Genomic DNA, 140,213 nt, shown 5'->3' with positions numbered 1-140,213 from the left:
AGAAAAGATTGATCACTTGCCAGATCCCTCCAGCTTTATATAGGAGTCATTGACAAGACCACAGGTGGCAGGAAATATACAACATTGTTCTAAATTGCGCTTATACTTCTTTCTGGGTAAATGATTCTCAGCTTTTTGGTTATACTAAACTTTCATGTCGGAAGCATGCTGAGAGGATCAATCAGTGACATCACTGTGGCCTGGGGGATGCTCAGTTGGGGTCTCCTTTCAAGTTCCTGTTAATGAGCCCACCAAAGTGTTACCTATTTATCTACTTGCATTTTCACACACTGCCAAACTGTTAGGTGGGCAGGAGCTGGCATGAATTATGGGAGCTCATCCTGTCACATAGCAGCACTCAGGCTCCAAACACAGGCTTGCAAATTGTCAATCCAGGCTCCTAATAAAGTGAGCCATCATGTTCCAGCTTTTTGATTGAAAAACACCTTTGAAATATTGAATACCCTGGACTCATGAAACAAATGGCTACCATGGGACAAAGTTTATTCCCCCCCCCAAAAAAAAATAAGTATAGGGTAGTTAGAAAAGACTCATTTATCGAAATATTTATGAAATTGATCATCATTATCATCTCTTCCATCCCACAAAGATGTTTCTTATGAATCACTTTTAGCCTCCCTCCCTACCCTTGGGCAAGTTGAAATATTATAAATAAAATACTGAGCTTGCTATCCTTTGTAAATGTTCCAACAATGGAATCAAATTGTGGTTAGAGATGCAACATATCCATTTCCTTTAAAAAAAAGTGAAATAATAAAATCAGGTGGAGAGAGAACTGAAGCAGGTACCTAGCTCCAAGTTTCCAATCTCCTTTCCAGGTTCTTGCTTATATACCAGTTAAACAGAATCACTGATCACATATAAATTATATAGGTTCTATTGGGAACTTTGGATGAACAAATGAAGGGAGGGAGGAGGTGAAGTAATTCAATCATGCCACCCTCTCCTCCATAAATCTTTCACACGTATATGGGAATAAATCTGCTTTCCATTAAGATCATCCTTTCATCCCTGATAATGTAAGTTCATGCAGTTCCTATATCTTGTTTGGATGCAGATCTTTCCTTTGTCTATTCTGGATCCAGATCCCAAAGCATCATTTCCTTATACATACATTGCATGTTTGGCTACCTTGAGACATTCATAGAAATTATGTTTATAAGTGGAACAATAAATGGGTAGATGAGTTATGATTGTGGAGAGAGAGAGAGAGATTGCAAACAGCCAACATATCCCTGTTTTATAACATAAATGACCCAGGAATTACAAGATTGCAAAAAGTAAAAGATAGTGGTGAGAATTTAGTTTTTCATTTTTTATTTTATTTCAAGGGCATTAATTTAATAGAGGATGAAAAGAAAGCAAGAGTAATTTCCTTCTAACTGCTGAAAGGACTGTGTTGTAGACAAGAGATAGGTGTTTTTTTATCCCTCCCCCTCTGTTGAGGGAAGGCTGTTCAGTTTTAACACAGATAGCCTCTTTTACCTGTCTTTCAAACCTTTCAAATTCACATTCTCTTCCAGAAGCAATTGGGGTTAATTGATGTTGATATTTATGTTTGCTAGTTATTGTTCTGTTTTGTTCTTTAACTTTAAATTGTTTACTGTGGATCTTTGAATTTTTGTATTGTCTGTTCATAGTTGTTTATCTGGGGAATTCTTGTAAAAACAAAAAAAATTCTTCAAATGGTATGGAGAAAACAAAGCTTCACTTGTCTTGTTATCTTGATTTGTTTGTGATGATGCTGATGGATGTAGGTGACTATGGGTGTAGCAAGAACAGAGTTCTGAATCTCAGTTGGAAGGCATTCTTGCCTAAGAGGATGCTTAGTCAAAACTATGATGGTGAAGGCTTGGCAAAGCTCCACCCAGGTTATCATGATACTCAAAGAAGAGAGTGTGCCTCAAGTTATTAAGCTGACTGAAGAGGATGAGTAATAGTGGTGGGTTTTTAGGACAGACCTGTGCTAGGGGGAGGGGTTACCTCCCTAAATTTTAATGTGCTTCTCTAGATTTTAAAAGGGCAAGGTTAAATGCTTAAAAGGACAAGATTAAATGCTTACTCCTTATTTTTTGGTGTGTGTTCTGAATCTTCATGCAGGTCTTGCAGAAGTTTTATCTCAACAGGCTGCAGATTATCAACATGAAAGAGTTTCCCATTGTATAAATAAGTCCAAAGTCTAATATCCAATTTAAATATTTGCCCATTGTCAAACAGAAAATCAGATATGGTGTTTTACACACAAAAGGTCTACTTGCTATCACACATAAAGCTAATTTAGGATTATATACTGCTACTTCATGAGATGGGGTGGCACAGTGGCTTAGTAGTTAAGATGCTGGGCTTGTTGGCTGGAGAGCCAGCAGCTTAGGTTCAAGATCTGAATGCCATACAATGGGATAAGCTCCCATTCTTGGCCCACCTGCCAACCTAGCAGTTTGAAAGCATGCAAATGTAAGTAGATAAATAGGTACCATTTCAATGGGAAGGTAACAGTGCTCCATGATGTCATGCTGGCCATATGACCATGGAAATATTTTCAATGCTGACTCAATGACCTTGAAACGGAGATGAGCATAGCCCCCTATACTCAGCAATGACTAGCAGAGTAAAATCCTCAGGGATTCCTTTACTTTTTACTTCATGAGATATCTAAAGTTCATAACTTAGTTTTTCATTTGAAAGTGGCTACAATAAAAGAATGTGTTAGCACCCATTTCATGATCATGCCTTCTATTATCTGGAACACCCTACACTTACTGGGAAGTGTAGCTAGTATAAAACATGATGCTTAGAGAAGAGAGTGTGAAAACTGAAAAGAAAACTTTGGTTTAATTAACTAGAAAGATTAAAGGAATCCCTCTCTTTGAGTGTTAATATTCTATGCACTATGGATGCAAATGCTATGGATTGCACTACTGAATTACTTGTGCATAATTCACAGCATTCTTTAAAAGGTACCACTGATTTATAACTTTTAATGTGATGAAATAGGGCAGTTATTCAATACATAGAAATAGTTATGTGAAATGAATTTATATTAAAGTTAAATTTTAATGAAATCAAGGACAACTTAGTTATGGTTTCCAGCTCACTATTCAAATATCCAATGCATCTTTCAGACTGAAAAAAATATGCATCTTTGCTCAATATATTTGAATATTGGTTAGGTTTTTTTAAAAAAAAGTTTTGATTTATATAAAAAAGACATGTTGTTAGGATCTGTCATGGTCAGTAAATGCTGGGAGTTTCAGGTTGAAATAGTCAAGAGGGAAGCCACAACTATGTGATCAAAATTACAAACCTTTTTAAGATGTGTTGCATTATGCATGCTGTGGTGGGATTCAAATATGTCAGGGGTCTTCAGACTTGCCCCTTTTATGACTTGTGGACTTGTGTGCCTGGCTGAGGAATTCTGGGAGTTGAAGTCCACAAGTCATAAAAGGGCCAAGTTTGAAGAGCCCTGAAATATGTGAACAACCAGTTCTCTGTGTGAATTCCATTCTGGATCTGGGCAACAAAAAATTAGTTACCAGTTCTGCCAAAGTGGTGCAAACTGGCTGAATCCCATCACTGCGTGCAGGTCAAGACTTTGCTCATGAGGGTCATTTGTACTATCTTGATTTTTATTTTATTTTTTAGTCCTGTGGATGACATGCTGTATGATTTCCAATTGGATGTTCATTTAAGATTTTGGCTTTTCTGAAAAAACAGTATGTAGTTTTCATGATATCCAAGAGTATATAAAATCAACCAACCATTATTAGTATTACACAGTAACTAATCCTGGGACATCACATTTGGACTCCCAAATTGTGGAGGAATGGATTTTTTATTTTTTTTTAGAAACCATAAAAAGGGGAATTTACAAAGCCAGAATCATAATAGAGCATATATATTTTCAAGCTATTTGTATATTCCTGTTCAAATATGCCTAGGAAAACAAATCAAAATATTTTTGTAAGAATTGGATTTTAATATAAGCTGATAAGTGCACAAATAACTAAGCATTTACATCTTTGGAGCTCTTCTGCCCTACTCACACAAAAAGCACCACTTGATTTATCATACAGGTTAACTAAATTATTAAAATACTGATGCAATTACAAAAGTTTGTTTGCTATAGAATACTGTAAATCTGGTTAGAGATGGGTGTGGATTCTGATGTCATTCATCAGATGTGAAAGAACAACTACATAGTTATAAAGAGACACACAGCTTCCTTCCTTCCTTCCTTCCTTCCTTCCTTCCTTCCTTCCTTCCTTCCTTCCTTCCTTCCTTCCTTCCTTCCTTCCTTCCCAACCAGTCTGTCAATGTTTTGAAATAATTACCAGTAAATGCCTTTTAAAAGTAAGCCAAACGCAGTGGCTTCCCCTCCCTGATCTGGGAATTAATTTAGCTCTGTTGACATATGTGTCTTTTTGACATCAATTATATTTGCTTATGAAACAGATTAACACATTTTTTTATTAATGGATTGATTTATAACAGCTTATCCACTATGGTAGATGATAATAGTTTTGACAAGAAGTGAATGGAGCAATGCTCATTAGTGTGGGTAAGCTATTTTGCAAAGTGCCTGTCAGAAGAGTTGTTCATATCTGTGTTCAGATTTCAGGCTGACATGTTTATGCCATTACCTAACTCCATGACAGGTTTGAGAAATCTATGCAACACTGGATGTATCATGCAAACTAACCCAAATTTTAAGAGAAGAAACAGAAAAAGCAGTTCCCACTCCAAATGCAACAGCATGCAGGGAGAGATGCATTGTTCGTTTTCATTTTCTCTGCCTTCTTCAGGATTCCATTGATGGTCCTGCCAAGAGACTCTTCTGCAAGCTGTTGAATGAATGAACCTTTATTATCAAAGTACAACATGTCTACAGTGAGATTAGCTGAGTTTCCCTTCATGCCCCCTGCCACAACTCACAGTGTCAACAAACCCACCATCTTGTTACACCATGTGAGCTAATTGCACAATGCACCAGCCTCACAAGTCAGTCTGTTTGGTTCTGATAGATGAGGACTCAGAGTGGTTTAACAATGAACGAGTTTATTGAATACACAAGTCAACTGTCATCTGTCAAATGTTGCAACCTTTTATAGTGGTAGTGTTTGAACTGTAACCAATCAACGGAGTCTATTTTCCCGCTTCTAGTTTATTGCATCCAATGATTGCACCTGAATCTCCCGCTCAAAACCCAGCTATATTGCAATCTGCTATTTCCCTTGTTAGCAACTATTTACATACACAACACCCCTTACCCCCCAGTTGTTGTTATTTCTGTACAAAATCCTTTAAATATTTTGGTGGCCTATGGATTCTAGAGGGGTATCTATTGCTCTGGCTGCTAGGGACCCCTCTTCCTGATTGTCTGCTTGGCTGATTGTCTCTGTTGGACCTGGGCTCTTGGTTACCAGACTCTGATGTTTCCCTGTTGCTGTTTTGTGTATTAGTTTGTGTTTGAAGATCAGCGGTCACTGGCCTACTTCGCAGGGGTACTTCCCAGTCAATTTGACTAAATTGTTGTTGTTGGGTACCAGGGGATGAGTTATTTTGCCTTTCCTCTACCTCACTCTCTGGCATGTTGTTATCACTGAACCTGGATGTACTGTTTCCCCCTAATATACTTTGGTCCCCATCTACTGGCAAGCATCCACTAGATCTCTTCCTCAGCTGATCTATGTGTCTTTTGCTGATCCTATTCCCTTCCCCCTCAATAGTGTACGACAGGGGACCTAATATTTCAGTAACCACCCCTGGAATCCATTTGTCCCCTTGAGCATAGTTCCTGGCCCAGATTAAATCCCCCACTTTAAATGTTCTATTTGGAATGTCCAATTCAGCACTTGGTAGAAGTCTGTCAGGGTGTAATCTGTCCAATTTGGTGGTTAGTCTCCTTCCCCACCTCATTTCAGCTGGACTTTTGCCGGTAGCAGAACATGGGGTCGTATGTTGGGTCAGCAAGAATTCGGCCAGTCTTTGATGCCAGTCGCCCCGAATGATTCTTTTTAAGGCGTCTTTCGTGGTCCTCACATTTCGTTCAGCCAAGCCATTGGTGGATGGGTGGAAGGGTGCTGATGTCTTGTGTTTAATCGAGTTGGCCTTGAGGAAATCCTGAAATTCAATAGATGTGAATTGTGGCCCATTATCAGACACGATTACATCCGGTAACCCATGAGTGGCAAAGAGGCCCCTTAATACCTGTATTGTTCTTCCTGAAGTTACTGAACTGACTGGTACTACCTCTAGCCATCTAGAGAAGCTGTCAACCACTACCAGAAATGTTAACCCTTGGAAAGGTCCAGCAAAGTCAATATGAATCCTGGACCAAGGATTTCTAGCTAACTCCCACTTATGCGTACGGATGTGTTGTTGTTCTGGCCTAGAACGTTGGCACAAATGGCAATTGGCAACACATTCCTCAATGTCGTTGTCCAGTCCTGGCCACCACAAGTGACTCCTAGCCAACGCCTTCATCCGTACTATTCCTGGGTGTCCTTCATGTAATTCTAATAAAATAGCTGGTCTGTGGATTCCAGGAATAACCACACGGTTTCCCCACAGTAAGCATCCCAAATGAACTGACAGTTCATCTCTTCTTCTAAAATAGGGAATGTATTTGGCATCCGGTTTGGCGTTTGGCCACCCACTCAGGACCCAGGCCATTATTCTCTTTAAAATGTGGTCATTATTTGTTGCCACAGCTATATCTTTAGCGGTTAGAGGCCAATCAGGAATGTCCTGTAGGGACATTATTTGTCCCACAGGGGCAGGGTCTTCCTCCGTGCTGTTTAAGGGCAGTCTGCTAAGGGCGTCAGCATGTCCCATGTCCTTGCCTGGTCTGTATTGGAGGGAAAATGAGTATGCTGAGAGGAAAATGGACCACCTCAGCATTCTGGGTGACATGATTTGGGGAGTCTGTTTATCCGTGGTAAACAGTCCCAACAGGGGTTTGTGGTCAGTCAGTATGGTAAAGTTCCTACCATAAAGGTAGTCATGGAACTTCTTTACTCCTGCCACAATTGCTAATGCCTCCCTGTCTATCTGAGCATAATTCCGCTCTGCCTTGGTTAGTGTCTGGGAATAATATGCGATTGGTCTTTGTATTCCTTGGTTGTCTAAGTGGCTGATCACAGCCCCTACACCATAAGGCGAAGCATCGCATGCTAGGTAAATTGGTTTATTTTCTATAAAGTGGGTTACAGTTGATTGGCTGGAAAGAATGTCCTTTAAAGTTTGGAAACTAACTCTATGTTTGTTCAGCCACTGCCAAGGAGTCTTTTTATCTAAGAGTCTATGGAGGGGTTCTGCAATGGCAGCCTTGTGTGGCACAAACGTATGATAGAAGTTTACTAAGCCAAGGAAGGCCTGTAGTTCAGCCTTGTTCCTTGGTTCAGGAGCCCATTTAATTGCTTTAATTTTGTCAGGGGTAGGATGGATTCCATTTTTGTCAATCCTGAACCCCAAAAAATCAGTGGACTTAACCCCAATGCAACATTTTTCCCTTTTTAGTTTCAATCCTGCCCTCCTAAATCTGCTCAATACCTGTTCCAGCCGTTCCACTAACATTTCCTCATTTTTTCCAGCTATCAAGACATCATCAAAGTAAGGGCATACACCAGGTATGCCCTTTAAGGTCCTCTCCATCACTTCTTGAAAGATGCCTGGAGCTGCTGCAATACCAAATTGCAGTCTGTGGACTCGGAACGCCCCCTTGTGGGTAACAATCGTTTGTGCTTCTGCAGCCTCTTCTGAAACAGTCAATTGTAAGTACGCATGCGCCAAGTCTAGCTTGGCAAACATGGCGCCGTCCTGGATCGTGGCGAGGACCTGCTTCACCGTCGGGACCGGGTAAGCATGTTTTTTCATTCCAATGTTCAGGGTGGCCTTGTAGTCAGCGCAGATTCTCACATCCCCATTGGGTTTGAGGGGTGTGACAATCGGCGTTTCCCACAAACCACCCTCAACAGGTTCTAATACGCCTTGGCCTACAAGCCTGTCGAGCTCGGCCTCGATTTTTTCCTTCAGGGCGAAAGGTACCCTTCGGGCCTTAAGCCTGATTGGTTTTACTGAGGGGTCTAGATTAAATTTAATTGGGGGCCCTTTGTATTTACCCAGAGATCCATCGAATACGTCTGCAAATTCATTGCAGACTGATTCGAGGGTCTTATTTTTAATTACTGAATTTATTCCCCCGATCCAAATGCCCAGGGCAGGGAACCAGTTAAGGCCAATTAGACTAGTCCTATGTCCCTCAGTGACTATTAAATCTAAGACCCCCTTAAATCCCTTGAATTTAACGCTAAGGCTAATCTTTCCTTTTATTTTTATGGGGCTTTTTTGAAAGTCAGTTAATTGAATTTTTGTTGAACTAAGTGGAATTTTCCTTCCACTTATTTGTTCAATCCTCTCAAGGGTTTCACTGGAAATTATTGACACTGAATCCCCTGAGTCTATTTCCATTCTGCAAGGAACCCCTTGCAGATGGACTACGATTTTTAATTTTCCTTCTGGAAAATTGCTACTTTTCCCATTTCTCCTGCGGTTGACACGCGCCACCTCCCCTAGATTTGGAATTTTAACCCGGGGTTTAGGGGTCTCCTTGCCACTGAAATAAGGGGTTACCTTACCTTCGGGCCACACATCGACTTCGTGAAGGCGGTTGTCGCGAGCACGGCTCCTACAGATGGCCTGGATGTGGCCGGTCTTTCCACACGCCCTGCACTTTGCGGTACGGAATCGGCAAGAGGCGCGGGGATGGTTGCCTCCGCAGCTGCCACACCGGTTCTGGTTGTCGTTGTCGCGCGGTCTGGTTGCGGTGTCCCTCCATGGTCGTTGTGCCCCCGTCGCTTGTCTTTGCGGAGTTGCGGGTTGTTGACGGCGGTTATGTTCAGGCCCTTCACTTCTGGGTGGTCTTGGTGCCAATTTCCCGAATCGCCTGGAGACTTCAGCAATATCTTCTTCCCACTGCTGGTCAGCCTCCCCGCAGTCCACATAGCCCTCTTGGTTGATCTCGGACGACGCTGCCATGCTACTGCGGGGGGGGTCGCGATACCCGGTGGATTCGTACGTTAAAAGTTCATCGATCACTTCCTGCAGATCGCCAGTGGGTTTGGCGATTATTCTGTTTTGTAGCTGCTCGTCACGCAAGCCCAGTACTACTCGGTCCCGAATTCTTATTTCTAAATTGTCGTATTTACATCGTGCTGCGGCTTCCCTGATGGCGGCGACAAATTTTTGTATGGATTCTCCCGGTCTCTGGTTTCTCTTCTCAAAGATGCGCCGCCAGAAGAGTTCGGATCTCCTAGGTGTAAAGTGGACCTTTAGTTTGGCTAGGAGGTCGGCATAAGGCACGCTTGAGACCGGTTGCGGTTGACACAGTCCGACAGCGATTCGATAGACCGGTGTGCCGCAAATCGTCAATAATGCTGCCGCCTTTTTCCGGTCGTCTGTGATTCCGTTCACTAACAGGAACCCTTCGACTTGTCCGATGTATTCTTCCCAATCCTCGGGGAAGTTTGGGTCGAATTCCTTCAGTGACCCGATTTGCGCCATTTGGAGAATTTTTCTTATTCTGCCGCGGCCGCTCGGTTGACTGTGACTTGTTCCGAATTTGCCGCCTTTGCGCGACAATTCCGCCAATTCTCTGGTCTTCTGTCTATCCCACCTTCGTCGCCAATTGTTTGGTTCTGATAGACGAGGACTCAGAGTGGTTTAACAATGAACGAGTTTATTGAATACACAAGTCAACTGTCATCTGTCAAATGTTGCAACCTTTTATAGTGGTAGTGTTTGAACTGTAACCAATCAACGGAGTCTATTTTCCCGCTTCTAGTTTATTGCATCCAATGATTGCACCTGAATCTCCCGCTCAAAACCCAGCTATATTGCAATCTGCTATTTCCCTTGTTAGCAACTATTTACATACACAACACAGTCACACATAAAATTATGTCCTGTTCAAGAGCCTGACAGCCCATGAATAGAAGCTGTTCTTCAGCCTGTTGGTACGGCTGGCTATACTCCTATATCTCCTACCGGATGGTAGGAGAGTAAAGAGATACCGTCCAGGGTGTGAGTCATCCCTGAGAATTTTCCTCACTCTTGCAAGTCAGCGAGCCCTAGGGATGTCACCCAGTAGTGTCAGGGGACAGCCCACAATGTTTTGTGCTGTGCTCACCACCCTCTGTAATATCTTCCTATCCACAGCTGTCAGGCCAGCATACCAAACCATAATACAGTGTGAGAGGACGCTCTCTATAGTAGACCGGTAAACGTCTACTATGATCCATAGTGATAGCTTTATGCAAAGTGTTGGTATTTTGGCTTCCTTGTGTTTCCGCATCCACTGGAGAACCAGCCAGAAAGGCTGATGAAATTACCAACTTCTATTTAAATAAGTATCAGCTTCTTAAATACAAGGAATTGGGATGAAGTATATCAAATCAGGACCAAATGGAATGTCACTGGCCATTTCCATTGGAGGGAAGAATCTGTTGAATTAAGGCTGAAACTTGACAAAATACAGAATTTGCTATTCTTGCAGACTGGCCTAATAGTTATTTGTTCCAATGTAGTTGGCAAGCCTACCCTTGTACAGAAAGAGTGGGAGTGGATCTTAATTTGAAGAGATGAGAACAAATAGTTTGGCCTTATTTTAAAATTCCAAAGTCCTAGGTGTGCAGTGTACCAAAGTTTTTAATTTGGGACAAAGCTGAACAAAGAGAGCACAAACGGGGAGATATCCTCACTTATTGTAACAACCCCCCCCCAGTAATGAGCCTTAATGCCATTAGACTAGAAGCTTCAATGCATTAGAATCCACAAAAGCTTATACTGTAATATATTTGCTCGTCCATAACATACAGTTAGATATATTGTTGTTGTTTCATATGAAAATTTTCATAGTGAAACACAGATCGCTTCCTGGGCTGTCTACCATAATCAATGCAGAAATTTATTTCCCTTTTCAGAATAATCCAAAATAGCTTTCAGCATATATACTTATTCTTGTATTAAAAAAATGCTACATACAATCTCACCAAGTGTCTTTTTTCTGCTGGTTGTCCACATGATTAAAAAAATTTCCACTGATTGTTCTGCAGCGCATTTGTATATTGTACAATCCCACACCATAATGTAACAACACATATTATATAAGCAGATCAGTGGTTTTTCCATTCAACTCTACATTTCTAAACTACTCAATGAATGATACAACTAGAATGGGACATTAGTTGTATCATTCTAAGACAAGATCTTAAAATCATAACAGGGGCACTAGAGGGTTGTTAAAAACTGTGCCCTTTTCCAGGGCAGCATCTTCAGAGATTGCATAGAAGCTAGAAACGATTGTCCATCAAGTTCAGAAAAGTTAGGTAACTTGGGATAGAATTGAGGCTGTGGATTAAATATGAGTGGTCTATTGTCTCCCTAAGCCTAGCTCGCAGAGGAAAGTTTGCTTGTTAGTGTCTGAAATGGCTTTTCCTTTCCCCATCATTAGCTCTGATCTGAGGAGGGGAAAGTCTGCCTGAGGGGAAGAAACAGAGGAGTTTAACTTAAAAAGGACCCACCAATAAAAGGTCCCTTTCTGTTTACTCTAGGATGCTGTTGGTTTCCTTTGCAAATGCTTTTTGAAAAGTGCAGCAGTGAGAAAGGAAAAATTAGTGTACTTGAATCAGAACAGGAAAACAAAGACCAATTGTGATTATGAAGATAAAAGAGGAGTCAATTAGGGAGGGGCAAAGGAAAGATTTTGCAGATAGAGATGCATGTCATTAACATTAGGAAGATAAGCTTAATTGCAAAATGAAGCGCCACTGTGCTCCCACACCCACAACAGGTGAGACATACAGTATATATTGGCTTAACTTAGGGCACAATTGTATTAAAGAGAAACCTGGAATAGTGCTTCTTCCTGTAGAGCCTAGGCTTAAGAATTGCAAGGTGGTTAAAGCACCGCTTCATCACCATCCTCCATGCCATAGGCCAGGGGGTAGGCAACCTCGGCTGTTTTATGACTCATGTGCTGTGTCAGCTGTGCTGACTCTGGAATTCTGGGAGTTGAAGTCCATGAGTCACAGAAGAGCCAAGGTTGCCTACCCCTGCCATAGGCCCTCCCATTTTTGAACTGCAAACTTTAAAATGCTTCACAAATCCTAGTGTGGGATTTGGGACAATTGAAGATGTGCACTCTTGCTACAAAATTTTTTCTGTATATGTAAAACTAGCATCTCTGAGGTTGCCTGATATCCTGTTTTCTATACAGGTAGTGCTCAACTTGCAACCATTTGTTTAGTGACTGTTTGAAGTCACAATAGCACTGAAAAAGGTGACTTACGATTGCTTTTCAACATTGCAGCATTCCATAGTCATGCGATCAAAATTCAGATGGGTGGCAACTGGTATGTATTATGATGGCTGCAGTGTCCTGGGGTTAAGGGATCCCCTTTTGTGAGCTGCTGAGAAGCAAAGCCTGATTCACTTGACAGCTGTGTTAGTAATATAACAACTGCAGTGATTCACAATTTAGATATACTTACAAGCAGGTTGATAGGTAACTGCAGATTTATGTTTATCACTGAAAATTAAATCTGTTGGCAATAAAAATAATGAGGAGACAATTAAGGCTGTTATCCTATCCCCCAGAAAGAGGCTTCCAGGCCTTTACCATGATCCAAGAGATTATCTTCAAAATAGATCCAACCATTAATTTTTTGCCTGGCTGGAAAGATCCAGTGTCAGCCTCTCAAAAGCAGCCCAGTTGGGAGAAATATAGAGGTGATAGTATGGAAAGTTTTAAATCTAGTGGACCTAAAACTAGCCCTCAACTTACAGTTGTGCTCATAAGTCGAGGACTATGTGTATTTAACCCTCCAACATGAAATGTCCTTAGTATGTTTCAGCCACTTCTCTCCCATTCCTTATACCACAAAGGGAAATTAAAGAAATAAGACCTGGAATAGGGAGCAAAAAAAGGAAAGGAAATCACTCTGCCTTCACTTTTTCCCTGCTAGTTTGAATCTAAGATACCTTTAGTTATATCAGAGGTTTAGTGTTAAAAGGCTGATCACCCATTTCACCTTAAATAGGTGCCATCTTTTCTCCTTTATCCATATGATTGTGGAACAAAATCTGTTTTGTGGAAATACATACATTTGACTTCACTGCTGTACTGAAAATGTGCTTAGTTGTCAAGCTGCTGCATCATCTAGTTCAGGTGAAGATGACACAGATTAAAGATGTGAAGTTGTTTCCATGGCCGACTGGTCCACTGACTTAGAAGAATATGCCTTTCCCCTTCACTTTAATTTCAGTATTTGATTGCATTGGTAATTGATACTCTAATACAGCATTGAGGCTATCCAGTGGAGGGATTCAAATATGTGAACTACCAGTTTTCTATGTGGATGCTGCTTCCGGAAGTCCATTCTGGGCCTAGGCAACAAAAAATTAGCTACCAGTTCTGCCGAAGTGGTAAGAACCAGCTGAATCCCACCACTGAGGTTATCTAAAATGCCATGTTATAAGATCACTCAGCCATTCCTCTGCTGATTTGGCACTAAAGCTGATGATAACCCCAGCAAGGGTTGGGTGATGCTATATAAACTATGGAGTCCTTGGTGCTCTCTGAGCTTAGTGTTCTGCTTGCAGTTGTTTCATTATGCAACTAGGTAACATATTCATTAGCAAAGTTTCTATGAGATGTTGAGAACATAAAAGCAAGTAACACAAGAGACAGAAACCTTTGTACCTTGGGAACAAATTCTATTTGATTCAATGAGGTTCCCAGGACTAAATTTAAATGAATATGAGTAAAAATGCTTTTTAAATACCACCTTGTTTCATTTCAGACTTTTAGAAGTGCTAAGCAAAGGCAACTTAGCATTTTTGAATTTACAGGGTATTTGTATGCAATTCCTTAAAATTAATTCAATCATTAGATTTTAAGTTTCTCAAAAGTCAAATTTCAAAATTAAATTATGAAATGTTTGAAATCCAGAAAAGTAGATTCTAATCCTCTACTGCTATTGATTTTTTATTACATGCACAATTCCTTTTCAGTATTAATGCTGAACTCAGATGTCTTTGTTTATGGTGTTCATATTCCACCTTATGTCTGGGAGTTGAAAGTTGTACTGCATTGGGGGGCAATTTTTCCATAACCTTATCTGCCTAACAGCCTTGTGATTGAACTGAGAAGTAAAAATAACTTGAAGTCACTTTGTGACACCCATGGTTGAGTAGGGACTTTAAATGGGTGTCTCAGTCTGGCATTTTAGCAACAGTGCTACTGTTTAATGGGCATATTAATTTTGTCACTTAGTAATTTTTGGATAATCCTGGAACATAATCTCATTATTAGTGCCTCTGCTGCATAGAATGCAATTTCAGCCTTTGTTTTTGTTTTAAATAATATTGGCTAAGAAAATTAACATCATTCTTTCTGCATTAGTAATTAGAGATAAAACTACATTTTATCCAAATCAAAAGTTTTAAAGTGAAAGATAGTGTGGTTTCAAAGAACACAAAAAAACCCCAAAGCCCACAAGAGTGGCTATGTTCACATAACATGGTTTGTAACATTATGGCTTAATGTAATTGTGCTCTGGTTCACAGAGGTCCAGTACATTGGCTGGATCGTGATCATTTCTAATTTGCTGGATGCTGCTTGTTAGCAAAATATCAAAGAATTGCATAAATTATATTGGCTGCAACTTGTGATTCAGCAAAAAACTGAAGTAAGCCAGGAATGAAAAGTAATAGAACAATTGTTGGAAGTTCTTGCTCCTTTGTTCAGTCCTGATTATTATTCCAGACTTAGTCCATTACTTAGCATATGGTTATTTGCTTTTATGGCCTCTCTGTCTCAACTGGTCTTTCATGATGAGACTCTGAGAGAGCAGGCTGCCTAGAAAATTGTTGACACCTGTGCTGCTTTCAGCTTTTTAAGCCCTCCCCCAGCATCAGGTGGTGAGATAGACTATAAATGCTGTGCTGTGAAGCAGCAAAGAGTCTTATGGGAAAGAGAAGAGGGAAAAGGATGTGGAGGGAAGTAAAGCAGCTTAAAAGAGGGGGAAGGGGGGGTTGAAAGGGGTATTTTTCTTTAGCAGTCCTCTCAAGGAGTAAGACTAGCAGAAGGAGTAGTAGTGGGGAAGAGTGGAGATAGTAATGAATAGCACTGTGTGTTTGGTGTGTTGTGTAGGGACCTGTGTTAGTAATTTTGTTGTCTTGAGCCCACCAAACTGGGTATAGTTTTAAAGAAACCTATCTATACTTATTTTAAAGAATCCTTCCACCTTTACCTCTTTGCTTATTCCAGTCCTTTTGAAAAAATGCATTTTATTAGAAGAGGAAAACTTTACTAACTTGGAAACATGTTTTCACACCTCAAAATAGTTACTGGCATTTTATTGCTTTGAAAATTTCTACATAAGCAGGATGCTTCCCTTCCTCAAGCTACTGGTGGGTCTCCTGACCCAACTGTTTCTTGATAGCAAGGAGTATCTTTGTACTCTTGGTTTTGACTCTGAATCTCACATTTGATGCAGGCTAGCTAATGTCTCTACCACATTCACGAACAGTTTATACATGTTGTAGCTTACTACTATAGGGTTACAGTCATTTTGCTAAGATAATCTTTTACAACACAGAGGCTAAGTTACAAAGAGGTTGAACAAATGGAAGAACCAGTTTTAATTCAAACAAGTACACACATACATAAACCCAAATTATTCTGCTTGACTAAATAGTGAAAGGAAGCTAACATTTGAGATGCTATTTTTCTGTATATAAGAAAAAAGGCTGCTAAATTTGGTAAGCACCATCTTTCTGCAGTTTATATAATGGATGAAAAAAATGTCAGTGTAGGCTTTGTTCAGTTTATTTCCCCAACTCTAAGCTTGTTTTGGGTCACTTTTATATTCATTGACATTTTTTGCAAACAATTTTCTTGTATGTTTTTTCCTTTAATGCATATATCTTAGTATATTTTTACTTATGCAGCTGCTTTGCAAAATTCTGAAAACAAGCTGTGCTTTCATATACAGTAGAATTTTTAGCAGAACACAAGTTTTTCAAATCAAGGGGCCACATTTGGTCTTTAAGGGGCACACCACGTTTCCCTACAAATGTGTGGAAAAGATCAAATGAAAGCAAATTTTGGTTTGATTGCAATATTTAAATCTGATCTCCATTGTTTTTTTTCTTTCTCTCCCTTTAAATTTGATGAGGTTGTGAGAATTAGATCCAAGACTTAAAAGCACACAGGTGTTCTTGGGGCCTTAATTTGTTCACATGCGGCATATGGGTTTGGGTGATGCAAATTATCTTTACATTAAGATGCATGTCATGTCAAACATATATCCCATTACTCCCTAGACCAACCTTACATTTCACAAGTCATCTTTTATTGATTCAGCCTAGACCAGAAATGTATATAACATTCAGAGAAAACTACAGTAATTTGGTCCAGCCTTTAACTCAACAGAAACAGCGAGAGGTGGAGAGGAAAGGCATTCACAAAAAGGAAAACCCATTTGGATAGAAGTTGAAGAACCCATCTAAGTCTAGTGTCCTCTAGTTAAAGAAAAGCCAATAATGTTTGTCAGTCTGTCTACTGAATGCCTGGGCAATTGATAAGAGCAAGGATGAGAAACTAAAATAACTTGAATGTAATCTCTGGAATGTAACCTAGTCTGAGTTAACTAGTTGCATGACTTCTATTCTTATATTTGCTATATCACCTGATGGAGATCAGAACTCTGCATGGTCAATCCATCTGACTTGTCATGACAGAAACAAGCCCATCTCTGGCAGGCCCATGGATTGGCTATACTTTCCCCATCCCCTTATATTATAATGGGTAAATCAATTTTGTGCTCAGGATATTAACTTACACATCATTGTACAGCCATCAGTATTCTTCACCAAGAATTGCAAATTCTAGAGCCTTAATAGAAACTGAGATTTTACACAACTGTATTTATTCAGTTGCAAAACGGAACAAAACCATATCAACATGTCTTGACATATAGTACAAAGCAAAGAAGTATGAGTAGGTTCAAAGCTCATAGGACATTTCAGTGCCTTTCTTACCAACAGCCGAGACTTAAGAAATTGATGTTCATGTTTCTTTCCCATTCAGATAAAATATTTTTTTTAAAAAAATCAAAATACTTTGAATCAGGATGCTCCTTGCCCTGCAGTGATAACAATATTTGATATTCTGTTTCTTGTGGGGGATAGACAGTAAAATTTAAACTAGATAATGATTGTGATGGTGGTAGAGCCTGCAATAAGCCGCCCTGAGTCTTCGGAGAAGGGCAGGATATAAATGGAATTTAAAAAATAATAATAATAAAAAAATCCAACATTATACTTATCCACCATTTTATCTCTTCTACAAGTGCCCATTGCTACTCAATTCACACTACTAACCACATATCTTTCTCACATGTTACATTGGATGATCTGCCAATAATTCTTTTTTAAGCAGCAGAAAATGCAGTCTGACAGTAATGCTATTCTACAAGGGTAACCTACTTTCCTTACATACCATTGTTCAACCTTTGGTTTTTCTCAATTACCACTTTATATTCAAGTCCTCAGGATCATTTCCATATTCTGGACACAGGATAAGAATTCCAATGATTAATTTTGAAAATCACACTCTGCCTGCAGGCCAGAACCTAAATTCTATACATAAGAGCATACTGAGAGCATCACACAAACACACATACTAGATTTGCACCCATGAGTACTGGTCATAACCAAATAATTGTGTCATTGCTGCTGCTGTTGCTGTTCACCTTATTACTTTCTACTGTTCCTCCCAGAGGAGCCCAGGCAAGTGTCTGTGCCTCTGGTCCCTAATTCTGGTTCCTAATTCATGCATGTCCAACAGTATACTCAGTTCAATTGTCTGAATTGAACTGGATCAATTTTCCAGATGAAATTAAAAATCTGAATCACATCTGTATGTGGCAACCCCCCCAGAAAATCTAAAAAGTGAAACAGATGTACATTTGACTGCTCAGATATGCACTGATATCTTCTGGTCTGTTATGTTTGAAGGTTAAGGACCATCACCAGCCCCCAATCAAAAACACGACTAATCTATCTGAAAGACTAATCTTTATCAAACAGGAATATTCCAACTGTAAATCACACATTAGAAAGCCCTTTATTTCTACCTATATGGAAGATATAAACTCAGAATTATCTATAAATGCCCAATCTGCAAACCTTATTAGACAAAAAGGAACAAAGACGCTATTTATGAATCAACTATACTCAATTCTCCATTCTTCAAAACTCAGCCATAGCAAAACAGGAGAATCTTCTAGGAGTCTTTACTAATTAAGTTCCTAATGTTAATTACTATTTAAATTTCCCACAGTTTGCAAAAAACAATATCAGAAGCTTGGGATCCTTTATTATCATGTCTAATGAAAAGTGAACAATTACAGAAATGACCTAGGAATATTAAACTGCTCCCTGCGGCAAGAGAGACCCATATGTAGGTATAGATTCTATTTGTAATTAGCATGCTTATTTAATAATCTTTGAGATAAAGGAGTGAGGAAATGCTTCCTTCCTCTTCTTAAGCTGTTTCAGCTCTTCCTGAATAGATTTGTCCCACACCCCCAGATCAGACTCTTCCAAAGTCAGGTGATCCAAAAGTGAACATAAGATCAGCGTCTATGGTTTGGTGCATACCACCTTCAGTCTCATCTCTATTTCACAATTGGAGAAACTAAAATACCACTGTAACTGGAGATTTTCATAAAAAAAAAATCTTTAGCCATCAACGGTATCCAATTTTTGCTTGGGCTAATAGGCTATTATACTATTAGCCATTTTCTTTTAAAGTTAAAACTTACTTTTACATTTGTATTTATTTTGTTACTAACTGTTCTATGTGGTTCCATTTAAGTAATGTCCCAGTTTTATAGGATATTTGATTAGACTTCTTAATCCTCCATCCTTATATAACACATTTAGAGAAAGCTAAAATGCGAAGGCTGATTTATGACTTGTCTAAGGAAGTTGATAAATTAAGACACAGGCTAGAAAATGGGAGACACTGAGTTCAAGTATCACCTTGGTTATGAAAGCCACCCGAGTGACTTTGGGCCAGTGACACTCTCTGTCCAACCACTTCATGTTATGGGGAAAATAAAATCAGGAAGGAGTACAATGTCTGTTCATTGCCTTGGGTTATTTATAAAAATAATAAAGGTGGAATATAAACAATAAAATGTTTCGGCCTAAAACAGAAGTTTGTGAGTACCTCTATGAAAAGCATGTTTAATTCTTAAGTCCCCTTCCCATTGGATGGTGAAGAGTAAGGAGTAAAGGAGAATTGGAGGAAAAGAGAGAAAAAACAATTTATACAAGAGAAAAAAGAAACGGATTGCTTGCATCTAATATTTATTTGAGCTATGGACATTGGAGAAAAATGGGACTATTTAAATCTTGTCTAATTTTTTTTTGCCTGTTTCATTATATTATAACAGCAACTAGAATTTTCAGATGATCTGTGGCAGCCCAACACATTTGCAGGAAAAGTTAATGTCAAACAGAGCCAGATTGGTGTGATTAAGACTAGAAACTAGGCACCCATGAATTCTAATCCCACCACAGATATAAATCTTTATGACATTTTTCACTGGAATTTGAGTACCGCACATCTATTGCTCATAGCATAGTAATGCATATTTACATGCTCCAAGCATAATAAAGATAACAAAAGCCATCAGAATGGCAAATATTTCTGAGATTCTTTGTGATAAATACATCAGTTCCATTCATGATGATGGTGTTGATGGTGACAGTGGTGATGACAATGATGATGATGGCTCATTAAAAGCAATTATGGAACTTGAGCAGTAATCATAATAAGTTAAAAAAATTAAATTTTTCTATGCCTAATCTAGGGATGTGGTGGCTCAGTGGGTTAGGATGCTGAGCTTGTCGATCAGATGGTCGGCAGTTTGGCGGGTCGAATCCCGAGTGCTGCGTAACAGAGTGAGTGCCTGTTACTCGTCCCAGCTTCTGCCCACCTAGCAGTTCGAAAGCACATAAAAATGCAAGTAGAAAAATAGGGACCACTACGGTGGGAAGGTAACAGTGTTTCATGCGCCTTTGGCATCTAGTCATGCCAGCCACATGACCACGGAGAGATGTCCTCGGACAAGCGCTGGCTCTTCGACTTTGAAACAGAGATGAGCACCGGCCCCTAGAGTTGGAAACGACTAGCACACATGTGCGGGGGAACCTTTGCCTTTACCTTTACCTATGCCTAATCTAAAATGTAGCTCCTTACAAAGAGATCATTAATCTGCAAAATAATTAGCCTCTAATTGCTAGCCTGCTGTGATCTAATGGAAAACTGATTTCCTTTGCTAATCATAGAGAGGGGTCCCTCCATAGCAATATAACTGAGCTTGCTACTGTGCAAGTTGTTCATCAGCATGAAATCCCTAGTCATTTATGGTCACCCACAGTAGTATTTAAATTGGGGATAATTTCCAGCCCCTGGGCAAAATGCAGTCTTCACCTAGTGATTACCAAATTTGCATAATTCAGATGTAAGGGCAAAACATTAGTTGTTGGATATATATTTTATTTTTATTTGGAGGGGAATAAGATAAATATAGCTTAGCATCAATTAAGAACCACATTTATTTGATTAGTTATTTTGATTAGTTATTTAGCCATTATTGTAATTGTAGACACAGGCAACCCCCTTTTTCAGGCAGTTAAAACAATGAGACAGTATATTACCTCACTAATGTATTTGTATCATTAAAGTAAGAACTGGACTCCTTCAATTCAGTGTTCTCTCAATGATTTTGATACCACTCTTAGATTAAGCACTCAAGATGACTGTTTTCTCCTAAGTTTCATGTTGCTCAGGTAAGAAGCCATACAATTATTCAAGTTCTGCATGGTGCATTTTTCATTGTTCAAGAATAATCTAGCATCATCACTAAAATGAGCTTCTCCAAAGCCATCTTTTACATTATTGTGATTGGAGCTGCCATAGCCACTACAAAAGTCATCATGGTTTGGTTGATCTTCAAAATGGGGTCCAGTAGAAAGCCTTTGAGTTTCTTGAGGTGTATAGCTGAGAGATGGCCAAGTGAGTCCCTCCACTTCTACTGTCACTTCTATTTTCTCAGCCACCTTAAATTCCACCACCACCACTATCCTACTTGCCCTACCACTGTACTCTGTTTGAAGCTGTGGGTCAAGATGCCAGCTATGTGGGAAACTGAATGTTTATGGCAGAAATTGTAGGATCACATTCATATTTTTTTCTTTTCAACAGCAAGCTTTATATCATTATATATTTCTCCATCCTATTTGGGTTTGGCCACCTTTCTTTGTTAATACCAAGAATGGTTTGCCAAAAAGTTATTTTTAAAAATTAATCCAGACAATAAAGTTCATTGGTATTTTTTAAGGTTTTTGAGTTTATTTATTGAAAAGGTCAACTGAATAATTTTTAGCTGGGTAATGTTGACTCTCATTTTTATCACTTCTGTGATCTGATATATAAGCATGTGTGATTCCAGAAAGGTTGGGCATACCACTTTAGCAATGCAATAAAAATCCCACTGCAATAAGGATTACCGGCTATCACTGTGCTTTTCTTGAAGACTTGGGGAAGAAACAAACCTGTTAGGGCTGACTGCTTGGGTTTTTAGTGCATCACTTACTAGAAAGACTTAAATCAGGAGCCTGTAGAGCTTATAGAAATTGTACAGTGGAATCTATGGCAACATAAATGCCAGCCACAGGCAAAATCCATTTGATTTTGATTTTTCCTTCTAATGAATAAAATATATTTTAAAACATAAAACATACTTGCTTTGACAAAGCAGTTTTCAGATCTGGAACTGGAAAGTTAAAATGGTTGACAGCGTCTCCATGTCTAATTTATCTGGTACTATAAAAGTCTGGTGCTTTTATAAAAGTGCTGGGATCTTTGTACAGAGATGTCTTCTCTTATCTGGGGCTTGCCAAAATGAGCATGTGGCAAAACAATGTATGTTGCACAACAATTCCTTACTTGACAAATCATTAAGGAAATTGGTACTTGAATAATGCGAGACCAGAAGTTCTTTATATCAAGTAATAAATATTCATTGAAACAAATTGAATGAATTATGTCTTCTTTTCAAGCTTTCTTTTTCATTGATTGTATTGTATTCCATATTTAATGCAAATTGTATTCCTGAAGTAATTTACAATTAGTATTCATCAGAATAGGATCCTCAAATTATCTCTCCCTACAACTTGCACAAGAAGGTTGAGATTCACTAAAGGGTGCCATGGAGAGAAGGTACGGGGAAAATGAATGTGTTGCTCACCATGGTATGTTCAACAACATATCTAATTGGAATAGAGAATGTTTTGATTGAGTACAATAAGGCTTCCTTAATTATGCACATATTAATGCTATAAAATATATCAGAAAAATATCTAGGGTTTTTTATCCAAATAAAATAATAAAATCTGCCAAAATTGGCATGTGATTTTGAAGATCTAGTTTATACTTGAATATGGCACACAGACCCTCTCCCTAAGGAGAGGAGCAAAACAAATACTGTTGTTGTCTTTCATTCTGATTTCTTAAAATTCTGGCAAAGATGAAAACTAGATTCGATGCCTATTTTCTCTTTTGATCTTATGATGGCCATTCTTACCTATTGCTTTTTAATGAGGAACACTAAAGTGACACATGTTCAGAATATTAGACGATGTCAGCAGGAACAGTTGCCATAATTTTGCAACATTGCAGGTCCCAAGGTCTTTTCTATCCCCTGCTTCAAAAAGGTTCCCAACCAAGTAGCTAGGATTTGGACTCAAGGGCATTATGGGAAATTACGTATTCAAGGACATTTGGGGAAATTACCTGGTAACTAAAACCATTTATTGCCCTGCTTGAAATACTTCCTTCTGTCATTGCCAAATCTTAAACTGTTCAGTCTGGCATGGTCCTTGAAGCAAGAATGCTGCTCAGGGGTCTGATGGAATTTAGGTTAATTCAGAACATTGAAAAGAAAGCAAGGATTTTTTTTTAAAAAAAAATCATTTCATCTTATTTATTAAATTTGCTGTCCATCTTGCTGCCGTGTATCATCTCATCCCAATGACTGGCCCACTTCCTCTCTAGGTCAGGCCTGGCGTGGACAAAGAGACTCCAATTTTCTCTAAGTTACACAAGCAGTTAAGGGTTAAGGTGTATCCTCTGGGTTAAGGTGTATCCTCCCGTAAGGTTGGGAGATCATGCCAGATGGAATTAATCAATGGAACAGTTTCTCTCCCAGAACTGTGGGTGTCCATCACTGAAAGTTTTCTAGAAAAGATTAGACAACCTTTCTTGGGATGTAAAAAAGAATCCTACTTTGGGAGGTGGTTGGACTACTAGAAGAACTCCAAGGTACCTTCCAGTTCTATGATTCTATAATTGTATAAATATTTTTGTTTCTATACTCAGGATTTCTGTAATCACAATATGAAATAATGAATTTCAGCATTTGTAATGACTGAAATAGGTTTTTTTTTTTATGAAACCAGATAACATGTAGGGAATAAATAGTGAAATGTAGAGGTGATTTTTCTGAGTAAACTACATTCTATTGGCCCTCTCCTGAACTGCTGGTCTAGTAAGCTAAACTGGCAAAGATGATGGTACAGATAATATGAAAACAACACTAGAAACTTAAAAGACTACATTTAAATGTACCTAAAAATTCCAGAGCAACAATAGGTTTCTATTCTAAAAATAATAATAACATGGTAGCTAGATTTGGCTTGAACAAATGAACAAATATACATATCTTGATTTTCTGATCACTTAGTCAAGGTAAAATTAATATGAAAATTAGATTTTGTTAATACAGGATATATTGAGAAATCATGATGCAAATGGGAATCTTCAATTATCCTTGAGCAATAACATTCATTCATTCATACATACATTATTATATATACCTGTGTTCAACCTTAAACATTTTTAATACGTTTGGGACAAGCTCTGAAGTGATGGAACTATCCCGGCTCCAAAGAGCTCACTGCTCTTACAGACTAGAGCAGGGGTCTTCAAACTTTTATGACTTGTGGACTTCAATTCCCAGAATTCCTCAGCCAGCTTGTCTGGCTGAGGAATTCTGGGAGTTGAAGTCCACAAGTCATAAAAGGGCCAAGTTTGAAGACCCCTGGACTAGAGAGTCCTATTTCTGTCCGTTGTTACTGCTGGTGTTTGTGTTCAAATGTGCCTTTAAAAGAAACTATATGCCTTTCACTGTCCTGTCACTTCCTGTTGCAAGCATTGATGGGAAGAAGAAAGGAAGTGAGGTAATTCCAGCCTCCATTCCTTATGCAGAGAAGCCATCCACAGCTCTCCAGGGTGCCATCTCCTCCCATATTTGAGCATCCTGGTTTTACCTGATCTTGCAGTGTTTAATAAAGATTAGATGGTGAAATACTGTCTCCTTTGTTGAATGACAGCTTTTCTCAAGGCTGCAAGGCTACAAGTTAGCAAGTCCAGGACAGGAGCCCTTATTGGTATTTTCAAGAGAAGCCTCTTGTACATTAGAACATTTAAAAGAAACTCATTCAGTGTTGTGATTCCAGATCTTTATAAAGAAGCAGGGAGAGTAGCAGAAGCAACATGCTTGAATGTGGTCTCTTTCCCAACTACTTCCTCTTGTTTTACAAATATTTTTGTAAAATGTAAATATTTGCATTTTATTAATCAAGAATTTAACTACTGTTGTGGCTAACAATGTATTTTACTAAATATGAAGGTGCTTATCAATGTTCCAATATGATTCGTTTAAAGATTAACCTAATTTAGAATCTGAGTAGATGGTGGCAAATTAAATCGATCAAATAGTTATGACATTAGCACATACATTACTTAAGTTAATATGTAGAAACCTACTGAAGCATGTAGTGTGTGGGATAAAAAAGGAGGCTTAAAAGGAAGTGAACTGACAGCTAATACTCCCAACAGGTACTGTTACACAATACTTTAATAGAAACAAACAGGGATTCTAATAGAATCTGTCTCCAGTGAATAGCTGTTTAATTATAGTCATTAGTCTTTAATAGATCTTCACACTTCAGAGAGCTAGTTTGGTGCGGGTGAAGGATCATTCTCAGAGCTTGAAGGTTGGTTGTGTTTAGTGCTGAAGATGTTATCTAGCCTGGTAACGAAACATTTGGAAACCAACCCTCAAATTCAGAGAACGAACCTTCACCCTCATCCTACACCCAAGCTACAGATATTTGCTACTATTGCAAAGCTAACTTGGTGTTGTACAGATTGTCCTCAACAACCATTCAGTTAACGATCTTCAAAGTTACAATAGCACTGTAAAAAGGTTATGTTATGACACACTTTGCACTTAGGACAGCATCCCCATGATCATATGATCAAAATTTGGACACTTGGCAGCCTACCATTACTGGGAAACTTTGGCATTTACTTGCCATATCATGTCCAGTTCCTCCTTCAGACTCTGGTACTTCTCCAGTTTCTCACACTGCTTCCTGATGTTGTCATTTGGCACCACTAAATCTATTACCACTGCTGTCTTTTGGCCATTGTCCACTATTGTGAGGTTTGATTGATTGGCTAGTACCTGCCTGTTTGTGGGCATGTGGAAAACCTATGGGATCTTAGCCATCTTAGTTTCCACTACTTTTTGTGGGATCTCCCATCTAGACCAAGGAGAGTAGTCCATATTCTGTACAGGTTTCCTATACACAATACCAGCTTTTTAGTTGTGCTGTTCAGTATATGCTGTTCTTGCCTTCATCTTACACCCTGCTACTAAGTTTTAGACTGTCCCAGCATAGTCTGCACCTTGGATTCTGTCTAGTATGGTAGACCACTACTTTTATGGATCTGGTGCTTAGTGCCTGTTTTTGTGCTGCTATGATCAATGTCTGAGTGCTATCTTTTAGTCCAGCAGTTCCCAGCCACTTATAGGATTTACCAATTCTCTACCTCAGCTGTCAATGGTATATACCATGCAGGGTCTTGTCTTGCTATGATACTTCCTCTGCTTGATCTTTCTCCAACATCTGCTACCTCGGGCATTCTCTCAGAAGTTCAACTTTGGGTGCCATCTTATTGATGTACTCCCAGATGCTCTGGGTTTCATCCATAACAATGACTTCAATGCTTGCTATACTCCAACCATTCTTCTACCATCTGGTGTAAAGTCTCTGGGTGTTGGATGTGGGGTGGAACCCACACTGTGTGGAGCTTCCAGGTCTTCATATCAATGGTTTTCATGTCCTTGTTTGGCCAGCAATCTATACTGACATGGAATCTGATGACTGGCAGAGCCATACATACATACATACTGATGGCATGGATCTTGTTCTTCCTAATGAACTGGATCTTCAGGATCTGTCAGGACCTTTCATGATACTTTGATGTTGCTGTCTTCCTTGCCTCTTTGTGGTTCCCATGTGACTGGGATACAAAGATAGTTATAACTGGTCTTATGTCTGCTATGTGATCCTTGGTAGTTCCACTCCATAAGTCTTAACTATTTTCCCTTTTTTGACTAGCATCCAGCTACACTTCTGTAGTATGAATGAAATCCCAATGTCCTCACTGTAGATCCATGTCATGATTAGCACATAGAAGATGTCTAGAGATTGACTATCTATACAGTCCCATTAAAGCAGGGGTCCCCAACCCAAGGCCATGAACTGGCACCGGGCTGTGGCCTGATAGGAACCAGGCTGTGTGAGTGAAGTCCCATCCACACAACTGCAGGGTCAAGGCAGTGCATATACCATGCCTCCCTGGTTCACTGAAAAACCACCCTCCAAGGAACCAGTCCCTGGCACCCAAAAGATTGGTCACAATATTAAGAATGGTTCAAGAGCATTGCAAGCATAATAAAAGCAGAAAATTATAACCAGGGAGAATATACTATATTGAGAGAGCTAGTTGTACGTCTTAAATAATCATTTTTTATTCATAAACTCAGCTCAGCCTACAATCATACTCATTAAGGCTCTACAAAGCAGAGGGTTCCAGGATTTGGAGTCAGGTGTGTATTTTATCTCCCATGTGAACTGTCTTGATTACCAGTAATCTGCATATATCTGATGAGTGAACAGTGACTTGTTTCCAAAGTAGGATCATCACAAATTGGATTATTCTCACTAATATTGTATGGTACTCTATTATTTTATCACTGTTGCACAGGAATTCAGTTTCACATTTGATATTGGTGTTCATTTAAGAGAAGGCAGTGTTACAATAGTTATCATGGCTTATAAATATGAATTTAAACTCCTGACATGGAACAAAAAGGCAGTTTCTTGCACAACCATAAAATGTTTGATGTCAGCTAATATGATTCACTAATTTGTCTTTTCACAAACTTGAGTAATCTGACATCAACAAAACAGTAACTCCCTGTTTTGCTACCAACTATCTCCTGAATTTGGGATGAATTGCATCTCTTAAGTTGAATGGCTGACAGTGCAATCCCTCGAAGAATATTCCTCAATGAAGCACATTTTATAAAATTTTAGTTTAATTCCTAGTTTTGACATTGAGAGCAAGGGTTCCTGATTCAGCAAATGCCTCCACTGGAAAATAAGCTAAACTTGTGCAAAGACTGTACTAGCTGCAACCATCCACAATGCCCAAGTTGTTAACCAACTCTGTCAATGCTAGTGCTACCCAATCCAGAATTAAGGAAGTAGAAGTCTGAGATCTTGAAGCCCCATGCACTCTGAACCATTCAGACCTGCCAAGGTCCACCAGAAGCCTATTGTCCTCAATCCATCCCCCCATAGCCTCCAGGATCCCGAATGGAGATGTAAATTTGAGTATCATTAGAATACAATGGCACCTCATCCCATGGTGGGAAACAATCTCACCCAGAAGCTTCACCCAGATGTTAAGGATATGTAGAGAGTACTCAAGCTTTGTGGTGTGCCAAAAGAGCATGGACATGGGCCGGGTGTCTCTCTACCTATTAACATGGATGGGACCAGACTTTGGAGAAAGCAGACAATGCCGTGGGCTGGATTTCGCTCTATTAATATCGATTGGGGTTAGCCTTGGTGAAAGGGGGCAAACCATTGCAAGACTGTTCTGTCTGGCCCCAGACCCCATAGCTGGCCTAAACAGATACTTAAAGGTCAATACCATTGAAGGCTGCTGAGAGGTCAAGGAGAGCCAAGATGGTCCACAACCCACATTCTACTTTTACCAGGGATTGTCCACAATTGCTGTCCCATCAATAGCCCTGAATCCAGACTGAAAGGCCCTGAATCCAGACTGAAAGGCCATCCTGTTTTATCCAGGATCCTCTCTGAAACTGCCAAGCAACCTTCTTTTTTAACACCTTCACTAAAAGGGAAGATAGGAAATTTGATGAAAATTGTCGATAAAGGTGGGATCAAATGATGGTTTTTGATGGATGGGTGGACCTCAGTCTCCTTAAATGGCCTCAGGAATGTCTCCTCCTGGAGTGAGGAATTTATGACTGCCTGGGCCCACCTGCTATTCACTGCCCTGGAGACGTTCACCAGCCAGGAGGGACATGAGTCTAATTGACAGGTGATTGCACTGACAGCATCAAGGATCCTGTCTACTTCGTCAAGTCAAGCAGGATCAAACTGTTCCCGGACAACCAAGCAAGATCTTTCTTCGGGCATCTCACATGGACCTGCACAACATTAAAGCTATTCATAAGGGAGAGAGCCTAGGATAGAATACTACTAAAAAATAAAATGGACTTATCCCTAAGAAGGCACTTCTACAAATAGCATATACATAACTAATTTGGGCTATTTGCAGCCTCAGAATCTAGTAGATCTCTCGTAGATCTCCTGGCTTAGGCCTCAGTTCTTTTCTTAGCCATACCTTGATTAAGATCTAGCAAAGCTAGGAGAGTATGAGTATACATGAGAATGTATAAGTTTCTAGCATTTCATCCAGAGATGAGAGTTGGAAGCAGCCTGGATTTCTCAAACCTCTGTCTCCGATCCATGCTCCCATAGCCTCCAGGCACACCAATGGAGAGGAAACCTTAAGTGTCATTATCATATAAATGGCACCTCATCCCATTTCTCTCTACCTATTAACATCTACTGGGACTGGCCTTTGGAGAAAGCAACCAAAGCCACACAAGGCTGTGCTACCCAAAAACTGTAGCTGGCCTAAAAGGAGACCATGGTCAATGCCATTGAGGGCTGCTGAGAGGTCAAGGAGAACCAAGATGGTAGCAATGAAAAGAGGTAGAAAAGGAATGTTTTATAGCCGAGCTTGACCCTGGTGTTAGTTTTTAGTAAATACAGTATTTCTAGGGAAAAAAACTACATAGAATTAAATTCACAGCTTTTAGAGTTTTTTTAATAATGCTCTTAGAAAGCCATAGTCCTGGAGGTCGCATTTATGGTTGAGATAAACTGCCATTTACTCACTTCATTAATGCAAATTACTTTACAAAGAAGCAGTGCAATTGAACCATACTTGTTTTTGTACTCGGGGCCATCACGGAAAACTTGCACAATATGGTCAGGTTTTATGGTACCCCTTAAAAATACTAATATAACACAGTTCAGTGATCTCAACATATTCATCAGGGTCTTCTAATCCAAACAATAAATTTGGTTGCTTGTTTTCCTGTTCCATGACATGACATCTTTTACAACAGACATGTCAAACTTGTGACGTCACGTGATGTCGCGCGACGTATCGGAACATTTTCCCCATTGCCGGCAATGGGGTGGGCACGGTTTCTTCGTGACACGTCTGACCCGTGGGCCGGCAGTTTGAAACCCCTCTTTTACGAGGAAGCAAACGTCCTGCTATGACGTTGTAGCATTCTGCGATTTAGGTGGCCTAGTAGAATCAGGACAAGAGTCTGAGAGTTCTTTTCTGTGTACTTTCTTTTACCTCCAAAACTACTTCCAGACAGTCCATTCAAGCAAATGGGCTTCCCTACTGTCATCCCATCTGAGCAAAACACCACATTCATCGGGTTTAAGCTTACAAGAGCAGGAAAACAATGAAACAGCAAAGTGGAAGTTTTTTTAGTGACATCAAATTTAAAAACTGGGCCACGGCTTTATTTAGCCCCAGAAACGCACATTTTGCAATTGAGTCACACAAGGCACACTTTGTAGCATTCATGTCATCAACTACTTTCTTGGTACAAACGAAGCATGTGCACACATTATGAGTTCCATCAATGGTCAGTTGGGATGATGGGGAAGTACTGGACAAGCTGTTTCGCATACAGTCTTCTTTGTACTCAGTTATTGGGACGGTGGAGAGCTCTGGTTACTATCCGGGCTACTGCATTTGTCCTGAACTGCCCAAGGCCTCCTTCTGTATCAGGAGGTGGGTGTCTTCAGTTCATTTCTGTCTTCAGCCAGGGTCCCAACCCAGCAGCCTCTCCCAGCAGCCATTGGTCTTTCTCACCCGGCTTGTCTCACTTCACCCAACAATGCTTTGGGCCCTGTGCAAAAGAGAGCAGAGCCTTTACCCTGAGGGGAGCCAATTGTGCACCTCCCTCTCTGAGCCAGGCAGATTTTCTATCGCTCACCAAATGGCATGCATTCCAAACATGCATATCAGTTGGTATTGTGACACTGGCAGGCTCAGTGGTGGTAATTTAAGTTGCTGAATGAGCACAGGCCATGGAAAGTGGGGAGAGCCAAAGCAGTGTGGGCAAGAGAGAAGGGGAAGATTTTTTTCTCTCTCTCTCTCTCCTGCTTCTTTCACAACTCTCCAAAGCAAAGATAAATTTATAACCCATCTATTTAGTCTTACTTCCTTCAGGATTTTGGAGCAATATATCACATTGGTTCAAAGTGTGTTTCCAAGGGCAGCCAAGAAGGCTTGGGCTGCTGGCTGGCCAGCTAGAAGGCCAAGCTGTTTAGCCCAACAAGTAACAACCCTCACAATCCATCACTCCAAGTCTTCTGCAAGTTTCCCCTGGAGTTTCACTTGATGGGGATTCACTTAATGTCTTCTTTGCACATATATGTGATATCTGATACATCAATAAAAATTCACTTTACAGCATACTAATAATTACAAATGGGGACGTGGTGGCTCAGTCGGTTAGGACGCTGAGCTTGTTGATCAGAAGGTCGGCAGTTTGGCGGGTCGAATCCTGAGTGTCCGCGTAGCAGAGTGAGCGCCTGTTATTCGTCCCAGCTTCTGCCAACCTAGCAGTTTGAAAGCATGTAAAAATGCAAGTAGAAAAATAGGGACCACTACGGTGGGAAGATAAGTGTTCCATGCGCCTTTGGCATCTAGTCATGCCGGCCACATGACCACGGAGACATCCTCGAACAAGCACTGGCTCTTTGGCTTTGAAACAGAGATGAGCACCGGCCCCTAGAGTCAGAAACGACTAGCACACATGTGCGGGGGAACCTTTACCTTTACCTTTTACCTAATAATTACAAATATACATATGAATACAGAGTTTTGTTTTCAATCCTCCCCATGTTCCATTTAGTTAATACATCAGTCCCAGTATAAATTCAATCAATTCTATTGTGGTTCAGTGATGACAATCTGGTAATTCATATGCAGGTTGGTCTTGTCAACATGTCATAATTAATAAGAAGAGTTGCAATAGAAAGCAGGCAGGCAGGCAGTTTGGTTGGTGAAGGTTAACTAAGTCCAAAACTATTTCAGTGGTTTGCAAAATTCTTTTGTGCAGTGACAGCAATTTCTCCTGATAGGTTCCTATTGAAGTCTCACAAATTAAAAGTCCATTGTTGTGGGAGAGCCAGGGTTCTACTAACACTTGCCGTACATCTATACCCAGTAGTCATTGGACATTTTGCATGTCTGTTTCTGTAGCTCTCAGGTATTTCCATCAGCAGGAAACCAGATTCTTCTTTGTACACATGGGGTGTGCAAGCCTTCTGTCTTGCAGGAGTGCTCTTTTGCAAGGCATAGTCAGGGTGAGAATCTGGAGTTCAGGATGACTTTTTTTTAATCCCATTTATATCCCACCCTTCTCCGAAGATTCAGGGCGGCTTACAATTTAAAGCACAAATCAATGTGCTTAGCAATAGCTTGACCTCAAAGTGTCTTCCACTTCTTCACTACCCTATGGTCAGCAGGACATAGATCAGCTGTTAAAAATATCTTTTAAAATGATAACTAATTTGGGCTGTGTGCAGCCTCACAATCTGTTATGTGTCTGTTCGGTCCCAGCCTACGTATGTCTTTGTTACTTCACAAAGACATACCCCTCTTTTAACACGCTGGGAAACCAACCCATTTTATTTGAGTTACAGACTTGCTAATTGTCCCAAAAGCAAAAGCAACAGAACATGCTTTCCAATGGAGAGTTGTTCAAAGCAAAACAGAGCACGGGTCAAACAGGAAATAGTTCACAGGCAAAGTAAACAAAATGTGATCTGTTGAAACTGGAGTCCTTTGCAAATAGTTGCCTTCAGCAACCCACCCTGCCCACACATTCCATTTTTGTTATGCAGCCCCAAGTCGTGGCTTCTCAATGCCTTCTCCTCCCTTCGAGTCACCCCATTGCCTCCCTCTTTCCTACTCATGTGGCCTGTCTGCATTTACGTTGATGTCGGCCTCCCACAGGTAGTCCTCCACCCCACTGTCCACAAGGCACTCTTGGTGGATGGATGTGGTTGCGCCATTGCTGTTGTGGGGGGGTCGCGTTGGCCGGTGCTTTTGTAGGTGAGCACTTCGTCGAGGACCTCTTGTAGATTCCCCGTGGGCTTAGATATGATCCTGTTTTGGAGTTGTTCATCGCGTGAGCCCAGGACTACGCGGTCTCGAATGTGCACCTCTAGGTTATCATATTTGCAGCGAAACGCGGCTTCTCTCACTGCTGCCACGAACTGCGTTATGGATCCACCCGGTCTCTGGTTCCGCTTTTCAAAGATTCTCCTCCAAAATAGTTCGGACCTCTTCGGGGTGAAGTGCTCACGAAGTTTTCCGAGGAGTTCAGCGTAAGAAACGCTGGCTACCGCTGCTGGTTGGCATAGTCCCACGGCGACCCGGTAAACCGGTGTCCCGCTGATAGCAGCGTGGCGGCTTTCTTCCGATCGTCCGTGATTCCGTTCACTAACATGTACCCCTCGACCTGTCCCACATATTCAATCCAGTCTTCGGGGTACCTGGGGTCGAATTCTCTGATTGAGCTGACTTGCACCATTCTCTCTCTGTTTGTTTCGGAGTTGTCGCGGCTGACGGCTCTTTGAATTTCCTGCTTCGCGTCCGTTCATCTCGCGCTTCTGTCTCTGCCGTGCCGATCCCACCCTCGTCACCACTGTTGTGTCTGGTCGGTTGGCGAGTGAACACACGGAGCTGGACTGCATTTAGCTGTTTATTGACGATACACGTGGCCGAACTGGCCTTACCTGCCCTGCCACCTGTATATATATGCCCGACGCTCCCGGCGCTGGCCAACCCGCAGGCTCAGGTTTCCCGCGCTCGCCCTGGCCACCCAACCCAGTGTCCAGGGATTCCCACCGCGTGGTTGGGCCAATCAGGTGGCCGGACAGGTGTGTACCTAACACCTCTGATTCCCCAGACTCAGCTCCTGGGAACACAACAGTCTCCTAGATTGGGCCTCAGCTCTTTTCTCATGCATACCTTGATTAAGAGCTTGCAAAGCTGGGAGATTACATGAGAATGTATATATTTATTTTCTGTATTGCATCCGGAGCCAGGAGTTGGAAACACGCTGGTTTATTTATTTATTTATTTATTTATTTATTTATTTATTTTATTTAATTTATTTATTTTATTTAATTTCTATACCGCCCTTCTCCCTAAGGGACTCAGGGCGGTTCACAGGGCATATATAAGTAAGTATACAAAAATTAAAAGAAAATTAAACCATGCCCAAATTAAAATATAACAATAGTGAAATAAAAACCAATTAAAAACCCAAATACCCCTTCAGGCCAGACCAGCTAACTCGAACAAATCGGTCTTCAACCCGCGACGGAAGGATCGGAGGTCCGATGCCATCCAGAGCTCAACCGGCAGTTGGTTCCATAGTGCCGGGGCACCCACAGAGAAGGCCCGCCCCCTGGGGCCCACCAGTTGACATTCCCTGACTGGAGGCACCCTGAGGAGGCCCTCTCTGTGGACACGCACAGGGCGGAGGGGAGTTGACACCGGCAGCAGGTGGTCCTTGAAGTCGACCTCTGCCCCCCTGTCAACACCGACTGCGAACGTCCCTGGAGATAGGAGGAGAACCACTGTAAAACCGTGCCTCCCACTCCCAATCCCCTGAGACGCCGCAGCAAGATACCATGGTCGATGGTATCGAAAGCCGCTGAGAGGTCTAATAGGACTAGAACAGAGGAATGTCCCACCAGCACGACCAATGCCGTCTCCGTGCTGTACCCGGGCCTGAAACCCGATTGGTATGGGTCTAGATAATCCGCTTCATCCAGGACCAGAGGGAGCTGATGCGCCACCACACTCTCAACAACCTTCGCAAGAAAGCGAAGGTTGGAGACTGGACGAAAGTTGTTCAATACAGCTGGGTCCAAGGCAGGCTTCTTGAGGAGAGGTCTCACCACCGCCTCCTTCAAGACGGTGGGGAAATAACCCTCACTCAAAGAAGCAGATATGACCGCCTGGAGCCAGCCTCGTGTCCTCTCCCTAGCTGTGTAAACCAGCCAGGAAGGGCACGGATCCAATAAACATGTGGTGGAGCTCAGCTTCCCCATAATCCTGTCCACTTCATCAGGGGTCACAGAATCAAACTCCTCCCAGATAACATCGACAAGACCGCCCGTGTCCTGATCGCCAGACTCTGCCCAGCTGGAGTCCAAACCGGTCCGAATCCGAGCGATTTTATCCGACAGATGTTGGCTAAATTCCTCGGCACGACCCTGCAAGGGATCCTCCCTCACCTCCTGATTAAGAAGGGAGCGAGTCACCCTAAACAGGGCGGCCGGGCGATTATCTGAGGACGCGATGAGGGTGGAGAAGTAATTACACCTCGCCACCCTCATCGCTGCGAGATAAGACCTAATATGGGTTCTTAACCGCAACCGGTCGGATTCAGATCGGCTAGACCTCCAGCAGCTCTCTAGGCCCCGTTTCCGACGCTTCATCTCCCGGAGCTCTGCGGAGAACCATGGAGCTCGCTGGGATCTGCACTGGGTCAGGGGCCGCAAGGGTACAACCCGGTCAAGTGCCTCAGTGGCTGCCCTTTCCCAGGCTTCCACTAAGGCATCCGCCGAGTTGTGAGCAATGGAGGCAGGTGGGGACCCCAGCACTGCTTGGAATCTATCAGGATCCATTAAGCGTCTGGGGCGGAACCATCTGATTGGCTCCGTACCCCCACGGCGGGGGGTGGCAAAACGGAAGACCATCCGCAGGAGGTGATGATCGGTCCATGACAGGGGCATAATAAATGGAGAGCCCCCACCAAGATCATCCAACCACCGTCCAGATAAAAAAATCAGGTCAAGAGTGTGGCCTCCCTCATGAGTTGGTTCAGAAATTACTTGCGTCAGGTCCATGGCCGTCATGGAAGCCATGAACTCCCGAGCTAGCTCAGATGAACCTCCCAGGGATGGTAGATTGAAGTCTCCCAAAACTATAAGTTTGGGAAACTCAACCACCAACCCCGAGAGGATATCGAGCAGCTCGGGCAGGGCTGCTGCTGCGCGACTAGGCGAAATGTACACCAGCAGCAAGCCCAACTGCGCCCCAGAACCAAATCTCACAAAGAGAGACTCACACCCGACTATCTGAGGAACGTTGGTCTCCCGCGGACATAAGGTCTCCCTAATAGTCACTGCCACACCCCCACCCCTACCATGAGCTCGTGGCCAATGTAGCACCTGGAAGCCTGGTGGGCAGAGGTCAACCAAAGGGACCCCACCCTCTGGGCCCAACCATGTCTCCGTGATGCAAGCCAGGTCCGCGTGCTCACCCTCAACTAAATCCCTAACGAGGGGAGCTTTGTTAACCACGGACCTGGCATTCAGGTACACCAGCCGGAGCTCAGGAGGCTGCACATCTTCGCTCCCGGAGCCTCGGGGAAGAAGCAGAGGGTCGGAGCGCCTCACCGCTTGCAAATAGCGGAGACGGCCCTCCCGGTAACGATACGGCCCTCTGTCTATCCACCTGCTGCCATTCCCCGTCGTGGGAATCGGTAATCCCACGACCCGCTCATGAGCCCTGGAGACAACCACACCCCGCTCTCTCGGGGGCCTGAGCCATGGTTGATTGGCCACCCCCCATAGCCAAACAACCCCTATCTCCCACCCCTCTCCCTAACCCCATAAAAAATTTCGATAAAGTAATCAGAGGCCTTCTATTAAATTTGTATTGACGGCCCCTGCCCCTGCCCAGCCATCTCTCCGGGTCCCAAAACTCGGGCCCGTCATCGAGGTTACGAGTATTTAAGGAGGTGGGTCGCACCCAGGAGAGGGGGGCACCCCTGAGGGCGTACAAGTCCGTGCTGGTGTATTGTCGCATGAGTCTAGGAAGTCCAGGATTTGAGCCTCTTTGCCCAATTCATCCCCCCACAGCCTCCAGACTCTCCAATGCAGATGTATACCTGAGTATCATTAGAATACAATGGCATCTCATCCCATGGTGGGAAATGATCTCACCCAGAAACTTCACCCAGATGTTAAGGATATGTGGAGAGAGAGTACTAAAGCCTAGTGGTCTGCCAAAAGAGCATGGACATGGGTCAGGTGTCTCTCCACCTATTAACATGGACTGGGACTGGCCTTTGGAGAAAACAGCCCAAACCATACAAGACTGTGCTGCCAAAACCCATACCCTGTAGACAGCTTAAAAGCATACTTAAAGGTCGATGCCAATGAAGGCTGCTGAGAGGTCAAGGAGAACCAAGATGGTCCATGACCCACATCCCACTCTTGCTAGAAATTGTCCACAATTGCTACCAGCTTTCTTCTGTCCTATCACTGTCCTATCACTGTGCCTGAATCCTGACTGAATATGGAGAGATAATTTGTTTCATCCAAGCAACCATCTTTTTTATCACTGTTAGAAGAAGAAATTGGGATTTCAACTTGAGCTAAAAAAATCAAAATGAAATCCAAATAGCTTTGAGGAAAAGAGATTTATTTATTCCCAAAGGTTTCTCTGGAGGAGGGGAATAGCAACAGAGAATTAAGTACAAAAGGACTGTTTTATAGGGAAGCTTGTCCCTGAGGTGGGTTTTCAGATCTTTCTTCAGGCATCTCACATGGACCTGGACAACATTAAAGCTATTCATAAGGGAGAGAGCCTAGGATAGAATACTACTAAAAATAAAATGGACTTATCCCTAAGAAGGCACTTCTACAAATAGCAGATACATAACTAATTTAGGCAGTTTGCAGCCTCACAATCTAGTAGATCTCTAGTAGATCTCCTGGCTTAGGCCTCAGCTCTTTTCTTAGCCACACCTTGATTAAGATCTAGCAAAGTTGAGAGGGTACATGAGAATGTATATATTTCTTGCATTGCATCCAGAGATGAGAGTTGGAAGCAGCCTGGATTTCTCAAGCTATGTCTCCAATCTGTGCCCCCATAGCCTCCAGGCACACCAATGGAGAGGAAACCTTAAGTGTCATTATCATATAAATGTCACCTCATTCCATTTCATTCTACCTATTAACATCTACTGGGACTGGCCTTTGGAGAAAGCAACCAAAGCCACACAAGGCTGTGCTACCCAAACCCCGTAGCTGGCCTAAAAGGAGACCATGGTCAAGGCCATTGAGGGCTGTTGAGAGGTCAAGGAGAACCAAGATGGTAGCAATGGGGGAAAAAAGAGGTAGAAAAGGAATGTTTTATAGCCGAGCTTGACCCTGGTGTTAGTTTTTAGTAAATACAGTATTTCTAGGAAAAAAAACTACATAGAATTAAATTCACAGCTTTTAGTGTTTTTTTTTTAATAATGCTCTTAGAAAGCCATAGTCCTGGAGGTCGCATTTATGGTTGAGATAAACTGCCATTTACTCACTTTATTAATACAAATTACTTTACAAAAAATATAGTGCAATGGTCAATGCCATTGAGGGCTGCTGAGAGGTCAAGGAGAACCAAGATGGTCCACTACCCACATCCGGCTCATGCCAGAGATTGTCCACTATCACTATCAGCTTTCTTCTGCCCCATCACTGGGCCTGAATCCTGACTGGAAGGGGAGAGATTCATTCAGGTCCATCTAAATAAAACTGCCAAGCATCCACTTTTTTTAAATCGGTGTCAAAAGAATAAATTGAGGTTCTAACTCAAGCCAAATAAATTAAAGTGAGAAATGGCTATGATGAAAATAGATTTATTTATTCCCAAAAGCAAAGCTTTTTCCCTGAGAACAGGGGAGGGTGTAGCAATAGAAAAAAATGAGGTAGAAAAAAGAAGATAAGGACTGTTTTATAGGGGAACTTGTCCCTGGTGTTGGTTTTTAGTAAATACGGTATTTGTAGGCGGAAAAAACTACATAGAATTAAATTCACAACTTTGAGTGCTTTTTTAACAATGCTCTTAGAAAGCCATAGTCATGGGGGATGCATTTATGACTAACATAAACTGCCATTTACTCAATTCATTAATACAAATTACTTTACAAGGAAGCAGTGCAATTGAACCATCCTTCTTTTTGTTCTCAGAGCCATCACGGAAAACTTGCACAATATGGTCAGGTTTTACAGTAACCCCCTTAAAAATACTAATTATATAATACAGTGATCTCAACAGATTCATCAGAGTCTTCTAATCCCAACAAAACTGAATTTGGTTGCTTGTTTTCCTTTGTTTTCATGTTCCATGGCATCTTTTAAGAGGAAAGAAATGACCTGCTATGACATTGTAGCATTTTGCAATTTAGGTGGCCTAGTAGAATCAGGAGAAGAGTCTGAGAGTTCTTTTTTGTATACTTTCTTTTACCTCCAAAACTACTTCCAGACAGTCGATTCATTCAAGCAAATGGGCTTCCCTAATGTCATCCCATCTGAGCAAAACACCACATTTATCGGGTTTAGGCTTACAAGAGCAGGAAAACAATGAAACAGCAAAGTGGAAGGTTTTTAGTGACAGCAAATTTAAAAACTGGGCCACGGCTTTATTTATCCCCAGAAACTCATTTTTTTTATTGAAAAGTTTTAAAATACATTTTTGAAACCTATGCTCCATCTACCCCACCCCCCTCCCCATCCCTCCCATCCCAACACCACCACCCCCGACTTCCCAGATCCGAATACAGGGTATTACATCATACAATCTTACTGTAAAATATTCTAATTACTATAATTACTCTTTAAACCCTATCGCACTTTAACTCTCCTTAACCATAGAAAAGAAAACTAATATAGCCTCTAATTACAATAACTAATAACTGTTCAAATGCTAAAGGATACTTTGTAGTCCCATATTTGTTCTAAATAAAATCAATCCATCTTCTCCATTCCACTTCCTTTTTCTCAAAACTTTTGGGGGAATCTCTTTCAGAATTAACACCTCTTGACCAGCAATTGTAAATCTCTTATTATAAAAAATTTGGATAATCTCATTTCTTATCCTCCTCTTCGTAAAGTACACCACCACATCTCTTGGCAATTTCCTCTGCCTGGTAATCCAAGAGTTAACTCTGAAGACTTTATCTATCTCCCCAAAGAATTCTTCGGGTTTAAACCCCAAAATAGGTGCCAGAGCATCCACCAGCATCTCTTGGCAAATTCTCCTGTGAGTTCTTTCAAACCTCTGATCCTCAGGGTAAACTCCATATCTCTATCACTGTATCATCAGAACCTCTTCATCCGTTTTATCCATTTTAAATTCAGCTTCACCCATTTTAGCCTCCAACAACAAATTATTTTGTTTCACTTCTTCCACCCGTTCATTCAGAGTCTCAATACACCCTACCAGCCCCTGAAGTGCTAAGAGAATGTCCTCCCGCATTTCCTTGTTTTTATCCTCTATAAGCTCAGCCACCTGTTCAGTTATTTTTTGTTATTTTTTCAGACTGAGTGGCTAAGGCCACTTTTAAAGCATCTTGCAAGTCCTTTAACGTTACAGGTGGAGAAGCTGTGGGGCATGATGTCAAAGACTGCAATCCAGATTGCTGAACAGGCGATGTCCCTGCACTTTTAGTAACAGGGATTCTAGGAGGCTTAGAGGCCATTTTATAGCCACTTATCACACTTTCACTTTTCTTCTCCTTTAACAACTAAAACCAAATCTTGTAAATTCAGGCAGAGCAAATTTAAAGTCCAGTTCCTCCTCAATCTCCCAGCAAACACTTTCACTATAAAAAAGTGAGAGAGGGGAAAGAAAGAAAAACCCCTTCACCTCTTATAAAAAAGGGGGGGAAAGTTCTTCCCCTCTCTCTTCCCTATTCACTCAGACGCCATTTTCCCTTTCTTTTCCAAATAGTAAGCAGGACGAAAAAAGAATTGTTTTTCGAGGGTTAACAGCAGAAGAGTCCTCCGCTCCAGAGATTCCCAGGCTTTGGAGGAGTCCTCACCCTTCAAGACCCAGAACAAATGTTCTGGGGCTCTAAGGGGGCTCTACCCCTACCTGGGAACTCCCCCTCCCCTCTTCACCCGAGGAGTGGGGTTTTCACGCCGCAGAGCAGCTGATTGTTGGCTGCTCCACGGTTTAAACAGAAATGAAGGGCCGGCGGTCGATTCTGACCGTCCACGACACTGGAAAGCCACCCAGAAGTCCTCTGAAACTCACATTTTTCAACTGAGTCACACAAGGCACATTTTGTAGCATTCATGTCATCATCAACTTTTTTGGTACAAATGAAGCACGTGCAGGTATTTAGTTCCATCAGTGGTCATTTGGGATGATAGGGAAATACTGGACAAGCTGTTTCGCATACAGTCTTCAGTCAGTGTCCCAACCCAGCAGCCTCTCCCCAGTCTTTCTCATTCGGCTTGTCTCACTTCACCCAACAATGCTTTGGGCCCTGTGCAAAAGGGAGCAGAGCCTTTGCCCTGAAGGGAGCCAATTGCGCACCTCCCTCTCTGAGCCAGGCAGATTTTCTATCGCTCACAAAATGGCGCGCATTCCTAACATGCTTATCAGTTGGTATTGTGACACCGGCAGAGCATACCAATAATTACAAACATACAGATGAATATACAGTTTTGTTTTCAATCATCCCCTGTTCTATTTCGTTAATGTAACATCAATCCCAGTATAAATTCAATCAATTCTATTGTGGTTCACTGATGACAATCTGGTAACGGATAGGCAGGTTGGTCTTGTCAGCATTTCTGGTTACTCTCCGGGCTACAGAATTTGTCCTGAACTGCCAAGGCCGCCTTCTGCCTCAAGATTCAGGAGTGAGAGAAGGGTGGCGGGTGTGTTCAGTTCATTTCCGTCTTCAGCCAGTGACTCAACCCAGCAGCCTCTCCCAGCAGCCATCGGTCAATAGGTGACCTAGGTATAATATTGGCCATCTTTTTTAGCATATTCCATGCTATGTAGTCCATCTGTGCTATGGAGCAAGAAATCCTTTTGTAGAAAGAAAATGTAAATAGAAGGCCTATTATCCCCACGTTACTACCCTCACAATCTCTTTCGCCCAATCTTCCAGAAGTATTTCCTGGAGGTTCACTTGATGGGGTTTTTCTAAGGTGTAATTATTTATTTATTTATTTATTTATTTATTTATTTATTTATTTATTTATTTATTTATTTATTTATTTATTTATTATTAGATTTCTATACCGCCCTATTCCCGAAGGACTCAAGGCGGTTTACAGGGCAAAGTTAAAAACAGTTAAAACAGTACAAAGGTTAAGATAAAGTTAAAATTAAAATAGGATTGATTAGCCTTGTAAATACATTTCAAATACATGGGACATCAACAAGAAATACACATAATAAATGAATGAATACAAATAATTGCATACATACAAATCAATACCCCAATGTTCACCATCCCACTGTTCCACTAAGCTAATATAGCATCAGTCCTAGGCCAAAGTCAATCAGTTATATGGTATAACTGTCTTGTAGCTGAAATGTTGATCAGTCTGTTCAGCATCTGTAATGATTAACAGAAAAAGCGTAGCTTTTGTTGCGTCCTTTGTTGTATAGATTTCAGTAGTGTGGAGAACTCTTCCCAAAGTGGCTCTAGTTTCTCCACACAAGTGCCACATTAAAATCTACTGAATCAAAAAACAATCATTAGTCAAATTTGGTTTAACTTAACTAGGAATAGTTGGCCCTTGAATCTTGTTAGACTTAAGTATATAATCATGCAATGTAAGATAAAGCTTCTAGGCAGACTTTTTCTTTCTTCTTAGGAAGATTAACCAGGAGAGCATATCAGCATAATTACAGAGCATACTCTGATAGGACTATATGCAGCCACCTATACCTAAGGCAAGATTGGAACCCACCATTACTTGTACTGTGAAAGTATTTAATTCTTTCTAATTTCTTAATAATTCTCAGAATGAGATTCTACAAAGCTGGGAAGCTACATGAGAATGTATTATTTTCTGGATTACTTCTGCAGGTAAAAGTGGAGGAAAAAAGAAATCCATTTGTCCGGCACTAGATAGACTATTCTTGTCCATGCAAGCTCTATCAAAGATTGTCAAATTTTACTTTCTCCTTACCCTGATTAGATTCTATGTTAAGGGATAAAAATGTAATTAAATAAAAATTGTTGTAAATGATACATTTTTTAAAAGATAAAGCACACAGGCTTCACTGACTGGCAGTGAGCTAACATTTCTGGAATGCTTTTTGTCTCAGGCAGGTGATACAGAAATCACTCTTGGAGGGAAGCATAGCAAGCATTCCAATTTTATTTATTGATCATCGCACAGTCAGCCAGATGTTCAGACTGGATTTGGCATTTTGTCTACCTATCGAGTCCTTACCAAGGACCTGGGATAGGTAGATGTGGATGTTTGATGGTATTACAGATAACATTGCAGGATGGAAGCAGTTCCAAGTAAGGCCGCCTTTTGCAATTGACTAATGGCAAATTTGTCAGTGCCAATGGTGTTCAAGTGGTGCTCCAGTTGTTTTGGGATTGCACCTAAGGCGCCTATTACTATTGGTACTACCCAATGCTTTTTTTTTGTAAAATAGGTGCTAGAACTCACACATGCCATATAACCTGCCTTGTCTACCCTACATCCAAAAAAGGTACCCATCCAAAAAAAGTGTTGGAACTCAGTTCTGAGCATTCTATGACAAAAAAAAAGCCCTGGGTACTACCCTTGCTTGCTGTTGCCACAGTCTTTCTATTTCTATTTGTAGGTCTTTGTATTTTATCTTCTCCAGTTCTTTCTCATCTATTCTGCTGTCTCCAGGCACTACCACATCCACTATCCAGACTTTTTTGTCTTATCAACAATTGTTAACTCCGGGGTGTTATGTTGCAGGTTGCTTGTCTGTTTGAATTCTGAAGTCCCAGAGCAGTTTATCATTTTCTATGACTTTCTCTATTTTATGATCCCACCAGTTCTTGCTTGCAGGGAAGTAATATTTCTTGCAGATCTTCCAATGCACCATTGTTGCTACTTTGTCATGCCTCTGCTTGTAGTCAGTCTGTGCAATCTTCTTGCAGCACCTTACCAGATGGTCCACTGTTTCCTCAGCTTCATTGCATAGGCAGCACTTACTGTCTGTTGCTGTCTTCTCAATTTTGACTTTATATGCAATTTGTCCTTAAGGCTTGGTCTAGTTCAGCCAGAATTAATCCCTTGGTCTCTTTCTTCAACTTTCCTGCTCTTAGCCATTGCCTGGTCTTGTTATTATCTGCTTTCCCAGCTATTTTTTTAATGTAGTGCTTTGTCTTCCTATGCTTCCTTTCTGTTCTTCATTTGGTCTTTGTGGTAGGCCAGTTTGGTCTCTCCAGTAGTCAGTAAGACCTTTATTATTATTATTATTATTATTATTATTATTATTATTATTATTATTATTATTATTATTATTATCATTGTTATTGTTATTGTTATTGTTATTGTTATTATTATTTATTCATTATACATGAACCTCAGTCAAATGAACATTCAAATTGACTGGCGCTGATGGTTGACACGGGTTGCTGCCAGCATCCTAGGTATCAACCAGGTACCTCCTTAAAATGTAAGATGTAGCACAGTTTTTTGTAACATTGCTGGAGTTATTGCAAGAAGCTACAGTTTTCTTGATGTATTTTGCAAAGTTTTTGGACACAGTTCCCAGTGCCCCAATGACAATGGATATCACTTTTACATGCTTCATCCATAATCGCGCAGTTTCGATGGCCAGGTCGTGATATTTAATAATTTTTTCCAGTTCTTTTTTTTCGACTCTGGCATCTTCTGGTACAGCGATATCAATCAGTTGTATGCTTCGGTTCTCTACAACCAGGGCTTTTCAACTGGTGGTACATGTACCACTGGTGGTACGCAAGCACCTGGCTGGTGGTATGTGGTGTCGCCTTCCTCCCCCCCCCACGTCCCCCCACCCACTCTGCTCCTTCGCAGGTCACTTGCTGCTGGAAAATATGCTGCTTGGCTGAGGCCTGCAGAAAAACCATACTGAGGGCATGCAAAGAGAGCAGGTGCAGAGCAAGTCCCCACCCTCCACAGGGAATCATTGTGCAGCAACCTCTTCTCGTGCAGGATCCATGTCGCCTTCCCCCCTTCTTACTTCAGAAGGGCGAGTGTCTTGCTCATCTTCCTCCCCCTCTGCCCAGAAAATAGAGCAGGCCCTGGAGGAAGAGGGTGCTGCCCATAATAGGGCCTGGCTGGAGGGAGACTCCCCCCACAGTTCCAAGGACAACTATTACCAGGGGCGGGGCCGATGCCTTGCACTTGCCGCTCCTGCCGCAGGGCAGAGTGCCAGCAGCCACATGGCCATGCCAGCCCAGAGCCAGTGAATTAGGTAGGCAGGCAGCCCCTTTGGCCGTAACCGCCCTGCCCTGCCCTGAAAAACCAAAAGAGACACCTCCCTTTGTGCCCTGCTCACTCCCCACTGAAAATGTTTAGTTTGGATCTGGGACTTGCCAAGGAGCCAATCGGCTTTGTCAAAGTGCAATGGATAAGTGAGTGGTTGCGGTCAGAGGTGCCCAGCCAGCAAGGCCTCAGCGGGCTATGTAGCACAAAGCCAGGATGCCATGCAGGGCCCGCAGCTAGAGTGTGCTCCCTTGACCCCCTCCCCCAAAAGGGTCAAAAATAGAATGTAAAGGAGGCAACTGGGGGGAGGGGGTGTCACCGCCAGACAGCTGGGAGCACCAGTATCTTCTCCCTACCACCTCCGACCAGCTGAGGGTCTCGGCATCCCAGCCCCGGCACCGCTGAACATCTGGGATCATTGGCAGCCTAGTATCAAGGCCGACAGACAGCTGGAAGTACCGGTATCATCTCCCTGCTGCCGACCAGAGGAGGGTCTCAGCAGCCTGGCCCCGGCGCCACTGAACATCTGGGAGCATCAGTGGCCTAGTATCAAGGCCGCCGGAAAGCTGGGAGTGCTGGTATCATCTCCCCACCACTGACCAGCTGGGTCTTGGCGGCCCTGCCCCGGCGCCTCTGAACATCCGGGAGCATCGGCTAGGAGTGCCGGTAGCCCCACACGTCTCCGCCAATCAGCTGGGCGCTCTGGAGGCTGGAACTCCCACCCACCAACCAGCTGTTCTCTCCACTTGGGCTACTGCAATTTCCCAATGCCCCCACTATGCCTGGGGGAGGATCGTGGGTGTTTTCAGGGAGGGTGTTGCAGCCAGTTCTTTCCCCCTCTTGTCCCAAGCAGGATAGGGTGAACTTTCCTCCACTCTGCTTTTGCCCAGTTTAGCGCTTTTGCTCAAAGTTTAATGCTTCAATTCCTTCTAGGTCTGTATTATGGCTTTTCCACACCCTAATCCTCTGGCGGTCTATTTTTCAGAGTTTTTCCTCTGCCCCCCCCTCCCCTTGCCTTCACCGCATACTGTAGTTGTGCTGTTTTCACCCCGCAAGCCATGTGCTTAGGCTGTGCAATCTACAGTGAGAGGTCCCGCGGTTCCAATGGGTCGCTTTTAAATCCACTAAAAATTCTGCCTGAATCGGTTAAGTTCCCCCCCCCCACACACAAACACACAACTGACCTCTTCCTCAGGAACACCAGATCCAAAATGCCCATTACGTTGCTGAAGGAATCCAGAGAGGCTTATAATAAGCTCTCTGGGGCTAATAGCTGAAAATGGGATCTTTAGCGAAAGGGGGGGGGTTGCAAGGGAAAATGACCCTGTGGGGGTCTGATCCAGGGGGCTGTGGGGGGGGTGAAATTGGTATATTCTCCGAACAGGCTATTATGTAAGTTTATTCATGGGGGAGGGGGGGAAGAAGAGCAAAATGGCACATCTCTTTTCTACTGCTACCAGATGGTGTCCCTTTCAAGGGAAGGGACCAAAACCTGCTGCAACCACCCAGCAGACAGGGGGAATAAAAACCAAACACCCCCTCACCCAATCCCTGCTTCGAATCCTCAACAGAAATGCTGCCAAAAGAGTATGGACATGGGCCAGTTGTCTCTCCACCTATTAACATTGACGGGACCAGCCTTTGGAGAAAGCAGACAAAGCCATGGCTGGATTTTTCTCTATTAATATGAATTGGGATCAGCCTTGGTGAAAGGAGGTAAACCATTGCAAGACAATGCTGTCTGGCCCCAGACCCCATAGCTGGCCTAAATGGAAACTTAAAGGTCAATGCCATTGAAGGCTGCTGAGAGGATACAGAGGGGCAAGATGGTCCACAACCCACATTCTGCTTTTACCAGAGGTTGTCCACAATTGCTGTCCCATCAATAGCCCTGAATCCAGACTGAAAGGCCATCCTGTTTCATCCAGGATCCTCTCTGAAACTTCTAAGCAACCACCCTTTTTATCCACTTCACTAAAAGGGAAGATAGGAAATTTGATGAAAATTGTCCATAAAGATGGGATCAAATGACGGTTTTGATGGAGGGCTAACCACGATCTTAAAAGCCCTCAGGAATTTATGACTACCTGGACCCACCTGCTATTCACTGCCCTGGAGACGTTCACCAGCCAGGAGGGACATGAGTCTAATTGACAGGTGATTGCACTGACAGCATCAAGGACCCTGTCCACTTCCTCAAGTCAAGCAGGATCAAACTGTTCCCAGACAACCAAGCAAGATCTTTCTTCGGGCATCTCACATGGACCTGCACAACATTAAAGCTATTCATAAGGGAGAGATCCTAGGATAGAATACTACTAAAAAATAAAATGGACTTATCCCTAAGAAGGCACTTCTATAAATAGCAGATAAATAACTAATTTAGGCAGTTTCCAGCCTCAGAATCTAGTAGATCTCTCGTAGATCTCCTGGCTTAGGCCTCAGCTCTTTTCTTAGCCACACCTTGATTACGATCTAGCAAAGCTGGAAGGGTACATGAGAATGTATATATTTCTTGCATTGCATCCGGAGATGAGAGTTGGAAGCAGCCTGGATTTCTCAAGCTATGTCCCCAATCTGTGCCCCCATAGCCTCCAGGCACACCAATGGAGAGGAAACCTTAAGTGTCATTATCATATAAATGGCACCTCATCCCATTTCATTCTACCTATTAACATCTACTGGGACTGGCCTTTGGAGAAAGCAACCAAAGCCACACAAGGCTGTGCTACCCAAACCCCGTAGCTGGCCTAAAAGGAGACCATGGTCAAGGCCATTGAGGGCTGCTGAGAGGTCAAGGAGAACCAAGATGGTAGTAATGAAAAGAGGTAGAAAAGGAATGTTTTATAGCCGAGCTTGTCCCTGGTGTTAGTTTTTAGTAAATACAGTATTTCTAGGAAAAAAAACTACATAGAATTAAATTCACAGCTTTTAGTGTTTTTTTAATAATGCTCTTAGAAAGCCATAGTCCTGGAGGTCGCATTTATGGCTGACATAAGCTGCCATTTACTCAATTTATTAATACAAATTACTTTACAAGGAAGCAGTGCAATTGAATCATCCTTGTTTTTGTACTTGGAGCCATCACAGAAAACTTGCACAATATGGTCAGGTTTTACAGTAACCCCCTTAAAAATACTAATTATATAATACAGTGATCTCAACAGATTTATCAGAGTCTTCTAATCCCAACAAAACTGAATTTGGTTGCTTGTTTTCCTTTGTTTTCATGTTCCATGGCATATTTTAAGAGGAAAGAAATGTCCTGCTATGATGTTGTAGCATTTTGCAATTTAGGTGGCCTAGTAGAATCAGGACAAGAGTCTGAGAGTTCTTTTCTGTGAGCGCAGGCCATGGAAAGTGGGGAGAGCCAGAGCAGCATGGGCAAGAAGGGAGGGGAGGATTTCTCTCTCTCTTCCCCTGCTTCTTTCACAACTCTCGAAAGCAAAGATAAATTAATAATAATGAATTTATACCAGATTGTTCTTTACACACACGGGGTATGCAAACCTTCTGCCTTGCAGGAACTCTTTTGCAAGGCATAGTCAGGGTGAGAATCAAAATTTCAGGATGGAGTTTGTTTATGTTTATGTTTATTGGACTTATATACCGCCCTTCTCCCGTAGGACTCAGGGCGGTTCACAAGGTATTTAAAATAACAATACAAATTACAAAAGTTAAGAACAATTAAAATAATTTAGTCCTTGAATAAAATAAAACCCCTGTTAAACTCCAATTAAAACCCAATTAAAATAAAATTACAATTAAAATTCTCAGTCCTGGCCGGAAAGCTCAAAGAGCCAGTTCTTCAGGTCCCGGCGGAATGAATGAAGGTCAGGGGCAGTCCTAAGCTCTATGGGCAGCTGGTTCCAAACGGCAGGCACACCCACAGAGAAGGCCCTCCCCCTGGGTGTTACCCTCTGGCAATCTTTTACCAGCGGTACCCTGAGAAGTCCCTCCCTGTGGGAGCGCACAGGACGAAGGGAGCTTGATGCCGGCAGCAGGTGTTCCCTCAAATATCCCAGACCCAAGCCATTTAGGGCTTTATAGGTCATCACCAGCACCTTGAATCTCACCCAGAGGGCAACTGGAAGCCAATGCAGCTCGCGGAGGAGAGGTGTTACATGGGAATATCTGTTCTGAACCAGCCCTCTTCTAGCAAACCCCTATTCAAAAGAAGAGACTGGAGAGCGTCCAAGGCTAAAAGGCTTCTGCCAAGATTTAATTACGCAGTTAACAAAAACACTAGAGCTTGTCTTCTCAAGCGGAAAAGTTGCTTTCAGCAACCAGCCCCTCCCCAAACACTCCTTTTATAGAGAGCTCAGGGCGTGGTCTCCCTGTGCCTCCTCCCGAGGAGTCCCACATTCTTTCTTTGTTTGTTCCTGCTCGACTGCCTCCTGCGTCGGGCGTCCTTGAACAGGGCCAGCTGTGGGTCATCATCTTCCGCACTATCGGGCTCACGCAGCTGAGAAGAGGGCCCCGGCTGGGAACTCTGCCAAGCCTCCACGCCATCATCAACCGGTTCGTCTCCCACACGGTCCTCCTCCCCCTCATCTGAGTCCTCCGACACATCTGAGCCGGCTGCCGAAACCACAGGCTGGCCCTGAGTCACAACAATATCGGGAAAACCCCATCACAACACACGCGGCTGCATTCTGCAGCAGCTGAAGCCTCCAAGTGGTCCTCAAGGGCAGCCCCATGTAGAGAGCATTGCAGTAGTCCAATCGGGAGGTCACGAGTTCAGGATGACTTGACCTAAAGTGTCTTCCACTTCTTTACTGCCCTATGGTCAGCAGGACACAGATCAGCTGTTAAAAATATCTTTTAAAATGATAACTAATTTGGCCTGTTTGCAGCCTCAGAATCTGTTAAGTCCCCTGTATTGGGCCTCAGCTCTTTTCTCAGCCATACTTTGATTAAGAGCTTGCAAAACTGGGAGGGTACATGAGAATGTATATATGTATTTTCCATATTGCATCCAGAGCCAAGTATTGGAAGCTCCCTGGTTTACTCAAACCTCTTTCGCCAATCCATCCCCCCACAGCCTCCAAGCTCCCTGATGGAAATGTAATGTTATGTATTCGGTTTGGTCGCAGTAAACGATACACAGGCATTCAAACAGGAACAAAGTTTATTGAAGTGGAACAGGAACAGAAGCAAAACAGTAGCTGCTGTACAGCTATTTATACGGTTGGCCTCTAGGTGGTGACCAATAGATTTGAAAGGGCCCATTCCCATCCCAAATCTACCAATGATAGCCCTGGAGACAACAAGTCTGGCCTAGTCAGTAACTGTTACACATACACACCAATTAGCAACCATTAATGCAACATTTAAACAGACACGTGAATCTGTACAAGCAAAAACCCCAATACATTACACCCCTCCCCCCTAGATGGTACACACATTATTTACTAACATAATCTTGAAGATATTTCGGTGGTCAATGAGACCGTTCAGAATACCTGGGGGTTCCGGGGAGCTCCCAGTCTACCTGCTTGCCTGCCAGGATTGGTAGACCAGGACTCTTGGGTTCAATTGAGTTGAAGTGACTCAAGTTCCTTTGGATGACCATTCCTGGTCAGCCTAAACCAAAGTCCAGTTGGGTAGCGGGATCAGCAGGGCTGCTGCACAGTTCGGTTTGTCCTTTCCCATCTGGGGACAAAATTTGAACTTCCAGATTGGTTTCATCTATGGCCACATCCCCCTTGTAATGTCTGAAAGAATTCTCAGTGTGTGAACTGGTCTGTTAGACTGTTGGCTTGCGGTTGTTGTTGCGGACCCTCTGGGGAGTCCTTGGTTAGTGACTGTTCAGCAAACCGCCATTGCAGCTGATCAATATGCCGGTGAATATCTCACTTCCCCCTTCCAGAACCACCTTGTAGGAGAGGGGTCCTGAGACTTTAACAATTTTAGTGGGCACCCACAAAGCCCCATGGCCATACTTCTGAGCCCACACCCTATTACCCACTTGCAACCCCCTTGATGCCTTTGTGTGTGCGGTGTCTGCTGCTACTCGGTCAGGGTGCAACCAGTCCAGTTTTGTGATCAGTCTTCTTCCCCAACGAAGCTCTGCAGGGCTTTTGCCCATGGCTGTGCATGGCATAGTGTGCTGGCATAGCAAGAAATCAGCCAACCTCCTGAGACAATGCATTTCAGTGACTCTTTTGTTGTACGCACCATGCATTCTGCCTGCCTATTCGTCAAGGGGTAAAAAGGAGCCAACGTGGCGTGCCTTATGAGATTGGCCCTCAGGAAGGCCTGAAATTCAGACGCTGTGAACTGGGGCTGGTTGTCGGAGACTAAGATGTCTGGCAGCCCACGTGTAGCAAAAAGTTTCCTAAGCTCCTGGATGGTCCTAACAGTAGTCATAGTGGATATGGGAATTACTTCCAACCATTTAGAGTGGCTGTCAACCACTATCAAAAACAGCTGTCCCTGAAAGGGCCCAGCAAAATCAACATGGATTCTTGACCACAGCATATGAGTCTCCTCCCATCAGTGGACAGGGGCATGCAGCATCTCTGGTTTGGACTGTTGACACATGTAACACCCGTGTACTTGGACCTATATAGCTTTATCTAACCCTGGCCACCAAAGGTAGCTCTGTGCCAGTGACTTCATCTGGACGATACTCAGGCTCTCATGCAGAGACTGGAGAACTCTGTGCCTTAATGAACTGGGGACAATAACCCTACTTCTCCAAAGAATGCACCCCTTTTGAGCTGAAAGCTCATTTCTTCATGTGAAATAGCTCTGGAACTCTGGCCCCGAGCTATTGTCCAGCCATCCTGTGTGAACCCAGGACAGCATGGGCGGAGCCAGCTGTCAGAGCAGGCGGCTGTGTGAACGGAGTTCTCTCCACGCACAACCTCTCACCCAGTGTTCGCGGGGGCTTTTCGGAGCTTCAGGAGGTCCTGTAGGGACATCCGAAGTTGCAGGCAGCCCGGAGAACCTTCATGAGCGGCGGTTCGTGTTGGAGATCCGGAGAAAGTCTGATGCGAGCGAACCGGGGAGAAGGAGGCCAGTAATGGCCAACATGAAGATCTGACAGAGGGACGGAGCTAGCACGTAAGCAGCGGGACAACGGTAGAGCAGAGCTGACGGAGAGTATATCCGAATATCTAATAGGAAGCGCTTGACAAAGAGGTACTGGTTTGAAGTGGGTGCCTCACGGAGAGGGAATAAGCGGCGATAGAAGTCTCGAGGGAGGCGTTTGGCAAAAACAGCAAGGAAAAGAAATTCGAAGACTATATGACTGCATACTAGCTGGAGATAAACTACAACAGGTCAAAGTCTGAGCTTGGAGCCTTAGAGACTGAACTCTGGATTGTCGGGCGTGGAAAGCGATCAGCTTGATCTATTCTGGTCTATCCTGGTAAATTTTGAACTTTTGAACTTTTGAAACTTTTGAAATTCTACTCTACTTGTCACGGGCGGCCATTTGATATAGCAATTTAGTAATTGGAGGTTTGTTTAGTGGGACACCTACTGGTCTTTGACAGTAGAGGAAGACGGAAAAGGTGTCAATTTCTGCGCTGGAAACGGGAAGAAAAAAAAAGAACGTGTCTTTGAATATATCCAGACATATATATTATAGAATTCTATTATATAAATTGCTTAGTTGGTAATAAGTATCTGGTGGTAACTGTTCTATATACTTTTTGTCATAGAGTTAAAAGGTTTATATAAGACTCAGGGTATTACATATTGATAAAACGCGTGTTACAACCGGGAAAATATGACAAGTATTTCGGGAGCAACTAAGCCTAGCGCTGGCAAAAAGGCGGCAGCACAGGGACAAGGGATGATCTCAAGTCCCTCCAATCAGAAATCTATAGAGGATATGCTGCAAAGGGAAAGATCTAACTCGAATTCTTTTAAAGATCTACATGCCCTCTTGCAAAACCTACACGAGGTAATGGCCAAAAACCATGAGGAGATGAAGAGAGAAATAGGCCAAATAAGAAACGACACTGGTGAATTAAAGGGGAAAATCCAAGCGATAGATGATTCAACAACAATTAGTCAAAAATGAACAAAGACTTCAAGATATGGAAGCTAGAATGGAAAAAGAGGAAAAGAGAGTAGATGATTTAAATGAAACACTTCTTCAGGCTAATAAGGAGTTAGAGACAACAGTCATTTTTCTGGAAGCAGAAAAGGCTGCTCATTATCTACGCTTCCAAAACGTTCAAGAAAAAAGAGGGGAAGATTTTTTGGTCATGATGGCAGAACTGATGGCAAAGGCACTCGGTGTAGGGAAGGAGGAAATGCTGGCGAAAATTGATGAAACATATAGGGTTCAAACTAATTATGCGAGAAGGCACAATCTCCCAAAAGAAGTACATGTAAGGCTAGTTAAAAAATCAATTCGGGATGAGCTTCTGCATAGATCTAGAGAGGAACCACTAGAATTTTGGGGCCAACCAATTACTATCCTTAAACAGATACCTAAAAGGATGAGGGATCTGAGACGTGGCTATCATTTCTTAACATCTAAATTAATAAGCCCTCTTTAGATGGCTAACCCCAGAGGGTATTCTAGTTACGTGGCAGGATAGAAGGCATAGACTGGACACGATAGAGAAGGCAGAAGATTTTTACAAACTCCACTTCCACAGCCAAGAGGAAGTAGATTTAGAAGATCAAGATGGAAGGGAGGTAAGAGAAAGAGATACAATACGAGTGGCAATGGATGGGAAGGTCTTAGCAACAGAGGATAGAAGGAACAAATCTGGAGAGTTAACAGAGAAACATGGAGCCAGAGACAAGGAAGAGAGAGAGCCCCGAATTACGAGATCCACAAAACCCAGAAATAAGTAAGATGAAGGGAGGTGAGTGTAGTATTATGTCTGTGAATATTAATGGACTGAATTCGCCAGTGAAAAGGCGGAAATTTTTTAATAGGCTTATTCACCAACAATTGGATATCGTGGCAATACAAGAAGTCCATATAAAGGAACAACAAAAATATTTGTTAGTACAACCAAGAATAGGGAACCTATTCGTTTCCTTAGACCGACACAAGAAAAAGAGAGGAGTGGCACTATATGTAAACCCAAAATTGATGGCAAAACAAATTTATAACGATAAAGAGGGTAGAATACTGATAGTCGAGGTTGTAATAAATCACAGGAAGGTCATTGTTAGAATATGTTGTTGAAAAAAAAATGGTTTGTTTAACAGAGTATTATTAATACACAGTGGAAGTTGTACTGGGACTTTTAGGCAAACAGTAATGCACTAACACGAGTTTTATAACTTATTTTTACTCAGACAACAAAAAGAAACACAGTAAGAAATAGTCCAAATATCAATCCAGTATCATGCACATAAAAGTCAGTCCATAAAAACATAGTATCAAAATACAAAAGCTGCTTACCAATATCAAAAACAATATACACTGTAGAAAGCAGTTGATTCTTGAGAGAATAAATATCAAGTTAGCAAACAAGAGAACAAGAGGTATCCAAACACTAACATCAAACACATATACAAGAGCAACTATGTGTAACATCTAACTCTCTTTTATGTGGAATAATTACAGCCACACCCTTAGGCCGTTTAACTCCTTAAAGGTGCTTTTACTCCATTATATAATATTGTCACCCAAATCAAGTTTAATCTCTAACAATCTCCCCTTTTGGGTGGCATATTATACATATATTTTTACAATCTCAAATTACACATATCACAAACAGATTTATGCTTTATAGCACCCTGAGCTTTAGTAAACTGGTCAGCAATATTATCTTCAGTTGCACAATATTCCAGTTTAATCAAATTATCTTTAACACATTGTCTGACATTTAGATACCGTAGATCCGTATGTTTTGATCTAGTTTTCACTGCAGCATTAGTTGCTAATTTTATAGCTGCTTGATTGTCTTCATACACTTTTATTGGTTCATTACAATTTAAACCCATATCAAACAATAATTGTTTCCATACCAATAGCTCAGTACATAATAAAGATAGACAAGAAAATTCGGATTCAGTTGTTGATAAGCTTATATGCTTCTGTCTGTTAGACCTCCATCCTACTAAAGCGTTTCCCAATAATACAACCAATCCTGAAGTGGATTTCCTGGTTACAGTATCAGATGCAAAACTAGCATCTGCAAATGCTTTTAGTTCCAATTCCTTTGTTGGCTCTAGATATAGAGAATAATGTATGGTGTGTTTCAAATATCTTAAAACTCTTTTCGCACCTTGCCAACATCTGGTTGTAGGATTCTCACAATATCTAGCTAAATGATTAACTGTAAATGCTATGTCAGGTCTTGACCAATTACATAAATACATCAAGCTGCCTATTAATGATTGATATATCTTTTTATCAAAGACATTGCTGTTATCTGCTGAACTCTCAAAACCTTGAACCATAGGTGTTTTTACTGGTTTACAGTTTTCCATATTATAACGTTTCAGCAAACCATTAATTTTCTTAGCTTGAGACAGTTTAAATCCTTTACTAGTCCTGACAATATCCAGCCCTAGATAATGACTAATAGCTCCTAGATCTTTTACTCTAAATTTTCTTTTTAACCCTGAAATTATTCTTTCAGTTTCTGTTTCATCTTTTGCTATAATAGCAATATCATCAGTGAATAATAATAACAATAATAATTCACTATTTTGCTGTTTTATAAATAAACAAGGATCTGCAATACTAGCTTTAAATCCCAAACTATTTAACTCTTTTACTAAACATCTATTCCACTCATAACCTGACTGTTTTAAACCATACAAACTCTTATTCAGTTTCCAACAGTACCCTACCTTACTTTCTATTCCTGATGGAACTTTCATATATATATCATGGTTTAATGTTGCATGCAAATAAGCAGTTTCAATATCTACATGTTTTATACTATAATTCTTATTTGCTGCCGAAACTAAAGCAGCCCTAAGAGTGGAAGCTCTTAACGTTGGGGAAAATACTACATCATAATCACTATTATTCTGTGCAAATCCTTGAGCAACTAATCTTGCTTTATGTATTACTTCTCCTGTAACACTTTCTTTCAGTTTAAAAACCCATTTACATCCAATTAACTTTTCTGTTTTAGGTATTTTAACCTCTTGATAAACATTAAGATCTTGCAAAGATTTTATTTCTTTATCCATAGCTACTTTCCAATTCTTTCTTTCATTCTCAGGATACATTTTTATTTCTTCAACATTAGAAGGTTCAATGTCTATTTGACAAATTAAACCTGCCTCGAAACGATCAGGCTGTCGTCTTTCCCTGTTAGACCTTCTGAGAATTATTGGACTTATAGGTACATTTACATTATTATCTTCTTCCTCTCCTGTCTCCACTATCAGTGGTTCTTGTTTGATCTCTCTAGCAGGTTCCTCCTCTTCTTTATCACTTTCATTTGAGGAGTTAGTTAAATCTTGTTGAGGAATATATACAATATCTTCTACCCTTTCCCAGCCTGACTGTTCTTGAAAAACAGCGCTAGAACTACAATAAATATTTTTAGTACCTTTCTCCCAGAACTGATAAGACTTATGGTTTAACTCATAGCCAACAAAAATAATTGTTTAGCTCTATGTTCTCCTTTATTTCTTATTGAACTTGGAATATGTACCCAAGCAGGTGTCCCAAATGTGTGAATATAACTAAGATTTGGTTTTCTCTTATACCATAAGGTATAAGGAATTTTACCTGTAGCTGAACTAACCACATTGTTTAAAATATGATTAGCACATTTTGCTGCTTCTCCCCATAAGCTATCAGGTAAACCAGAATCTTCAATCATAGATCTAATCATAGCTTGCAATGTTTGGCCCCTCCGTTCAACAAATGCATTATGCTGAGGTCTATAAGGAGCTGTACGTCTATGCTCTATTCCCTCTGAAACTAACAGCTCATTAAACTGTTTATTAACAAACTCAGTTCCATTGTCTGTTATTATGGTTTTTACATTTAACTGAGTTTTCCTTTGTACAAACTTGAGCCAATTAGATATTGTTTGTATAGTTTCAGTTTTTGACGTAAGGAGATAACAGAACCCATATCTGCTATAATGGTCTAGAATATTTAATATGTAGCAAGCACCCCCTAAACTGGGTTTCATAGGACCTATCAAATCCATAAATACCAGTTCTAATGGAGTTGTGGTTTTAAATCCATCTAACCTATTAGCTGGTGCTGCCCTGCTCTTTTCTCTACCACATACGTTACACTGTAGATATTTCTTACAAGCCTTTAACTTAAATCCATTAGACAAAGCTACAGTTCTTTTAGTGCATTAAAATTCACATGACCCAATCTTCTATGTAATAAATGAATACATTCATCATGTGGTTTTTGATTTGTACAAGTAGTAGCCATTATTATAGGATCATTGCTAATTACAAACAAACCGTCTTTCATATTAGCTATTAAGTTCACTTCATTCTTTTGAATAAGACATTCCTCCCCTTGGAAAGTAACTTTAAAACCTGCTTCCAATAATGCCTTAACTGATAATAGACTATAATCACATCTGGGAACATATAGCATTTCCAAATTTTGTTTTAAAAATGAACAATAAACCTTACCCTCTCCAGAGACCTTGACTCTCCAGCCATTAGCCATAGAAATATATTTTTTACTAGACCTTATATTCTCAAAATCCCTTTTTATTTTTGAAATACAGTGTGTAGCTCCACTATCTACCACCCACCAATTGTGGTTATTAGTAGTTCTATTAGCTACAGCTACATTAATCAGCTTTTTATTCTTTCTATGGCTTTCCTTTCTCTGACAATTACTATCCTGACAAAACTTAGCAATATGTCCCTTTAACCCACAATTAAAGCATTTCCTTAAAATATAAGCAGATTCAGTCTTCTTTATTTCTTGTTGCAATGGCTCTCTCAACTGTTTTCTCTCCATACGACATCTTGATTCTTCCAACAACCTTCCAGTTATTGAAGAAACAGTTAGGTCTTCTTTGGACAAAACCTCCAAGGACGATACAAAGGCATCGTAGCTCTCATCCAATGATGATAAAATGATGTAAACCTGGTGAAGCTCTGAGAAAATAAGTTCTTTTTCTTGCAGTTCCAACAAAGTTGCTTTTATAAAGTTAAGGTGAGCTAACATATCGCCATTCTTTTCCAGTCTAGCTCTAAATAGCTTTCTGGTAAGATTTATATGAGCACCAACACTGTCCCGAACAAAAATCTTTTTCAACTTAGCCCAACATTTAGCAGCAGATTCTTCTCCACGCACATGGACTAGCTGTTGGTCTCCTAATGTTAGCCCAATGATAGATAAAGCCTTATCATTGTCTTTATTGAAGTCTACAATCTTCTTGTTATCTTCTTCATTAGTTGGATCCCAGGCAGTTACATCAGGAGGATTATGGACTATTTTCCAAAGACCTTGATTTTGTAATAGCAAACTACATTGTGTAGACCAGGATACGTAGTTTGACCCATTAAGCCGGGTAATGCAGAATGGATTGAATAATCCTTGTGCCATTGTCTGAATTTGAAAACTCAGTTAGGAAATATAAATACAATACTGTGCCTGTCCTCAGCACCACACTGGATCTGGGCCCATAACTATTGTTAGAATATGTTGTTGAAAAAAAAATGGTTTGTTTAACAGAGTATTATTAATACACAGTGGAAGTTGTACTGGGACTTTTAGGCAAACAGTAATGCACTAACACGAGTTTTATAACTTATTTTTACTCAGACAACAAAAAGAAACACAGTAAGAAATAGTCCAAATATCAATCCAGTATCATGCACATAAAAGTCAGTCCATAAAAACATAGTATCAAAATACAAAAGCTGCTTACCAATATCAAAAACAATATACACTGTAGCAAGCAGTTGATTCTTGAGAGAATAAATATCAAGTTAGCAAACAAGAGAACAAGAGGTATCCAAACACTAACATCAAACACATATACAAGAGCAACTATGTGTAACATCTCTCTTTTATGTGGAATAATTACAGCCACACCCTTAGGCCGTTTAACTCCTTAAAGGTGCTTTTACTCCATTATATAATATTGTCACCCAAATCAAGTTTAATCTCTAACAGTCATGATGGTAGAGATATATGCCCCAAACTATAACCAGGAAATTCTTGCAAATCTTGAATAGACGGGATGCAAGCAGCTGGAGCTAGATCTGGCTCCACGTGTGGCAATGGCAATCTGCTAAGGCCATCTGCCTGACCCATGTCTTTGCTGGGTTTGTGGATCAGCCTGTAGCTGTAGGGTGACATAAAAATGGACCACCTTAACATTCTGGGGGAAAGTATCTGAGGTGTCTGCCTGTCTGTGGTGAATAGTCCCAGCAATGGCTTGTGGTCAATAAAGACCATAAATTGGCAGCCATACAAATAATTGTGGAATTTCTTAACCTCGGCCACAATTACCAAGACCTCTTTGTCAATCAGCCAAGGACAAGGTCCTTGAATAGTAAACAATAGGGGACTGAGTCCCATCAGCCAACAAATGGCTTAATATGACTCCCACCCTGTAAGGGGATGCATCACATGCAATACAAACTGGCAAGTTTTCATTAAAGCGCATGAGCACTGAATTTGAGGACAGTAGTGATTTTACCGCCTTAAAACTGTTTTCCTGAAACTTGGTCTATTTCCACAGGGTGTTCTTGTCTAAGAGCCAGTGTAATGGCTCTGCCACTGCAGCCTTGTTAGGAAGGAACGTATGGTAAAAATTTAGGAGGCCCAGGAATGCTTGGAGCTCTCCTTTAGACCTGGGACTTGGTGCAGCTGAATTGCCTTCACCTTGGACTTTGCAGGATGGATGCCTTCGGCACTAATACGGAACCCCAGGAATTCAGTGGAAGGGACCCCAATTTTACATTTGTCCTTTCTCAGCTTGAGTCCTGCTGTGCGGAACCACTGAAGGAAAGCTTTGAGCTGCCCTGCCAGGACCTCAGTAGACTCTCTGGAGATGAGTACATCATCAAAATAGGGGCAGACCCCCGGAATACCCTTGAGTGTATGCTGTATTACTGTTCTGATCCAGCCTATGACTGGCCCTGTTGGAATGTCAGGGACAACCCCTTTTTTATATTCAATAGGCTGGAATTAAGCCAACCAAATTTATTTGCAAAAACTAAATGAAACAGTTCAAAACAGAGTTAAACAAATACAGACCGAGACACTATCAGAAGCTCTTCAAATGGTTGCCTTCAGCAACCAGCACCTCCCACACATTCCCCTTTTAAACAGCAGTCTCAAGGCATGGCTTTTCATTGCCTTCTCCCAAGGTGCCTCATTGCTTTTCTTTGTTCACTTCTGCTAGTCTGCCTCCTGCTTAGAGCATCCCTGAACAGAGCCAGCTGTGGATCGTCTTCTTCCAATCTTTCAGGCTCACACAGCTGGGTCTGAGGAGGAACAAGATGGGAGGGGCCTGGCTGAGAGCTCTGCAGTGCATCAGAACTTTCCTCTGCAACCAAAGGCTCTCCAAACCCCTCCTTCACCTCCTCTTCAGAATTGTCTGACTCAGCTGCCAAAACCACAGGCTGATGCTGAATCACAACAATTACTCCCTGGAAGATCCCTGGGACTACACTAACCCTGAATTGGAGGCATTTGACCTTAAAAGCCCCCCTATGTGTCACAATGGTTTGTACAGCTGTTGTTGCCTCATCCACTGATAATTGCTGATAGGCCTGTGCCAAATCTAACTTAGCGAACATGCTACCCCCTTGCAGCGATGCCAAGATGTGGCTAACAACTGGCATGGGTATGCATGCTGTTGCAGTGCCTGGTTAATGGTGCACTTGTAATCAGTGCAAATCTTAACTTCCCCATTGGCCTTCAGTGGCATTACAATAGGAGTTTCCCACTCCCCACTATCTATGGGCTGTAGTATCCCCTGACTGACCAGCTTGTCCAGCTCTGCATCAATTTTGTGCTTTAATGCAAAAGGCACACAACGGGGCTTAACCCTAATGGGCGTTATGGAGGGATCAAGCTTAAAGGCTGTTGGAGGGCCCTTGTACTCTCCCAAGCATGTGTCTCACAGACTGACTCCACATTCGCTGCTTGTGTCTGGTGAATTCTGGTTACTTGAATGCCCAATGCATCAAACCAGTCAAGCCCAATGAGGCTTGTTCTCTGGCTCTCCACCACAATGACATCTTGAGGCCCCGAAAACCCCTTGAATTTTATGGCCAAAGTGGCCTCGCCCTTGACAGCTACTTGGGAATTCTGGAAGTTAGTTAAAATAATATCAGATGGCCAAAGTTTGGCCCACCTCTTGCTGCAGCTCCAAACAAACTGGAAAGTCTCAAGGGAAATAATAGATACAGCTGAACTGGTGTCCAATTCCATTCTGCAAGGAACACCTTGCAGCTCAACCTGTAGTCGAAGTTTTTGTTTGAGGGGGCAGCAAACACCTGTGCATCAGGCACTTCTGCAGTTGGAGCAGAACCCTACTCTGTTTCCTGGGACCCGGGGACCTCTCCTGAATGGCTCGTCCAGATGGCAGTCCTTCAGGCAACCTCTACAGACAGCTGTGATGTGGCCTAATTTTCCATAGGCCCAACACGTGGCTGTCCTGAATCTGCAGTCCACTCATTGATGGTGGCCTCCACAGCCCAAACATTGAAGGAAGGGAACTGCCTTGTCAGGGGGTCTCGGTTCCTTGTCTTGGTGTCACTGAATCTTGTCGACTTCATGGTCAGAGTTGACATCTTCTTGTTGCTCAGTGTCCTCATGGTGGATGGCTTTTGCATGTGGTGTGCTTTTGGTGGACTGCAACACCTTCACAGCCCCGCCGGCAGCTTCATCCACCATGAACTCTTTCAAAGCTTCCTAGAGAGAGAGTCTCCTTCACAAAAAGTTTTTGTTGGAGCTGTCTGCTCCTAAGTCCACAGACAAGGGGGCTCGAAGGCTTTCTTCCAAGTCCATGAACTAACAAAGATGAGATGCCTGCCTCAATCCCATGATGAACTCCATAGCCGTCTCGCCAGGTTGTTGTTCTCACTGTTCGAAGGCATGCCTCCACACTATCACTGACAGCTAAGGTTGAAAATGGTCGCAGAGCCATTTCTTCAGGTCTATGTAAGTAACAGACTCCAGCTGTGCCAATGCAACCAAGTTCTCAGTGATGTCAAACATTTCAAGCCCACACACACAAGTGTTGCAGCCTTCAGACCATCTTCAGCGACTTGATTTTCCCTTAGGTAGTTCTCCACCCTGGAGATGTAGGCTGCCTATCTCTCCAGATGCATTACATCGAACTCTTCAAGCTTGCCAACCTTCACCATTGTGAGTAGTCTTCTTTGCTTCCTGCTTCTCTCATTGCCTTGTGCTGCTGGCTTCTCTTTGGTCCCTGGGAGTGGTGGTCTTCAGCGTGGCTTGCTGGCAGGCCATGGCGGGGGGAACCTTCATCGCCAGTGTTATATACTTGGTTTGGTCACAGTTAACAAGATGCACACATTCAAACAGGAACAAGGTTTACTGAAGTGGAACAGGAACAGAAGCAAAACAGTAGCTGCTGCACAGCTATTTATACAGTTGGCCTCTAGGTGGTGATCAATAAATTTGAAGGGGCCCATTCCTGCCCCAAATCTACCAATGATAGCCCTGGAGACAACAAGTCTGGCCTAGTCAGTAACCGTTACATATACACATCAATTAGCAACCTTTATGCAGCATTTAAACAGACATGTAAATCTGTACAAGCAAAAACCTGAGTATCATTAGAATACAATGGCATCTCATCCCATGATGGCAAACAATCTCACCCAGAAGCTTCATATGTGGAGAGACAGTACTCAAGCCTATTGGTGTGCCAAAAAACTGGTGGGCCGGGTGTCTCTCCACCTATTAACATGGACGGGACCAGCCTTTGGAGAATGCAGACAAAGCCATGGGCTGGATTTCTCTCTGTTAATACCAATTAGCATCAGCCTTCTGAAGGGAGGTAAACCATTGCAAGACCGTGCTGCCTGGCCCCAAACCTCACACCTGGCCTAAAAGGATACTTAAAGGTCAATGCCATTGAAGGCAACTGATATATATATATGAATGTTTAATGTTAATGTTGTTATTGGTTATTTGTTTAATAGTTGGTTACATGAGGTAAATACAGCTGACAGGGAAACACGCGGCAATTTGACAGCTGTCAAATTGCCGCCGGCTACAGCGCAAGCGCGAAAGCTGACAGCGCAGCACGAGGACTCTAGCTGTCAAGAAGCCGACCCAGCCGATTGGCCCAGCGGCCCTGGTGGGAGAAGCCCGGTTTACTGATTGGAGGAACTAACTTCCAGCTGGCTACATAAAGAACTCAAACCGACAGAGTTTTGCCGGGTGTACCTCAATAAACACATGTAACCGAGCCTGCTGTCTCCGCATAATCCTTGCCATCGCAAGCCACTTCAGCTACTGAGAGATCAAGGAGAGCCAAGATGGTCCACAAATCACATTCTGCTTTTACCAGAAATTGTCCACAATTGCTGTCCTATCAATAGCCCTGAATCGAGACTGAAAGGCCATCCTGTTTTATCCAGGATCCTGTCTGAAACTGCCAAGCAACCACCCTTTTTATCAACTTCACTAAAAGGGAAGGTAGGAAATTTGATGAAAATTGTCCATAAAAGTGGGATCAAATGATGGTTTTTGATGGATGAGTGGACCATTATCTCCTAAAAAGGCCTCAGGAATGTCTCCTCCTGCGGTGAGGAATTTATGACTGCCTGGACCCGCCTGCTATTCTCTACCCTGTAGAGGTTTACCAGCTAGGAGAGACATGAGTCTAACTGACAGGTGATTGCACTGACAGCATCAAGGACCCTGTCCACTTCCTCAAGTCAAGCAGGATCAAACTGTTCCCAGATAACCAAGCAAGAGAGAGCCTAGAAGGATAGAATACTATTAAAAAGTAAAATGTACTTATCCCTAACAAAGCAATTCTATAAATAGCAGATACATAACTAACTTGGGCTGTTTGCAGCCTCAGAATCTAGTAGATCTCTAGTAGATCTCCTGGCTTAGACCTCAGCTCTTTTCTTAGCCACACCTTGATTACGATCTAGCAAAGCTGGGAGGGTACATGAGAATGTATATATTTCTTGCATTGCATCTGGAGATGAGAGTTGGAAGCAGCCTGGATTTCTTAAGCTTTTCTCCGCAATCTGTGCCCCCATAGCCTCCAGTCACCCCAATGGAGAGGAAACCTTAAGTGTCATTATCTACCTATTAACATGTACTTTGGAGAAAGCAACCAAAGCAACCAAAGCCACACAAAACTGTGCTACTCAGACCCCATAGCTGGCCTAAAAGGAGACCATGGTCAATGCCATTGAGGGCTGCTGAGAGGTCAAGGAGAACCAAGATGGTAGCAATGAAAAGAGGTAGAAAAGGAATGTTTTATAGCCGAGCTTGACCCTGGTGTTAGTTTTTAGTAAATACAGTATTTCTAGGGAAAAAAATTACATAGAATTAAATTCACAGCTTTTAGAGTTTTTTTAATAATGCTCTTAGAAAGCCATAGTCCTGGAGGTCACATTTATGGTTGAGATAAACTGCCATTTACTCACTTTATTAATACAAATTACTTTACAAAAAATATAGTGCAATGGTCAATGCCATTGAGGGCTGCTGAGAGGTCAAGGAGAACCAAGATGGTCCACTACCCACATCCAGCTCTTGCCAAAGATTGTCCACTATCACTATCAGCTTTCTTCTGCCCCATCACTGGACCTGAATCCTGACTGGAAGGGGAGAGATAGTTAGCTTCATCCAGGTCCTTCTATATAAAATTGCCAAGCAACCACTTTTTTTATTCAGTATCAAAAGAATAACGACGATCTAACTCAAGGCAAATAAATCAAAGTGAAATCCAAACGGCTATGATGAAAGGAGATTTATTTATTCCCAAAAGCAAAGCATTTTCCCTGAGAGCAGGGGAGGGTGTAGCAATAGAAAACAAAATAAGGCAGAAAAGAACTGTTTTATAGGGGAGCTTGTCCCTCGTGTCGGTTTTTAGTAAATACAGTATTTTTAGGTGAAAAAAACTACGTAGAATTAAATTCACAGCTTTTGGTGCTTTTTTTAACAATGCTCTTACAAGGCCGTAGTACTGGAGGTCGCATTTATGTTCAAGATAAACTCATTTAGTCACTTCATTAATGCAAATTACTTTACAAAGAAGCAGCGCAATTGAACCATACTTGTTTTTGTACTCGGGGCCATCACGGAAAACTTGCACAATATGGTCAGGTTTTATGGTACCCCTTAAAAATACTAATATAACACAGGTCAGTGATCTCAACATATTCATCAGAGTCTTCTAATCCAAACAATACTGAATTTGGTTGCTTGTTTTCCTGTTTCATGACATGACATCTTTTACAACAGACATGTCAAACTTGCGACATCACGTGATGTCGTGCGACGTATCGGAACTTTTTCCCCATTGCCGGCAATGGGGTGGGCACGGTTTCTTCGTGATGCGTCTGGCCTGCGGGCCGGCAGTTTGAAACCCCTGTTTTACGAGGAAGCAAACGTCCTGCTATGACGTTGTAGCATTCTGCGATTTAGGTGGCCTAGTAGAATCAGGACAAGAGTCTGAGAGTTCTTTTCTGTGTACTTTCTTTTACCTCCAAAACTACTTTCAGAGAGTCAATTCATTCAAGCAAATGGGCTTCCCTACTGTCATCCCATCTGAGCAAAAAACCACATTCATCGGGTTTAAGCTTACAAGAGCAGGAAAACAATGAAACAGCAAAGTGGAAGTTTTTTAGTGACATCAAATTTAAAAACTGGGCCATGGCTTTATTTAGCCCCAGAAACGCACATTTTGCAATTGAGTCACACAAGGCACATTTTGTAGCATTCATGTCATCATCAACTTTTTTTGGTACAAAGAAAGCACGTGCAGGCATCAATGTCCATCAATGGTCATTAGGGATGATGGGGAAGTACTGGACAAGTTGTTTCACATTCAATCACCTTTATACTCAGTTATTGGGGCACTGGAGAGCTCTGGTTACTATCCGGGCTACTGTATTTGTCCTGAACTGCCCAAGGCCTCCTTCTGTATCAGCAGGTGGGTGTCTTCAATTCATTTCTGTCTTCAGCCAGGGTCCCAACCCAGCAGCCTCTCCCAGCAGCCATCGGTCTTTCTCACCCGGCTTGTCTCACTTCACCCAACAATGCTTTGGGCTCTGTGCAAAAGGGAACAGAGCCTTTGCCCTGAAGGGAGCCAATTGTGCACCTCCCTCTCCGAGCCAGGCAGATTTTCTATCGCTCACAAAATGGCGTGCATTACTAACATGGTTATCAGTTGGTATTGTGACACTGGCAGAGCATACCAAACATACAGATGAATATACAGTTTTGTTTTCAATCATCCCCTGTTCTATTTAGTTAATATAACATCAATCTCAGTATAAATTCAATCAATTTTATTGTGGTTCACTGATGACAATCTGGTAACTGATAGGCAGGTTGGTCTTGTCAGAATGTCTGATTACTCTCCTGGCTATAGAATTTGTCCTGAACTATCAAGGCCAGGAGGGAGAGAAGGGTGGCAGTGGTGGGTGTGTTCAGTTCATTTCCGTCTTCAGCCAGTGACCCAACCCAGCAGCCTCTCCCAGCAGCCATCGGTCAATAGGTGACCTAGGTATAATATTGGCCATCTTTTTTAGCATATTCCATGCTATGTAGTCCATCTGTGCTATGGAGCAAGAAATCCTTTTGTAGAAAGAAAATGTAAATAGAAGGCCTATTATCCCCACATGTTACTACCCTCACAATCTCTTTTGCCCAATCTTCCAGAAGTATTTCCTGGAGGTTCACTTGATGGGGTTTTTCTAAGATGTAATTAGCCTTGTAAATACATTTCAAATACATGGAACATCAACAAGAAATACACATAATAAATGAATGAATACAAATAATTGCATACATACAAATCAATACCCCAATGTTCACCATCCCACTCTTCCATTAAGCTAATATAGCATCAGTACTAGGCCAAAGTCAATCAGTTATATGGTATAACTGTCTTGTAGCTGAAATGTTGATCAGTCTGTTCAGCATCTGTAATGATTAAACCTGCATATCAGTTGGTATTGTGACACTGGCAGGCTCAGTGGTATTAATTTCACCGGCTGAATGAGCACAGGCCATGGAAAGTGGGGAGAGCCAGAGCAGCATGGGCAAGAGGGGAGGGGAGGATTTCTCTCTAGCTTCCCCTGCTTCTTTCACAACTCGCCAAAGCAAAGATAAACTAATAATAATGAATTTATACCAGATTCTTCTTTGCACACATGGGGTATGCAAACCTCCTGCCTTGCAGGAACTCTTTTGCAAGGCATAGTCAGGGTGAGAATCAAAATTTCAGGATGGAGTTCAGGATGACTTGACCTAAAGTGTCTTCCACTTCTTTACTGCCCTATGTTCAGCAGGACACAGATCAGCTGTTTAAAAAAAATCTTTTAAAATGATAACTAATTTGGGTTGTGTGGAGCCTCACAATCTGGTATGTCTCTGTTTGGTCCCAGCTTATGTACGTCTTTGTTACTTCACAAAGACAAACCCCTCTTTTAACAACTAGGCTGGGAAACTAACCCCTTTTATTTGAGTTACAGACTTAATTGTCGCAAAAGCAACAGAACACATTTTCCAACAGAGAATTTTTCAAGGCAAAACGAAGCACAAGTCAAACAGGAAATAGTTCACAGGCAAAGCAAACAAAATGTGATCTCTTGAAACTGGAGTCCTTTGCAAATGGTTGCCTTCAGCAACCCGCCCTGCCCACACATCCCCTTTTTTCATGCAGCCCCAAGGTGTGGCTTCTCAATGCCTTGCCCACCTCTCTCAGAGTCACCCCATTGCCTCCCTCTGTCCTACTCATGTGGCCTGTCTGCATTTACGAGCATCTATAATGTCCTCCAGCTGTGCATCCTCAAAGTCTTACTCAGCTTGCCAGCACAGCTGGGTTTCATCCTGAGCACGAGGGGCCAGGTTCTTCATCAGATGGTAAGTCCTGTAGCTCATCAGAGCCTTCCTCTGACTCTGATGGCTCCCCAGGCCCCTCCTCCTCCACCACCACCTCTGATTCCCCAGACTCAGCTGCTGGGATCACAACAGTCTCCTAGATTGGGCCTCAGCTCTTTTCCAGGCATACCTTGAATAGGAGCTTGCAAAGCTGGGAGATTACATGAAAATGTATATATTTATTTTCCGTATTGCATCCAGAGCCAAGAGTTGGAAGCACCCTGGTTTATTTGAGCCTGTTTCCCCAATCCATCCCCCCACAGCGTCCAGACTCCCCAATGGAGATGTATACCTGAGTATCATTAAAATACAATGGCATCTCATCCCATGGTGGGAAATGATCTCACCCAGAAACTTCATCCAGATATAAAAGATCTGTGGAGAGAGAGTACTCAAGCTTAGTGGTGTGCCAAAAGAACATAGACATGGACTGGGTGTCTCTCCACCTATTAACATGGATGGGACCAGAGTTTGGATAAAGCAGACAATGCCATGGGCTGGATTTCTCTCTATGAATACTGATTGGGGTTAGCCTTGATGAAAGGGGGCAAACCATTGCAAGACTGTTCTGCCTGGCCCCAGACCCCATAGCTGGCCTAAACAGATACTTAAAGGACAATGCCATTGAAGGATGCTGAGAGGTCAAGGAGAGCCAAGATGGTCCACAACCCACATTCTGCTTTTACCAGGGATTGTCCACAATTGCTGTCCCATCAATAGCCCTGAATCCAGACTGAAAGGCCATCCTGTTTTATCCAGGATCCTCTCTGAAACTTCCAAGCAACCATCTCTTTTAACGCCTTCACTAAAAGGGATGATAGAAATTTGATGAAAATTGTCCATAAAGGTGGGATCAAATGATGGTTTTTGATGGATAGGTGGACCACGGTCTCTTAAAAGCGCCTCAGAAAGTCTCCTCCTGGAGTGAGGAATTTATGACTGCCTGGGCCCACCTGCTATTTTCTGCCCTGGAGACGTTCACCAGCTAGGAGGGACATGAATCTTATTGACAGGTGATTGCACTGACAGCATCAAGGACCCTGTCCACTTCCTCAAGTCAAGCAGGATCAAACTGTTCCCAGATAACCAAGGAAGATCTTTTTTCGGGCATCTCACAGGGATTTGCAGAATTTTAAAAGCTATTCATAAGGAAAAGTGCCTAATAGGACAGAATACCCCTAAAAAATAAAATAAAAAATAAACTGTAGTTATCCCAAAGAAGACAATTCTATAAATACCAGATACAATGGATTCAAAATGTAACTTCCAGCCCCCTAAATTTGGTTGTTAGACTCAAAAATGCATCAATATTCAGGTAAAATTTTAAAACACATAGAGCTCAGCTATAATTACATTGATTCAGAATAGGAATGTCAAAGTGGCAACATGCAGACCAGATGCATCATGCACAGACCACGCCCACTGCAGATCTGCAAAGGCAAAAACCATCACGATACGTCACAATACATCACATGACACGATCGAGTTTGACAAATTCTTGGGAGGCCAAATTCTGGCCGTTCCCACAAAGTCCCTCCCAGTGGCCAGTCAGAACACAGATATGACCAGGTAACTTAAAGCTACATTTCCCAGAAGGCTATCCCTTAAGGCGACAGTTCAAAATATAACTTGCTCTAACAGCAGACTCCCCATCTGGAATTATACATTTCCACTATTAACTAACTACTAACTAAGATAAACAAAGGCATAGCATCAAACAATGTGATTATGAGGTAGACACAAATATGCATAGCTCAAGTTTGGTCTTCCTCAACAGCAGTACCAGGTCGATGATCGGTCTGGTGTAAAGCCTTTTAATGAAAGTCTGTGAATCATGACCTGATTCTTGTGGCTTCGCGATTTGGACTTCAACTTGGTGAACTAGTCCATCAGAGCTGGGTAGAACTTGGTGCACAAGTCCCATGGGCCACGAGTTCTCCTTCTTCAAGGTTAGGCTCTTTGGTCTTCCATTTGCAGTGATCCTGAAGAGTAGACAGGTATTCTTGCTTCCAGCCTTCCAGAAGGTGTTGGCGAGCAGTTGAATTTGTCTCCATTATTGTTTATACATATCTTTGGGAACAAAGTTCCCTAATGGTTCTGGCTAGTCTCCTGTCTTCTGGGTCAGCAAGGTGGCCGGGATGAAGACAGTTGGATTTTTAGGATCTGAGGAAACTGGAATCAAAGGTCGAGCATTGATGATAACTGCCACTTCTGCCATGAAGGTAGTGAGGATCCCATGCATCAGAGTGGGTGTCTTTGTGAACATGGAATCTAAGATTTTGTGGGCTATGCCAATCATACATTCCCATGCTCCTTCCATATGGGATGCATGAGGAGGGTTAAATATCCATACACAGTTTTGGGCCCTTAGATATTTGTCAATTACTGAATCAAGGTGAATGCCTTCATTAATCTGTAGTTCTTTGCAGGCTTTTACAGTTAGTTCCACGATCAGATCTAAATACCTTAACTGGGCCTCTGTAGGATGGGACCTTCTTAGAGCATTGATGAAGCAAGAAGTGTCCATGGATTCGATGACTTCAATGTGGACAGCTCGAATGCTAAGACTTGTGAAAAGGATGGCCCAATGCTTGCTGTTAGCTTGACCACCTTTGGTCTGACAAACAGACACAGACCAAGGCCCAAATACGTCTAGGACTACATTGGTAAATGGCAGTCCTGGACTAAGGCCCTCAGGTGGCAGGTCAGCCATCAACTGGTGTTGTTTTGCACCTCATTGTTTGCGACAATGCAGGCACCTGTACAAAACAGTGGCGATGCATGTTTTGGCTTCCACAATCCAGAATCCAGCCGCTCTGATGGCACCTTCTGTGAAGTGCCTGCCTTGATGGTGGACAGTTTTGTGGTAGTGTTGGATCAGCAGGTGCATGCCATGTTGACGAGCAGGAAGGATGACAGGGTGCTTGATATTTGGGAGTATTTTAGCCTTATCTAGATGCCCCCCTACTCAAAATAACTCATGACTATCAAGGAATGGGTTCAACTTGAGCAATGAATTAGACTCCAGGATAGGCTTCTTAGCTTCCAGACACTCGAATACCACTGGGTACGTGTCATTGCACACTTCATAGAATCCATCTCTCAGCTTGGAGATAGCTGTCTAGTAAGCTCATTTTGTGATGCAGAAAACAAACAATCGCTGCTACACCCAATATGAGAGGTCTCCATCTGGAGAAGTGTTCGAAGCGAGCCAGTTCTAGGGAATGATTATGAGGCAGTTTCTCTGTCTCCTTGATCCTTGTTGACAAGCAGATGGTCTGGACAGTCATTTTCTCATCCTGTCTGAGTGATTTGCTGGGTACATGAGGTCAAACGTAGTCATCTTGATCTGGGTCTAGAAGCTTGTGATGTTTTGGTCTCTGTGACATCTGGCTGTCTGATCGAGCCAAGAACTCAGGACCCTTTAACCAGATTGATTTTGCCAACAGTGATGCAGGAATGGACCCTGTAGCCTGGTCCTCTGGATTTTGATCCGTTGGCACATATCGCCCCTGCTCAGGCTTCAAAGATCTTCTGATCCTTTCCTCTATTGTTTACTTAGATGTAGAAGCCCAACACCACCTTGCTGTCTGTATAGAAGGTGGTGGAGTGTAGCTCAAGGTCTATCATTTTTGTTATCAGGTCTGCAATTTCTACAACCAAAATGGCACTGCAGAGTTCCAACCTGGGTATGGTGTGACTTTGTTCTAGTGCCAGCTTCACTTTTCCAATAGCGAAACTGATGTAAATGTGGCTCTCCCCGACATAGACTCTGATGTATCCTACAGCTGCTATTGCCTTCATTGAAGCATCTGAGAACACATGCAACTCTTTCTTCATTGCAGTGGTGAGTGAAATGGGAACATATGTGCGCTGTACATGGTCACTTTGGAGCCAACTTAGGGATCCATGCCATGTCTCCCAGTCTTGCTTCTGTTCTGGTGGAAGCAGCTCATCCCAGTCTGTGGTCCTTTGGGAGAGTGCATGAAGAAGGAGCCTCCCTTGGACTGTTACAGGTGCAACAAACCCTAGAGGATCAAACAGGCTATTTACTGTTGACAAAACTCCTCTTCTTGTGAAGACAGTGTTCTGTGCTGGAGCTCTAAAGGTGAAGATGTCCTTCCTCAAGTTCCAACACAGACCAAGACTGTGTTGGATAAGAGGGACATCTGTGCCAAAATTGAGATCCTGTAGACCCTTAGCATGGTCTTCAGGATTGAAGGCTTCCAACACTTCTTCACTGTTGGATGCATTTTGTGCAGCCTAAGGTTGGCTGCTGCTAACATCTGGTATGTCCTTTTTAATAGATCTATGGCATCTGCTGGAGTGGGTACAGATTTTAGGCCATTGTCAACATGGAAATCCCATTCTATGAAGCATCTGGCATCTGCACAGTATTTGGCTTCACCTACACAAGCGGTATGTTGCAGGCTGTAGTTAGCGATTGCAGGGGAAGAACCATTCCCAAAGACGTGCACTTGCATTCTGTATTCTGTTATTTGCTGGCTGTGCTGTTTGTCGCTGAACCACAGGAAGTGCAGGTAATTGTGATGTCTTCCCTGACATAGAATGAATAAAACATCTGCTGGATGTCAACCATTACCACTACAGCTTCCTTTCTGAAGTCGAAGAGCATGCTGAGCAGACTGTTGGTGAGATCAGGCCCTGTGAGAAGGACTTTGTTCAAAGAGATGCCCTGGCATCAAAGACTACTTGTATCTGACCTGGCTTTTGTGGGTGGTACACTCCAAAGAATGGTAGATACCAGCATTCCTCATCTTTCCTCAGGGGTGGGGGTAAGTTCAGCGTGTCCGCTCTGGATCATCTTATCCATGAACTCCACTAGATGAGCTTTCTTTTCTGGCTTCCTGTTCAGGATTCTCCTCAAACTGTTGAGGCAAGAGAGAGCTTGCTCATGGTTGTTCAGCAGACACTGCCTGGGTACAAGGAAGCGTAGTGGGGCTACCCAACTCCCTGTGGAATTCCTTATTCATGAGCTCCAGAAATTCTTTGTCCTCTATCGACAAGGCCACGTCATTGTTGTCTTTGCTGGTCTGGAACACTGTTGCTCCTAAAACAGGTCTGGTTGTTGAAAGCATGAAGTGTTCTTGGCATGGTTTCAGGTGGGATGCTCTCCCATTACTAAGAATGGAAGTCACTGAGACGTTCACTTGAGTTGGAGCTTGCAGCTAATCGACACAGACCGTTCCTGCAATGACCCATCCAAGTTCTGTCTTAAGGGTGCCTGATGGGCCTCTGACTATTCCGTGATAAGCAAAGGCATCAGGGGCATCTACTCCCAACATAAGTAGGATTTCAGCTTAAGATTCTAGGGCAGGGAAGTGATCCACCATGTGTGACAGGTGAGGTATGGTGCTAGCTATCTCTGGTGTTGGAATTTGACTGTGATCATCTGGTAAGGAGTCCCATTCTAGCAATGGCGACAGTAGGAACTGTGAAGTCCCATCTAATAACTCTATGCAGAGTCCAGTGACTTTCCTCCCTGCCGTGCTCTAGAGCTCAGTGCACGCTGATATTGTGAAAGGCATTTTTTCACTTGGGACATCAAAGAGGTCGAAGAATGCTGACCTAGCTAATGAGCAATTGCTTTGTGTATCTATTAACACATACGTCTTCACGGCTTCTTCTGGGCATCTGTCGGTGTAGATTTTAGCTAAAGAGATATGGGTGCATGAATGAGGAAATGGTGAGTCACCACATACTGACATGCAGTGGACCTTGGTGGGTGCCTCTGGGTGCTCTTTGGAGCCATGCTGAAGCTCCTTGGTTGAAGGAAGAGTAGAAGGTGCTCATGGTAGTTGTTCAGAGTCTGGATGCAGGGCTCCCGGGTGCTTATCACTCTTGCATAGGTGGCATTTCACCTTAGTTGCACAAGGTTTGGCCATGTGTTCCGTAGACTCACAGCACGTGTAGCAGACCTTGTACTCCCTGATCAAAGCTTTCCTTTCATCCAGGGACTTCTTTCCAAATTCTCTACACTTGTTCAGAGAATGTGAGGGCTTATGTAATGGACAGATTAGGTCTTTATTTGTTTGCAGAGGTTTCACTTGAGCTTTCTTTGCCAATTGCTCATCTGAATTCTTCATGGGCAAGGTAGCGACCTATGTCTTATGCACAGATACAAAGGTTTTTCCCTTTGCAGTTTGGAATGGACCATTGGTTGTTCCAGAGTTTTGACAAGGCCTTTTTGGCAGCTGTAAACCATTTTTCTCTGATGCTGAGGTGTCAAGGGTTGTTGCACAGCTTTGTTTGGTGGGCAACAAATTCTGCAAGAACAGCAAAGGGGGATCTTTGCCTCACTTACTTATCTGGTAAACATCACATAACTTGATCCATTCTTCACTTAACTGTAGTTTTTGAATGATAGGCTTTTGCATCCTGAACTGGTCAAGACTGACAAATCCCAGCAAGGTGGGATCTTTTTGTGCTTTCTGCAGCTGCGTAATGAGGGCAGAGAATTTCCACAGCTTGCGAGGTTCACTGATACTGATGTCAGGGAATTCGTTGATAGGATCCAAGAAAGAGGACTCTGTCAATGTAGATGCGGCATACTGCTGATCAAGCATATCCCAAGTTTCCTCAAGAGTGATGTCTGGGTTACCTAGTTGAGATGAGTAGATGTCCTTAACTACGTCTGTAGACTCTGGTCCCAGCCATACTATCATATGCCTGAGCTCTTCGGCTGGCTGCAACCCTCCATGCGAATGGTGTTCTTGAAAATATGCTTCCATAATAAGTACTCCTTCCTTGGCTTGTCAGAGAATTTCTGCACACCCCTGGATGCCAGATCTAATCTTCCTCTCCAGAATGTTGGAGGATACATTGGTGCTATATAGGGATCATAGTCCTTAGGAGCACGATTAATGGCTTCTCGTTTGCTTCATAGGTATTACTTCCAAGAGCAGAGGCATGTGCTGAAGATGGCTGATAGTTTTCTTCAGAGTACTTACTGAGGAGGGCATCTTCCCATGACCCAGTTGGGGGTTGTTCTAACTGCCAATCCATTTTCAAATTGTCTTGAAGGTTTGGCCAGAATTCCTCTGCCTTTGCATTGAGCTTAGGAATCATGGCTTCTTGTTTGCCCCCCTGCTGATGACTCTTCATTGTTACAGATGGGCTAATCCGATTACCCCTTGCTTCTTGGTTTGTCGGGATGAGTTTTACAGATCTGAGGGGGAGGTCTCATGATTCAGATGGTATGTTGTCAGTTTTCTGACTGGTTTGCACATTTGCTGGTTGAGATTCCCCTCTTGATCACTTGGTTTCAGGAGATTTGTGGTTGACCACATTGCTCCTTCCTGCTCATGTCATAGTGCATTCTGGTCAACCATGTAGGCCTTGACATGGCTGTATAAGTTTCCATCTTCTGGCCTTTCAAAATTGTGCATGGAGATAGCATCTTCAAGCTCTGTCTGTAGAGCTGCTGCCCTTGCTGATTTCTCTGCTGCACATTGATTTGTGCCTTAAATTGTAAGCCGCCATGAGTCTTCGAAGAAGGGTGGGATATAAATGGGATTTTAAAAAAAAGGTCCACCCAATCTGATTGCTTATATGACATGTAGCACCGTAAATAGCGCTCCACCACAGCGTTTGCACATTCTGCTGCCCTATTGGTACTAGGGTGGTACGCTAAGACCTTGGGAGGATCCTATGAAGCGGACAAACTCCCTCCAGAACTGGGCCATAAACTGCACCGCTTAGTCTGAGATGATCTGGTGGGGCACTCTATGCAAGTGGTAGATGTGGGTGATAAACATCCATGCCAACCGCCGGGCTGACGGCAATCCCTTACAGGGCACGAAATGCGCTTGCTTGGAGAACAGGTCAATGACTGCCCAAATGACGTTATAGCCATGGCTCTCCAGCAATTTGACAATGAAGTCCATTGCAATATCCTGCCAAGGTCTGGTGGGGCTGGCCACAGGTTGAAGCAACCCCAATGGTTTTCCCGCATAAGGTTTCGCAGTTGCATAGTGTTCTGTACTAGCCTGCTACCGGCCTTGCAGAAAAGGCAACCCCTTTACAGACGGCAAGAGGCTGGAATACGTCTGCCAAATTTATTACAAAAACAAACAAGACACCAACCAAGATACCAGAGCTTTGAAACACTATCTGAGTGGTTGCTTTCAGCAAACCAGACCTCCCCACACAAGTCCTTTATAAAGAGTTCAGGGCATGGCTTCTCTCTCCCTCCTTCCGAGAAGCCCCATTGCCTTCCTCTGCTTACTCCTACTTGACTGCCTCCTGCGTTGGGCGTCCTTGAACAGGGCCAGCTGTGGGTCATCTTCATCCACACTGTCAGGCTCACACAGCTGGGTCTCCATGGTGACCAAGTGGGAGGGGCCTGCCTGAGGGCTATCATCAGCAAGGTCTTCAACACCCCCCTCCTCCTCTGAGTCGTCCGACCCAACTGCCGAACCCACAGGCTGACCCTGAATCACAACACTATCCCACACCGCAGGGCCCTTCCCCCGGGTCTGCCGATCCGGGTGCGGTCGGGATGGAAATTGTTCATGAAAAGCAGTCACCAACGCAGGGGCATGAACAGCGGTCGCGTCTTCCCAGGTGAAGTCCTCTGGTCCATAACCTTTCCATTCAATCAGGTATTGGAAACGACCTTTCAGCCAACGGGAATCCCTGATCCTGGCGACCTCGTACTCGGGGGTGCTGCCTCCATCATGAGGTCCTGATGGGGGAGGTTCCGCTCAGCGGAGTGGACAGGCCGGTTGCTTGGGGACCAAAAGAGACTGATGAAAGACTGGGTGCACGCGCAAGGAACGTGGCAGAGTTAAGCGATAGGCGACCGGATTGATGACAGCCTCGACTGGGAACGGTCCTAAATATCGGTGATCTAACTTTCTCACCGGCCGTGTTGACGGTAGGTTCCTGGTGGACAACCAGACCTGATCTCCCACCGATAGTGGAGGCGTATCCCGTCTTGACCGATCAGCAAACCTTTTGTAATCGGCCTTGGCCTTCTCTAACTGACGTTGCACCAATCGATGGATCACCTGTAACTCTGCCATGAAGTCGTTCGCTGCCGGCTCCGGTGAGTCCACAGGAGAAAGGGGGAAAAACCGGGGGTGATATCCCACAGTGGCCAAGAACGGTGTCATCTGTGTGGAGGTGTGCTGCAAATTGTTAAATGCAAACTCAGCTATGGCCAGATAGTCCACCCAATTGTTTTGCTGCAGATTGACGTAGCAGCGCAGATATTGTTCCAGGATACCAATGACCTTCTCGGTTCCCCCGTCAGTTTGAGGATGATGCGTGGATGAGAGGCAAATCTTGATATCCAATGCATGCATCAACTCCTGCCAGAAGCGGGCTGTAAACTGGGCTCCCCTATCAGAGACGACTCTATCAGGGAGGCCGTGTAGCCGAAACACCTGCTGAATGAACATATGACTAGTGGCGTGGGCTGACGGTAAGCCGCGACAGGGGATGAAGTGCGCCATCTTGGTCAGCATGTCCACCACCACATACACTGTCGTAAAACCAGAGGATGGGGGTAAATCTGTCAGAAAGTCCATGGACACAGCCCCCCAGGGTCTTTTGGGTGTTGGCAAAGGCTGCAGTAATCCAGGCGGGGCCCCTGTCGCTGACTTGGCCTGCCTGCATGGGATGCAGGAGGTAACATAGGACTGTACGTCGTGTCGGACTCGGGGCCACCAGAAGGTAGGGGAGACCAGGTTCAGGGTCTTGAACAGGCCAAAATGCCCTGCCGCCGGGTTATCGTGACACTGACTGAGGATGAGTCCCCTGAGTGGCCCTCCCAGAATGTAGAGCCGGTCACGATAATACAAGAGTCCATCCGTGACCGTCCAAGGAGAATCTGGCCCCACCTCCTCCTTCCGCTGAGCCACCCACACCTCCTGCTGCTGTGCCTCCCGGATCCGAACCCGTATATCAACCGGCTCCCGCACCGCAGAAAAAGACTCGACGGGGATCACTGTCCTGGGCAGAAGCTTGTCTTCCACTCGGGAATATTCGGGCTTCCTGGACAGAGCATCCGCTCTTTGATTGTGCCCACTAGGTATGTACCGAACCCGGAAGTCAAACCTTGCAAAGAAAAGAGACCACCGGATCTGGCGTTGGTTCAAATTCCGAGCGGTCTGCAGGCTTTCCAAATTCTTATGGTCCGTCCAGACCTCGATTTGATGCCGCGCTCCCTCCAGATGATGCCTCCAGGCCTCGAATGCCGCTTTGATGGCCAGCAGCTCCTTCTCCCAGATTGTATAATTGCGCTCCGAAGGGTTCAGTTTTCGTGAATGGTACACACAAGGGAAGAGGGTACCGCTGGGCGTCGTTGCCTGGAGTAACACCACCCCAATGGCAATGTCGGAGGCGTCCGCCTCCACGACAAACGGCCATTGCGGGTCAGGATGCTTCAAGATGGGCTCCTTCATGAAGGCTTCCTTCAAAATCTGGAAAGCCTGTTATTCTGGAGCGTTCCACTGGAACCGAGTCTTCTTCTGCAGGAGCCGGGTGAGGGGGGCTGTCAAGGCAGCAAACCCAGGGATGAAAGTTCGGTAATAGTTGGCGAACCCAAGAAGTCGCTGAACATCCTTCACGCGACACGGGGGTTGCCAACTCTGCAAAGACTCAACCTTACTCGGCTCCATGGCGATGCCCTCAGGAGAAATGCGGTGACCCAGGAAATCGATGGTCACCCGGTAGAACTGGCACTTCTCCAACTTGGCAAACAGCCAATGTTCTCGGAGTCACTGCGGGACCTGATGGAGATGCTGATGGTGCACCTCACGCGACGGGGAGTAGATCAGGATGTCATCCAAGTAGATCATGACAAACTGATCCAACAAATCCTGGAAAATGTCATTCATGAAATGCTGAAACATGGCGGGGGCATTGGTCAGGCCAAACGGCATCACCGTGTACTCAAAATGTCCATAGCGAGTACCAAACGCCGTCTTCCACTCATCACCCGGCCGAACCCTGACGAGGTTGTAAGCTCCACGCAGGTCCAGTTTCATGAAGATCTTAGCCTCCTGGAGTCGGTCCAAGAGTTCAGGGATGAGGGGCAGCAGGTAACGATTGCGTACCGTGATGGCGTTAAGTTTCCTATAATCGCAGCAAAGCCGTAATTCACCCGACTTCTTCTTGACAAAGAGCACAGGTGCAGACACTGGCGAGGATGAGGGCCGGATGAAACCGCGAGCCAAATTCTTCTCCAGAAAGTCCTGCAATGCAGCTAACTCGGGGTCCGACATGGAGTACAAACGCCCCACTGGGAGAGGCGCATCAGGGACTAAATCAATGGGGCAGTCATAGGGCCTGTGCGGGGGTAATTGATCCGCCTCTGTCTCGCTGAACACATCAGCAAAGTCGGACAGTTCGGGAGGCAAGGAAACCCCTGGGGAACCCTCCACCTGGCCGGCACAGATATGGCGGGAGTGGACCACACACTGCAAGCTTGGGAAGGTGACCAAGTTCTGTGACCAATAGATCTGTGGGTCATGCGCCCGGAGCCACGCCAGTCCCAAGACCACGGGAAAATGCAGATCTGAGGTGATATAGAACTGGATGGCCTCCACATGGGAACTGATGGCCATACATAATGGTTGTGTGACGGCCATAATTGGCCCAGACAGGAGCACTCGACCATCGATAGTCTCCACTAACATGGGCGGATCCACCGGGCACTGGGGAACAGCCCATTTGGCCACAAATGCTGAGTCCATAAAATTTGTGGTGGCCCCAGAGTCAATTAAGGCATGGACTGGAATCCCCTCTGGCTTGCCAGGAAGGATCAGACGTGCCTCCAAAATCAAATGCTGTGGAGGTCCACAGGCAGCATCAGAAAGACGTCGCTCAGTGTTGTTGTGGGACGCCCGATCTATCACACCATCTAGATCGGGCTCAGGGCATTTCCCGACAGAAAAGTAGGGGACTCTCTCGGGGCAGGCTCGGTCACTGATGCCCGCTGTCGCTTCTTTGGGCAAAAAGCAGCCAAATGTCCGGGGTCCCCACAGTAAAAACACAACCCCCCCCCCCCGATCGTCATCTGTTCATTTCAGTCACCGATAGACGAGACCTGGCGGCACCCAGCTCCATTGGCTCCTCCCTTTGAACTGGGGGCTCACGCACAACAGGGGCTGCAGAGGTCTGTGGGGTGGCACGGTGACTCCTTCGCTGCTGCAACCGAGCATCGATCCACAGGCAGAGATGGATCAGCCCATTCAGATCTGGGGGAATATCCACACTGGCCAGCTCATCCAGCATCTCCTCCGACAATCCATCCTGGAAGGCATCCACGAGCGCAGCCTCATTCCAGGCGGAATCCTGGCTAAGCAGCCGGAAATCTCTGATATAGCCGTGTAGGGGGCGTTGACCCTGCCTCAGAGCTTTCAGACGTCGAGTAGCAGTCTGCGTCTTAATAGGGTCCTCATACATCAGACGCATATGATCACAAAACCCCACAAAGTTGTCCAACAATGGGCTAGGTTGAGCCAGCAGAGGCGTGCCCCAACGAGCTGCATCACCCGAAAGAAGGCTTAACACAAACCCCACCTTATCCCGGTCAGTGGGGAAATCAGCTGCTCTCACGCTGATAAAGAGCTGGCATTGTCCCAGGAAAGCAGGAAACAGTTCTGGAGTGCCTGTAAATTTATCCGGCATTGCAACTTGGCATTTTCTCCTGGGTGGGGGTGATGGTGGGGGTGCAGCATGAACCTGAGCTTGCAGTTGAGCCACCTGAGCTGCCAGCAAAGTGAGTTGCTGGGTGAGCTGGGCATTCTCAGCACGTAGCTGCTCCATAATATTAGTAAGGGGTGGGAGGCTGAAAGCAAACTGTTCTGTACCAGCCTGCTACCGGCCCTGCAGAAAAGGCAACCCCTTTACAGACGGCAAGAGGCTGGAATACATCTGCCAAATTTATTACAAAAACAAACAAGACACCAACCAAGATACCAGAGCTTTGAAACACTATCTGAGTGGTTGCTTTCAGCAAACCAGACCTCCCCACACAAGTCCTTTATAAAGAGTTCAGGGCGTGGCTTCTCTCTCCCTCCTTCCGAGAAGCCCCATTGCCTTCCTCTGCTTACTCCTACTTGACTGCCTCCTGCGTCGGGCGTCCTTGAACAGGGCCAGCTGTGGGTCATCTTCATCCACACTGTCAGGCTCACACAGCTGGGTCTCCATGGTGACCAAGTGGGAGGGGCCTGCCTGAGGGCTATCATCAGCAAGGTCTTCAACACCCCCCTCCTCCTCTGAGTCGTCCGACCCAACTGCCGAACCCACAGGCTGACCCTGAATCACAACACATAGACATGATAACTCCATATGTAGTCCTCAATCTCATGCTTCATATGTGGCCACCAGAACTGCCGGCGCGCTAAATGCAAAGTCTTTAGGAATCCGAACTGCCCTGCCTGCTTGGCATCGTGACACTGATACAACACTCTTTGTCTCAATGTCCAGGGCACATACATCTTGTCTCCATGCCAGTCCAGTCCAGTCCATCCCGCTTCGTAAAAACGTTTTGGTGATCGTGCAACCAGCTATCCCCTTGGAGTGCATCCCTCAGATCATGGAGCAGGCTGTCTGTTACTATGCAAGCCACATCCCCAGCCACCTCCAGATGGCATGGGGGCATGATTGCTTGTACCACTTCCTCCCTCTTACTGTCATATTGTGGTTGATGTGAAAGCATGTCAGCCACAAAGTTCTTTCCCCCCCGGCACATACTTCAGAGTGAACCGGAAATAGCAAAAATACTGGGCCCATCTAACATGTTTGGCAGATAATCACCGAGGCGTCTGTAGGGCCTCCAGGTTCTTGGGATCAGTCCAAACTTCAAATGGGTTTTTCACCCCCTCCAAGAGGTGTCGCCACATCTCCAGAGCCCAGCGAACGGCAAAGGCCTCTTTCTCCCAGATCGCCCAGGCCCACTCGGTGTTCGTCAACTTCCTGGAGGTGTACGCACAGGGCTGGAGGGACCCATGTCTATTTCATTGTAGGAGGATGGCTCCCACCGTGACGTCACTAGCCTCTGTCTGAACAATGAATGGCAAGTTGGGATCTGGGTGAAGTAAAACAGGCTCCCTGGCAAACAGGGCTTTTAGTGACTCAAAAGCCTGCTGACACGCTGTGGACCACGCTAGTTTCTGCCCAGGATGAGGCTTCATCACTGTTTGCCATGTACGCAACAAATCTGTAAGAGGCAAGGCGATCGAAGCAAAGGATGGGATGAATTGCCAGTAGAAATTGGCAAACCCCAGAAAGGTTTGCATCTAGTGATGGGTCTGTGGTGCCTGCCCCTGCAGAACAGCCTCCACCTTCTTGGGGTCCATCTCCACCCCTGCCTCGGATATTCTATACCCCAAATAGTCCAACCGGGTCTTGTGGAACTCACACTTTGAGAGCTTTACATACAGTCGAGCCTGCAGTAATTTCTGTAACACCTGCCTGACCAGGACAACATGTTCCTCCATGGTGGTAGTGTAAATGAGGATGTCGTCCTAATACACTAGAACCCCGTGATACAGATGTTCATGCAGCACCTGGTTAATCAGCTGCATGAACACCGCAGGAGCCCCTTGCAAACTGAATGGCATAATCCTGAATTGGTAGCTGCCGAGTGGACAGGTTAAGGCCATCTTCCATTCATCACCGGCCTTGATTCTCATCCTGTAGTATGCCTCCCTCAAGTCCAGTTTTGTAAAGATCTGTCCCTTCGCTAAATGGGCCAGCAGGTCTTTCATCAGGGGAAGCGGGTACAGGTGTTCGACACACACCCTATTGATGCCCTGAAAGTCAACTCATAAACAGAGGGAGCCGTCCTTCTTCTCCTTAAACAGGACAGGGGCCGCTACCTTGGACTGAGCCGGTTGGATGAATCCCCTTTTTAAGTTCTTGTCAATAAACCTCCTCAGTTCCTACATCTCCCATGGTGTCATGGCATACATACGGGGCTTGGGCAGTTTAAACCCTGGTTCCAGTTCAATGGCACAGTCTGTTGGTTGATGAGGTGGCAGGATATCACACTCTTGCTCATTGAACACACCCACTAGATTGGAGTATACCTGTTCTGTTCCCCCTCCCTCAAGGTACAAACAAACAGACAAGCAGGTATGAAACAAAAGGGTTAAGTCTTTATACCACAATATAATTGCTGTCCGATAAAGTCTTGGCAGGAAGCTATGCACAGTCATCCAAAATAGGTTAGTTATCTCAAACATTCACTGACATGAGATAACTGCCAACAAGAAATTCCAAGAAAGTCCAGACAAATAAACTGAAAAGCAGAGATGAAGAAGCGTAGGCACAAAATCCAGACCAGGGTTCAAACAGGTAGAGAAATCTGACAGACGTGACCAGAAGCTGTGGTGAATTAAATTGTTCATCACAAAGTTCTGAGAGCAGCCACACTCCCTTTTGTACCTTATGGGGTGTGGCTCAATGACTCAGCTACTCCCTGGCCCTCCTACTCGACCTACGTTGCTGCAAACATTTGGCCCTGCATTATCTCGAGGGTCTAGCCAAGAGTCATCTTCACTAGACTGTATTTGCTGCACCTGCTCGAGCTCCCTCCCAGCCTGGCTACTCCCAGGCTGCTCCTCTCAGCCTACAGATGGAGATGGAGGCCTTGCCAGAGAGGAGGGCCCTGGCAAGGGAGGCCTTGCCAGTTCCTCCCCATCATCCTCAGAGTCCTCTTCCTCAGTTAGGACAGGCATGGGGGTGGGGGCCACAACACTATCCCCCACCACAGGGCCCTTCCCCCGGGTCTGACAGTCAGGATGCGGTCGAGATGGGAATTGTTCTTGAAACACCCGCACGAGTTCAGGGGCACAAACTGTGGAAGCATCGAAACAGAAGTCCTCAGGCCTGTACCCCTTCCACTCAACCAAATATTGAAAATGCCCCTTAAGCCAATGGGAGTCCCAAATACTGGCCACCTCATACTCTGCTGAGCCATCCTGGTCAGGTGTAGGCGGTGGAGCAGGAACCGTCAGGTGTCAGAGGGAACACGAGGGGGCTTTGGGGACCAGCAGGGATCAGTGGAAGACTGGGTGGATCCGCATGGAGCGTGGCAGGGTCAACCAGTAGGCCACAGGGTTGATGACCGCTTCGATTGGGAACGGGCCGACATATCAATGGTCCAGTTTCTTTACCGGTCGGTCGGTCAGGAGATGCCTTGTGGATAACCACACTCATTCTCCGACCACCAGTGGTGGCGTTGCCCATTGGGAGCGGTTGGTGAACCATTTATAGTCCTCCTTGGCCCGGATCAATTGGCGACATACAAATTGTTGGACTGCATGCAACTCTGACAGGAAGTCCTGGTCTCGGGAACCAGAGAATCTGAGGGAGCAAGAGGGAAGAGACACGGATGGTACCCCACATTGGCATAGAACGGGGTGGTCTGGGTGGAGGTGTGTTGGGAGTTGTTGAAGGCAAACTCCGCTAGGGAGAGGTAATCGGCCCAGTTATCCTGCTGCTGGTTCACGAAACAGTGCAGGTACTGCTCCAGGATGCCGATTACCTTCTCCGTCCCCCAGTCGGTCTCAGGATGGTGTGCTGACGACAAGCATACCTGCACCTCCAACACGGCTATCAGGCTTTTCCAAAATTATGCCGTGAATTGCATGCCGCGATCTGACACTACTCTGTCTGGCAAGCCGTGGAGATGGAAGACGTGCTGCAGGAACAACCAGGCAGTCATCTGGGCCATTGGCAGCCCACGACATGGAATAAATTGCGCCATTTTAGTTAACATATCAACCACCACTAGGACAGTGGTAAACTCTGAGGATGGTGGCAAGTCTGTTAAGAAGTCCATGGAGATTGCTCCCCATGGTCTCTCTGGTGTTGGCAGGGGTTGGAGGAGGCCAGGAGGAGCGCCCGTGGCAGCCTTTACTTGTCAGCACAGCACGCAGGACGTCATGTATAGATGTATGTCGTGCCGTACCCGAGGCCACCAAAAGGTCCGTGTCACTAAATTGAGGGTCTTGAAAAACCCAAAGTGCCCTGCCGCAGGGTTGTCATGACACTGTGTCATCACAAGGGTTTGGAGCGGCCCCGTGGGTACGTATAGTCACCCACGATGCTTCAGCAAACCCTCCTCCAAAGTCCACAGGGACGCGGGACCAACTTTGGCCTTCCTCTGTTGTGACCAGTCGTCCAGGCGCTGTGCCTCACACACCTGAGCCCGCAAATCCACGGGCTCATGGACTGCGGCCAAGGATTCCACGGGCAGCAGCGTCCATGGGGGCAGTGGGTCCTTGGTGCAGAGGTACTCCAGCTTGCAGGACAGGGCATCTGCCCTCTGGTTGTGACCGCTGGGGATGTAGGTCACACGAAAGTTGAACCGGGCAAAAAACAAAGACCACCGGATCTGCCGCTGGTTCAACTTCCTGGCCGTCTTCAGGTATTCTAGGTTCCGATGGTCTGTCCGGACCTCCACCTGGTGTCGGGCCCCCTCGAGATGATGCTGCCAAGCCTCGAACCAACAACTCTTTTTCCCAGATGGTGTAATTGCGCTTGGAAGGATTGAGTTTCCGTGAATAGTAAGCGCAGGGAAAAAGAGTGCCACTATCCACTGGGGCCTGCAACAATACCGCCCCAAGAGCCACATCAGACGCGTCTGTCTCCACGACAAAGGGTCGGTTTGGATCGGGGTGCCTCAGGACAGGTTCTGTGATGAAGGCCTTCTTGAGGGCCTTGAACGTCTGTTGCTGTGGGGGACCCAACCGGAATGGGACCTTCTTCAGGAGCTGGGTTAGTGGAACTGTCAGCGTAGCAAAGCCCAGGATGAAGGTCCGGTAATGGTGAACCCCAGAAGGTGCTGGATATCCTTCATTTGACAGGGGGGTTCCCAACTACACAAGGCCTTCACCTTACACGGGTCCATGGTGATGCCTTCGGGAGAGATGATGTGGCCAAGGAACTCTATGGAAGTCTGGAAAAAGAGGCATTTCTCCAGCTTCGCATAGAGTTGATGCTCCCGAAGGCGCTGCAAAATGAGGCGGACGTGCTGCAGATGGCTTCTCCTGGACTGGGAGTATATCAAGATGTCGGCCAGGTAGACCACCACGAACCTGTCCAGCATGTCCCAGAAAACATCATTCATCAGATGTTGGAAGACTGCGAGGGCGTTGGTCAGCCAGAACAGCATAATGGTATATTCAAAATGACCGTATTGGGTGCCAAATGCCGTCTTCCATTCATCCCCCTTTCGCATCCGTACCAGGTTGTAGGCTCCTCGGAGATCGAGCTTGGTGAAGATGGTTGCCTCACGCAGCCTCTCTATCAGCTCCGGGATGAGTGGCAGGGGGTACCGATTCTGCACCGTGATGGCGTTCAGTCAGCGGTAATCGCAACACAAGCATAGATCCCCCGTCTTCTTCTTGATGAAGAGGACTGGAGCCAAGAGAGGGGACGATGAAGGCCGAATGAACCCCCTGGCCAGGTTCTTGTCCAAAACGTCCCGCAAAGTGGCCAACTTGGGCTCCAACATAGGGTACAGGCATCCCACTGGCAGCGGCACATTGGGCAGAAGGTCCATGGGGCAATCGTAGGGCCTGTGTGGGGGCAAACAGTCTGCCTTCTTCTCACTGAACACATCTGTGAAGTCCACCAAGTCAGGAGGCAAGGAGACAGCAGGGGTGGAGACTTCCTGGCCAGCACAGGTGTGGTGGACATGGTCTACGCACTGCAGGCTCGGAAAAGAGATAGTGTTCCGTGACCACGCCACCTGAGGGTCATGGGTCTGAAGCAAGGCCATACCGAGGACCAAAGGGAGATGAAGGTCCACTGTGATATAAAACTGAATCGCCTCCTCATGTGCCCCAATGGCTAGGTGGGGCCCAAGACCAGCTCCCGCCTATCAATGGTCTCTACCCTCAACGGAGGGTCCACCGGAGTCAAGGGAACACCAAAATGGGCTGCAAAGGCCTGGTCCATAAAATTGGTCGTGGCCCCCCGAATCCACCAATGCATGTGCTTGGATCCCCCCAGTTGGTCAGACAAAAAGACCTGAGTGTCCAAAATCAGATGTCGAGGGGGTCCAGAGTCCACATCTGCTATGCCTGACAGGGGTGTAGTGCGTGCCTGGCCTAGGGTTTCCCCTAAACCGGGCCTGCCCTGTTTCCCAACTGGTCAGTCCAAGCCTGAGACCCAGGGCCAGACTTTGGTGCCCCACCGTGCTTCCTGGGACAGAAGGTGGCAAAATGTCCGGGCTCCCCACAATACAAACACAATCCCCCTTGGCATCTCCAAGTCCTCTTTTGGGCTGTCAGGTGAGGTCTGGCTGCTCCCAGCTCCATTGGCTCCTCAGCAGATGCCACAATACGTGGGGCAACCTGTGATGCAGTTGGTGCAGGACGTAGATGTGCAGGTGCAGACGGCGGCATGGGCAGCTCTTGGATGGTCCGACGGGTCTTTCGACGTTGGAGGTGAGCATCAATGTGAAGGCACTGGACCACTAGGGCGTCGAGGGTCGGGGGAGCCTCTACATGGACCAGTTCATCCTAAAGCTCATCTGAAAGCCCATCTTGGAAAGCATCCAGCAATGCCGCCTCATTCCAAGCTGAGTGACCGGGCTAGGGTGGGGTTTGTAATTAGCCTTCTTTCTGGCTCTGCTGCCTGATGGGCCACGCCGTTGTTAACTCAGAACAGCCCCTTGTTAACTGATTACCAGGGCTTCTGGCAACACATGAGGCTCATGTATGAGGACCCCATCTGCACTCAGACTGTAGCCAGACGCATCAAAGACCTCCGGCCTCATAGACATAAACAATTGGCACTGTCCCATGAAGGTCGAAAACATCTCAGGCTGTCCAGAAAACTTATCCAGCACTGCTACCAGGCATTTCCAATGGGGAGGAGGAATTGCAGGAGCATTCAGCAGAGCGAGTTGTGCAGACAATTGGGCTACCTGCTGCTGTAGGAATTGATTGTCTGCCTGCAGATGCTGCTGTAGCTGCTGTGGCTGTATCTGCTGCTGCTGCTGCTGTTGTTGGTCCATCTTAGGTAAAAGATGGTCTGTTTGTTGGGGTGACGAACAAGTTGTTCTGTTCCCCCTCCCTCAAGGTACAAACAAACAGACAAGCAGGTATGAAATAAAAGGGGTAAATCTTTATACCACGATATAATTGCTGTCTGATAGTCTTGGCAGCAAGCTATGCACAGTCATCCAAAATAGGTTCGTTATCTTAAACATTCGCTGACATGAGATAACTGCCAACAAGAAATTCCAAGAAAGTCCAGACAAACAAACCAAAAAGCAGAGATGAAGTGTAGGCACAAAATTCAGACCAGGGTTCAAACAGGTAGAGAAATCCGACTGACGTGACCAGAAGCTGTGGTGAATTAAATTGTTCATCACAAAGTTCTGAGAGCAGCCACACTCCCTTTTGTACCTTATGGGGTGTGGCTCAATGACTCAGCTACTCCCTGGCCCTCCTACTCAACCTACGTTCCTACAAACGCTTGGCCCTTCATCTTTCTCGAGGGTCTAGCCAATCATCTTCACTAGACTGTATTTGCTGCACCTGCTCGAGCTCCCTCCCAGCCTGGCTACTCCCAGGCTGCTCCTCTCGGCTTACAGATGGAGACAGAGGCCTTGCCAGAGAGGAGGGCCCTGGCGAGGGAGGCCTTGCCAGTTCCTCCCCATCATCCTCAGAGTCCTCTTCCTCAGTTAGGACAGGCATGGGGGTCAGGGCCACAACAATACCCGTGGCACCTGGAAACCCTGCTACACAGGCCTTCTCTTTCTCAACTGTCCCTTCTGTCCTTATGAGGTCATGACTCGGGGGCTGGGGTCCCATCCCAATGCAGAGGTGACAGTAGCCCCCTTCCCACCAGATCATTGGGCCCCATTTGTCTAGCCAGGTAAGCCCTAAAATCACCACCTCGGTCATGGAGGATACCACTATGAATCGGAGGGTCTCCCAATGCTCCCCCATCTCCAGCCAGATAGGCTCCATCACATGGGTAACAGGCACCCCCCCAAAAGTGATCCATCTACCTGCTGGAACCTAAGTGGGATGGCTAACCTCTCCATCCCAATGCCCACTTCAGACACCACTGTTTGGCTAAAGACATTGCGTGCTTCCCGAGTCGATTAAGGCCCAGTATGCCCCCTTCTGCCCCATCTGTGGACTCACTAGCACAACAGAGATTGCAAACGGGCACACCAGTGTGCTCACCACGGGATCCTCCTCCTGCTCATCGGCACTGTCATAGAGCACAGGCCCAGTGGCTGTCAGTGTCTCTATCCCTGTCAAGTGCGTCTTCCTGGGCGTTTTGCCCAGCATCTGGTGTGCAGCTCATGTGCACTCCATGGGCCTCCTGGGTGTAGCACCACATGTTCCGGGGGTTGCTGGGACTGGGCACTCCACCACCCGATGTCCCAGCTGGTCAAACCGGAAACATCAGATTGATGGCTGAGGTGCCGGACCGGGAGGCCTCAATGTTACAGCCGAGGCTTTTGTTCCTCCTCCCTTACCTTATCGACAGCTCTTCGGCCTCCAGATGCATTCTCCGTCCTTCCCCGGAACTCCTGCAGTCCCATGTCCAACTCTATAGCCACCTGGAACCACTTTTGCAGTCTATTTGGGATGCTGAGGACGATAAATGCCCTGCGAAGAGCCCCATCTAGCCCCGCCCTGAAATGATGCACTAAAAGATGTTCTGGCTATGAGCACAGTTTGCCAGCCACCCGGTGGAACTTGCGGACATATTCAACCACGGGTCTGTTGTGCTGTTGAAAGGCCACCACCTCAGCCTCTGCTCTCTGGACCCAGGAGACGTCCTCGAACCATGCTCGTAGCACCTCCAAAAAGAGTCCAACATCCCCCAACTCTCTGGCATGGTCACTGTACAGATCAGCTGCCCAGACTGCAGCCTCACCCTGCAAACGTGCTGTCACTGCCACCACCATCCCCCACTGGGATGGATAAGCCAGGGCATACCTATCCAAATGGTTAATGGCATGGCTCAGGAACATTGCCAAGTGGTCAGGTGCCCATCATAGGACATTGGCAGTGGTGGTGGACCCCAAACCACACCCGCCCCCCATGGGACCATCGGTGGCCCCGGGCCTCTTGGAGTGGTCCCATAATGCCGGGGACCAGCTGCCTGCCAGTCCAAGGCACCAGATGATCTTGCTGCCTGCTGGGTGGGACCTCCGTCCATCGTCATCCTGGCACCAGGACCGCTCTGTATGGTTGCTGCCAGGGTTTCAACAGCAGGACCCTTCCCCTGAAATGTACCCTGACCGGGTGGACTACTAAACCATGGACTGGCCAGACGGAAGTGGGATGACCCAGAACGCACAGGCTGGGTTTCAGTATGCAGCCACCATCCTGTATCATGTTCAGTTTCTGCAACCGGCCATGGCAAGGGCTCTTGACATCCAATTTCCCCAAACCTGTCCTGGAGTATGTCCATTGTCTGCCCAGTGCTGTGGAGTAACTCCATTCCTCCTCCTCATCATCAGTGAGGCGCTGCTCCCTCCATTCCATCAGTGGACCTCTTGGCCGTGTTGCTTGCACCTGACTGAGGTCCATCCAGCCCAGGGCAGGGCTGAATCACCATTCCCCTCCATGGGTCTGGACTCCTGTCTCCTGGGCATCATCTACTGTGGCCACCGGTGGTGGGTCCCGCACCTTGGGCCTGACCACCGGTTGGGTTTCTTCCAGCTCTGCCATCACAATGGGTGCTGCAGCACTAGCTGGCTCCCCCTTGTCAGCCACTGGGGCAGCCCCCTGCGTTCCCTCTGCCATGCCAATGCCCAGGTAGGGGTGAACAGCAGAAAGGAAAATAAAGGAACGCTGACTTACTGTCAAGACCACATCCGCGGGTAGAAGCACACAACAGCCAGCAGGAACAAGTGACAAACCAAAGGTTGCTTTATTCAGCTCCAAAGGGAAACAAAGTCAGCTTTGGCAGCACATGCAAATGATGGGTCACCTCAGATTCAGCCCTTTCGATCAGTGGGCCATTTGCCTGAAGATCGGCCTGGGGGAGGCAATTACTCTTACATTCCTTGTTTTTCAGCTTGAGGCGTTGTATTTGCTCTTTGAATGTTAGATCTCCTAGCTGTGGAGATGTCTTTGAGTCGGCATTCATAGCTTGTCCATTGTAAGAAAAGCCCTTCCAAATCCTCTTCCCAGTGCTTTTTTTGTAAAAGAAAAAGGTGCCGGAACTCACACATGTCATACAACCCGCCTTGCCTATCCTACAAGGTTCCATCCAAAAAAGGTGCCGGAACTCCGTTCTGAACATTCTATGAGGAAAAAAGACCTGCCTCTTCCAATAAGACAATGCTCTCAGGGGAAGGCTTATCTTTGGATGCTTCGCAGAGTTTCTGCAACTTCTCCCAGGATTTTTCATGGCATTGATGGAACCTATCCCAATTCTCTATCAGGTTCAACCACATGGCTTCAGTAGGCTTACTTTTTTTTGCCTCAAGTCATACAGTTTCTGAGATGTTTCTGCCTTTTCTAAATTTTGGACATCAGGTTCTGTGCACATATTGAGGTTAGTTGGTTGGACCAGCTCTTCTGGCCCATTGGAAGACTCTGCCATGACTGGGGAAAGCTCAGAGGCGTTTTAAAAGACTTCAGGAGGTTCTATTCTTTTTTACTGTTCTGGATACAGGCAGTTGCTTTTGCCCGAGCCTCAGACAGATTAACTCCACAGAAAGGATTGTATGCAGACCATTTGTTGATCAGGAATTCTAAACAGTAATTCAGTTATTGCGGAGATTCGTCTGACACACATTTCATAATCTGTCCATTCATGTGGTGTAAAAAAGAATAGCTTCGTCCATACTAACGAAGCATACAGATCTCGTGGCTGGACTTCATAGAGACCTCACTGACTGGCACGTAGCCAGGAAATCCCATAATTAAACAGAAGTCCCTCCCAGTGGCCAGTCAGAACACAGATATAACCAGGTAACTTAAAACTACATTTCCCAGAAGGTTATCCCTTGAGGGACAGTTCTTAATTCCTAAAATATTACTTGCTTTAACAGCACAATGATTAAAGCAATAATTCAATCTATGCTTGGGCAAAGTATTCTGACAGAAGGAAATATTATTCTTACCTACCTACTTCCAAGAGCTTGGATGAGAAGTGGAATGTCTTCAAGAACAAAGTCCAGTTGCCTCATGAAAAAAACACCTTTGGGACTACCTGTAATGTATCTACAGTTATATCTAAGATATAATAATACTCAGTTTTACAATCTACTTTGATATCTAAAATCTGCAAAAGTCAATGAGCAATGGATTCTACAATTTATTTTTTAAAACATTCAGTATCCAGTATTTGTTATTTCTTAATGTATTTTTATAGTAATTTTTCATGTCCAAATGAAAATATTCAGACTAGGCAATACCTGGCTTAACATATTACCTGTGAAAGGGATATAATTGTCTGGTCTGCCAACACTTAGGCATGGGCCAGCAGGGTGCTACAGCTGTCAAATAAAGCCAATGCAGGACAGTGTCAAGATCATAAGAAATAATAGTATCATTCTATACTGCACCAGTGTGGTCACCCTTGGGATACTGCATCCGCCACAATGCAAAAAAGGTGCTGAGGCCTTAGAGTATCTGTCTGTCTGTCTCTCTCTCTTCTCTCTGTGTGTGAGAGAGAGTGAGTGAGTCTGTGTGTGTGTGTGTGTGTGTGTGTATACACTCAAATTTCCAAAATTTAGTTTAGCTCCATTTCATTTCATTTCATTTTATTAAATTTATATTTATAAAGTTCCTAATAATACAATGGCTAATCTATAAAAAAAACTAGGCAAAAGAGATAGTAGAGAAATACAGAGCAGAGTTTGAAGAAGGAATGAAGCAGGTAGCAAAACATGAACTATAACGTTATAGTATGTCGTGGTCTCTTCTAAACTGGCAAATCTAATGGGCTGACATCAATCTTGAAAACCTGATATGTTTTCCATACCTTCTATTTTTACCAAAGAGAGTTAAAGCAGAGCCAGCTTAAGTTTCTTTCTCCAGTGTTCTTCCTTTCCTGGACAGAATTCATGCACTGCTTCTTCAGATCATTTCTCTAGGTTCTCTAGGGACCACCTGCACAGACCAGGACTTCAGGCTAGATTGACAAGTTTTTTAAAAAAAATCCTAAGAGAAAGTAGTAGCAAAGTAGTAGTATGTTATACTAAGAAGAATACATAGATTAATTAGATTTCATTTTGTTTTACTTAGCTTTTTTTTTATCCTCTACATTGCAACAGGCAATATAATATTTATAGCATAAAGGCATTTTACAACTGACAGGAATCTGTTGGCTCCTTGCCTGATTTTAAAGATTTATTGTATCAGGTTTGGCAACCAATCAAAGGAAAAGCATTGAGATAGCTAATAATGGAAGTCAAAATAGTTTTTAAAATGCGTGCAGAGGCAAGTCTAGGTGGCTTCCTTTTAATCTATACAATTGATAGAGATTTGACATTTAGCTCTGCTGAGAAAAGGCTAATTAATGAACTCACACATAAACTAGCAGATAAACTATTTTAGTATAACTATAATGTATACTAAAATTTATTATTTCTTGTATATCCTTTTTGTATAGTGTGCTTTCCAGTTTAATTATTGCTGGGTGTTTCTCTCTAGAGTGCATTACTCCAGAATCACTAAGTTAGAGAGACATCTGTAGACAGCTGACTAATTTGGCTTTTTCCCGATTGCACCTTTGGAAGAATAGTTGTATCTGGTACTTCCAAAGACACCACATGGAGATATATACATGTATTATATTTCTACATTAAAATATAAAGGAATAGACATACAAAAAGCAAAGATAAAAAATGTTTTGTCAGAAAGATCATAGTATATATCTTAGGATATATTCTAAAGGTTTTCTTGGAATCCTTTCCATATCTTATTCAAGTTTTCTAAGCAAAATTGGTTGTACATTTGGTTGTGAATTTAAGACTCGGTTATGAGCGCCCTCTGCAGATTATAATCCATGCGGCAAGTCCAAATATTTAAGGTGTATCAAAGAGCAACAAGACTTAGTAGATGGAAGCATAAAAAGCAGATGTTAAGCATTTATCCAAAGTTCTTATTTAATTTTGTTCAGAGGCTTTGGATATCACTTTGGTATCCAACTAACGCAGATGGATGGCTATCAGACATTGTAGTTTAGCAAAATGCTGAGCTTCCTCTGTATTTGAAATGGTTAGCTTTACCAATACTGTGGTAGAAAAAGCCATGTATAGCTATTCTTATTTGTGTGATCCATAATATAAGTAGAAAGATTTTGACCAGTCATTAGACTTTAGATTTTTTTATTATAGAAGCTTGGCACTCTAACAAATTAGCCATCAATACATAGACATTAACAACAGCTATAGACTATGCAAAAGGGACTATCATCCAGCCAAAAAAGGAACAAAAAGACCCAAGCAATCAGCATCCAGAACAGCATAGATTAACTCCAATTTTCACATCAGACCAACAATCAAGTAAACAACACCCCAATGGAAAAACTTCTAAAGAAGCCAACAGTAAACAGCCCAACCAAAGCACTTTAAGATCACCTCCATTCACACTGACAGGGCCAAGTCACTAGAGAAAAGAATGGGACGAACAAAATAGAACAGAAGGAAGGAATTTGGAGGTCTTCTAGTACAGCCTCTCAGTATAAACTGAGAGCAAACACCACGCCTTACTAGCACAGATTACCTAGTTTGGGTAATGAAATGTCTGCAAGAAAACAAGCAAGCTCAGGGAGCACCAAAGACCCCCTCATTAATAATATTTTTGCTTAAAATATAATAGATTCATTGCAAATGCATTGATTTCCAATAAATCTACCTCCTTTTTTCTGGCCTAAGAACTTTAATTTGTTTCTGCTGCCTCTAAATAAAGACAGAAATTAATATGCCCAAAGCAATCTTATTTGCAGTTATATATGTTGTTGGTATACAACCAAAGGTATTTTTTAAAAAAAATATTTTATTAGTTTTCCAGTTTTACATTTGAGTATTTAGAAAGCAATGTGGTGATTGGGTTAAACAATAGTTCAATAACAAAATCTTTAGTAGGTATCTCAGGTTACATCATCAAATATTTCTTCTCTGTTTCCCTTAACATTTTGTATTTAAGCTAATAAATTTCTAATTGTATCAAGCTCACTAAAAACTTTATTATCGCATTTATAAATATATTTTTGCTTATACATATCTTAATAAATCTCAATAAACATTTCATGTCCTGTTATTAAGTTTTACCTAATTTTTAATTACAGTATTCCAATTTGACCTTTGATATCCATAGTATTTAACTTTCAGGTAACCCAAATTTCCTTTATCTCTTAATAGAAATTATAATGTCTAAAATACACATATTAATTACTTAAATATATTCTTATTCTATTTCATAAACATTTTCTCTCACCCTAACACAGGTGAGAGGTGGTAACCTTAATAATACAGTATCCTTTATTAGTTCAAATTCATTATCTATATTATCTGGGCTAGTCAATAATTCAAACCTATTTCCTAATAGTTTACATTTCCCCTGTAAATCTAAGTCCTCAGTATTGGACAGATTAATCCCTTATTTTTTACTATTTTCCAACTATTTTAAATCTAGTAATAAATTTCCCTTTGTCTCAAAATCTCCCTTTAGCCCACTATTTGACAATTTAGGGTCCTCCCTAGTAAATCAAAAAGCCCCAATTTTTCAACCTAATTCTAGCTTTCTTCTTTTGCCAACCAGGCTTCCATACCAATGCTTTTAAATCATCAAATAGATCTCCCTTTATTCTTGTATATGTTACTTGAACTGAAGGAGACCATCTAATTGCCATTTTTCTGAAAGATCTGGCCCATTTATAATCATTAGGTTGTTGCCCTGGTAACCCAGATCCCCATATTTGTTCTGGTATAGTTGTCTTCAGTTCGATCTGGTCTTCTTTCTCAAATTTCTTGTGATTTGTATAGAAAGTCATTTCCAGTTTTAAAGTTATTGTTTCATTGTCTCAATTTTCAGTAAACTGTACTTGTTGATCTATAAAGTCCTCTGTCTTGGTATTCACTTCTTCCGCTCCTGTTGTTTTTTTGAATTAGTAGTTCTTTCTTTATTTATTTTTATTTAGTTACATTTATACACCGCCCTTTCCCTGAGGACTCAGGGCGGTTTACAGGGAATTAAAAAATCCACCATACAAAAGTTAAAAAACCAAATTAAAAAATATTAAATTGACCCTGTACACTTAAAACCCCAATTAAAAATTTCTCCTCAGCCTGGGCCCGAAAGCTCAAAGAGCCAGGTCTTCAGGCCCCGGCGGAATGATCGGAGGTCGGGGCAGTTCTCAGCTCCACCGGCAGCTGGTTCCAGAGGGCAGGCGCTCCCACTGAGAAGGCCCTATCCCTGGGTGACACCCGCCGGCAATCTCTTACCGGCGGAACCCTGAGCAGACCCTCCCTGTGGGAGCGCACTGGGCGAAGGGCGTTTGATGCTGGCAGCAGGTGTTCCCTCAGATAGCCCGGACCCAGGCCATGTAGGGCTTTATAGGTAATAACCAGCACCTTGAATTTCACCCGGAGGGCAACCGGAAGCCAATGCAGCTCACGGAGTAGAGGTGTTACATGGGAGTATCGGGAGACCCCCATTACAACTCGCGCGGCCGCATTCTGCACAATTTAGCTACAATCAAGATTTTGCTTGGTGGCTCTAAGCTGGCACCTTTGTCTTTCAGGTTAGCTTTGAGTTTCTCAGTGTTTGCAAGAATACTTTCAAGCAAGGTTTTTAGCATAGCCAAGTTTTTTTGCTGATCCTCCTCCATTTCTGACATAGTTATAAATGGTCTTTCTAGTGAAGGCTATTTATTAAACAAGAGTCAGTAAATGTTCACCTCCACTGTTACTAAAAACCAATTTCACTGCCCAGCTGCTCTCCCAGAGTTAAATCTCTCATAGATAATACCAAGGTCAGGTCTGGGCTGTGAGCAAGTCTCTTTGTCAGAAGTAATAAACTGCTGTACCAAGCTTCACCACAGGATGTCCCCTATAAATTTAGAGTCTTTTTCAGATCCCTGGCTAGGTTCTTATCCAATTTAAGTTCTTTTTTGCAAGTAAAATAAAATAGCAGGTTCCAGTAAGAATAGAAACGTTTTGGGTCCCCAAATTAAAAAAAATATATCGAATTATATTAAGTTGATCTTTTCAGTGCTTTGTTTCTCCTGAGTGATCAGATGCCGCCATTTTAGTGGGTGGGAGGAAAAAGTTCCCTTCTCTCTCTCCTCACAAGGGGAAAAATTTTCAAGAAGCTTTTAACAGGAAAAGTACTTGGGGTACAGAGAAGGTAAGATCTGACCCAATTCCTCCACATTGCTTTCAAGGTGTTTGTTGGTAAATTTGGCTCGGCTGTCAACAGCTTGATGATGGGCCATATTAGTGGCCAATCTTTTCCCCATCAGTTTGAAGACCTGCCCCGGATCAAACAGGAGGGCTGCTGCCCCTCTGTGATCACTTGGGGGTCATCTTCACGCTCATCACCCCTACAGGGTGACTTCCGACCCTCTTCAGGGTCCCCTGGTGGGAGAAAACTGGACAGTGGAGAGAGAAATCGCCCTACATGTCTGCCAACACCACGATCGCAAACTGGAAGCCTCAACCAAAGATTATTTAATACCATAATTATAAGCCAAGCTCATTAACAGTCCAACCTATTTTAGAAATTTCTAAATGAAGAAGTCCATTGACTCCTTTGGACTCCTTTGGAGTGCTCAAGTGGAAGAGTCTAAAGGAGAATGTTGGTGAATGGGCAAATCATAGATGGGGCCATGACAGCTATTAATGTTCGTCTTTTTACCCATATTTTACTCCTATTCAAATCCCTTGCATTAAGTTCCTCAGAGCTTAAGTTGAAACTACCTTTTTGCAGAATCCAGATCAGAATAATTGGACACTGGATAAAGAGGTCTTAACGATTTTCCCCAGCCATTTTGACTCAGTTGGCTGTTTTCATACAAAGCTTTTAAAAAAGAAACATCATTCTTCTTTTTTTCAACCTTCAAATAACTATGCCAAGCTTCATACTCTTTCTTCTCTATAGGTGAGATAATTGAGTTTCCTTTAATTATGTTGTCAACCTAGTACATATCAAGGACCTAGATGCCTTCTGATGACAATGGATATTTTCCTTAAAGTTGCTCATTTCATTCCCTGCCATAGCTCCCCTCTGTTTATTCAGAAAGTTTGCCAAAAGCATAGGTTGCCAATTGATCAATTTATGACAGGCACACAATTAGCTGAACATGTTGGGAAAGGCTCTTTTTCAGTTATTGTTTGTTTACCTCCACTTAAAAGAAGTGCCACCTCAGAACACAACCTTCCTTGTTATGTAAACTACCAGCAAGGTAACAGACAGATCATTCACTTAGGGCTGAGTTTACATATAAAAATTAGCTTGTGCCTCTATTCAAGCACTGCCATTTCATGCCAATTATGGCTAGTATCTGTGCCTTCTGCCAAATGATTCACAACCCTCCCTATTGAAAGCTATCTTAATTTCTTCAGGAACAGAAAAATACACTAAACGTCCTCAAGGAACAAATAGAGCACAGCTCTATTTGGACCCAGTTAGAGGAAAGCCACCTTTCACCTTCAGTATAAAATATAAAATGCAATGTTATGTCTGTATCCTAACTAGTGCAAGAGGGAGAGGATCAGTATATTTCCAAACACAGCAGACAGCCACAGGGGAAAAAAAAGTATTCTTCCTTAAAACTTAAATGTGTTGAGGCCTACTTTGCAGTATAATACAAGGCTCCATTTAAAGAGAGCCTTTTCAACAAACAAAGGTAGTCCTCGACTTACGACCACAATTGAGCTCAAAATTTCTGTGACTAATCAAGATAATTGTCAAGTTAGTTTTACCCCATTTTACAATTTTTTTTGCCATAGTTATTAAATGACTCATTGAAGTTGTTAAGTTAGTAACATGGTCATTAAGTGAGTCTGGCTCCCCCACTGCCTTTGCTGATCACCTTGCAAGAGGTGATAACATGACTCTGGGACACTGCAACCATCATAAATACGAACCATTTGCCAAGCATTCAAATTTTGATCATGTGACCATGGGGATGCTGCAACGGTAATTAAGTCCCTTTTTTTTAGTGCAGCTGTAATGTTTGAATGTTTGTAAGTTGAGGATTACTTGTCAATATAAAGCCTGAATTCAGTTTACTGGACAACAAGCTAAGCTTGTAAGCCGCCCTGAGTCTTCGGAGAAGGGCGGGATATAAATGGAATTAAAATAAAAAATAAATAAATAAATAAACAATGTTTCCAACTACATTGGGAAGGTTGACAAGCTCCATTTTCTTTTCATTAAAACAAGGTCATATGTCAGGATCCCTGTAGCATGCCTTCCCTAGAGCAGCACCTCCATCTGGAATGAGCCTTTCCCCGCTGCACCCTAAGATCAGGATGCTCCTATCCTGCTGATGTTTTGAAGGGTCTTGAAGACCTAACTCATTGCCAGGCTTTGGTAAGGATGACTGATGCTCCCCATTCAACTTAAATGGGTTTGTTTCTTTTCATTCCCATCTAGTAGTTTTCTCTCTCTTGATTTTTGTCACCCTTCTCCTCTTCCCTCTACATTTTTGTCTACTACTGCAATTTTTTTTTCTTGGTTTAACATTTTTTAATCTCTAAATGTTCAGGATTGCTGGGCTCAGGCAGTGTATACACTTAATAATAATTAAATTAATTATTGTAATAATAACAATTAATACCTGGAGACAGCAGAATAGAAGAGACAGAACTAGAGACAATAATAAAATACAAAGACCCACAAATAGAAATAGCATGACTGTCACGAAAGAAAGCAAAGGCAAAGAAGTACCAATAGTAACAGGTGCAATACAGAACAGGAACATCGCTTGATCACCGTTGGCATTGACTAAATCGCCTTCATGTCAATAATTATTTAATAATAAAAGCAACAATTAAAGTTTTCTCACTTGAAAAAAATCATAGAATTATCAAGTTGGGCAAGGACACTTGGGCCACTCTTGAGTCTAAACCAGACATGTCAAATGCAAGGCCCAGGGGCCAGATCTGGCCTGCAAAGTGGTTTCATGTGGCCTGCGAAGCCATCCTGGAAACAGTGAGGGAACGGCCCCCACTGCCTTGGCCCTGGCCCAGAGACCCTCCTTCTGCCAGAGACCCTCAGATCTCTCCCACTCCTTCCCGGCCCCCATAGGCACCCTTGATGCGAACGATGTAGAGCTGGCCATGCCCACCCAGTAGGCCATACACACTCTAGCCACGCCCACCCAGTAGGCCACGCCCACCCTGGCCATACCCACTCGGCCCCCTGAGGGCAGCCGCAATGCTGATGCGGCCCTCAATGAAATTGAGTTTGACACCTCTGGTCTAAACACTCCTGCCAAGTACAGGAATCCCAATTAAAGCAACCCACACAAACAGCCATCTAATCCTCACATAAACATATCTATTAAAGGATTGACTCCCTCTTTGTCAAAATTATAGCTAGGAAGATCATTTCTCTAACATTTAAAAATAATCTAAGTTCCTGTAACTTATATCTGTTATTCCACATCTTGTATTCTGTAACAAGAATTAACAGGCCTTGGATTTCTTGCATGACTTTCTGATGGCATATGTTGTTTATGTAGCCATGTTTAAAGTAGGAAGTTGAGCCATAAAACAAAGTAATGTCTGTATTTTTATCAAAGCAGCCAGGGCATCTTCCAGTTCTAATTATTAGAATAAGGAAATGTCACCAAAATATAGAATGACATTCCCCTCAGAAATGACCGATAAAGAAGACACCTGGGTTTGTTTTTTTTTCCCCAATGATGTTTTCATGAGAGAACTCATTGTTAAGTGTGGGATCAAATCCAGAAGTGAGTGTATGAGAGGTTCTGATTACATGATGGCAGAAACCACAGACCAAAAGGCTGGATGCTTTTCCTTTGTTGTACCACAGGGTGAGAATGCCTTGCGATTCTTTTGCATCACCTTTCCCCCCCCCCTTGTTTTCTTTAAAAAAAAAAGCTTATTGAAACTTGTTTCTTGTTCAAAACAGCAGGCTGCACAAAAAATTGAGTTAGGTCTTTACCAGAACTCTGATTCCTTGCAGAGAGATCTTGAAAGTAAACTGAGGGTTCCATGGAACATAGTAGTCTTGAGCTGTTTACCTCTTTAGTCTTGGGAGCTTTACACAGGGCCTCCAGGTGAATCTCTAACTAAATTTTCCATAATGCGTCCAATATATCATCAGTGTGTACTGCTATATTTTATAAGAAAGTCAGGCTATTTGAAGGACCGCTTGTCTCCTATTATATCCACTTGGCCCACCAAGACAGGAAGGCAGTGCAGGTTTATGGGTCCCATCGATTAGGGAAGTACATCTGGTGGCACGATGAGACTTCCTCATTCCCCCTAAGATATGGTTGACCACCTCCTTTTTGCCTTCCCAAAAGATCCTAAAAACATGGGTTTGTCATTAGTCCTAGGAACCACAAATGAAGATGGAGCTGATCGATTGATTTGATTGTGTTGTTGTTGCCATGTTGAGTGGAATGTGGGGCTTTTAAGGATTTTTATTACATGATGGATTTTTAGATGTAAGGTATGAGTAGGGAAGCTATATAAATTTGTGTAATGAATACATAAAATAAATATTGTTACTAAGCTCTCTTGGAATATATATTTGGTGCCCTAAAAGCTGTCCATGGGTATCTGGCCCCAATGATTAGCTATTCAGTAGCCTTGCTTTTATCTTTTTTTTCTAGAACAGGGGTAGGCAACCTTGGCTCTTTTATAACTCGTGGACTTCAACTCCCAGAATTCCTGAGCCAGCTGGCTCAGGAATTCTGGGAGTTGAAGTCCACGAGTCATAAAAGAGCCAAAGTTGCCTACTCCTGTTCTAGAAGGAATAAATAACAAATACTGGCATATATTCTAATATTTAAATAACTTTCATTGACCATGTTTTGCTGTTTTAATAATTATACAGGAACCTGTTTCAGAAAGGACAAAACACAGGACTTCTTATCTATAAGTTCATGACACAGAGGCATAAATTTGATTTGCATTTGCTAGAAGCCCAGTTTTATTGAAAACCCATTTTCAGCAGAACATCCAAGAGCCACACCACAGAAATTAAGAAATGCACATGTTAATGGTCATATCTAAGCTTGAGAGATGGGTAAATCTGCTAGTTAAAAGACAACGCACTGATAGATATTTGCTATGAACAGTGTTTCAATAGCTAGAGGGAAGATTCCTCTTTTGCTAACTGATATGAACCAGTGTGCAGTATAGAATAGAGTTGCAAAGCCTTTATTAGTTGAAAATCTTATTGTTCATTCATCTGCTGTATCCTAGAGAAAAGAAATAAAAAAGAGGAAACTTTGTAAGTAGAAATGAAAACATCTCAAATTAATAAATATGGCCTGCCCTTTTAACATGGAAGATGTTGAGAAAGTAATTAAGAAATCCTTCCTGAATTATGAAACAAAAGATATCGGAGGATACAAACTAGATGACTGATTTATTAATCTGATTGATTTTCATTTTGGAAGTATAAATGCACCTTAAAATAAGGAACTGGAATGAGTATTTACACATTGCCAGTGCCTTTTTTTTTGTAAAAGAAAAAGGTGCCAGAACTCACACATGTCATACAACCCGCCTTGCCTACCCTACAAGGTTCCATCCAAAAAAGGTGCCAGAACTCCGTTCTGAGCATTCTATGAGAAAAAAAAGCCCTGCACATTGCTAAGTCTGTTACATGTTCACTCAGAACAAATTCAGATACAGTTGAGACAGAACAATCTTAATAAATCTCAGTAAGTGAGAAACAGAGCCACAGTGTTTAATCTATGGCTGCATGGTCCAGGGACTTAAAGGAACAGGTCTGGATATCAGTCTAAAAACATTAATGAAATAAAAATGATTGTAGAATACAAGATTGTAGAGACAATACAAGATTTTGAAAGGTCAAAGCTAAGCTAAAATAGCTTGTATTCCCTTTCCAAAAAAGGTTCATTTTTCAATTTTGCATATATATACCAAAATGTTTGTTTATTTTAAGGATTAGTTTCCATCTTTAATATAGGGACATTGATTTCTCCCTTACCTTTCAGCTCCGAAGCCTGGCCTGGACTACAGGTACTGTAAGAATGAGAGTGGAGTTTAACTCCTCCTGAATGTTTGGAAAGTCCACCTCCAGAAGAGCTGCTGCTGAGATTGAAATATTGAAAAAATATAATATAGCATTAAATGAAATTATTTCTGCTCTTTCTATGGTATATGATTGCAGGGCAGGAGAAGAATGAGAACAGAGGATTCCTCCGGTGAATTTATATGAGCAGAAGAGATCTACTAAATTAGCCCAAACATTTATCTAGTCCAGCATCCTTTCTCCCAGGATGGCCAGGCTGCACATATGACAACCCTATGCTTCTACAAATTCTGAAGTAGCTAATATATACATTAGACAGTTCCATTTTAATTGTTAGTTATCATATAGTGGCACTATAATGTAAAGACAACATACCCTGTGCATTTTTAGGCATCCTCTTGTGTGTTATGCATATGTAGAGGCAGATGCTGAAGGCTAGAGACTGGGAGGGCAAATTAATCTAATAAACTAGAATCATCATCTTCTTGAGAAACTGATAGGGTTTGCCAGAAAATTGAGTCTTTTGTATTTGATAATTAACCTACAGTATTGATTTTCAAAACTTTTGAACAGTTTGAGATTTTATACTTCCTAAAATTAAAAGAAAACCATCTCATTTGAGGCATCCATATATTAACCCTTTAAAAATATGACCATGAGCAAATGTATGCTTCACAGTTTAGGTTAGTTGCTTTATCTTCAACAGATCTAGCCTTGCAGGCAGCAAATGGTTCCTCTGTCCACAGAAAGTCCATGATAAGTAAAGGCTAGAAATTGGTCTAATACATACGGAATAAAATCTCACTTACACTTCTCTGGAAGTAAAATAAAAATAAATTTAAATAAATTACAGTTACATGCTAGGCTCACTGTTGAAGGTAGCTGCTTCCCTTAGTGTAATGGCACACCTCAGAAGAGTTATGGAGCTAGTAGAAAAGAAAAAAATAGCAGAAAATCTAAAATGTTTAAGTTTATCATGATCTACCTACCTAATGTCTTGCTGCCCTTCCTCTAAAAGGGAGCGGTAGGTCTGGATCTCCTGTTCCAAGCGACACTTGACATCTAGAAGTTCTCTGTATTCTCGATTCTGACACTCCATCTCTGCCCTCAACTCTGCTAGCTGCTGTTCCACACAAGAGATCTGGTTCTGTATTTCGGCCAGGTGGGTATTGTAGCGGCATTCAGTCTCACCCAAGGAGTCTTGGAGTGATTCCCTCTTAAGAAGTTAAAAAGTGAAAGTTACCAATAGAAAATCAAGGCTAAAAAAAATCAAGAATGTATCCTACAGGCTACATTCCCCCCCCCCAAAAAAAGGATAATCTCTGGCACTTCACAAATAATGCTTTTATTTTTGTATATGTGAAGAGATGAAATGCCCTTTGCAGAAGTCATTGGCAATTACATATATACAAATGCTATGATGAATAACTTACTGCGTAGCAATAAATATTTTCCTTCCACATCCCATCACTTACTTCTGATATACCCTTTGTTGCAGGTTCCCCAACTCTTGGTCTACCTATTTCTTTGCTTCTATCTACCCTGTACTTATTGCCTTTAACCAACCCTTTGGTTTAGTTCTGGCCCAGGAATAGTCATCATCTTGTAAAATTGTCTCATGAGTTGACTGGCCCTACAGATCTGCATGTTTAGCTAAAATAGTAGTCTTCTAGAGTTGCAATCTTTGATACTGTAGAGAAAGTATTAAAAATCTTTCTTTTCTATCAGTATGAACCATATACTTGCTATAATTAATAAATAATTCATGGAAGAGGCAGATCAGAAATTAAAGTCTATTGTTTAAATAAGAGAGATGCTTACCAAGCAAAGCTGAGCCTGCAACTCTATTTCTAAGGCTTGCAGCTGACGTTTCAGGTCAACAACTTGATTGTTGCAATCCTCAACTTCTTTGCTACTGATACAGACCTCCTGATTCACTTCTTCCATCTGAAAAGGCATTAAAAATAAGATGGGGAAATTAAGAAACAGTTTCTTTACTGAGGAAACTATTGACATCAAGCTGAGTTTGAACCTTGGAAGCATTAAAATATTGGTAAGGGAAATATTTTTAAGGAAGAGAATAAGGGCATGCTCTAAGTGTTGTTTTATTTTTAAAGTATGCTGGGGAACAATACATTTTAATTACTAAAATAGGGTTACTTATATTTATAGTAAGGACAATAGCATGATATGAGAGTGCTAGTGTTGATTATGATACCCCATCTTTATTTTGTACAACATAGTAGCATAAGTTATGTATGCTGCCATTACCTATTTCCCCAATCACAACAATCACATGACATGAATTGAGCTGAGAAATTATAATTGGCTCAAATCTCCCAAAAATCTTTCATGCCCAAGTGGAGACTGCAATGTATGGATTTTCAGTTTTGAGTCCAGGACCTTAACCACTGTGCCAAGCCGGCAAGTAGAAAATTAAATAGAGGATTTCCATATTTATTTTGTGTCATTAAATTTAGCAGCTCTCATGAATAAATGCATTTACTTATATTCATGATTTCACCACTAATTACATAAGGAATATTCTGAAGATCTTTCTTTACATGGCCAGCCCTCTTGTACTATGATCATCATGTATTGCATTTTTGTTTCATTTACAGCTTGGATTTGTCCTTTCTAAACATAAAAGGCACTGCCAAAGGTAGGCATGATATTCTGGTCTGGCTTTTCCCATTCTAGTTGAGTGACCATATATAAGGATAGATCCTTTTACTCTCTGGTAGGCCTAACACAAACCTGTAGTTTTCTGAAAGTAGCTGAAAATATGCCACAAACACTATTCCCAAAACACACTCAAAATGTTGAATCTGCTCCTCATGATGGGCTCGCCATCCCCACTGCAGTCTTTGAAAGCCAAAAATGTTTTTTATAAGTATAATGAAGTTCAGTCATTAACCAAAACGGTTGTGGACTTCTAAATGGGAGAGTTGTGATAGACCAAAATAGTGCAGCATCCCAGGATGAGTAAAATAGGATTATCTTGCTTATTCTCTCTCATTGTCTCTATAAACATTTCACAATATAAACAGGGGGAAGAGCTGAGAAACTTTTACCCCTAAAGAGCCAGATTTCACCTCAGAACTGCCCCTTAATAATAAGGAAAGCATATATCCTACTTATAAATATGCTGTAGGAAGAGGTGTTCAATTCAAATCTGGAAAGAGAGCAAATAGTCTTGAGGTTGCCCCTCAACAACAAAGTCCTGAACATAGTTTACTTGGTCCAGTCTTTTCCTAATGGCTATGTGGCATTACTTCAATGTGCATTTATTACACTGAAAATAGAACATGTAAATGTTACGAAAATCAGTCTTCCTCCTTAAGTGGTGCTTTCCCCCCAGAACTGCATAAGCAACTGCTCAGATTGTCAGCTGTTACAGTATAAAGATGACTCTGTGAACTCAATCTTACTGTATTTAGAAACAACATACCTTGCGTTCATACCACTGTTCAACTTCTTTGCGGTTGTTCTCAATCATGGTTTCATACTGACATCTCATTTCTTCCAGAACCTTCTTCAGATCTGGACCTGGAGAAGAATTAACTTCCACACTAACATCACCAGAAGTCTGACTCTTCAGACTCTTAATTTCCTGCAAATAAAGTTCAAAAGAATGCGGATGCTCAGTCATAAGTTAAGGATTTTTTTCCCTCAGTCCCACTCATAGCAGGAATAATAGCAATATAGGTAACATGGAGAAGGGAAACTCACCTCTTCATGGTTCTTCTTGATACAGCACAACTCTTCCCGGAGGGATTCAAGTTGTGCCTCCAAATCAGATCTACAGAGAGTCAGTTGATCCAGGACCTGGCGTAATCCATTGATATCAGCTTCCACATTTTGGCAAAGAGCCAATTCAGTTTCATACCTGCATCATAGTTAAGGAAGGGGGAGAAAAAGCACTGTTAGATCCATAAGGATCATCAGTAAAATCTATTCTTCTGGAGTAGACTTGTATGAAAAGGATTCCCTCTTTAACTTCATTGTGCTGTTCTGCAGTGGAGTGTTCATTTGTGGACTATGTGATAGTTACCCCATTATGGAAAAGGAAATTTTAAAAGGCACTTGTTTCATGTTTTAGCTTTGGTTTTTATATTTTATTTGTATTTTTATTGGTACTTTCCTTGTGGGATTGTTGTGAGCCGGCTAGTATTGCAAGAGTCATGTGTCATACAAGCTTAATAAACTATTATTATATACACAATAATGTGAAATCACAGCTGTTAGTTCTTTAGCAGGTATTGGTCTTTATACATATCCAATTTTCCCAACAATCTAGAATGTCTTTATGCACCAGCATAGGATGTGTGCGGTTCCAAGCTGTGTGGCCTTTTGTAATTTTTGTAATGGTTATTATTATGTGATTCAAATGACACTTACTTCAACCTGAAGTCATCAGCAGTCATGCGGTTATTATCAATATCCAGGACAAGCTTACTATTATCCACGGTGGCACAAACAATCTGAAATAGGGAAAGAATAATATTATTTGAATTTTGCCACCTACTACTTCTTAGTTGTCACAACATTGTACTTCAAATTTAGCCTTTAATTTTACTTTCCAGTCTCAGTCTGTTCCCTACCTAGAAGGGATGCATGGGATGCACTTATTTCATGCTTTCCTCTCTCAGCATGATTTTCTTCTTTCATCTAATCCTTGATGGGTCTCGCTCTCTGGCGTTGGCAAGAACCATTTCCCAAATAGTATTTCCCAACCCTACTGCTAACTATAACCATCTCCTTTTTCGAATAGCCATTCTGTTCCTAGTTAATGTAACATACTTTTCTCTATTAAATCCCAAAGCATCAAGGCCTAACCTATATATAGCATGCCTAGAATGATTAGTAATATAGATGCACAATGTATAGGAACAATTTTCATACCTGATTCTTTAACTCTTCAATTTGTTGATAATAAGAGCTATAATCCTTTAGCTCAGATGGTGGGCCTTGTTGGTCATACCACTGCCTAATTCGGGCTTCAAGCTCAGCATTCTCCTCCTCAAGATTTCTCACTTTCTCCAAGTAAGAGGCCAGGCGGTCATTGAGGTTCTGCATGGTCATCTTCTCGTCACAGGAGATCAAGGGGGGTTCATTGCCAATGCCAAAGCCACCACCAAAGCGGAAACTGCCCCCAGAACCATACACGTAGCTCCCTATCATATTTCCTCCAAAGCCACCATCAGTGCAATTTGCCCCTCCATAAGAGACTCCACTGGAAAAGCTCCTCCCAGATACACCACCTCCAACACTACTTACAACGGAGGAGGCACCTCTCCCTGAAACTACCCTTATTCCACCACAGCTACTACTGGAGCTTCTCCCCTTGGTGTACATCATAGTCTGTTTGGACCTGCAACTCATAACAAATGAATTTTAGAAGCAAGAGCAAGGAGCCAGAAAAAAATAATAAAGCCAAAGATGCACAGCTTGATGCAAAGATAGACTGCAAATGCTGACATATACCCAGGTATCTATTTATACTTTCTGCAATGTGGGTGTTGCCATAAGGGTGTTACTTTGTCTTCCATAAGGCTGGCTCATCTGGCTTTGGCTTTCCCTAGCCAAAGAAAATTATTCTTAAGGCAAATTTGCCTTCAGAAATCTCAGCTACACTCAGCTCTTGCATGGTGTCAGCACATTTCTTTCTCAAAAACATCAGCCACAATATCAAATGAATCATTTTCTTTGCTCCACACTGAAAAGTATCATAAAATAGCATTATTATAAAATATTCAAGGGAAAGAAATAATTACAGCCTATTGCAAAAAATATATATTCCACTATTATTAGGGATTATTTGTGTTGATTTCATCTTGATTTTATTTTGCTATAGTATGTAAGATAGTCTTTTATGAGTTTTCCCTTTTGGGGGCTCATTTGGAGGCTAAGCATATAACACCTCTCAAATATTGGCAAGTTTTCAAGTCCAGGTATATTAAACGGGGATCTTTGTCTCTAATCTTGAAAACTGCCAAGCACATTTGGTTATTAAATAGGTAAGTGATTATGTTTTGAACCTGAGTCACGTGAGAAATTAACACTGAAATAACTCTTTGAAAACAGTAGGGAACATGTTTTATTGGAGTCCCCGGGTGAGCCATTGGATCAATACTTTAAATAAGTTAATTTAAATAACTGTTTTAAAGATATTGAAAGGCTGCATTCTGATTTATTCACAAAATTCACTTGACAATATATGCAACTAAAACACATGATGAATAGTCCAGATGCTTCAACAACTTCTAAGAGAGCTGCAGTTTTAGGTTCCTACAGAGATGGAGTGCTTGAAGAGAAACCAAAAATCCAATTTTATCAAGAACATCTTTAAAATAAAAGTAAAACATTAGTTATAAAAATGAATTGTGGAATAAAGAATTGAACTATCCAAATTTGGAGGATCAGTGGGTCATGTGTTAAGAAATATTGAATTGCATTGGCACCAATAGATGTTACATGGATAATTTCTTTCTTTTTAACAAGTAGTCTTCTTTTTTTTCCTTTTGTCACATTTAGTATATTTTAATCAAGATAATACATTTAGGTGGTTTATTTCCTCATAACTTTTCATTGTTAGGGTTGTACCTGTCTCATTTTTAAAATAAATTAGAAAATCCATTCCCTGTTGGGTCATTGTTTCAGAAATATTTCTTTATCTAAATAGAGAAACACAATGAGCAAAAAAAAGGCATCTGGGGCAACCTAGCTGGAGAGGATATGTGGGAGTGTTTTAAGTGATACCGCTTGGAGAGGGAAGGTGTGAGAGGATGGTGGGGTCAGGGAGAGTGTGTAGGGATGCATAAATGATGCCCCACAAATCAGGGGGTGCCATGGCCCAGAAAGAGATTACAGGGGTTCCTTTCTTGCTAACTGCTGCTGGGTGTGGGACACAGTGAGGGACTGAGAAAATAACTGTTATAAAACAGTTATAAAAAGTTTTAAATGAGCATCGCGTGTCTACAGCAACAGCCTGGTAGGGCTGAAGTGGAGGCAGATCACCACCATTGAAGCAACCACATTTTTTCCCAAATTTCATTCCTCCAGAAGTCACAGGTCCCAGATTTTGGGTGCTTACTGTAAATTAACCCATTTGAGGTACATTGGTTCAGAAACTGTTACCTGATGATAAATATTTTTCCCCAGTTAATACTACAAAACCAAGAGATTTAGTAGTATATGGATTTAAAAAAACATTTGGTTCTCCTTTCTATAGACAAAACTACAAAAACATATTTTGGTGAGGAAGCACAGTCTTGGCAAACAGGTTTCGTTCTCAAAAATTCTGAATGCTTCTATGAAAAGACACTTCATTAAATTTACTAGGACTTGCTTGTTTTAAAAAAAGTATGTTTTTATGGTTCCGTTCATGAAAAGGTAGTAGAGATTTGCCTCTTATTACATTTTTTTCTTCTAAACCATCTTTTTTCTCTCTCCTATTTCAGCTTCAGAACTAGCTTAGCTGGGGAGATCATTCATCCCCTAATAGGGGGTATCTAGATTTATATGAGTCCAATAAATAAAAAGAAAGTGAGCAGGGCCAGAAGAAACAGGTTTTAATTTAATGTGTAATTAACTAAATGAGTTACAGTAATTAATGGGATAACCGCCTATATATTTATCTTGTCAGATTTAGGCATTGGGTTAGAACGGCCACAGGATCCTCTAAAGAGTTTTTTAAATGAATAACCCCAAAATAAATGTAACAAGTTTTAGAAAGATTTTGGATGTTGTATTTTAGCTTTGAGGGATCCACATATGACCCAAGGAAAAGACAGCATTCAATCTTTTCCATTTATTGTTTTCAATTTTAATGGGCTAAAAATCCCTCTCTTTTCATGAGCCTATTGGTAGACCATGAAAGTCACAGGGGAAAATGTCTGGAAGTTGATCAGTTTTCCAACATATCTGCATGATGAACATTCTTCCAAAAATGAATCTTAGATATTAAGAGTGGAGGGACAGCATCAATAACATGAATGTTGTTTTTATTTTCTGCAATGTAAATGACAGCCACAGGGAACTTTTAAAAGCCTACATTACCCTGGTACTCCTATCTGCACTGCAGATGGAGAGTAGAATAAGGAATATTTCCTGACTACTTTTATTAAAAAGCATAAATGTTCATGAGATGCATTTGATGAATTCAGCTGCAACTCATGAAAGCTTATGACTTTTAATAATATTTATTATTTAGAAAAGATACTTTAGAATCCTCCTCATTATTTTGCCAGAATAGATTAACTAATCTTTCTTCCTTCAATGTTGTGTGTATTTTCTTGTTTGTTTGTTAACTCTATATGCTACCCTTCTCACTAGCCAAAGTAATCCTGGGTGATTTACAATCCCATAAAAATTATAAATCGAATGACAGATAACCTAGAGAAATTAAATGACAGATAAAAACCCAGAAAACAAAAAGATAAAAGGGGTGGGTTTTATCTCTCACTCACTTCAACACTTTCAAAATAGTGTGTCCCCATCAGGTTCCAAGCCAACTAGCATAGCCCAGTTTTAAGGTCCTTTCAGAAGACCATATGAATGGAAGCCTTTGAAAACACAGGCAGTGTTTGGAGATATAAATTACGTACTTTCTACCAAATTTATCCTCATCATCCCTGTTCACTATCAAATAGCTATACAGCTGCTTCTTACACAATAAAACTCAGACATAGAAATTGCATTTGTACACTTGGCCTCAACTCATACTGCTTTGGATGCCCACTTTTTTCCCCCATAGATATACATCATAAAAATGAAATTGGTTGAATCTTGCTTTAATGAATCATATTTAAATAAACTTCAGTGAAAACAATTGGATATATTAATCCTCCATTAATGTCATTGATTTCACAGGGCTGCTTTAAATATCATGAAATTTGAATCCTCAATATGTGAAGCACCTCAAATACTAACTGAGAGAAATAGATCACCCCACGACCACTCTCCAAGCCATCTGAAGCATCCTTTGCAGCTTAGAAATTAGTACCACAAAATTGTACTGTGACAAAATTAACAAAGTAAAGGTGCGCCCAATGTACCTGCAAGACATGTTTTTTCTTAAAGATATATCTTGAAGCACAGGGCATTTTCTCCTCCAAAATTTCTGTACTTTGTTAGTAATTGGTTTCTAAATTAAAATGTGTCACTATCAGCTAATGTTGCCATATGGCAATAGAGAAAGGTAAAACAAGGTGAAACAAAACAGCTAGAGGCAATTACTCTGTGGTTGCAAAAATAAAGATTTTTTTTAAAAAATAGTTTCCATTGGCAAAATCTTACCCAGGCATTTCTAATGCTTGGATTATGCTTTTCTTCCAAGAAAGATACAACATTTATAACTCATGGGCTTCCTTGGGTGTTTTTCTATGATAGAATACTTTTAGAACTAATCCACACAGTTCTTACAAAGGCAGAGAAATTTCCTTGGGGTAGGATTGGGCAATCTTTTAGTGACTAAGGCTGCACTGAACATTTGGGAAGAACCCATAAATATGTAGTGGGCAGAGTTAAAACAGTCTCTTTTTCAAGAATGAAGCCACTCTTCTGGTCAATTACAATCCATCCCTCCTGAAGAAAATAACTGAACATAATATGTTTGCTGATGTGTGAAACCAGTATGCTCAAACCACATTGGATGAGACGTGTGTTTCTATTCCTGTATTTGGACTGTAAAAATAGCTTTTTGAATATCTATACATTCAAGATGGAAATAAGTCATCTGGTTAACATTTTAACGAACATTTACTTAACTTGCACTTTCTGAAACTATATAATAATTTTACTTATAAAAGAGCCATATATTTTCATGGGGAATTTAGTTATATCAAGGACATACTAAGATGGGAGAAACTACAATTGTCACATTTGAGGAGAATTTCTGTGATAAAGATGAATATTCTGCCTAGAATGATGTTTCTATTTTAACAACTAATTACCTGTTAAATAATGGCTAAAATATATTTAAGTGTGTACTGTATGTCTAGGGGAAAAAACATGAATTAAGCATGCTGGTTTTAACTTTAAAGATCTTTATCACATGCCTTTCTTCATTTATATTAGTCTGCCCCATCAGATCTTGCAAAGAAGGCATGATGCTGTGAGTACCATCAGCTAGAGATGTACATTTGGTGGGCCCCAGGAGACATGCTTGTCTGCTGTAGCACCCACACCCTATGGAACATTCCTATCCCTGAATGTAGATTGGGCCCACTCCTTCTGACATTCCATAAGGCCCTCAAGAGCTGGTTATGTGACCAGGCCTGGGACCATCATGGAACTGCAGATTTGGCTAGACTCCACTTTTGATTGCATTTTGGAGTTTGAGGGATATTTATTAGTATGGGGTTTTTTAATGTTTGTAATTGTTGTTTTACACAATTTATTTATTTATGTACAGTTATATAGATTTGATTAACAATTCATATATACAGCGATACAAGATGCAAAGGAAAAAGGAATAAATGGTTTTACTTGATCTGAAATTGTATGTTGCAGCTTGTTATTAGGTTTGGATGAAAGAATACCGGTAGGTATTTCCAAGATATAAAAGATTTTTAGAGTTACGACATTTTGGGTAGCATGGATACTTGTACAATAAAAGCAGATTTAGATTTCAAAAATCATTAATTTTGATGCTGTATGGAGTATGGAATTCATACAAATCCAGACTGTGTGTTCGTAAGCACTTTTATAGCTCTCAGCACAGGAAGTATTTTATAGATGAGATACAATAGTCCTGCAGTTTTTAATAGATCTAACTAATATGTAACTAGCCTGTTTAGTTCCAATTAATCACGCTTGAAAGGCAGATGACCCTTTCCTCAATAATGTGATAAGTCAAAGACTGATGCTTTTAGCAATGTCTTTTGCACATTGTTTTACCTGTTGGCCCCTCCCCTTTCAGGTGGCTACTTCTGCCTAACGAAAGAAGGAAATGCATCACCAAAAACTAAGGACATAAACAATAATTTGCAAAATAAAATTACACTGGCAGACATTTATAAAAACATGAGTTCATGTATACATATACTGGATCTAACCAAAAGTATAATGCTTCTCAGTTTGTTTTTTTAAGGGCTATTTTCGAACAATTGCAACAACCCAACTCCCCAGTGACACAAGCTATGGAAATATGATTTTCCATCAAGTATGAATGAACAATGTTTAAAAACCCTCAGCAGGCGAAGACTTAGTCTTAGGTACTGGAATCATATTTCCAGATTTGTATATCTTGACACCCAATTGGTTGAGGTTCCAGTTAATATAGCTACTTCACCATGATGTGCAGATTATGGTTTGTATTCTTTTTAGGTTGGGCCTGGCCACCAAGAATCAGATTTTTTTATTCTCTTTTCATATTAACATCTGTAGTAACTGTGAGAGGGATCTCGGAGTCTTAGTAGACAATTACTTCAATATGAGCCAGCAGTGTGCTGCAGCTGCCAAAAAAGCCAACACAGTGCTAGGCTGCATTAACAGAGGGATAGAATCAAGATCAAGTGAAGTACTAATACCACTTTACAATGCTTTGGTAAGGCCACACCTGGAATACTGCATCCTGTTTTGGTCACCACGATGTAAAAAAGATGTCGAGACTCTAGAAAGGGTACAGAGAAGAGCAACCAAGATGATTAGGGGGCTGGAGGCTAAAACATTTAGGGAACGGTTGCTGGAATTGGGTATGTCTAGTTAACAAAGAGAAGGGTGAGGGGTGACATGATAGCAGTGTTCCAATATCTCAGGGGCTACCACAAAGAAGAGGGAGTCAAGCTATTCTCCAAAGCACCTGAAAGCAGGACAAGAAGCAACGGGTGGAAACTAGTCAAGGAGAGAAGCAACCTAGAACTAAGGAGAAACTTCCTGACAGTTAGAACAATTAACCAGTGGAACAACCTGCCTCCAGAGGTGGTGAATGCTCCAACACTGGACATTTTTAAGAAGAGACTGGACAGCCATTTGCCTGAAATGGTACAGGGTTTCCTGCCTGAGCAGGGGGTTGGACTAGATGACCTCCAAGGTCCCTTCCAACTTTATTATTATTATTATTATTATTATTATTATTATTATTATTATTATTATTATTATTATTATTATTATTATTATTATTATTATTATTATATAGAGCATTGCTTTTGGTAAAACTTGCTCTTTCTATATCTTGAACTTTTTAAATAACTTGTTCTTTTTATACCTTGAATTGGGAGGAAACCCTACCAATCAGAAACTTTTCACTTTCTTGTTTTCTTTTTCTTTTTCTAAATTAACCGTCATTGACAAGTGCTCCAAGTTGTGCACCACTTGCTTGATGTTAATAATTTTCTAATAAAGATCTCTCATGAATTACCAAGATGCTTCAAGCCCCATTCAACTGCTTGACTGTCTGAAGCATTAAAAGAACCTGATAATTTGAATAAGATCCTACAAGGAAATCAATGCAGGGGCAGAAACTCTCCTGCATACAGATAATTCCTGAGCCCTGCTGCTCCCTTAGGAAAATACTCACATCATTCCATAAATACAAACTCAGCAAAGATCAGCCAGCACTAAAATAAAATTATGGATGAAAAGATCCTCTGGGCAAGGAAGGGAGAGTCTGGGAATTATAATTGGTATAGAGGAGTGGCTGTATGGAAGGACAGGTACTCACACAGTGTCCTTCTCTGCAGTAAACCACATCACTAGTGGAATTGCCCAGCTGTTTACATGACATTCCAGGTTGCTATTCTCTAGGATTGTTGTTCTCAGAAATATTATTATTATTATTATTATTATTATTATTATTATTATTATTATTATTATTATTATTAAAATTTGTATACCGCCCTTCTCCCGAAGGACTCAGGGCGGTGAACAGGGCACATATAAATAGAGAATACAAAAATTAAAAGGAATTAAATAATCGCCCAGATAAAAACAATAACAGTATAAAACCCCATTAAAAACCCTAACATCCCCCATCAGGCCAGGCCAGCTTGTTCAAATAAATGGGTCTTCAGACCGCGTCGGAAGGAGCGAAGGTCCAGTGCCGTCTGGAGCTCGACCGGCAGCTGGTTCCATAAAGCCGGAGCACCCACAGAGAAGGCCCTCCCCCTGGGGGCCACCAGCCGACATTCTCTGACCATTTTACCCATGTTTCATTTTCATGGCCTCTTCCTTTTCCTGCACTTTTCTGTTTATCTATTCATCTATTTATCCATCCATTCACTTAGCTTTTGTACCTACCTATTTAAATAGTTCTCCTAACATCTTTTTTGCTTTTCTTGTACTCATTCATCTCCCCTTAAAAATATAATAATTATCTGGCAAAAAGAGAATCAAATAAGATCCAGCTACTATAGCACTTAGTTGCCAGCAAGGACCAGACCCAAATGTTCTTCCTCTCTTTTCCCTCCCACCTTACTTCGTTCCCTATTTTACTCTGTCCTACTATGGTATTATTTTCTTCTTCCATTTCTATGCATAAGGTATCTTTGCTGTTTCTTTACTATTGAAATTAAACATCCTAAAAGCACCTTGCCAAAAAAAAACAACCCCAAAACCCAACAATAACAGAAATTAACAGCTTCCTGGATTTCTCTGCAAGCTCCTTAGCCCAGGGAGAAATTGTTAATATGTTCATTTTGATGAGCCAAGTTTTCCTCATCCCCTTTTTGAGGCAACATCCTTACTAATAGCAATATTTCTGATTATTCTAACCAGTTATTGTATTAAAGTAATTAAAAATTCTTGGATAGTTTTTATTATTTTAGTTTTATTTTATTAACTGAACAATAAATACTAGGCTGACTTGACTTGGCTGTCAATGTCATCAGAAGATACTTAATCCCTTGTTTGGCACTTGTACATCAGTTTTAAGAAGGTGGTAGTGATGGAAAGATAGAAATTTCTTGACAAATTCTGCAACCTTCATCTCCTACCCTCTCAATTTTGACCAGATCATAATCGTAGTTCTCTTTCTTTCTTTCTTTCTTTCTTTCTTTCTTTCTTTCTTTCTTTCTTTCTTTCTTTCTTTCTTTTTTTTCTTTCTTTCTTTTTTAACAAAAGGAATTTATTTAATATTTTCTGTTTTAAATAAGACAGTTTCCCTTGATCAATGTTACTTTCAGATTTCTGGCAACTACATAGGCAAGTCCATGCAGTTTCTTTGGGAATGTTTGTGTGATCTGGTTGCCATTGCCACCTTTTAGGTCTAACAGAGAGCATATGACTGGCCAAATTCACATAAATAGCATAGGGTCTGGAAGACGAGAAGAGAAGGTTGATTGAAGCCATAAAGATAAATATCTGCACTGCAATGTTTTATAGTGTCTTCTACTTGCAGGATATGCTTGAGAAATACATCCATCCCTTGAGAGAGACCTGTTCCATGAGCAGTTCTTGGATTTCACAATAGTGGTATCACTAGCAAAACTTGGGCAAAGCTTGTTCAACATCACTTTTACCTTGTTGTTTGTCGTCTTAACTTGCAAGATTTGCATATTGCCTAGCAGGCATTCTCTGATGAAGATTTTTTTCCATGACTCTAATGTGTGCAGGAAGATAATGCAAGCTACAAATTAACACAGCGGAAAAAATAAGGTGGTTTTTTTAATTTGTTTGGTATGTAGAATATATAGAGAGATTCATTAAATTAATTCTATATTGTAGGTTCAGTTAAGTCATGTATTCATTATAGTCCAGACTGCCTAGCCAAAACATGGAAATACTTAGGGCTGCAATTTTTGAAATGTTTAATAATGTGGTTGTTCAGTGCATCTTTAATAAACTTCTAATTGTCAAATATTATTAATCAACATGTCTCATGTTCTAATTCATACCTCACACAGTTTTTCACTTCTTGTTCTCAAAGTGATTTCATATTCTGATTAGATATAAAAAAGTGTATCTTCCAAATGGGAAAAATGAAATTGTCAAACATTTTCATACATCCACAAAGAAGTACTTCAAAAAATTTCTCTCTGCTCATAATCACTAAGAATCAGGCAGTGAATAAATGTATTTTTTGTATAAAAAATTTATTCATAAAACGTGAAACTCAGTCAACTGAACACTCAAAGTGACTGGCACTAATGGTTGACACGGGTTGTTGCCAGCATCCTAGGTATCAACCAGGTATCTCCTTAAAATGTAAGATGTTCCGAGTAGTGCAGTTTTTTGTAGCTTTGCTGGAGTTATTGCAGGAAGCTGCAATTTCTTGATGTATTTTGCAAAGTTTTTGGACATAGTTCCCAGTGCCCCAATGACAATGGGTATCACTGTTATACGTTTCATCCATAATCACGCAGTTTCGATGGCCAGGTTGCGGTATTTCGTAATTGTTTCCAGTTCTTTTTCTTCGACTCTGGCATCTCCTGGTATAGCGATATCAATCAACTGTACGCTTCGGTTCTCTGTGACTGCGATATCTGGTGTGTTGTGTTCCAAATGACAATCTGTCTGTATTTGGAAGTCCCACAAGATCTTCACCCTCTCATTCTCAACAACTTTTTCCACCTTATGTTCCCACGACTTTTCGGACACAGGCAAGTCATATTTTTTACAGAATGCCCAATGGATTAGTTTAGCAACTCGGTCATGTCTAGGTTTGTAATCAGTTTGCGTGATTTTGCTGAAACAGTTTCAACTTTGTCATTGCAAAGTCAGCAATTTGGACTGTCAGTAGATTTTTGTATCTTCGCTTTCATGGCATTATTTTGTAGTGCTTGTTCTTGAACAGCCAGTATTAAGCCTTCTGTTTCTTTCTTGATGGTTCCCATCTTAAGCCATGCCCATGTCAAATTGTTATCACATTTTCCTTCAATGTTTTTCAAATGCTGTCCATGCAAAGCTTTGGTTTTCCATTTATTTAATCTGTCATCCAGCCATTTTTCCTTATATTCTGCCTTTGTATCTGTTATTTTGATAATGCTCTCTGTTTTCACAGCCTGCAGCAATTTTTCTATACTTTGATTCACATAGTCATTCAAACTTCGTTTTTCTTCTACAGTTTGGTGGATTTGCAGTAGCCCTCTTCCCCCTATTCTTCTTGGCAGGTATAATCTGTCGATGTCACTTCGTGGATGTAGAGTGTGGAGCATATTCAAAAGTTTACACATTTTCCGGTCTAGGAAATTCAGCCAATGTCCAGTTGGTAATTCCAGCTGGGTAGTGTATCACTAGGACTGCCCATTATTATTGTTATTGTTATTGTTATTGCAAAAGTTTCTCATCTTGCTGCTTTTCTCACAGGAGTCTGCAACACTCTTAAGAGATGCATTCATTTTTACAACCACTTTAAATGATTTTCTAGGGTATGTTTTTCCTTCAACAATCATAGCTGATATAGATGGCAACATCATCCCTGAAAGCAGAACAGAATTGTTTGTCCTTCTTCCCCTTTGTTTTCCATCTGCTTTGCTGAAAGATATTCCTTAGTTCTCATTTGACCAGTCTAGTGTTCATCTTAAAAAAAATATGAAAAGGTGCATTGCAAAAAATCAGTCAATTTTTACTTCATATTTTTACTTGGGGTCTCTAGAGACACAAGAAATTGTCTTGAACTCAGAGAGCAAAATGGACATTGCCAAGAAATTTGGGGAGCTTGGGAATGGTTAGGAGGACACTGACTTTTCTACGCTGTCTTGTCTATAATAATAATAATAATAATAATAATAATAATAATAATAATAATAATAATAATAATAATAATAATAATAATAATGCTGGAAGGGACCTTGCAGGTCATCTAGTCCAACCCCCTGCTCGGGCAGGAAACCCTATACCATTTCAGACAAATGGCTGTCCAGTCTCTTCTTAAAAACTTCCAGTGTTGGAGCATTCACCACTTCTAGAGGCAGGTTGTTCCACTGATTAATTGTTCTAATTGTCAGGAAGTTTATCCTTAGTTCTAGGTTGCTTCTCTCCTTGATTAGTTTCCATCCATTGTTTCTTGTCCTGCTTTCAGGTGCTTTGGAGAATAGCTGCACTCCCTCTTCCTTGTGGCAGCCCCTGAGATATTGGAACACTGCTATCATGTCCCCCCTCATCCTTCTCTTCATTAAACTAGTCATACCCAATTTAGCAACCATTCCTCATATGTTTTAGCCTCCAGACCTCTAATCGTCTTTGTGCTCTTCTCTGCACTCTTTCTAGAGTCTCAACATCCTTTTTACATGGTAGTGACCAAAACTGGATACAGTATTCCAAGTGTGGCCTTACCAAGGCATTGTAAAATGGTATTAATACTTCACATGATCTCAATTCTATCCCTCTGTTAATGCAGCCTAACACTGTGTCTTAGATGCCAATAGGCAGCTGTGGTCATGGATGACTCACGGATGACCCAGCTCTGTTAGAAATGAAACTAATGTGAAAGGAGCAGAATTATACAATTTAAGACTTAATTATATAGTGTGGCATTTTGTTTTGCTTCGGGAGTATGTCTATTCATGATATGTACAATTTTGTATGTTATTAGAGATAAGAATCGTAGCTATTGCATTTACTAGTGCCTTTGAGCCCATATCTTGAAAGGATATGGTTAATCATCATTCTGAATTAAAGCATACAGTGCTATCCTGCCTTTAAATCAAGTGAGTCAGTTGCTTCAGCTGACAAATTTTGGGAGGTAAAGTAAGAGAGGTTGTGCACCATTCCATTGATCTGGAGTCTCCTAAACTAACCACCAGTTATCTTATGCAGTGATGGGTGTCTTTTGATCCCCATGTTGAAGAAATTAAACTGCTGGTCCAGTTAGCTTTTTCACATGCACTGGGGAAGGACACCATCTTGGCATTTGCCTTGGGAAGCAAAATGAGGTCAGAATAAATTAATTCTATGTGTTTTTCACTTGGTGTTTAACTATCTCTGGGTATATAGGAAGTAGAAGACAAGGAAGTGTTTGATCAGTCTTTGGTATATTATTCTGACCAATAAAACTATGCCTTATCCAATACTAGATTATAGTGCCTATGAATTTTGCTTTCTGTCCAGCTCCATAACTTTATATTCTAATGGCTTTCATTCAGAAGCCATCAGTTTCTGTCTTAGAGCTACTTCTGATCCTATAATCTCTGCAATCTTCATTCTAGATCCATTCCAACAAGCTTGAGCAACCCTCAAGTGGCTCCAAACATTTTGCACACCTCAGACCTTTGAAAATTGGGAAGATGTCTTATATCTTAAGCTGTAGTATAGAGCCATAAAATATGCAAATCTCATGCTATTTACTATTCTGATGATAGGAAGTGTTTTTGGTTAAGTCAGCTTACAGCAAGCCTTGATTTTTCCCAGAAGTTCTCCAAAGTTATAAGAAGCTCTTGACTTTTTTATTGGCATAAAGCAAAATATATGAATTCCAAAGCTATGACTGTTACATATTATTGTGGCATTATAAACTTCACCCAGAATTAGTTGTATAATAATGTGACTTCGAAACTGTGCTTTCAAGTATGATGATGATTACTTTCCTATGCTCTGGATACCTAATAAGAGATGAGAATAAGGGGTACAAATTAATTTATATGCATCTATGGTCCACAACAAAGGGGGTGGTGGTGATGAGTGATGATGATGATGATGATGATGATGATGATGATGATGATGATGATGATGGTGACATGCTGATACTTACCTTGCTGAATCAGTTTTATGGGATTGCCTTGCAGGCAAGATGATGACCTAAATTTGGGGTGAATGAAGAATGTCATTTTGCAATGCTTATTAAATGTGCTTTGTCAGACAGCTGACACTTCAGTATTCCCCAGAATTGACTAAATTACCTTTCAGGTTTGGTTGGCAAAGCCTTTATTAGAAACAACATGAGTTGATTATTCAATAGCTAGAAATATTTGCATAATCTGTAAACTATTCTGCTTCCTTTGTGTGCTATGCAATACAGTATTTCAATACTGTACAATTCAATTGCCTGTTTTTTGTTTGCTTGTTTTTTATACCTAAAATGGAGAGGTTCTGATAGACATCAGTGAAGCAAGGTAATAGCAGGAAAATTTTATTTCACAGTAGATTCAAGTTTAAATTGAATGATTAATGTGAACCAGTTTGTCTGAAAAGGATGTATCAGACCTCTGAAGCACCATAACTTCATAAAAGGTAAATATATTTTTATTTCAGATTTAGTTAGCTAGGATAGTGAATTCCTGGCCTACACATTGCACCCAACACACAGCTCCTCCCTATCTACACATGAAGGCCTCATCTGGGATCACTCACCTTCAGTATCCATTATTCCTTCTACTCAACCTTGAAAAGCTGTTGTTTCAGGGTAAAAGGTTGATGTAATACAACTTTCTATTCCCTCCATGATTTTTGAAATGTCCACAGCAAGTTCCAAAAATAGAACAGGATAGAATAATGGTCAATATTTGTATATTTTATTGTTTTATTTTGGGCATTAATTTAATTCTATTTTAACTTTTGTATTTTTGTATTTTTATTATATGCCCTGTTCACCGCCCTGAGTCCTTCGGGAGAAGGGCGGTATAAAAATTTAATAAAACTAAACTAAAACTAATTTTATTTTATTTTTAATCTTCCTTTTATGATTCCCTACAGCAATATCCTTAGGGGAAATCATAATTTGCAAAATACTGGCTACATAAACACAAAAGGGGCAGAGCTTAGGCTGTGACCACATCTATTGCCATCCAGCACTGGTTTTGCCTTTTCACTGAAATTATACCTTGGTCAACATTTGTACTGAATAAGTCACCTATGCCACAAGATTCTGGGAGCTTAGTAAATACATGAAAATAAAAATATGTAAAAGTAGGGAATATGTTTTGCTTCAAATTACATTATTTCATATTTATCTTGAACTACATTTGCCATTTTATTCTCCAATTTTGGAGTGATTTCTATAAAACTTTCTGGTGTACCCTTTGGTTGTATGCAGTGATATGTTTTGGGACCTTAGATCCCTTTTTTCAGTCCTTCAAACTCCCTATATCTATAGCTGCTAAAGATGTACAGAATAGTTTCTTTTCATCCATCCATTCATTCATCCATCCATCCCTCCATCAATCCAAAAAAATGTATGAATCCATTTTAAAAGAAACAAAAGTCTACTGTTACAGGGCTGTCTGTTACTGTTACAGATGACTGTCATTTTAGATTTTGCTCAATTTCTCATTCTTCCTTCTTGAGTTAATGTCATTCTTTTTCATCATCAGTTTCTCAATTCTTTCTAGAAGTCTATATGAAAATTAATGTAGATGTTTCCTTAAGGCTATTATAGTTAAATTGCAAAAATGCAGATGACCACTAAATGGCATCAGACACATAAAGTTCTAATTCTTTGTTGCCATCTACCGGTAATCCAATTTTTGTAGCCTGATTTGTTTGCACTCTCAAGAAATGTAAATTAGTATTTGTGAATTAAAACACAAATGAGGAATGCGCATAACAAAATATTCTCAATGTTGGTCCCCAAAAACTGGGACTAAGAATGTTGATCCCCTAAGAGTGGGACTAAGAGTCACATTGCCCCTAATAATCAGTTTTTGAATTTTCCTTTGTTATTTATGGAGCCATGGAACATTGTCAACTTCCCTCCGCCCAGTACGCTCCCACAGAGAGGGCCTCCTCAGGGTGCCACCGGTCAAAGAATGCCGACTGGTGGCCCCCAGGGGGAGGGCGTTCTCTGTGGGCGCACCAGATTTATGGAACCATCTTCCAGTCGAGCTCCGGATGGCGCCTGATCTCCGCTCCTTCCGGCGCGATCTTAAAACCCACCTTTTTGAACAAGCCGGCCTGACCTGATGGGATGGGGTTGGGTTTTATAAATTAACTTAACTTTTAATCTGTATTAATTTATTATGGGCATCGTTGTTTAATTACTTTTAATAAATTTTAATTTTTGTATCTTGTTTTTATTATGTATTGCCCTGTTCACCGCCCTGAGTCCTTCGGGAGAAGGGCGGTATACAAATTAAATTAATATAATATATATAATATATAATATTGTGGCAACCCCAGTTTTAGTTCCCATCTTCATGTTGCTGGCTTTATCTTATTTCTAGGCATGAAGAAGCAAGAGGTTAATGATATATTCCAAAAATTCCAAGATCTTTCCCTTCATTTTGCTTGTTTGGCAAAATCCACCTATAATTTCTTACGGTAAAAGCTGAATAAGTCGGCCATTGGATTGGATTGGATTGGATTGGATTGGATCCAAACTTAACCGGTGAAATCAATGAGCTCAAGGTATTCAAGATTATAGTTACTTATCTGTTTGCACCACAGACTTAACTGGATGTTTTTGAATAACTAAATCCAGTCAGCCAATACATAGCAGGTAGGTGAGTTAATTTTAGCTCCAGTTTCTCCAAGGGAACATAGACCAGATGGTTAACTAAATATTAACTTTCTTTTCCTGCTGCTAGCACATAATCTCAGTGTCCTTATAAACATGGACCTGAAAATCTGTCACTGCACATTTAGGAAGTAGTGGTGTGAAACAGGAAGGAAAGGGAAAGAGTGGTAAGTGCATTTTAACTACATCTGCTGTGGTGTTGATTCCAACATGGCTATTGTACATTTGTTTTTAGTCAATGTTTTTTAAAAAGGCTGAAAAGTCAGGAAGTGATAACTTTGCAGAAACCAGAAGCTAACAGGCTGCTCTCTATTTTGACCAGGAATTTCTGAACTGCAATCTCAGGGCCTGGGGATCAGTATTTCAGCCAGAATAGTGTGAAAGTGAGATAGGATAAAGATCCTGAGAACAGAATGAACCACTATAGTAACAATAAATGATTTCAACATCCCATCAAAAAACAAGCAGCTGTTAGCCCAATCTACCTCATGGGTGGTAGAAAAAGACATGAGTCTTGAATCTGCTACACACATGGCCTGCATATTACACTTTGCAGTTGCTGGATTTCTTCATTAACGGCTTTTCTAGTGTCTATAGTAAAACAAGTTTATCAAGGGCCATGTCCTTGAATCTCTGCCTGGAAGACTTAGCCTGAGTATCAGTCTAGCACTAGGGTCTTCAAACCTGGTCCTTTTATCACTTGTGGATTTCAACTCCCAGAATTCAGGCATGCTGGCTGAGGAATTCTGGGAGTTGAAGTCCACAAGTCATAAAAGGGCCAGGTTTGAAAACCCCTGGTCTAGCAGAAGCATGAAAGGTAAATACTGTTTCCCAGTTCTGGAAACACAGTATGGAAACCAAGTGATTGCATTATGGCATTCTCTCCTATATTAATAGACATGTGTATTCTTCTAAGTTTCTGTTAATTTGCAAGATAAATATCCATAAATTTTGTCTAGGTGCAAACATATTACAATTTATATCTTTTTGTTACTCTTAGTCAAAGATCTGATATGCTATGAAAGTCTTTGGCTACTTTCTTTTCTTAAGGTGACTTGGTTAGCCTTATTAACATGTTTACTTTTGATTTTTTTAAAAAGACACATCTAGTACACAGAGACCTTTGATGTCAACAAGAGCAAAGCAGATTTATTTTGGACATTTTTGTTGTTTTCAGTGGTCAGAGGATAGGCAACCACGGCACTGATACTTATTAGGTAAAAAAACAATGCTTTGTTGCAGAAAAATGGGAAAGACTCAGCAGGAGATGGTGGAGTGAATGCCCTCACATCCACTTTGAAAATATATGGGATAGTAAAGCGATAGAAGGTTGGAAGAACTATCAGGAATGCTTCATTGGGGCAAGGGACGCTCTGCCACTTCTCCTACAGTTGTCTGAAGATAAAGAAAAACAAGATGAAATTACTAGAAAGAAAGAGATGCCAATGCTACTGTACATAACTGTTCAAATCAATAGAAAATTTTAGACAGTTTAAGTAGCATGCAATATATTTTGGAAGCTCCCAATATTCATACAAGAAGACTCAACTGGATGTGGCTGACTTGAGGTTGAAAGAAAACTGAGTGCAGGTGCAGGTGCTCTAGTTGTACCGATACACAATTTATAAGAAAATTTCCTGCTTTGTAAATGTGAATGAAGAAATTAATTAAATTAAATGATTTTCAAATTTATTTTCCGTGAAATAAATGGAAAGTAGGTTTTAGTTTAGAACTGACTAAAAGCCTTCAGATGGGAATATTTGTGTTTACAAGGTGTCTTTGACTTACAACCACAACCGGAACCAGAATTTCCATTGCTAAGCAAGGTAGTTGTTCAGTGAGTTGCACCCAATATTAAGATCTTTTTTCCCATGATTGTTAAGCAAATTGTCGCATTGTTAAATGAAACGTGGTTTTTAAGCAAATCCAGTTTCCCTTATTGACTTTGCTCATCAGAAGCCCACTGGAAAGGTTGTAAATGGTAATCATATGACCCTGGAATACCGCAACCATTGTAAATTCATGCCAGTTGCCAAGCATTCAAATTTTTGTCACCTGACCATGGAGATGATGTGACAGTTGTAAGTAGAAGGACTGCTCATAAGTCACTTTTTTCAGTGCCATTTTAACTTCAAATGATTGATAAATGAATGGTTGTAATTTGAGGAATAACTGTACACTGCTTTATATAATTAAACAAGGTGCTTCAGAGATTATAGTTATGAATTATTGCATCCAGTTCTGGTCTGTCAACTATATTTTATACAACCTACAGCTCAAATTTCTTGGGGGCTCCTCTTTGATATTTTACTCAGGCCTTGACCTAGGAGCCCCTAATGCATGACATTGATGATAAAATCCCACCATGTTTTAACCTTTTTTTCAAACAAGAAAAAATGCTTCTCACCTCATTTTTATGTGCTTTAGTGATGCAAATGGGCTCCATGGCATGAATGGGTCACATAAGTGTGGGATGTCCGAGCTTCACTGGATTTTGCACTTGATGTGCTGTTGTTTCTACTGACTCCTCCTCCACCACTGTAGGGGGGGGAAGGGAAAAATATTAACTTAAAAATGAATCATTTGCTAGAAACCATGATTCAGTGATAGACACACAACCAACATCTTGGCTATCAGCTGTTTTCATATCTAACTGGGGGGAAAACAATTAGGTGAAAGTAAGAGTTGCCTGAATTTTTTGGCATCCATTAAGAGAGGATGGTCTCAAAATACATTATTTTTTCCTTGCTACAGAAATTTAGTTAATTGACAACTCCAACTTACAAAATTTGCCTTGCAGCCTACTGAAAACTTCACTTTTGTTAAGAAATTTTGTCTGGACACTTGTCTAAGGAGCAGAAGTAAAAATATACTGTATCATGTTTCAAAGCAATGCTTGTAGATTTATCATTCATCTCTTGTTGGGTCCATTATGCCAGAAACCCAAAATAGAATCACAGAATTATAGATGGTAAGGGCTGGTAAATTTCTTAGAGACTGATTAGTCCAAACCCTTTCCCAAGGCATATTCTACTATTGCAGCTTCCTTCCAGACCTTGTCAAAGACCATCCAGTCTCGCAGTAGTATCTTGAGGCCTTTCCCACTTATCCCTAATCACCTGTCAACATGCCCTGGCAACACCATATTTCTGCTGTGTTCCCTTCTTCTTTTTTCAAGCCTATCCATTAGGTCTCTAGGTCCACCCATGTTAAAGCCATATTTTCCCCTAATTTAAACACTACCCAAGGATAGTTTTAAAGTGTATAGATTCTGTTAGGCTTTGTTACCTATTCTTGTGGAGGTAAGGTAGTTGACCTTGGTGAATGGGAATAAAGAAAATAATGGTAAGATAGGGATTACTAATAAGAACAGAAAATTCTAAGCTGCCAATAGCATTTTCTGCTATTTCACAAACTTTGAGCAATGTTTTCAACATCACAAAAATGTAGGGGTTTGGTTGGCTTAAGAAAAAATGAACTGCCCAAGATACATATGTGAACAAGAGTAGAAGTCAGGCTCAGCAGCAGAGGATTGGTTAAAAACTTAATGTGACTATGTGACCATCATCTTCATTTTAAGAGGTACCCTTGTCAATGCTGCTGGTTGGAATCTATAATTTTTCATATATCTAACCTGCCTCCCAGCCTAACAACATAATAATATTGTCAAACATCAATCATTCATTTTCTCAGAAATCCTTTCTAAACTTTAAAAGAAGACAATTTCCCTATTCTAGATTGGGGAGTAGGAACCACATTGACCTCTGAAGAGTAAAAGTGAGGAGAACTCCAAAAGAGCCAAGACAAAGAGGGAATAAGGATTAATGTTGTCTTTTCTGCATTTAAAACTATAGCTAAATCCTTCAAAGTTAAAGCATTTATGTAATATTTTGCAGCATCAACCATTCAGCAGCAATTTTTGGAGTAACCATGGAGACCTTACTACCTGGTTTTGGTGGCCATAGGTGCCCTGGACTTCCCTTGTGTAATCTTGCTATAAATGGAAGAACGATATTATTTCCTAAAACAACAATATGGTACAACTGAAATTTTCCAGTTCATTGGTCATTCTATACAAGCCCTTCTACTTAAAGAATATAAAAGTAAGGTAAAGGTTCCCCCGCACATGCGTGCTAGAATACCAAGTGTGAATATACATGTCTCAGGATAATCCTGCAGGATCCAATCTGGGTCTGTCATCTGGATTGGAGCTTTAGTTATCTGGGCTTTCAGACTCATGCTGGAGCCCATCTTCAGGGAACTTCTCTGCTAGAGAAGATGCTAGAGCCATGAACATGACTAAACCTCTGGTCCTGGTAACCGATCCAGATTGGATCCTGCAGCAGCAAGTGTCCACAATTCACCAAATGTCAATCCCCTGGACTAGTCTCCTATTTTATTTTAACTAAAAAAATCCATCCGTTTATTGGGAACCCCATCATTTCTGGATGCTACTCACACAATGTCATGTTGTCCCCCTTCCAGCAAGCCCCGGTAAGTGGCAATCTCCTTCTCCAAGCGGCTTTTGACATCCAGGAGCTCTGTGTAGTCATGGTTCTGGCATTCCATTTCTGACCGCAGTTCTGCCAACTGCTGCTCCAGACAGGAGATGCGCTCCTGGAGTTCAGCCAAATGGCTATTGTAGCGAAGCTCAGTTTCACCCAGGGATCCCTCCAGGGTGTCCCTCTGACAAATAAAAGAGAACACAGTCATTATAAGACAAGAGGTCCAGTGGGGATGATTTAACAGGATTCTGAGAGTCTGCAAAAGTACAACATGAAGCTGAATGCAAGGTTTAACCTGTTTCTTAAGGCTCAAAGAGAGATCAACAGGCTTTTTTTAATCAATCTTTGTATGCAACCTAACATCTGTATTGATTGTGATCATATCTGCAATCTCCCAATTCTGCTTTGACCATCCCCCCACCTGCTTTAATAATATATGGGTTATTGAATTTATGATTCTTTTTTTTTCTCTGTCAAATCAAGGCTGCATACTTGAGCATGTAGTTTTAGCCAGAGCCTGGTTATTAGGCTGGGAATGAGAGAAAATAACTAACACAGAGTGGGCTTTGCATATACATGATGCAACTGTGCACTGCCTGTTGCAGTTTATTCCATCCTCCAACTCTACAAAAATTCTCAATCTCTTACCAGGCTGCACTGGGCATCATATTCAATCTCCAGGGCTTGTAGTTGGCGTCTTAATTCAGTGACCTTGTTGTTGCTTTCTTCAATCTCCTGACTGCTGGTGCAGACATCACGATTCACCTCCTCAATCTGGAGTGCAGAAAAGTTAAGAGAAATACATAGATGAGCAATATATACAGTTTAATCTCGAGTTAGTCCTGCCAAAGAAAGTTTCAGGGGAAAAAATTCCAAGCAGGATTTGGACTGACTGACTACTGTCTTTCATCTATTTATCTATCGTCTGTCTGTCTGTCTGTCTGTCTGTCTGTCTGTCTGTCTGTCTGTCTGTCTGTCTGTCTGTCTGTCTATCATCATCATCTATGTGCTAAGAAGCTGTAAGTAAGAGTTTAGATCAGGAAGAAAAAGTTCAGCTTCAATCATAGAGGCTTGAGATTCAGGAATCAATCATTTTCAGAGATTTTCTGTCTTGATGGGATTGTACTTCCCAAATGGAATTGGTTTACTATCTAGGAGTCCTTTTCAGCTCATAGTTCTTGTAGCTAGAAGAACTTTTGTACAGATTCACCTTGTGTACCAGTTGCACCTTTTTCTGGACTAATAGTTGTTTCTCATGGTCAATCAACTATTGTCAACTATTGGATTTCTGCAATGAGTTTTCTGCCTTTAAAGACCACTCTGAAACTGTACTTTATCAAGGGTTTATCTTGATAAGACTTGTGCCTCTGTTTTTCTAGTTATGTTATTTACTGTTGGTTTCCAGATGCAATAAAGCCTTTCATGGATTGGACATGGTTATTTACAGAACCATCTTTCTTCAATTAAGACTTTGCAGGGTAATCAAAAAATTGTATTATTACAGCCATTCAAAAAAAAATTCTACAGAAGAATGCTATTGTATAGGACCTCAGAGATATTGTGATTCAATTCCCATGCTATTTGGTGGATATGAGAGTTTTTCAAGCACACCTAAAATGTTCCAAGTTAAGAAAACTGACATTTCACTTACCTTGGATTCATACCATGCTTCTACTTCCTTGCGGTTTCCTTCAATCATTGATTCGTATTTGCATCTCATCTCTTCCAGAATTTTCTTCAGATCTGGCCCAGGACAGGCATTCACTTCCACACTGACATCTCCAGAGGCCTGGTTCTTCAGGCAGGCAACTTCCTACTCAAAGAAAAGAAAGTGCTTGGAATTTGGACCCTTCTTTTTCTGCTCAACTCACCTTACCCCAAGTGAACTTTCTAGCAACCTGGTTAACCGAAGTTGATGGAGACTATAAAGGGCAAATCAACTTCAAAGAGGTGAGCTGTATTGTTTCTGGGACTGTACCAGTCCCCCAGTTTAAAATGTGTCAATAGCAATGATGATGCAAATGAAAGGAAGAATCTGCAGATAATTTCCCCAGCGATATATTGCTGTTCAACTAACAAGGAAAGATTTTCTTCAGTGACCAAAAGAGCGTCTAGCTAGCTCAGTTTTGAGGTAAGGAGGACTGGTGACCCCGTAGCTCTTTGGTTGCTGTTGAACTACAATTTTCATTATTGTTTCTACTGAATGAGACAGGTTGGATGAAGCTGATAGAAACTAGTGCAACAACATCCACAAATCTCCCCATTTTTGTCTTAGAACGCACATATATACAGACATATATAAATACAAAATACTGTCCCCTTCCCCAACCAGTGTATCTGTGCAAATTATTTGTTTGCAAGCAATGGTAAATATTAGCGTTTGAGGGGTCCTTGGTACTCTCTGAGCTTGGTTGTTTGCTTGCAGATGTTTTATTGCCCAAACTAGGTAACATCATCATAGATAGTGGCTAGAAATCTATTCCAGTCTTGCCTACTCCGCTTTATTTAATTTACAAACAGATAAAATTTGTTTGTATTGACAAACATTATATGAGTTTACAGAAATGTCAACTGGGAGATATTTTGACCTTATATATCATAAGATCATGTTCAGGAATTCCAAAACCTAATAATTTATGAACCTTTGGCTGTTCTAATTTTTTATATTGTATATTTTATTTATTTGGAGGGGGTTGCAAAGATAATTTTAGGGTGCAAAGAATGGAATGGTACTGCCAGGTATCTTGTTGCTAATTTGCTAATACACTGATCATGATATTAAATAGCAGTTTATGATGTGTATAAGTATACCATATTAGTGAAATGGCAAGTTCCTTAACTGTCATGTCCCCATTAGCAAAACTGATCAAATAATTATTTCAGAGGTTTTAGTTAAGGGTCATTAAACATCATTTAATCATTATTCTTTGCAATATGAACATGTCTGCTGGATACAACTCAGTAAAATAGTCTATCCTCCTAACATAGAGGTGATGAAATTGTGGATCTCCATATAATAGCAATAGCAATAGCACTTAGACTTATATACCGCTTCACAGTGCTTTCCAGCCCTCTGTAAGCAGTTTACAGAGTTTCAGCATATTGCCCCCAACAATCTGGGTCCTCATTTTACTGACCTCAGAAGGCTGGAAGGCTGTGTCAACCTTGAGCCGGTGAGTCTCAGACTGCCAAACTACTAGCAGCCAGCAGTCAGCAGAAGTAGCCTGCAGTACTGCATTCTAGCCACTGCACCACAATGGCTCTGAATGCTGAATTTACTAATTGCAGCACTGAATTGCAGAAACTGCAATCGGATGGTTATTTGTGAGTAAGTTCAGCAACACTGTTTTGTGTTTTTCAACCTTGGACACTTGAATATGTATGGACTTCAACTCCCAGGATTCCCCAGCCAGCCATTTTGTCAAACATCCAAGGCTGAGAAACACTGTCCTAGTCATCTACTGTATAGCTTCACACCCTGACTCAAAAAGAAGTTTATTGGCGTTTCTAATAAGGTATTTATTATTTCCCATGATGCATTTAGATTTTATTGAATGAGGAAATGATCACCCTTACCTCCTCATGGTTTTTCCTTAGGCAGCATAGCTCATCTTGCAGGTTCTCACACTGTATATCCAGGTCAGATCGGCAGGCAGTCAGCTGATCCAGGATTTGATGCAGTCCATTGATATCAGCCTCCACATTCTGACGGAGGCAGCATTCTGTCTCAAACCTGAAAAGGAATGAAAAAAGGAATGAAGGTTTTACTGGTTAGCTTATAGGCCCAGACAAGGGAAACTTGCAAACATACTTCATATTAGGTAAACTTTAGATATAAATAAAAGAAGATACCAAATAATCAACAATATTTCATTGAGTATAACCCTGCTAGAATTTTGTTTTTATTCCAGGCACATTGAACTACATGTTCCTTTCCTTGTTTATAGCAGACTTTACCAACTCTGATGCACTGTAAGCATGAGAATTTCAACTCCCAATAATCATATTGCCTAAGGTATTCTGGAAATTGAGCCTGACAAATCTGAAGGATCTCCAACTTAGGGAAAACTGCATTGTAGCAGAAGTAACACCCCAAAATAGAGAATGGCAAGATTCTTCTTGCCTTCTTGCCTAAAATGAAAGACATTCTTCTCTAACAGCCTGACCACAGTGCCCATCAAGGCAATTCCATAAGTAGCCCTGCACTTTCAATAAAACAAATATTCTTTTGTTCATCTGCCCTTAATTTACTGAAAAGTACTCACTTGGATCTGAAATCATCAGCAGTCAGTTTGCTGTTATCAATACACAGAAGGAGTTTGTTATTCTCCACACTTGCACAAATAAGCTGGATAAATGGAAAAAATGCAAGTCCATTGATGAATCTACATTGATTTTGCCTTTTATGTAAAGTTTTAGCATTAAGGTTTAGCCACCCATGTCAGATGTTCCTTAAACTAGTTTAGCTTATGGATACATGCTCGTTTACATCTAAATTGTTATTTGAAAGCACAAAATAATAATCAAGCAAACCCCTGAGTGGGAATTTCCTACAGTTTGTAAATGATTGGAAGTGGTGACCAAGATGTAGCTAATATTCTCCTCTTCCAAAAATCAACTTGTACAACTTGGGGGTGCCTTTAATTTTTCCCCATGGTGACTGCTTCCATACAGAAAATTGATTAAATATTGCATTTCATGGTGAATTTGTACCATGCTAACAAGACAATATTGAATTACTAAAAGGTTTACTGGCTCAGTATGTCAACATAATACAGTAGGAGCAGCATCTATAGATAAACTTAAGATAAACTTAGAGTGCTAGCTATTATAAACTGTTGTCAATTTTTAAAATTAAGTTTTCTTATTAATTTCTGCATTCACTAGAATCCATATTACAGAATAATGTGGAAACATCATCAAACCCCACCACCATTATGGGAAAGCAGGATGTCCTCACAGATTAGAATTCAAGAACATGTTTAACAAAATTTAATTGATTCATATTTCATATATGATGATTAGAAGAATAAACTGATCCTTAGAAATCAGCAAAATAAATTCACAGCATTGTGAACTTTAGTTAAGCAGGAATGCTATTACCTGCAATTGTCCCAAGCAAATGCATGTGAAAAATATGAAAAATGGATTGAGAATTGATGTCTACCTGGTTTTTAAGATCTTCAATTTGCTGGTGGTAATGACTATAGTCCTTTGGTTCACTCAGAGGGCCTTGCTTGGCATAAAAGTCTCTGATTCGGCACTCAAGCTCAGCATTTTCCTCTTCCAGGCATCGGACTTTGTCTAGATAGCTGGCCAGGCGATCATTGAGGTTCTGCATGGTCATCTTCCCATCAAGATTAGAGAAAATACCTCCACAAACAGGTTCTCCAATCAATCCAGCAACTGCTCCAGGGTTAGGTACCATACCACCCATGCCACCAACAACACCTGGATGAGCCATCCCACCTACCATCCCAGCAGGGACAGCTCCAACCACTCCACAAGGAGTACCTACCATAGTAGCATGAGGAGCACCAACTACACCACCCATGCTATTAACTACAGCAGTTGGTACAGCACCAACCATGCCACCATGGGCACCACCTACTACACCACCAGGAATACCACCTACCACACCTACATGACCACCACCAGCACCACCTACCATACCATTTCTAGCAGCAGAAGTCCCCATGTGAGAGGTGGCCACAAAGTTACCATTTGTCCCAGCATGTCCTCCCCCAACAAAAGCCCCATTGCAGCTGCCAGCTGAGAAATGGCTTCTCCCCCCAAGATGACTCCGTCCAGAGAAGCTAGCTCTTTCGTTGCCTAGCCCACATGAAGTATATCGCCCAGAGCCAACAGAAGAAACCCCCACTCCAAGATTGCAGCTCCCACTGCTGTTTCTCCCAGCTGTTAGGACCGTGTGTCTTGGACCACAGCTCATAGTGGCAGAGAAATTCCTTAATGCTAAGCTGAAAGCAAGAGGCACCACTTGACACAAAGTAAGATTGCTGAATCCACTACCCACTTATCTCTATTTATACTTTCTTCAAAGGGTGTCACCTGTTCTGCCAGAGTTCTTTTCTGGGGTTCTCCCCACACACCCCTTTTAAACTCATAATACAGGATGCTGTAATTATTCAGACCAAAGCTAAATTCCCAAAGGCAAGGTGCTGGCAGATGCAATGGGATTCAAAGAAGACGCTGCACATGTCAGCAGCTCCCTGGGAAAAAAAATAGGAAGATAGTATGTGTTTTTGTGAGGTACAGTTGGCAACAAACAGAAATGCTGCAATGAATAATAGGCTCTTTTGCCTGCAAGAGGAAACATAGCTTTCCGGATCCAACCTCATTATTTTCCTGCAGCTAAAATGTACACTCATGCCACTTAAGCCTGGGGTAAAACTCAGTCTGACATAAGCCAAAAATCCTCATGAACTTCTCATTTAAAAATATTGCATGCATTCCAAGTCCCCTCTTTTTTCTTCTTCTTCTTCCTTTTTTTTTTTTGCACATTTTTGACATTTCATGAGAAGGCCAGCATAATGCAATGGTTAAGAGGCTGGATCTGGGCCACAAACAATCCAATTTAAATTTGGCCATTGAAGTTACCTTTGGGCCAGTCACTTTCTAAAATTAAGAGACACCCTCATATTACCCCGATGTTCTAATAGAATAGGGGTAATGACTTGATTTCAGTTGAAAGTGATTTCATTTCCCTGCTGTGAAATCATCAAATCATTGCATCATTGTCATGATGCTGCTAAGCTTACTGCTAAGCTTGTAAGCCGCCCTGAGTCTTCGGAGAAGGGCGGGATATAAATGGAATAAAAATAAAAATAAATAAATAAAATGATCTCTAAATGAGGCAAGGATCACCTAACTGTTTCATATTAGCATTTGTATTCTGTATTCTTCATTTACACTGAATGGTATTTCAATGTCACTACACCTAGATATGTAGTATACCCAGTTATATAGTTCTCACTTCTCATACTTTAATCGTTCTTATCTTGTAATGTATTTTCCCATCTAATGATGCAAAAGGGGCCTGCATCAGACTCATACCCAGAAATCCTTCTCTGTCAGTGCAGGTTATCAGCTGCTATCACAAGTATCACACTACAGTATTGACCCCAAATAATAAAACAAGCTATAAAAGAACTGAAAAATAACATGGAGTGCCAAATATCATTAGCATTAGTTTCATGAAAGTATAAATAACGTGGCATGATACATGTGAAAATTCAGTGCTTATCAAAATTTGAAGCAGAGAATTTTATAAGAATTTTAAGCAGCAAATTGATTATAGATCTCCTCCATACTTCTGTACAGGAGTGATGGTGCAGTATTATGACAGTGTTATGACAGCTCCCCACCTAAAGCTAGAACCTACTCACCTATAAAGCAACTTGAATGCCTTCCATTTTGTTTCTTATCTCGTTTCTCAATTTATTCTCATCTTTTATTTGAATCTCTAGTCTTCTCGTTCACTAAAATAATTCAAACATCAACATTTTGTGGTTTTGCTTGAGATGCATATGGCTTGGCTAATATAATTTGACTCTCAAATATGTTTCTTAGTGGTTGACTTATTTGATTTTGGCAAAGCCATTACCTTGATATTAATCTTATTCTCTTTATGAATATTATATCTTAACAATATTTTTGGCCATATAATTTCTCAATTGTTCATAAAATTGATGAAAGTTTGAACAAAATGAAAGTGCAACACTTTCCTATTAACCCATGAAAGTTGAAAAGACAGATATTCATCCATTTAAACCATGATAAGGAATCCATACTCTTTGTAAATTGATTTAGGAAAGTCATTGTCATAAAGTCCAGGGGTGTAGTGGGGCTGGATTTTGTTTTATGATTGCCAAAGAGGCAGTCAACTGAACTTTGCACAGCAGTGTAGACTGAGTTGCTGAGTAAAATCCATGGAGGGAAGAGAGTCAAGGAGCAAGATTTCATCTTTTTGACAAAAGTAAATCCCATAGTATAGGGACGTGGTGGCTCAGTGGGTTAGGATGCTGAGCTTGTCGATCAGAAGGTCGGCAGTTTGGTGGGTCGAATCTTGAGTGCCGCATAACAGAGTTAGCACCTGTTACTTGTCCCAGCTTCTGCCAACCTAGCAGTTCGAAAGCACATAAAAATGCAAGTAGAAAAATAGGGACCACTACAGTGGGAAGGTAACAGTGTTCCGTGCTCCTTTGGCGTCTAGTCATGCCGGCCACATGACCACAGAGACGTCCTCGGACAAGTGCTGGCTCTTCGGCTTTGAAACGGAGATGAGCACCAGCCCCTAGAGTCAGAAACGACTAGCATGCATGTGCGGAGGAACCTTTACCTTTACATTAAATCCCATAGTAGAGGATTACAGAGAAGTTCCATTCCTCATACTTCCAGGCAAATGAGGAACAGATCATCCTGTTAATCAAATATTGACTGGCCGTATTTCAGATGGGAAAAATGGGTTCTTCTGTTCTAGCCTTAATTGGTTGATTTGTTTTGTGCCATGAGGTTGTTGTTGACTCTTAGTGGCCACATAGATAGATTTTTTTCCATGAAAAAGTGCTAAGGAGGAATTTATATAATGGATCAGATCCTGCATAGGCCATTAATAATAGGATAGTATTACTCCAGTGGAAGTGGCTGGGTTTTTTTTCTTTTTTTTTTTTCTTCAAAATAATGTTCTAGTATTAAAATCTGAAAACTTTTCAAGCAACTGCATTACATCTCATGAGCAAAACAAATCTAAAGGAAAGGAAAGTTCTTGATGGAATCTGATAGTGGGTGAAATGCACGTGAACATGAGTTCTTTATCTAAGCACACAATGTGTTTGAATCACAGAGCCCCAAATACTGTAGGTCAAACTGGTTTTCTGTGGCAATTGGTTGATGGAATCTGGGAAAAATGACATGAAAGTTCAATTATGTTTGGCATGCTTACTTTAAGGGATGAGCCCAGAGAGTATAATTAGTCCTTTTAAAGAAATTACTGCATTGGAAGCACTTGAGAAAGGAGAACCGATGGAGTGCCCTGTTATTGCTCTTTCTACTACATCTTGAGAGAATGGCTGCTGCCAAGGCATGATGGAGGGAACTGATTATATTAATATAGCATTATCATTTGTATTTTACAGCCCACTATGCTCTGGGGAATGTGTACTTTTTACTGAGAATAACCCATATCAAAATAACTTATGTCCGGTCAGAACTTGAAAATAACATTTAATGTAGCTCAGTATTTAAACAAAATGATCCGGTTAAGATCTGCATATGTGGGACTGATTGGGGTAGATTGCAAGGGCGACTCCGAAATATAATGTTATCATATTTTATCTATATCTTAAATTATCTTTAATTATTGAGATTTAAGGTGCTGGTACTTACCTTTAAAGCCCTACATGGCTTAGGTCCGGGATACTTGCAGGACCATCTGCTGCCGGGAACAAATTCCCATCGTCCAGTACGCTCACACAGAGAAGGCCTCCTCAGGGTACCGTCAGCTAGGCAATGTCGGCTGGCGACCCCCAGGGGGAGGGCCTTCTCTGTGGGAGCGCCAACCGTATGGAATCAGCTCCCCCCTGAGCTTCGGATAGCCCAAAACCTCCAATCCTTTCGCCGCGGCCTCAAAACACACCTGTTCCACCAGGCTGACCTAGACTGACAGGCATTTTAATTAATTTATATTTAGTATTTTTAATTCATTTTTAAATTCTCTAATTTTTTATTGCACTGATGTTCTCAATTTCATTTTATCTTGATTTATGTACTTATTATATGTTTTGTTGTTAGCCGCCCTGAGTCCTTCGGGAGATAGGGCGGGATATAAATCCCATCAATAAATAAATAAATAAATAAATTATTGTACATTATTACAATTTCATTTTAGATTGTATTTTATTACCATTCCATCTTAAATTGTATTTTATTTTAATTCCATTTTAAATTCTATTTTATCAAATTCCATTTTGGATTGTATTTTGTCAAATTCCATTTTGGATTGCTTTTATCAAGTTTTGGTGACGGTTTGTTGCTGGAACTTTGCACTTTGATATGGCCCAAGGACTAATCAGTAAAGTTGTTACTGAGAATAAAAAAACATTGCAGGCAGAATAAGGATCAGCAGAAGGAACAAAATATTCCAAGCCAGCATGGTCTTCTGCTCATTCCAGAATGGGTGGGATAGCATTTCAGTTCTGTAATGAAGAAGGCCTTTAAACTAATAGAAGTTAGAAATCAGGAGTAGAAATCATGGAAGTTCAGCGTTTCAAGTTCAGCTGAGAATGCAGCCCCAGGGATTCTCGCTGAACAATCATGAAGGTAAAACACCCAGTGCTTTTGAAGCTGGTGTTTAATTTTCCTCTGCACTTGGGGGGAAAACAGTGGAAAGAAATACCAGCTCAGTAAGAATATATTAAAAGGATTTGGAATGTATGATTGTCATGATTTGGAAATAAACCTCAGGCTCTTGGCCATTTTTTTGAGCAAAGCAGAAACTAATTAACTCTCCATACTATAAGTTTAGCTTCAGCACAGTCAAACAGGTAATTTTCCCTCTAGATACTAGCAAGGATTTGTTTTTCTCAAACGTCCAAAACATATTATTTCCATTTTGATCCCAACTGGGGAAAAAAAAACATCGAAACCAGGTTAGGTGGACCTAAAAATGTAAAGATACTTCCTGTGGATTTCTACAAGCAGAATTTTATAGTAGCCATCAGAATGGATGACTTTTGCAGCCATGTTAGATTAAACTTTTGCATAGTTAAAAATTCACTGCAGAAAACTTAAGAATTAAAAAGTTGCATCAATATGGTCATTTATGTTTCGGAACATTGTATATAAGAGATTGTGACTTTAAATTTTGTTAAAAGCTTACTTTAACAACATCTGTGTTTTTAAAAAGCTTCTTCTGAAAAATATAGGTAAAAAGATTAAGTTCAGAGAAACCTGTCAATAATAACACTTTTTTTTTACTGAATCACATCCCAACTACTAGTTCTGCCTTAGAAATGAAAGCCAGATTGGTGACTTGAGCCAGTTACTCTCTCTCAGCCCAACTCACTTCACAGGATTGCTGTTGTAGGGAAAAGAGGAAAAGGAGAGAGCAGTGCTTTTTTTGTAAAAGAAAAAGGTGCTGGAACTCACACATATCATACAACCCGTCTTGCCTACCCTACAAGGTTCCATCCAAAAAAGGTGCCGTAACTCCGTTC

At 41.9% G+C, this 140,213-nt stretch overlaps 1 protein-coding gene across 1 annotated transcript; it reads right to left on the bottom strand.

The window, feature by feature from the left end:
- Window positions 1–89,633: 89,633 nt before the first annotated feature.
- Window positions 89,634–134,320, bottom strand: LOC310649270 (uncharacterized protein; the record flags this gene model as incomplete). The annotated part of the gene is made up of 15 exons (XM_083377570.1): window positions 89,634–89,910; window positions 90,533–90,779; window positions 103,099–103,202; window positions 104,133–104,359; window positions 104,965–105,090; window positions 106,595–106,756; window positions 106,876–107,032; window positions 107,545–107,627; window positions 108,049–108,529; window positions 128,934–129,160; window positions 129,628–129,753; window positions 130,631–130,792; window positions 132,556–132,712; window positions 133,245–133,327; window positions 134,147–134,320. The coding sequence occupies 15 exons, from the start codon at window positions 134,318–134,320 to the stop codon at window positions 89,634–89,636; spliced, it is 2,793 nt and encodes a 930-aa protein (XP_083233696.1).
- Between the last annotated feature and the right edge of the window lie 5,893 nt (window positions 134,321–140,213).

Source organism: Vipera ursinii (genome assembly GCF_947247035.1).
Source record: "Vipera ursinii genome assembly, chromosome: Z".
In the NCBI taxonomy this organism is placed as follows: domain Eukaryota; kingdom Metazoa; phylum Chordata; class Lepidosauria; order Squamata; family Viperidae; genus Vipera; species Vipera ursinii.
Note: the sequence above shows the minus strand (reverse complement) of the source record. Positions and strands in the feature narration are given on the sequence as shown.